This window comes from Molothrus aeneus, chromosome 6, assembly GCF_037042795.1.
Source record: "Molothrus aeneus isolate 106 chromosome 6, BPBGC_Maene_1.0, whole genome shotgun sequence".
In the NCBI taxonomy this organism is placed as follows: Eukaryota; Metazoa; Chordata; class Aves; order Passeriformes; family Icteridae; genus Molothrus; species Molothrus aeneus.
Genome location: NC_089651.1, coordinates 59337455 through 59480770, shown reverse-complemented (window position 1 = coordinate 59480770; position 143316 = coordinate 59337455). Strand labels below are relative to the sequence as shown.

The window sequence follows — 143316 nt, the reverse complement described above, 5'->3', positions numbered from 1 at the left end:
CCCTCAGGTCTGCTCTGTGCCTGGAACACCCAGCACAGGCACAGCGTGGGAGCCACGGCCATTTTCACCCCAAATTTGTAAGGCAGAAAGAGCTGCTGTGATCCAAAATACAAAATAATCTGTCTCTAGTAGATTTACTGGAGATTCTACTCTTCAAGACATGGCTCTTGATTCCCAGTACTAGGAAAGAGCAATCCACATTATTTTCTTCCAAAATTATTTTGAGGTTTCATGGAAAGACTTATGTAAGAGCTAAACAGCATTTTTATTTTTCATGCATGAACCACTTTGACATTTTTTGACTTTTAAACTAGAAAAGTTTTTTTAAAAAAATATTATTATTTTCCAGGAAACCATTTGGTTAAATTATGTTTTAATAGTGTTTCAACAGACTCTAGTACAGGAAATAAAGTAATCACAAGTTATGCACCAAAGCACTGATTTGCATTATATTTCCCCACTAAAAAAAAAATTATATATTTGTTGTTGCTATGAAACCAGAAGTTTTGCTTAGATCAGATAATTTTTTTCTCATGTCATGGATAGAGGGGCTGAATGAACAATGTACTGCTAATGGTGTTCATGTTAAATCTCCTTAAAGGAACCTTTCAACTCCCACACCTCCCGAACAAATAAAGTCTTTAAAAAATGGTTTTGGGTAAGTTCAGTGCTCCTGAAAGTTCCTCCTGGGAGAGGCCGTGAGAGGAGTGCTGGGGCTGTGTGTTGGTGTGGAAATCTGAGTTTTGCAGTGATTTATGTCTGGGTTAAGTTGAGGTGTGGTTTTTGCTGATGCATCAGTTCCCTCCTTCAATAGAAGGGGTCCCTTGAGAATCCTCCTGCTCCTGTTGGGAGCCCAGAGTAGCACCAGGATGTTGATGGTGAAATAATGGTAATGAGAATATAATTTTTGATTAAACAGCTTTTTCCAATTGCCTTTTGGAAGAAAACTGTGGTTAGAAAAGATTCACTTGATTCCTGGAGTTGGGTCTTTAAGGGAAGAAAACAAAAGGTGAAATTCTGGGATAAAACTTCATTTGGGTGATGATGTTCCAGGCCTTGGGCAAGGCAAGCAGGTTCTCTGCTTCTTTTGGCTGCTTGTGTGTATGTACAATGTGCAAGTATCTATATAATTTATACATCAATATCTATATCTAAAAAAAAAAGATTTATGCATGCTATATGTGTAAATGTATACGAATAGTGTATGGCTTAAATTTAAAAAAAATTCTTGAATGTATGAATATATATGTGTGCATATATATATATGTGTGCCTGTGTCTATATATATATATAATAGCACATAAACCCATATATATTTATGTATACATATAATAGCATACATATTTATATATGCTTATAATAGCATACATATTTATATATACATATAACACATACACAGAGACATATATAGATTTAAAAATATATACCTTATATAAATATTATATATATATGTATATGTATATATATATGTATATATATATATATGTATATATATGTATGTATATATGTATGTATGTATATATATATAGTTCTGAAAAAGACATCAAAACCAGAAACTTTTTCTTGCCCCTGCCCCTATTTTATTCCTAATTGTGGATGATGGATTGCATTTATATGGCTCTCCCTAATCTCTTTTCTTAAATACAAATATATCTCTGTAAGAATTCCTTGGGAAGAGCTGTGGGCAGAAAGCTAATTCAGCCTCCGTGCTGATTCATATTCCGTGCTTGCCTCAGACATAACAGTGCTGGGCTTGTGGAAGTTGGTGCTTGCAGAAAACCCCCACCTGTTGGAGGGAGCAGCTCTGGGGTGTCTCATTCCTCCCCCATTATCAGCCCTGGGTGGCTGCAAGAATAGAGCCAGTGTAACAGCCTGGGGATGGGAAACGAGGCACAGCAGCCAAAATGGGAATGAAAGTCTCTTTTTAGCTGCTGAACAGAAGATAGGAGTTAAAATATGCAAGTCCATGACGGAGCAGGGAAAATGTGTGCTTTGTTAAAATTAACTGGTGAGGGCTGCTCCCCATCCTTCCTCCTCAGCCACTGTGGGAACACCATGGCTCTTCTCCAAACAGGGGCTCAGTTTTGGGTTTGCCTCGTGCCAGCTTCCACCCTTGGGTAGGAGGCACTGGAGGTGCTGTGAGCTGCAAAAATCTAAAAATTTCCTCAAATATCCATCCTGAATGTACACATTTATATGTGCGTGCATGCACATATATAAATATACACACACACACATGTAAAAATAAATGTATGTATATACATATTTTCAAGTCCTCAGCTGCTCTGTTTGCAACATAAACTTCCAGTCTAACTATAAAAAAAAGAAAAAAAAAAATTAGAGGAGGAAATTGACAGTTGGAGTTGCTTGGAGGGAAGTGATGCTGCCTGGAAAATCAGTTTGTTTTTAGGGCTGCCTTTGCTGGTGTATAAGTCATGTCAGGAGTTACCTCCAGCACCTGTGGCAAATTCTCTCTTGGCTCAGACTGAATTTGCAGGGAGCCAGAGGGAACAGCCCTGAATTTTAACCTGGTTCCTACCCCTGCTGCATTAAAGAGGAGAATTGTTAACTACAAGTGAGCTCATTAAAAGGGGGATGAAAGGAGAGGGCAGCTCGGAGGGAGGGGAATTAACTCAGAAGGGAGCAGGGGGTAGGGATGGAAAATCCAACATGTGGGACTCCAGGAGCTGACTGGGAGGGCACATTCACAGGGGGAGCCCTTAAAATTATTGGGAAAATGCTTTTTCTACTCTGGCTGCAGGATTTTCCATAGTGGAGGGATACCTGAGAGTAACTTGGGATGAGCTTCATGCCACAAAGCCACAAATCCAGATGGGTTTCTTTGAGGGTCTTCAGAAACTCTGGCATTAAGCTTCCAGCAGTTTTACTGGTTAAACTGGTGGTCTTGTACAGATGCAGAGCAGACAGCTAAGGATGAGGTGTTCCCTTTCCCTTTTGCATCCTTGAAGAAAACCCCCTGAAGAAAGTGTAAGAAATGTCCTCAGCTTTTGGGGCAGGAAAGGAGCAAGATCCTCATCCCTCACTGTGGGACCAGTGCTAATTCCTGGCTGCTTTGGATGGGAGCAGGAAAGGGATTAGGGGATGCATGAAGTGTGATTTTGCGATCAAAGTGAACTTTTGGGGTTTTTGCACTGGGCTGTGACACTCAGGGTGGCTGTTTGTACCTCCACTAGGTTAAATCAGCATTGTTATCCCTTTAGGAATGAGTAGATATTACCACATTGCCTCTAAAAAAAAGCAATTGCTGCATCCATTGGGCAGTATATTAATTGACACCATTTAATTACAGCCTGATTTATCTCTGAACAAAATAAATTTAAAATTTCCAGTGTATTATTCCATTCAATTACTGCAAATCTCTGTCCATTTGCAGCCACAGGGCTGGCAAAGCTGGGCACACACACCAGCAAACACTCAGCTTTGCCCTCATTCCTGGGGAATCAGCTCCAAACTTGGCTCCAGCAGCCTGATTTCTGCCTCTGGTGGCTTTTCCAAGCTTTAGTGGAGGTGGGATGTTTTCCAGGCATTCCCAGAGCCAGGGAGGTCAGGGCTGGAGCCAAATGAAGCTGATACAGATTTTGGGAAGGGTCTGAAACACCTTTATGGGATGTGGGATGATGTCCCAGCCTTACTGAGGTCAGAGAGGGGTTGGTGACCATGGCCCTGGGGTTGGGGTTTCTCCTGGAGCCTGGGGTGAGGTCTCCAAAATAAACCTGGAGTGAAGCCAAGCTGAAACCCAACAATGCCCATCCTTTTAGTCCTGCCAGCAGAGTTGCATCACCTAATCCCAGACCCAGAAGGTACCAAAATTTACTAAAATTTAGATGGCTAAATTTTATCAGACTCTGGCAGCAGGAGAAATTGGACCATGATTTTCTGAGCAGGTCATTTATAAGGTATTTCAAGGACCCCAAAATCCCAATCAAAGCAGAACCTGAGGTACCTGTAAGGGTACCTTACAGACCCTCTTGTTCCTGCCATGGACAGGGACACCTTCCACAAGCCCAGGTGGATCCAAGCCCCATCCAACGTGGCTTTGTCCCAGAAGCCTACATTTCACAAAATTCCTTGTGTTTTCAGCCACAGAAGCTCAACAAATGAAATAATCACGGGCAGATTTGCCAGTCTGCCATAAATTTGTGCAGAAAGAGCTTTCTAGCCAAGGACAGACAATTTGCTGTTCATGCTGCCAACCAGTCATAGGAAATGTGCCTGTTTGACAAGTCTGTGATTAGGGGACCACCAAAATAGGTCCCCAATTTAAAATAAATTGGGGATCTATTTAAAATTAATTTAAAATAAATGAAATAATAAATCCATTTAAAATAAATGAATAAATATTCGTTTAAAATAAATGAAATAATAAATAAATTTAAACAAATTGAAAAATATAATAAATGAATAAAGGAATTAATAAATGAAAAAACGAATAAATAAATAAGAATATTTCATATAATTATAATTATATAAACTGTATTTTATATACTTATATATAATATATATATTCTATATTAGATATAGTAATATATTTAAATGATATTATATCTATACTATAATAAATAATATTTATAAATAGATAAATAATCAAACAAATAAATAAATGGATGAAATAAATGCACCTCTGGCCATATGCTCTAAAAGCCCATCCCATTCCAGCCCCCTGCCATGGCAGGGACACCTTCCACTATCCCAGGTCGCTCCAAGCCCCATCCAGCCTGGCCTGGAACACTTCCAGGGATGGGGCAGCCACAGCTTCTCAGGTTTGTGGCACATCCTGGGCTGCCCACTGAAAGACTTTTAAATACATATGATGGCTATTAAACACATAGTCACAGTATTGCAAAGTGCAGCAGGAGAGGGAGGTTTTATTTTATTATTATAATTATTTTCTGTTATATTGGCATTTTCTGAGCAGCCTGAAATTGGGCAGGAAGCTCAGGGGAATATGGGAAACGACATGGGCAAAATTCCTGCTGCTTTTGCCCTTAGCTACAAATCTCTCTGTGTTAAACATGTTTTCTTTAAACACAGATTCCCTCACTGCTTCATCCTGGGGCTGTGAAATACTCAGGCATTGTGAAGAGAAGGAAGACAAGCCCTTTTCCAGGGACTCTCCAGCTCTGTGGCAGTGCCAGCTCTGGCTCTAGAGTGTGGATTGGAGCAGTGATTTCAGCTTTACTAAACACGTTTTCCTTAAATATATGTTTAAGGTTAGGCATTTACTAACCTGGGACCTAAAAGATAATTTTGTCCCAACCTCTTTCCATGACCAAGGACACTTCCCACTGTCCCAGGCTGCTCCAAGCCCTGTCCAACCTGGCCTTGGACACTTCCAGAGATCCAGGGGCAGCCAGAGCTCCTCTGGGCACCCTGTGCCAGGGCCTGCCCACCCTCACAGCCAAGAATTCCTTCCCAATTTTTAATATCTTTGAATTGCTCACCAAATGGGCTTCCTTGCAAAGAAAAATGATTTTTCATTCCAGGTTAAGTAACACCGTTCCTTTTTTTCTCCAGCCCTGCAGTTTCTTTTTCATTATGTCTGGGAGAAGGGAACACAAATAGAGACACAGGAGAAACCTGACAGAATTCAGCCTAATAGGGAATATGGGACAGCATTTTTGCTTTTAGATCTGTACTGAGCCTCTCATCTTTATTAGAGGAGTTGACATCTGAGCTTATTTCTCTGTGTGATAAATCCACTGTAGTAAAAGGCTGTTTCCAGATGGCAATAGCTGGCACATAGGAGTAAGATATAAGCAGAACATCAGATACACAGATATAAGCAAAAACATCAGATACTCCCAACCAAAACTGTTGGCTGGTCAGAAATTCTTCAGTTTTAATGGTGAGCGAAACGCCACGTGAAACACATTCCCTCAATAAAAATCGTGGGGGATGTTATTTTCAAATGAGCTCTTTAATTAAGAATTTTTTCTTCAGCCTCAAAGTTTTCACTCGGTCCTGGATCAGCAGAAAAAAGCCAACACGGCTGATCTTATCAAACTGACACGGGAGGATTGGAAAGCTGGGGGTGGGTGGTGACAGGGATAATTTAGGTTGTAAAGTGCTAATGACCTCCTGGGATCATCAGAGCGTTTGTTTGGGTTCCTTTGGCCACAAATGCCTTTGCCATGAAGGCACAGAGCTGCTTTCAGGCCGGGGAAAGGCAGGCTGGATGCAGAGGCTGTGCCTCTGGAGGAGGTCTGGTGGCAGCCATGGACAGGGAGCTTTCACAGCTGGAACAAGTTTTTCAAAGCAAGTTAAATCTCCTGCTCTTCATTCCTGTATCACCCACAGCTCGTTTGTTCCACGCTGGGATGGTGTCCCTCACTCTCCCAGCCTGGATGGGAGGTGGGCAGGTTTGGGAATTTGAGCTGTGTCCTCCCCTTCTTCCCTCTTGCCAGGATTTTCTCCCGCTTCTGGCTGCAAGTCTAATAAAACAAAACCCCTGTGCATTATGCAAAGCCTTTAATTTAAAATGCTCTCCATAAATCTGGTCAGTTTTATTTTACCACGGATGGGGTTTTAGCTACATTTGCTGGTTTGCCTTTTTTTTTTTTCCCCCTAGGATTTCTGCTCTGAATCCTTTTAGAGCTGTGGTTGGGGTTTGCTCTAGGGAATGTCTGCCCTCACCCTCCAGCCTTCAAACTCCTTCCCTGTGTAAACCCTTGCACACAGCCACAGAAATAATGTGTTATATATTATGTGCTATATATTTTGTGCTATATATTTGGTTTGTGCTATATATTGGTTTTGTGCTCTATTTTGCCTCTGTATTATGTATGCCCTGTCTGCTGTACATGGCCTGTGTGCTGTGTAGCCATATATTAACATTCCAAATTCATTTGCATTCCATAATTGTTATAGAGACTCCTACAACGCTTTGGGTTGGAAGGGAATTTAAAAGCCCATCTCTTTCCAACACCCTTGCCATGGGCAGGGACACTTCCCACCAGACCAGGCTGCTCCAAAACTCATCCCAGCTGGCTTGAACACTCCCAGGGATGACGATTTTTGCTCAGAACCCCCAGGTTTGGTTTATTTTACAGAGGCAGCCCCCAGGCCTGTCCTCAGGCACGCCCCAGCCTCCTGCCTGCCGCAGGCCGGGCGGTTTTTCGGAGGAAAACTCTCCAAAATGAGCTCTGGCTCCTGCTCAGAGAGTATTAGTGTGTGGATTACATGTAATGCAACCCATTATGCAAGGCAGCCGGGATGGCAGCCGGGATTACAGCCCGAAAACCCCATGGAAATGCGGGTTTAGCAGCCCTGGGTGAGCGCTGGGCCCAGAGCACTGAGAGGAGGGAGCTGAGCCTCCAGCATTCCCTCCCTGGGGATACCCCTCAGTGCATTTCATGGAATCACAGAATATCCTGAGCTGGAAGGGACCCACAAGGATCAGGGTGCAACTCCTGGCCCTGCACAGACACCCCAAAAATCCCACACATTCATTTCTGAGCGCGTTTTCTCAGCTCCGGCAGCCTCGGGGCTGTGACCGTTCCCTGGTGTGAAAAATGCGTATTTTATCATTGGCTTTTCACAAATATTCAAATGAATATTGTATGTGTTGTGTTAGAAAGTGATGCTGTATTAATTCTCTTAAGTAGTGTGTTAAATATAGTTTTAGGTTATAAGAAAATGTTAAAATAGACACTATGCTATGTAGGATACTTTATTTTCTAAAGAAAGGACTTGCAGTGAGATAGCAGCCACAGGACACCTGAATCTTTCAGAGAAAGAGAATTTATTGCTCCATTATCAGGAGAAATGAACTTCTTCCTGCCTTGCTCAGGAAGGATAATGCTGTCAGGATTATGAGAAAGAAGTTGATACTGCCCAGACAGAATCCTGTGTTTGAATGGAATTTATGCATCATGGATGATGTGTATGAATATGCAACAGGCTGTTGTTTTTAAGGGTTAATCCTCTGTTAACGTGTGTCCTTTTTCAGGTTTATGCTGCCCAGAAAAGGTACCCGGACTGTCCATAACTCTTTGTTTCTATTGTCTCATATTGTCCTAATCCAAATTGTCCAAATTATTATTACTCTAATTATATTGCTATTTTTATAACCATTTTATTACTATTAAACTTTAAAAATTTTAAAAACAAGTGATTGGCGTTTTTCACACTGAGGAGCCTTTTCAGAGCCCCACCACCCTCTGGATGAAGAATATTTTCCTAACATCCAACTTAAACCTCCCCTGACGCAGCTCCAGTGAAGAGTTGGTGCTGCCCCTCTATAGGAATGTGCCCCTTGTTGACGGAGTAACAAAACTATCCTTTGTCCTCTTAACAAGGAAATAAACCCAGAAGTTTCTCTCCTCAATGAGGTGAAAAGACCTCATAGGACCTGGGGGACTTCACCTCAAACTTAAGGATAGCTAATTGGACAGAAGCCAAAAAGTCCCACCTCAGCAATTTACTAGAAAAGAAGAGAACAATAAACCTAATCGCTTTTGTGAGGTGTTTTACCAGGGGCAAGAGGACTTCTTGCACCTGGCTCGGTTTTTCTCTGTAAAGAGTTTTGTTATTTTGCCTTTTAGTAAAACCTTTTTGTTTCCAACACTACCACAGAAGCCATCCTGCTGATTTTATGCCTTCTGAGGTAGCTGAGCTGTCTTGGGCGTGAAATAGATCTCCAAGAGCTTGTGAGACCTGGCTCGAGGAGACCCATCTTTCACCCCTCTGCTTCCCCTTGTGAGGATTTTGGAGGCTGCAGTGAAGTCTCCCCTCAGTTGGAGTTTCAGCTCCTGGTGCACATCCCAGCAGGAATGATGGGGGATACATCCCTGCCATGGGGTGCAAAGTCCTTTTACAGCATCCTCAGCTCCTTGGATCCTCTCTCTGCTCAGTCCAGAATGACACAGCTGGGACAAGGTCTGCTGTAAGGTTATGATGTTTGTGGGACTTTTTTTTCTCCTTTTTTCTCCCTCCAGTCCAAATCCACTAACTATTTTTATCCCTGAGCTATCATAGCTTTGTCCTTTGCCTTTTTGGAGTATCGTGCTAATTGGGTTGGAACAGAGGCTTTCATTACCAAAAGCAATAGCTCACAAACAGAGTGGCACCAATTATTTTCCAACCAACTGCAGGATTATTTTATCCAAGGCTGGATTTTGAAGTCAGTGGCATAGAGGGATGGGGATGTCCCACTGTCCTGGCTGTGCATTCACAAAGATGGTGATAATTATCTGAGAGAGGGACATAGGCAGGGCATTGAATGCTTTTCAGGTAGGATTTTGGGGGCTGAGGAAATGTCAGAGTTGATGAAAGGTGACTTGCTGCAGAATCCAGCCAGTGTCAGGATTTCCTGAGGCTGAGGTATGATCTGTTCAGACCTGTGTGAGTCTGTCATGGAAAATGACAGAACCTGGAACTGCAGTGGTTATAGGTAATGGAAAAGCTGATGAGGATGTTAACATCCCTTCTTTCATAGAATCATAGAACCATGGAATGGCTAAGGAAGAACTTAAAGCTCATCCAGTTCCACCCCTCTGCCATGGCAGGGACACCTTCCACTGTCCCAGGCTGCTCCAAGCCCTGTCCAGCCTGGCCTTGGGCACTGCCAGGGATCCAGGGGCAGCCACAGCTGCTCTGGGCACCCTGTGCCAGGGCCTCAAGCCCCTCACAATCAGTAATTCCTTCCCAATATCCCATCCATCCCTGCTGTCTGAAAGCCATTCCCTGTGTCCTGTCCCTCCATCCCTTGTCCCCAGTCCCTCTCCAGCTCTCCTGGAGCCCCTTCAGGCCCTGCCAGGGGCTCTGAGCTCTCCCTGGAGCCTTCTCCTCTCCAGGTGAGCACCCCCAGCTCTCCCAGCCTGGCTCCAGCCTCTGGAGCTTTTCCGTGGCCTCCTCTGGACTCACTCCAGCACATCCACGTCCCTCTTGTATTTGAGGCCATGGAATTAAGTGTAAGGTTAAGCTTAATTACATCTCTCTATTAGATGTGAGGATGAAACCTCTCAGGAGGGCTGGAGCACCTGAGGGTTGCTGCTTTCCAGCCCCAAAAGCAATGGGGATTTTTTCCAGCCTGCCCAGCCAGCCCAGCAGCACTCGGCCCCTCTGTGTCCCCTCCCAAACTGGGATCACTGGGTGCAAATGGTAAAGTCACTAATGCATAGAGGACAACCAAAATGTCCTACAGAGGAAGGATTTGGTTGGCCAGCACCTCTCCAGGTGGGCACAGAGGAGTGGAAGCTGTGGAGCAGAGGATGTAAAATCTCCTTGATCCAGGGGAAACGCTGCTCTGAGCTGCTTTAGGGCATTAGGAGAGTGCAGAGCTGGGCTGTGGAGTAGGGACAGAGCCCCCTGGGCTGCCTGGTGCCTGCAGAGCCAGCCCTTTGCTAATCCCTGACCCCGTGCAGCTCCTGGGGGAATCCAGGGGGTGAGCACAGATGCTCTGCTCCGCAGGAACACCTGGCAGGTCGGGTTCTGTCCTCTGGAGAGCTGCTCCTGGAGGTGGGGAGAGAGGGAAAGCAGCGAGGACTCATGTGTGACTAATGAAATCAGGGTGCACACATCCACAGGGATCAGATCAGCCCTAGTGGGGATGCTCAGCCCCACCAGGCAGGATTAATCCCCTGCCTGTCTCCTCCAGCACCTTGCACTGATACTGGCCACAGCCAGATGCTTCTGGGGAAGGTGTAAGAAGTCTGGGAGCAGGCAGACACCCCCTACACCCAGTGTTTTCCCTCCTCTGCCCTATTTCTCTGCCATGCAAAGGGGACTGTGATGGGTGCTGTGCTCTGGGATGCAGGGTGAGCTCTCTGTGTGCTGGAGGCTTTCAATATTTCGTTTTGGTTCTGAGTTGCAGCCACCAGAAGATGCTGCACCTGGGGCTGCTGGCTGAGGTTGCAACGTGACCCATGGCACTGGGGACATGGTGGGGACATGGTGGGGACATGGTGGGGACAGTGGGCCCTGAGACCTTGGCTGTGCTGCTCCCTCCTGGGGACACCACACTGGCCCAACCTCTTGTCCAGGAGCATGGATATAAACTTACAAGCCCAGCCAGCTCAAGGAGGGGATCAAGGCAGGGAATGGAATAGAAACACTTTTCTGCATTTCTTTGGTATTTGAAATTCTCTCTGGCAGCTCACACTTGGCAGGTTAAATCCCTTTCCCTCTTTCTCTTGGCACTAAGCCCGCTGGAGGCCGAGCTGCAGCCCCAGCTCTGTCCCCAGCCATGGTCTCAGAGGACATGGACATGGATTTTTCCGAGTCCTTCCCTCCAGCAAAGGCAAATGATGGGTGAAGCTCAGGCTGGGGACAGGCACAGGGTCTGCACTGTGTGCTCCTGCCTCCAGGGATAACCTGAACACCTTCCCAGCCCCAGGGCAGGATTGAGGCTCCATCTGCCCCTGCTCCCACCTTATTGCCCTCCTTGGCTCCTGGCTCCTGCCACTCTCTGCAGGGCAAAGGGCTGCTGCCCATCACACTGCTGCTGCTGCTGCTGCTGCTGCTGCTGCTGCTCTGGAGCCTCCTTGGCTGCAGCTTTGCTGTAGAAATGCTGGATTTTTTTTTTTCCCTAGAAAAAAAGATTCATATTTTCTTAGATCTGCAAGGCTAATTGAGCAGAGGAATTGATTACCATGGCCATGAGAAATGTCTTATCTCTTTAAGTCTATAAAGGAGTCACGCTGATGTAGTTATTAAATACCTGTGAAGTCCCTGAGGTGTGTTCTGCCAGAGACCAGAGCTGCTGGTGGGGTCCCTTCCCTGAGAAACACAAAACCCAGGGAGCTCTGCCCATTGCCTGCTGCCTCTGCAGCAGGGAGCTGTGATTTCTGTCTCAAGTGGCTCCATGTTGCTCCAATCAGCAGGACTTGTCCTTGTCCATAGTGGTGGAGAACACAGGGGCAGCTTTGAAATTGCTGGGACGATGCTGGTGTGTCTCAGCTCAGCAGTGCTGGTTATCCTTGCTTCACCTCCACCCCTTGGCCTGAAAATGTGGGATTTGCCAATCCTAAACGTGCTGGAAGCACTGAGATACTGAGACAGCGATTCACAGAATCCCAGAATGGTTTGGGGTGGAAGGGATCTCTTAAAGCCCATCCAGTCCCACCCCTGCCATGGCAGGGACACCTTCCACTGTCCCAGGCTGCTCCAAGCCCTGTCCAACCTGGCCTTGGGCACTTCCAGGGATCCAGGGGCAGCCACAGCTGCTCTGGGCACCTGTGCCAGTGCCTGCCCACCCTCAGAATGAAGATTTTTTTCCCTGATATCCCACTTGGACCTGCCCTCCTTGAGCTTAAAGCCACTCCCCATCGTCCTGTCCCTCCATCCCTTGTCCCCAGTCCCTCTCCAGCTCTCTTGGAGCCCCTTTAGGCACTGGAAGGGGCTCTGAAGCCACTCTGGAACCTTCTCCAGGCTGAACAGCCCCAGCTCTCCCAGTCCTGTGATCACCCTCATGGGCTCCTCGTGGTTTCTGAGCTCCAGCAGGAAATTCAGTGGGAGGCACCGTGCCCTGGTGTATTCAGGCAGCTCTGATGTTTTAACTCTGCCTTCTGCTTGGAAACTCAGCATCCCTTTCTGACACACACACGTGGAGAATTACAGTATTACAAAGCCAGACTTTGGGATATTCTGTGTGTTCAGGATGAATCCTGGGCCATTAGAAATATCTCCTAGTTCCTCTCCTTTTTTTTTTTTCTTTTTTTTTTTTTTCCCACCAGGATAATATCAGCAAGCTAAGTGGATGCTTTCTATTTAGTTTTTTTTTTGTTTTGTTTTGGTTTGGTTTTTTTTGTTGGTTTTTTTTTTGGTTTTTTTTTTGTTTTTGTTTTTGTTTTTGGTTTTTTTGGGGGTTTTTTTGGGTTTTTTTGTTTTTTTTTGTTTTTTTTGTTTGGTTGGTTGTTTTTGGGGGGGTTTTTGTTGTTGTTGGGTTTTTTTTTTTGTGTATTCTTTGTGGTAAGAACCACGTAGTGAGCACTCTGTGTGCTCCAAACATGATAATGATAATGCAGAGATAGAGCAGACCCCCTGCTTGGCTGGAGATTGCTGGATAATATATGGCATTCTGGTGAGATAATAACCCCAAATGGAGTGAGGTTTTCTCCCTGCAGCATTTACATCAAATACTTAGGGTAGCCTTTTGTGGACAGAGGAGTCAGAGGTGGTATCATCTGACTGGAGAACAGAAAAGACTTGAAATAGGGGGATAAAAAGAGCTAGTCATTGAGATGATTTCATTTTCTTGAGCTTGCAAGGCCTGGGAGGCCGTGGGATGAAAGGGGATGGAGGGAATAATTGGAGTTATGAAGTGTGGGCAGCGAGCTTGCTGCTGGGGAAGTTAATGAGCTCTATGGAAATTAAATCCCCAGCATGAGGACTCACTATGAGGATGCTCCCCCTTGGTGGTTTTTTTTTCCCCTGCTGGCTGCCAGCAGGTACTAGAAAATGGGATTTTGCCATAGATGATGCCAGCAGCCAACCTGCTGTCACCAGATTTCCTTCTTGGAAAGGGAGCAGAGTTTCTAGGCAAGGCAAATGCAGAGTCTGGAGTCTGCCTGCCTTCCCTAAAGCACTGCCCTGTGCTGGCAGGAGGGTGCAGAGTCTGAGGGTCAGTGCTGCTGTTGAAGCCTGGCTGTGAAAGCAAGGGGGTGGGTTAGGGCTGCTGTGAAACAGGGCAAATGCCATATTGCAGAGGGTGAGCTCCAGAATCTGGGAGGTGAAGCAGATTTTCTGCTAAACTGAGGGCTGGTGAGTGGAAATTAAAAGGAGAACAAAGACCTTGGTGCATTCCCTATGTGCCATTGATATGGGATGCTGCTGGGAAAAAAGGAAATAAAGCAAAATAAAGATGAGGAAATATTTAAGGACTCTGCTAAATGCTGGGGAATCCTCTTTGGGAATGTTCCACAGAGTTCTGGTGGTTACCCCCAAAAAGGGTGAGTTGAAATCACAACAGGTGCAGCACAGGGGCGTTGGGGAGGGCAGGGGAAAAGGGCCTATTTTAGGCAAGGAGCTGAAAAATATCATCTGTGTTTGTCCAAAGATGCTGGGAGAGGACACCATGGCTGTCTATAAATACAGAGGGAATGTAAACACCAGGGAGGGAAGCAAACTGATTTAACTGGAAGGGCTGTGTCAGCAGAAAACCAAATGGCTCTGAAGCAGGCAGGGATAAATCTGAGAGGGGATCAGCACATGGCTCTGGGATCCTGGGGTGGCTGGGGCTGATAGGATTGCTGAGGGTGAAAGACCTCAAAACTAATTTTGAGGCAGAGCTTGTTAAACTGGTGAAAGATCTGACAGGGCTGTTCTCTGCTGGCAGCAGAGTGGGGGCTGAGCTGGGAAATCCCTTTGGGGGTGAATTACTGTGAGCTCCCTGACTTGCATCCACAGCATCCCAGTGAGCCCATGGTAATAGGAGTAGGGACTATTCATAGCACTACAGGGTTCTTTAGTTGTATTTTCCATGCCTTTCCCATGCTATTTGCAAGGAAAAAAACCACCCCAGGAATATCTGAAATCAATGCAGGAATATCTGAAAATGCCTCCCAGCCCCAGGCTGGATGGATGTCAGGATTAGCACAGGGGCTTCCAGCAAGGTCCCTGCTGTTGGTACAAAGGAGCTTGTGAGGGTCCTGTGCTGATGAGCAGAAGATGCTGGTGCTGGGGGATGCTCAGCCCTGCCTGAGACAAGGATGTGTGGGCACAAACCCACTCTGAGCTGCTGCATCTTGCTCCTCTCATGGGAACCACAATATTGCATTAGCACCTTATGGCGGCAGACCAGAAGTGGGCAAAAATTTACCTTTTTCTCAGTTAATCTAAACATTTCCTGCAACCTGAGAGCCTCCAGTCAGATGGATCATAAAGCTCTTGGTGCTTTTTGGGATAGGCCCTCACAGGGAGGTTTGTGGGCTGCCAGCCACGCTTGAGATTTTGGAAAGGGTGGTGTGAGGGAGGTGGGAGAGGCTCCCCTGGGGCAGGAGGGTGTTTGTTCTGCAGCAGCAACAGACCCAGGAATGATTTCCCTATTTTTTTGCCCTAGGCATTTCAGTTTTGTTAATCAGAGGAACTGTTAATTCGTTGGGCTGGAATTAACCTCGTGAGGAGGGTGTTTGGATAAAGCCTTTGGGAGGCTGTGCTGTTTGGGCACAAAAGGGGTTTGCTGAGGCTTATGTGGGGTCACAGTGGCCTAATTAGGATTTAGGGGAAATGGTGCTTTTTTTGTAAATGGGTTTTTAGGTAAAGGAAGGAGGTGGCTGGAATGTGCTGTTAGATGTGGAGTGTAGCATTAAATGAGCATGTAAATGAGATGACTCTCATTAGAAAAGGGCAAGTTTGATGAACAGTTCCTGAGAGCTTTCCCTGGAATGATGCCTTTGACTTCTGCCTCCTGCCTTATTATGGCAGGATAAGGAGGCTGGGAGGGTAGGAGGGATAATGAACTGCTGGGAACACTGGGAGAGCACAGCTTTGATGCTGGTAATAAGGAGCAGTCATTTCACCTCTGAGCCCAGCACTGGCAAATCTGAGCCCCATCCCAAAATTAATCTGCTTGGTAACGTGGCAAAAGCACCATCAGGCCCAGGGGGCTGAGGTTTGGCTGAAAGTTATGGCCAGTTTTGGTTTTTGGTAGGGCCCTGCTGGGGCTGGCATGGGCTGCTGAGTCCCTTCCCAGTGTGCTTATGCTCAAGCCCAGGGTTGCATGGAAAGTTCTGCCCAGCATCTCCCAAAATTCCCCCCAGGAGCATCTCAGCACCCAGGCCTGCCCCAAGCCATGGATGGGGGAGAGCAAGGCCAGAGTTACCTCCTGCGCTTGGGATGAAGCAGTGCTGGTTTTTCCCTGCCTTAAATAATCTTGACTATTAAGCCTCAAGCCCTGGACCTTCTCAGCCTGACAAGAGCACTTCAAGATGATTCCCCTTGAGCTCTCTCCTTGTGTGTGCTGGCTGTGTGCTCCAGCCCAGCTGAGTGCAAAGGCTCCAGGGATGAAAGCAAAATCCCATTTGTCTTTCCTGACTGCAAGCAGTTGGAGGATCAGAGATCTCCATCCCATTTAGAAGCAGGCCGGGGCAATTTTTGGGTGCAGGGGATGTATTTTGCTGAATAAGGTGGTTTTTTGTTACCTCTCCTTCAGCTGAAGATGAAAATCTTGCTTCTCATCAGCTGCCTTTCTGAATTTGGTGATCACCTCCTTTGGTTTATTGGAAATAAACAATATTAATTATTAATTAACTAAATATATAAGTAAAAGGCTGACAGACATGGGAAGAGCCTCAGGGATTTATGGAGTGGAGCTGTCCTTATGGAATCTCTGCTGCGTCCCCCAAGTGAGGCTGAAAAGGGTTTTCTGAGCTCCTCAGCACTCCTGGAGGAGGTTTTTAGCTCTGACACACATGTCCAGTCAGATATCCCCAGGTGATGTAGATGTTCATGGTTCTCCTGGATAACTTTCCTTTGAGACAAGGAGATTGATGCCCCAAACATCTGTGAGACCATCAGATTGCAAAGCATTTCCCTTCTGGGCCTGTATTTTTCTGGGTTAGAATGAAAGCTGTCTCATTCTCCCTCCAGGCTGCTTTTCCTTATCCCTCCTGCCTCTTTACCCTCTAACTGAGGGTTTGTCAGGGCCAGGATTAACCCCACAGTCAGTGCAGATTTAGGCAATGAGGTCCTGGTGTTGGTTACACCCCTCAGCAGGAACTGACATTCCCCAGTGCTGGAAACTACAGGAACCAACCCTCAAATTGCAGCAGCTCCCACGCTGCTCCCCTGACTCCAACTGCAGCCATTGGCAGCCCTGTAATTGTCACTGTAATTGCAGGGGACTTGGAAACCCTGAGCCCTGCCAGAACCATAACTTAATCTTTCCTGAGCTGCTGCTTTTGAGGGCTGAGCGTGGGGATTTGCTCTTCTCGTGGTGCCAGGGGATCAGTCCTGATCCCAGGGCTGGCAGGGAGGGTCTGGGTGCTGCTGCTCCCTCCCAGGGCATGACAGGGAGCCCAGGTAAGCTCGTTACAGGGGCTTATTCAGCAGATGGATGAGCTGTTGCCAGGTAGATCTCATTGCTCATTAATATGCCATTGGCCTCATTTGTGTGCCCTGCTCACCCCTGGCTGTGTCCTTGTGTGGTGCAGGGATTGTGTTTCCAGCCCAGCCTGTCCCTGGCATCCTGTGCCCATTGTTCCTCACCTTCCCAGATGGCAATAGCTGGTGAGGGACCTGGATATGGCCATACCCAATCCTGGGGCTTGAAAAATGTCCCCAGTGTGGCACTGGGTCACAGTCCCAAGGCTATGGAGGAATGATGTCCCACCCCTGGATGAGGGATGGAGTGACAGGATGATGAGGAGTGGCTTTAAGCTCAAGGAGGGCAGGTCTAGGTGGGATATTAGGAAAAAATTCTTCCTGTGAGGGTGGGCAGGCCCTGGCACAGGATGGTGCCCACAGGAGCTGTGGCTGCCCCTGGATTGTCCAAGACCAGGCTGGAGAGGGCTTGGAGCAGCCTGGGATAGTAGAAAGTGTCCCTGCCATGGCAGGGGGTTGGAATGAGATAGGATTTAAGGTCCCTTCCAACCCAAACCATTCCATGAACCTATGATTGACTGCAAGAGATACCAAAGGCTTCTGTATCTTCTCCAGCTGTGTCTCCCAGTGTTACAGAAACCCCTGGGGAGGGTGTTTGTGAGCGTGTTGACATGGGGACAGGTGGGTGACACAAAACACCTCGGCCTGCAGCACAGCAGGGAGCAGTTTGGGGCTGCTGCATTCACCTGTAGCATCTATCAAAACTCCCCCAAAAAACCAAAGCCTGGCAAAATCCCTCCTCCTGTGCCATTCTTTCTTAAATGTTTGCCATCAGTACATTTGGTTCTGCATTTTCCCTGCTACTGAAGTGAGAGATTTCATAATGATTCACACTGTGTTCTGCTGAGCAGCTTCAAGCAGCAACTGGGGAGTCTGTTAAACATGCATCCAGCCCAGAATATTTTGTACACTATCTAAATGCAGAGCTGTAATTAAAAGACATGCTTGAAATAAATGACAGAGAGCTTGGGGTTTGTGGGTTTTTTTCCTTCCTTTTTTTTTTCCCTTCCCCAAGGGAGATAGGAAGGCGGGTGGAAGTTGCACTGAAGTACCAAAAGGCACAACAAGCACAATTGAACAAATAATATCCAACAACACAGGTCGACAGAATTGCTTTCAAATGCTGCATGTTCAGTTATCACCCAGGGAACTTTCTGTCTGATTAAAAATAATTATTGCTGGCATTAAATCTGTTCAGAATTACTCAGCGCAATTCGTCTCCTGCCGCACGCCGCTACCATATGCCTGGTCTGTTGAGTGAAAAATGTCTCTTTTATTCAGAGAAATAATGCTTTGTAAATATTTAGAGATGAATGTTCTGGATCAGTGAGCGGCTATTTTTTTTTTCCTGATGACAAATATGTGCAAATGAGCTTGTTTCTGGCGGCGGCTCCATTTGAGGCAGGCGCTGGATGGGGCCACATTAATCCCTCAGTGAACTGCAGGGGATGTGCCAGGATGATTTACCATGGGGACAGCAGAAGGGTCACAGAGTCATGGAAGAGTTTGGGTTAAAGGCCATCTCCTTCCAAAATTACTGCAATCAGCAGAGACTACAATCATCCTTCCCCTAGCCCAGGCTGCTCCAAGCCCTGTCCAACCTGGCCTTGGACACTTCCAGGGATCCAGGGGCAGCCACAGCTGCTCTGAGCACCCTGTGCCAGGGCCTGCCCACCATCACAGCCAGCAATTCCTTCCCAATCTCCCACCCATCCCTGCCCTCTGGCACTGGGAGCCATTCCCTGGCTCCTGTCCCTCCATCCCTTGTCCCCAGTCCCTCTCCAGCTCTCCTGGAGCCCCTTCAGGCTCTGCCAGGGGCTCTGAGCTCTCCCTGGAGCCTTCTCCTGTCCAGGTGACCCCCAGCTCTCCCAGCCTGGCTCCAGAGCAGAGGGGCTCCAGCCCTTGGAGCAGCTCCATGGCCTCCTCTAGACTGGCTCTAGCAGGTCCATGTCCTTCTGCTGGATTCAGCACTGCAGGTGGGGTCTCATAAGAATGAAACAGAGGGGAAGGATTCCCTCCCTCACCTGCTGCCTGAGCTGCTTTGGATGCAGCCCAGGATATGTTTTGCTTTCTGGGCTGCCAGTGCACATTGCCAGGTGATGTCCAGCCTTTCATCCACCAGCACCCCAAATCTTTGCCAGATGATGTCCAGCCTTTCATCCACCAGCACCCCAAATCTTTCTTGGCATAGCTGCTTTCAAGCCCTTCAACCTCCAGCTTGTAACACCAAGGGCTGCCCCAATCCCTGTGCAGAACCTTGTGCTTGGTCACTTCTGCTGCTGAGCAAGTGGGGAGAAAACTTTGAAAGGTTTTGAAATCTATTTAGATACCTGCAATGCCTTCCAGCCAACCATAGTTGCAGGTACCTGGATGTTGGGCAAATGCCTTGGATTTCCCTCATTCCTGCTGCTGAAGTCCCAGGAGGATCCATGGGACATGGGCAAAGCTACAAGAGCTGGATCCCACACTGTGTCTGGATCTGAACCCTGCTCCCCAATATGCCTGGAAGGTGGGTTTGTTTAAGAAATGGGACACATGAACTTCTTGGCATGCCCACACTCCTGCCTGATGCTGACAGAGGCTGGTGGGACTGGACGGGATCGTGGGTTAAATCTCCTGGAGCCGTGTGATGGCAGTGGAGCCAACGCTTTACATCTTTCCCCTTTTACACTTCAAAAGTGCTACAGGGAAAACGCTCATCTCAGTGCCAAAAAATGTATTTGCTGAGCACATATAACCTCCAGGACAGCTGCTCTGGCTGGGTCCTGGTGATTCATGGAAAGGGAACAGGGCTGCTGGAGGGTGCATGGAATATTTAAGCAATGCAGTTTTCATGTTTTGTCCAGAGGCGTTAATTGAGATGAGATCTCTCCCACAGGTGAGATAACGGGCTCTGCAAGGAGTGAGAGTTAGCCAGACACATCCCTCCACTCCCAAAATGCCTCCCAAGGAGTGGAGGTGTTGGAGGGCACATCCAAAAGCTGAATTTCTTTCCCTCAGGATAAGCACAGGAAGAGGGATGCAAATCCCAGGCCTCCAGGTCTGCCACCTCTTCACCTCCGTCACCTCTTTCTCCCAGGCAAATTCCAAGTGTCTGGAGATCCTGGCTGGTGCTGCTGGCCTCAGTGAACACCCTCTGGATGTATTTGCTCTGTATTCCATTAAAACATGGAGGCAAACAAGGGGCATTAATGAATTCCTTCGTTTATGATGACAATACGTTTTCGAGTCCTTCTATTGATTTGCCGAGCAAGCTGATAAAAAGAGCAAACCTTGCAGTATTTACCGCCCCGAGCCTAAGTGTGATGTCTGAATCAACAGAGCCTGTTTGCTTTTCAAAATTCAAATGAGGACAAAAATAATCTCCTTTTCAGGAGGCCAGCAGGCCCCTGCAGGAGGGGTTTTTTGCCAAACTCACTCAAAGAGGTGTCACAGCCTGGTTGGTGTGGCTGGGATTTCCCCGAGCTTTGGGGTTTGTGCTGATGCACACAGGGGCAGACGCTGGGTCAGGCTGTGAAAACTGGAAACCAGAGCAAAAAAGCTTTTGACAGTCAGCTGAGTCATCAGCTCCACGTGGTTAATTAGGCATAGTTCCTAATGAAAGTCATTATTTACCTTGGAAAGCAGGAGACTGGGCTGCTCCAGCCTTCGCTGAGCGCAGGGCTAGGCTTTGATGTGTTTTCTAGGGAGGACAGTGGGAAACAGAGGCACATGGCTCCTTTGTGCATGGAGACAGGAAAAAACCCATGAAGTGAAGGAATTGGAGTGACTGGGAGGGTCAGGGTTGCCTCTGGTGCTCTGGGTTTCCTCCACACTGTCCCATGTTCAGTGGGAGCTGCAGGATGGAGAGGGATGAGCAGTGTGAGCCCAGCTGGCCATAGGCTGGTTTAAAACCACCCTGCTCAGATTAGCTACCAAAGAAAAACAAACCAAAAATCCAAACAGGATTAAAGAATTTCCTGTCTCTCTTGGAATATTGGAGACCACAGGCCATGCTTCTGCCTCTGTGCTCACTCTGAGAGCAGATGGAGCAAACCCATCCTCTGCTTTGCACTCCAAAATGCAGCAGCATGCTCAAGCCTTGACCAAAGAGGCCATTACAAAGGCAAGTCAAAGCCTTGATTTAAACCAGCTTGTTCAAATATTTTCATGCTCCTTGTGGTTGGATTCCAGACTTTTACTCTCTGATTACTTTAGCTTGGAAAAAAAAAGGGAGAAAAGAAAGGCCCAATTCAGTGATGAGGGGATGGCACTGCTGAGCACAGGGTGCTACAGTTTCCCCAGGAATTCTTCTGGGTCTCAGAATACCCTGCAGTAAATAAAAACAACCAAAGATTGCTAAAGATTGAGGGAGATAGTTTTGCCCATCTTAACAAGTTATAGGATGCCTTCTGGGAGAGTGAAGTTTGGGAGATGCTCCATGGACACTATTAACAGTTGTGGTTATTAATGAATATCCTGGGCTTTTGGCACCATCAAATTATTTTTGTTCAGGATCCTGAAGGGATTTGGGTTTCCTGACACCCCCATGGAGAGTGGGGCTGCGAGGACTCTTCCATGTTTTTTGTTCCTCTGAAGTGGCAGCTGTGGGAGGGCAGGGGAGGCTCTGGGGCTGGGCTGGCTCCATCACTGACTCCAGCTTCACTCACAAATTATTTATGGTCATCACTGGCTTCTCATTCTTGGTGTCATGGAGATTCTCCACAAGCAAAAACCTTCCAGTGATCTCCTCTTAATGTCCAGATTCATATATTTATTTCTTTTTCCTGCAGCCAGGAACGTGCTTGCAGGATCCCCTTCAGAAGCCACGAGCTTTGGCATCCAGGGGGGACACTGGAAGGTCTCTCCCACACCCCACACATGACAGGCACTTGTGTCCTTGTTCCCTTTGTTGGAGAGTTTAGGCCTGGAAATCCCCTCATGTCCACAATCATCTCTCCAAGGCCACAGATCAGGCACGGGATCACTGGGTTTTTTCTTTTTTGCAGAAGATGATTTTTAGGAGGAAGGAAGCAGCTGATGGTGGTGTGTGCTCCTCCCAAACAAAGATAAAGAAGGGTGCTCCAAATAACTCTGTTCTTGCTGGGAAAGGGTATTTTTAACCAGCAACATGACACAAAAATAACACAGACGGCTGGAAAGAAAAAAGGAACGGCTGCTTTGCTGGGAGAGGAGTTTGCTCTGTTTCATGGGGAAGGCAAGAAATATTTATTGTGCAGCCCTCTCCCAGCTCCCCATCAGCCATGCCATTCCCAGGAGGTGTTACCCATGGTTGTTTGCATGGACACGGGGGTGATTTTAAAGGGCTGCTATAAAGTAATAAAGGTTGAAAGGTCAGGCTTGGGTACAAACAGCCCCCAGGAGTCTGTTTTTACACCCTGGCCATGCCCTGAACCAAAGAAAGAACTGGTGGACTTTATGGGCTCCTTTCTCCAGAGACACTTGGGACATCTGAGTGTTCTGGTTAACGCTGTCAAAAGGCAGAAAATACAGCTCTGACTCAGTGCCAAAGCAAGAAATGACCTTTTTCCACCCCTCCTGCCTGCAGCCTTCCTTCCCCACTGCTGGACTGTGCTGGGAGCAGGGCTGAGCCTGGCCCTGGCAGGGAGGGAGCTCTGGCACAGCCTTTAGGGTGTCTGGGCTTTTCTAGCCCTGATCAGAGCCTCCATGGCTCTGGGGCAATTTCTGTACAGGCTTGACAGCTGTTTCTTTCCCTAAAGTAAAGAGCAGGAAATGAGCTGGGGTAAGGATGGGATGTGCAGCGTGTGGGGGAAGTTTTGGAAAGAGGCTCAGACCCCAGGGCTACACGAGGCATGTGGAGACTGTCAACATGCCTGTTGATATTCAGGTGGAAAAGTGGGAATATCCCCTTGCAGGTACATGCCTGTGGAGTTTTTGTAGGTTTTTTGTTTGGGTTTTTTGTTTGTTAGGGTTGGGATTAAATGTGTGAGACAGTATTTTTTCTTTATGTGACTTATATGTTTTGTTATATGACATAGATGTTTATTAGTTTTTATCTATATTATATGACTTAGATGTTTATTAGTTTTTATCTATATTATAGTTCCAAAAATTGTGAGTTCTATGGTACTTCATTTTAAAAAATTAAAAGTGGAGCTGTATTTTTTTCTCTATTATGTTTTTTTAAGGATAAACTGTCTAATTAAGAAATTATTCTTACATTATTTTTATTTTTAACTTAATAACTAACTGCTTGTGGTCTGTAATGTGGACTTTTAAATTTAATTACACAATATTACTTCAACTCATGAAGAAGGTGAGGAAGGACTAGTCTCTGCTCTAAAACTTTAATCTTGTTTTATATATATTTCTACATTCGAAAATATTAAACTTTTAGTTTTTTACTGTGTTATAATATACACTTCTATTTAAACTACATACTCATAATTTTAATTCTATCATTCACTTTTGGAAGCCTTCTTTATGGCCTCAGGTTAAATGCAGTGTTTTCTTGAGGGTTAGTGTCTGTCAGCACAGAAAGTTTAAAATTCCCAGTAACCAGGGCTCTAACACACACCCACACACGTAGAAGGGAAATGAAGGTTCTCTGGTGCTTGTCAGAGCATCCTTTGGGGAGAGCAGTCAGGAAAAGGAGCGGCTGTGGAGGAAAATCCCTGTCTGTGCTCATGGAGCAGCCCCAAGGCTCGGTGCCTCCAGCCCCTCCCTCGGTGGTGCCGTGATGTGAGTCAGGTCCTTCCCTCTGCCTTCCCCTCCGGGATGAGTAATGGAGCTGGGATAACCTCTAACGTGTCCTGGGAACTCTCCCAGCTCCTTCTTTTAAGTGTTTTATTAGCAGGGATCAGGATAGAGTTGAAGTGCAGGGGTGTGAAATGTGGAGGTTCCAAGGGGATCCCCCAAGAAACGCACCCAGTTCCTACAGCAGCATCCGCATCCCGTGGGGAGGGAGCCCCATAACTCAGCTTTCCTCAAACTGCAGCACCCCCCAGTAAATCTTGTTTGTGTTTAGAGGTTTAAAAGCTCCAGCAGCTCTGCAGTGTTGCAGCACCTGGAGGTGCTGATCTGCCCAGCTGATCCTTGTGGTGCCGGGGCTGTGCCTGGAGCGGGGTGGCTGCCTGCAGCCTGGCCCTGGAGTGACCCAAAGGCAGCAGGAATTCAGTCAGAATGAGGACTAAAAGGCACCTTTCTGGCTCAAAACTGGCCCCCTGCTTTTCTCAGTGCTTCACAGGATAGGTTGATGGCATAGAACCACAGAATCATTTAGGTTGGAAATGATCCTTAAGGTCATCCAGCCAATCGTTCACCCAGCACTGCCAACCCCACCACTCAGCCATGACCCCAAGTGCCACGTTTCTGGCTCCATTTATTTGTACAATGGCTTGAAGAGGTGAGTCCTGGCCTTCTGGGGTGCAAATAATGAGGCATAATGGGATGAGTCTGGTGGGTGCTGAAACTTCCATAAATAAGTCCTTTACTGTGGGAGAGGCACTCAGACCAAGCCCTCTCCCTTTCAGGATTACAAATAAATTGCATGGTGTGATTTTTAGGGTTGTCCTGTGCCAGGAGCTGGACTTGATGATCCTTGTGGGTCCCTTACAACTGAGGATATTCTGGGATTCTGTGATAAAGAATCTCCTCCCCATAACCAGAGTGCCAGAATTGCACTCGGGTCGGTGAATCAGAGGCAAGCAATTTATGTCAAGATTTCCCTTCTCTTGCAAATTATAATGTACTCTATTATCATTATAGGATTATGATTATGTCTAATAAGCAGGAATTTTGGGTGCTGGCAGCTCTTTAAACTCCCCTGTAGGGATTTCTTTGCCTGACCCGAGGCAAAGGCAGGCGGCAAAGTCACGCGGACGGAGAGGGCTCTGTGGTGGCCCAAAATAAGGTGGAATTTGGAGGTCAGGATGAAAGGGACCATTGTGGGGGCTTGTCTGCTGCTTAACACATGAAGGGCATGGTGTTCAGCAGGGCTCATCATGTGTCAGCTCTGAGCACAGTTGCTGACCTTTGATTTTGGGGCCAAGGGGTTTGTTTGATCCCAGGGGTGATGCTCAGCCCATCAAACAGCCCAGGGAGGCTTCAGGGTTTGAAACTGTGGGGTTTGGCAGAAGTTTGTGATCATTCAAGGCAGCACGAGGCCTGGGTCAGGGGAGGGTTTAGGTTGGAAATTAGGAAAAGATTCTTCATCCAGAGCGTGGTTGAGAACTGGAACAGGCTCCCCAGGGCAGAGGTTGTGGCATGAAGCCTGGAAGTGTTCAGCCAGTTCTCTCAGACACATGGGGTGACTTTTGGGGTTATCCTGTGCAGGGCTAGGAGTTGGACTTCGTGATCCTTCTAGGTCCTTTCCAAGTCAGGAAATTCCCCATGATTCTATGATTCTGTGTGTTAGAGAAGCCTTTTGGGTTAATTCAATTCCTCCACTACGTGCAAAATAGTCCTGCATGGGGTATTTAATTGTATCATTAATTTCTCATAGGTACTGAGCAGTTTCAAAAGATGAAATCTCAAAACACCAATGTCAAATAAAAAAAAAAACAAAACAAAAACCAAAGGTGAATGCTTTCTGTGATTTGCTAATCTTTCCAGTGTCAGTCTTTAAGATTTTGGGGGCCTTGGTGTAGACTTTAATAATTGCAGTTGGTAAGACTGGATTTAAAGGGCTATTATTGGTATATTAAATGTCTGGCATTTAGTTATGTGTCATTTGTATGAAAATTGAAGCCACCTTCTCCCTCAGATCTCCTGCTAATAGTGTTGTTTTAATTTAGGCTTGTTAATGGGCCACGTAATTTCAGGACAAACCCCTGTGTTTGAAGCATTCCCAATCACTTCAAGTCCCTCATCAGCACTCAGGACTTCTCTACCTTTGCAGAAGGAGGCAGATGGGAAACACAGGGGTCTCCAGAGGCAAACTGCAAGTGGATTTCTCCACTCCAAGAAAGGGTAATGTACATGTACATGTGAGTGTCCAGGATATCAGGGATCTGTTCTTGCCTCATCCCTGGAGTGTCCAAGGCCAGGTTGGACAGGGCTTGGAGCAGCCTGGGATAGTGGATGGTGTCCCTGCCCATGGCAGGGGGTTGGAATGAGATGAGCTTTAAATTCCCTTCCAAACTAAACCATTCTGTGATTCTGTCAAGGCATGGAATGTCTTTGGGAAGTTTTGTCGCCTTGTTGGAACAGCCCCCAAGCCCCTCAGTTCTGGGATAAATTGCTGGGACAGGGCATCCAGGTAGTCATGCCCTGCTCAGCAGCTGATGCTCCAGCTAGGAATTCTTCTCCAAGATTTCATCCCCTGGGCTTTTCCTTCCACTGCCTCCCTGGTGTTCTGCTGGGCTCCTTCAGCACCAGGAGGAGGTGGAGATGGAGGAAGGCTGTCACACAGCACTTGCTCTTCTGAGGATTTTACAGCACCCATACCTGCTCCTGAGCTTCTCACCACATCCTTCTCCCCTGCAGAAGGGTCTCATGTTCTGTGCTGCTGCCTGGCCCCATTTCCCCACCACAGCTCCCACCTCACTCCTGGAAGGGAGGCTCTGCTTCTCCCGTGGCTTTAATTCATCCACCTCTCACCATGTGAGACACCAGAGCGCCATTAAGCACATGAACACATCTCTGATAATTTATGGTCCAGCTTGGGAACTCCGTGGCTTCTGGATGCTGCTAAGTGGTTCTGCAAGTGAAATAAATATCATCCCTTCAGGATTCCAGCTGATAGCTTTATTTTAGGTGTTTTTCCCAAGGGGAAAACGTAGAATCTACCCTTTAATTCTTCCCTGGTACCTGCTCCTCCTGAAAAATGTTGCTGAACTGAGTCAGGAGGAGAAGGAATGCATCTAGGTGCAGAGTCAGTTGCCAGCACCTGGGATTTATGCCATGGAAAACACCATTCCATCAGGGCATAGCTGCCCTGGGCACCTCATCGGCATGATGGGAAGTTGCATTTTTCCTGTTGTGTGGATGCAGGATGGGCACCTCCACGATAAATCCAGTGCCAGTGCCTCACTGGAGGATGTCGTGCCTGTGGTGGTGGGAGGAATCTCATTAACACAAACTTCAGAGGGATCCAGCCCTGCCAGCCACAAGACAAATGCAGCAGCACTATCATCATCTATCAAATGGAAAATGACCTTTGCTATCCATTAGGATGAAATGAAAAGCTTTGGGCTTTAACTTGGTTAAAATGCACATGGCTGTCTTTTTAGATCCTGGAGCTGGGCACATTGCTGAGATTAATCAAATTGTGCATTTTGCAAGTGCTTAAGCAGTATTGTTATGTAACTCCATCTCTGCGTGGCTTCAAGACAGAAAGCAGAATAATTACACTGAGCCTGCCAGTGGAATCATCCTGCTGTGGTCAACAGCTGAGGAGGCAGGAGGGGTTTGGAGCCAAGTGCCAACCCCATGTTCTTAAACCTTGAATTCAGCTTTCTTCTGGTCAGAATTAAATATGTGGGTCTCTCAAGCTGTGTGTGTCCAGCAGGGCTCAGCTGAAGGACATGGGTGCATCTCACTGTGGTCTGTCCTAAATCTCCCCACAGAAAGGAGCGTAGGAGTGGGTTTTTCCGGTATTTCACTTTGAAAAATGCTGATGTGGCAAAGAAATGTAGCCATGCTGAAAAGAAGGAGAGGAGAGCATTGCTGTGCTGGCATTGGCCATCAGAGAGGGGGCCCACAGAGGGAAGCAGGGCGGGGTGGGGGTCTGGGGAATGGGCTGGATGCCAGTGAAGAACATGCCTGGAAGACCCTCTTTGCACCAGCTATGTAAGCAAGAGAGCTCTGACCATGGGTCCCTCCTCTTTGATCACACCTTGTCTCTGAGACGAGCACAAATTCAGCCTTTCCCTAAGAAGGAATTACCCAGTTCATCATATCCAAATGGTTGTAGTCAGTGCCTCAGTGTCCCAAAGGGGATAATCCAGTGCTGTCCCTCAAGGGATGGTGTTGGGACTGGTTGGAGCTGGATGATCTTCAAAGGTCCCTCCCAGCCCTCTCCATGGTTGTAAATCCTCACAATCCTCCTCAGCTGCTTGGCCTCCATTGTGTGTATCCTGCACCCAACAGCTCCTTGTGTGTGTCTTCCCCTCCCTTTCTCCTCTCAAGCTCTTCCCTGATTTTCTCCTGGTCACAATGGAGCCCACCTCCATGCTGGTGCTTTGTGGGCTGATAATTTGGGACCATCTGTGGCATGGGCAACTCTTGGTTCTCCCACACCAAAGATGAATCTATTTTTTCTGCATAACCTCTCCAGTATTTCTATTTTCTTGGCAATTCTTGGCATAAATGCAGACAATTCTGCCAAGCCAGGCAAGGCAGCCAGATGGTGCCTGATGCCTTCTTGTCTTCACCTGAGAGTTGCACCCAACCCTGCATCCCTGGATTTTCAACCATTGCTGCTCCATGGGAAGTTGGATCCTGCTGTACAGCCAAGTCCCATTCCCAGCTGACTTGAGCAAAAGCAGGAAACACTTGGAGCAAACAAAACAAACCCCAAAAGTCCGTGCAGCTGTGTGAATTAGGTTGGATGGAATCAGTCTGAGGTCTCACCTTACAGTCCCTGGTTAGAAAAACTGCTGTGTTTATAGGTTGTAACCCCACCTGCATTTATTTCAGTGTCAGTCTAAGCAGATGCTTTACTTAAGCCTATAAATATCTTTTTTTCCCCTCCTGCTTAAAGTATCTGCTTATTTACAAACAGAAATTAAATCCAGTTTAGAAGATATGATGTAACAGGGTCTTATACTGAAATAACGACAAGCTTTGGGTTCCAGCTGGTGTAGCTCAGCTGGCAGATAAGACCATAATACTACTGCACATAGACAAGCCTAGAAGCAAGCATATATTCTTGTGACTTCAGTGCAAAAGGCAAGAAAAAGTGATGATGAGGAGAGCTGGAGCCTTGTAAATCAACAGAGCACCATTGGCTGATCTGACAGGAGTTGAACAAACAGGAGCTGATGCCTCAGTGGGAATCAATCCCTTAATGGACAGTTCCCCTTGTCAGTTCCTGGAGTTGATGCAAGTCTCTGGGAGGATCTGAAATGATTAGCTGGAAACACATCCTTGTTTGAGCAGGGTAGTGCCTCTTCAGCTCAAGTTGTGTGAACTTGCAGCCTGATGGTGATATCAGATAAATCACCTTAAAGTGGGCGCAATCCTGGATTTCTGTTATACCAAATCTGGAGGAATTTCAGCTTGTTGAGCATTGGAATGGAATGCCTGGGGAAGTGGTGGAGTCCCCATCCCTGGAGATGCCCACGGAACGAGTGGATGTGGCATTCAGTGCTCTGGTCCGGGTGGCAGTCACAGGTTGGACTCGATGACTTCAGAGGTCTTTTCCAACCTAAATGATTCTGTGATATAGGATGTGCTATTTATGTCTGAGTGCTGGTAATAAACAAGTTTGCATCACTCAGTGATGAATCCATATGTAAAATCCATTTCCAGTGTGGTCCTGGAGGAGCTGCATGGCACCGGATCCACGTCCTGCTCGGACCCTGCTCGCCCCTGGGAATGCCTCTGCCCTGAGAGGCTGAGCTGGGAGCCTTGAATGGGAACCAGTGACTAAATATTAACTCAGAAAAAAAACAAAGACCCTATTTAGATGTAAATGGAATTGAGGGGGGAGAGGGGGAAGTGGGGGGAGAAGAAGGAAGGAAACAGAAAGACATAAAATAGGAGACTACAAGCAGAATTATTTCTTTGCAGATTCCGTTTTCCAGACTTCCCTCAGTGAGTTATCAGCAGCACTCCACATATTTGTGCAGCCTGATAGCTGCAAGGCACAAGTACATTCTCCAGGAATGGGGGGTGCAACTGGATGATCTTTAAGGTCCTTTCCAACCCAAACCATTCCATAATCCTGTGATTGCAGATCTGAGCATGGACATCAGCACTGGGCTGCTCCTGAGTTAGAGAGATGCCTTGTGAAGGCTGACCTAGAACAGAGGCTAGATAGAGCTAAAGAATAAAGGAGGGATTTATTAAAAGGCCTCAAAGACAAGACCTTGGGCAGCACAAGAGCCCAGCCAGGGCTACACCCAAAATGGTCACAAAATGCATGACTGGTCATGGGGTCTCTCACTTTTATAAGTTCTGCTCCATTTGCATATTGGAGTTAATTGTCTAATTACAGATTTACCCCATGCAGTCCCATCCTTCTTGTTTTTCTCTCTTCAGTCCATCATTGTTTATGCTCTTGAGCCCTGAGGTTTGGATCATTTGTCCTTGGTGCCCAGCTGGAGCAGGAATTGTTTTGTCTCCCTGCTCTGTGCACAGAGCTCAGCATCCCATAATATGAAGCCCAGACCCACACACTGAAGCAGCACAGAATGTGAAAAACATAAAAGCTAAAAGCTGAGGCATCAAGAGCAACAGGAAGGTGCAGCAGGAAAACCCTGCAAACCTAACAGAGTAGTTTCCTCTTTGCCAGTAACACAAGATGCACCTCGCTGGGAAGTGTCAACACTTCAGCATTTGCAGAGCAGGGTCTGTCAGACCTCTCTGCAAGAATGCTAATTGCTTTTAGTGGTGAGGCTGCTCAGCTCAATGGACAGACCCAGGTGCCTCTGGACCTGTCTCAGCTCCTCTGTGATCAGCCTGTCTTTGAAAAGCAGGTTGTCCATGGGTGCCACCCATCTGCCCTCCTTTGGGTGGGGAGCTGTCACCCCTGGGCCTGAGAGTTTGCAGCTCCAGGAAAGGCTGCAGCAAGCTGGAGATCAGATCTGAAAAGGCAGAGCTCATTTGTCTCCCTGACCAGCAGAATGAGTGCTCGGGATGTGCAAAATGAGGTGTGCAAAATGATGTGTTAAAACAATGTAATATATATTGTTCCAGCTTTTTCCCCCTCTTCCCTTGGTGTCACTGGCAGAAACTGACCAAGACAGAGAGGAGATCTGGGAGAGAAGGAAAACTCTGTGCTCAAGGTCAGTGTCTTTTCTAAGCTTCAGTGGGAAAATAAAAAGCAAAAAGTCAAACCTCTGCCCCAAAACCCCGAGGCCATGTGGCAAATTAACACCTCTAAAAGGGGTTTCTCCACTGCTGCTCACATCAGTCCAAGTGTTGGCATCACACCTGTGCTTGCCCAGCTGACTTGGCTGCAGGTGTGAGGAGTTACCTGTGTCCTACCCTTGACAAGCAGAAACACCCTCTTTTTCTCTCTTTTTATTTTCCCCTTGCTGGGAAAATGGGGGCAAATCCAAGAGTCTGTCATCCAGGTGCATGGGATTCAGCAGCTGCTCCACACTGGGGGCACCAACACAAGCAGAACGTGCTCAAGAGCTCTGCCAAGGGACCCTGCTCTGTCAGGGCTCCCAGCAAACCTTGTTTATTTCCACCTTGAATTTTTCCTATGGATGAAGAGCATGTTATCCTTGGAGACACAACCCAGAGCTGTGCTTGCAAATTGAAATCCTGGGCCCTGCATGCTTCCTGGGAAGCATCAGATCAGTGGTGAACACTCACAGCACGCTGTCCTTCACAGGGGCACGTCTGCAGGGGCTTTGCTACTTGCAAGGGTCTCCTGCTCTACAGCAGGGGAAAACGTGGTTTTACTCTGATGGTTTGTTGTTTTTTTGTTTTTTTTTTTTTTTTTGTGAAAGGCTTTACAGGCTGGGATTTGGAAGCATTCCCAGTTCTTGTAAATAAAACTGTGAGTCTGTCTGAGAGTGTTGGAAGAGGAATCTCAGGAACGTGGGAGCGTTCTCCCTGGAGCCGCTCTTGAGTTTCTCCTCTTGTTGCTTCAAAATATTCCTAAGGCGATGGTTGTTCTGCACATCTCCAGGTGCTGCAAACAAAGGAGACATGAGGCCTTCCAGCAAGTTTGTTTGGCAAAAAAATACAGGCCAAAATTAAAAGCAGGATTTGCCCCTGCAGTTACAGAACCGAAAGAAGGAAATATCAAACTCTGATTCTGCAAGATGAGTGAGGACAATGATGGAACAAATTCCCCTGAGAAATCATGAATGCTCTAACCCTGGAAGTGTTCCAGGCCAGGTTGGATGGGGCTTGGAGCAACCTGGGGTAGTGGAAGGTGTCCCTGCCCATGGCATGGGGTGGAATGAGTTGATCTTTAATGTCTTTTCCAGCCCAAACCATTCTGTGACTCTGTGACAGAATATGAGCAGTGGTCCCTGTGTTGGTGACTGCAGTTTGTGAAAGACCTTCAGCACATCATTTTGCCCCACTTTTCATGTCCCCACACAATGTCAGGACAGCTGAACAGCTTCCAGACTGGGATGGGACTTGGGGAAGCCAGGAGACATCCAAGGAGCTGAGATAAAAGGCTGCAGTTTTCTCCCAGGCTGTCTGCATTAAAATGAGAGACGTTCCTTGCTTGTTGTTCCCCATCCATGTGAAAGATAAAATTTTATGGAACAAAAGCTCACAGGCATTTTATTTGCTTCTTTGTGACTTAGGAGTCACAGACAGTTCAGGAATGTGATGAACCCTGAGAAGAAGTTTTATCTTCTCAACTAAGGACTGGAGCCGTGCAGTACCACCAGCAGGATAATCTATTTCCTCCAGGCTGCTGCCTTAAAAATGTCAAAAAGTTGAAGGGATTTGAGTAAAAATAGAAAACGACATCCTGGATGATGGGGGGAGGCTTTGTGTCCGGTGGGAAGCCAGGGAAGGCAGGAAGTCACCAGGCAAAGCCCAGCACTATCAAGGAACCCAGCTTGCATGGGGACCTGCGGGCTGGGATGGGAAGAGGGAGAACAAACCTTGTGGAATGTCAAAAATCCCACCTGGACATTATTCTGGGGGGGAATTGGGGTGATTTCTGCTTGTTCTTGCTACTCTGCCATGTGCATGGGGCCAAAATGAGATGGGTGCCAGGGCTGGGTTGGCTCTTGTGGGGACAAAACACCTTCTGCTTCCCATGGCAGCATTGGCATGAGCAGAAACCCCTGGGATTTACTGCTCTAAGGCCATCCCAGCAAGCAGGAGCTCTTGGAATTTCCATTAGAGCAGCAGTGGATGGGCAATGCCAGTGATCCTCGGATGCAGATGTGGAGCCATGGAGAGCTGAGGGGTGGCCTGTTTCCAGGGCTTGGTGCTGAAATGTTGCCTTGGTGTAATTGAGTGAAGAAGACTCAGCCTGTCCTCTAACAGCAAATTAAACACAACTTTGTGGGTTTGGTGGTTTGCTGCCAAGTGCCAATACAGCTCCGTATTAATGGCTTATGACGGGATTATTCTCCCTGTTTTTGGCAGGAAGCGGCTCTTTGGCCTTAATCCTGCTTGTGGCTGAGGGAAGAAACCCAGCACATCCCATGTATTTACCAATGGTAGAACACCCAAATACTGCTTAAATCCCAAATTTTCAGAGAGAAGCAGAGCAAAATGACCCTGCATCAATCCAAAAATGCTGCCAGGAGGCAGAGAGAGGTGAGGACCCTTCATGCACATCCCAGGGTGAAGCTCAGTCTTCCCCAAGAACAGGAATTACCCTGTGTAACTGTGGGCATCCATCCTCTCAGTATAATATATAAACATCACCATAAATATATTAAAAAATTATTTTATTTAGTTACAAAAATATGATACATAAAAATATATGTGTGAGGTTGTTAAATCAACAACTTCTAAAAAATTTTTAATACCAGTAGAGAGCTCAATATTTAAATGCCTAAAAGGGGTAAATCCCCCAAACAATGGGGTTGGAAATGGGAAAGCAAAAGGGATTTGCAGTGGTAGGTTTAGGAGAACAAAGTACTCAGCACACAACCAGGTCAAAACCTCTTTGGGGGGCATCTGGATGAAGGCTGCCACAGCATTAATCCTTTTTAAAATTCACAGACTCCAGCCAGGGACCTCAGTGGTCACAGAGAATCAATTTTAGTGAAAATCTCCAAATTACACACCCAGCATCCCACCCTTCCCTGAGCTTGCAGTGATGAGAGACCGGCCAGAGAGGCTTCAAGGGCTCGATTTTGGGAAAAGCTGAGCTGTCAGCACTGGCAGCAGAGCTTCACTGAACTGAACTGGCAGCATCACTGGAAATAAAAGCAGGGTTGTTTTTTTTTTTGTTTTTTTTCAAAATTTCTCCCTGATTGTCGAAGTTTTGGCTGGGTCTGTGAGGATTTGCCGGTGTGGGCAGCAGGGCTGGGCTGCACTGGAGGCTGTGGGGCTGGTCAGTGCTGGGGGTGGGGGGAGGACAAAGATACGTGTGTGCAAACCACCAAAAACCTCCAGGAAAAACGAGGACAGGCTTGAATTTTTATAAGGAGGTCAGCACAGCCGTGGCTTTGTGCTTCCCACGACCTGCGGACAATGTCCCTTCTCACTGTTACGCATTTGCGAAGAGGAGGAGGGGAGAGAATAAAAGTCAAACTTTGTCTCCTTCGCCTTGCCCGTGCCAGCCGTGCCCTGTGGGCACGGAGGAGGTGACAGGGTGGCAGGGGTGGAGGTGACACCCTGCAGCACCAAGCTGCCATCGCTGCATCCATCGGCAAGGCACAGAGACGATGGGAATTTTGAGAGGTAGAAATGTTTATCTTGACTTCACGGAGTAACCAGGAGTCAAAGCATGAATAGCTAACTACAGGGAGAGAAGAAAAGAAAAAAAAAATAAAAAAGAACCCCAAAGCCCTCAGGACGCTTCAGTCTGCTTTAAAGTTCTCATGTGGCACGAAACAGAGACGTCTGCACTTTTTCTGTGTTTCCTTATCTTCCCAAAAACAGAGAAGCAATTGCCCACATGAACACATCATTTGTGAGAGGATCCAGGCACAGACACGCTGAAATATTTAAATGTAGCACCATGCTCAGTCAATGACCTTTGCATAATTAGCAGCTCTTTCTCTTTCTGATCATGGAAATGGCCTGTGGCTTCTGCCTTTGTGCTGCCTGCTATGGTCTCCATATGCTCCATTTGCATCCTGGAATTATCGATTGCCCTGTGTCTCAAATGTAAAGATTTATAAGCAGCCGTGGCAGGGTTGGGGATGCCAGGTGGGGGGGTTGAGGTCACCGAGGCTTTGGCTGCTGCAGATGGGACGAGCAGAGGGTTTGGCTGTGTAGGGCCTCACTAATGAGTTGCAGGTTGGGTCAGTTCTTGGATGAGGAGGCTTCCTAGGGCTCTGTTCCCATCCCTTCCCCAAAATCAGGTGAACAAAACACGAAATAAATAAGATAATACATAAAATGAATCTTGTGAAATGAGATCTTTTGGGGCAAGGCCAGGTTGGATGGGGCTTGGAGCAACCTGGTCTGTTGTTCCTGCCCATGGCAGAGGGTTGGAACAAGATGGGCTTTAAGGTCCCTTCCAACTCAAGCCATACCACAACCCTGGGATTTTGCCACCACCAGACTGGGATTTATAAGGTTGCTTTTGCTTTCTCCAGGTTGGAAGGGGCTTGGAGCAACCTGGTGTAGTTGAAGGTGTCCCTGCCCAGGGCAGAGGGTTGGAACAAGATGGGCTCTAATGTCTCTTCCAACTCAAGCCATTCCACAATGTCATTTCCCACAATGTGATTTTCCACCACCAGATTAGGATTTATAAGGTTACTTTTGCTTTCCTGGATGCTTGGATTTGACTAAAACATCTGACCCAAGGACTCCTTCTCTCCAGAAGGCAGATAGTGATTTTTTATTAGCAAGTGGTTTCCTGTTCTTTTGATTCCTTCAATAATGTATTTTCTGTTGCTGGGGTTGGATGTACTCTCTGTATATGATTGCTAACCCTTAGCAATGAATTCATGTTGATTTTCTTTCAGCTCAAAGGCTTTCCTCATTCATCTTCTCTCTCTTAATGGCAACAGCAGGTATGTCTGTGCTCTTTTTGTACCAAAAAAATGTATCACACATTTTTCACAGATTCTTCTGGTGTTTCCATACAAAATCTTCCCCTCTTTAACAGAGCTGGTAAATCTCAGCCACCGAGTGCCTTTTCCCTGCCCAAAAGGCAGGAGCTCTCAGCCTCTTCCATGATAACTCGGCTCCTTTGTTAAGGGGAGGCATTATCTGATGAGGTACAAGGCATCTCCATCTCCCAACGATTCCAGGAGCAATCAGAGGCTCACCAGGATCGCGTTTCTCAGCCATTACCTGATTGCTGTGAAGCACCGTTCCAGCCCGTCCATCTCCTAAAGAGCCCATCATAGAGACAACTCGACCGGAATCCCGGCCGCTGCCGACAATAGCGAGCCTTTCAGCTTGGAAAGATAATGACTTACTAATTACCCAGACGGAGGAGAAGTGACCATCGATAACCACCCCTGCGAGCTCCCACAGCCGGCAGGAAGGCAGCGCTCCGCATTTTGGGAGCTGCCGCTGCACGTTGATGTTACAGGATGCTGCAGGATGTCGCTCCTTCTGCCACATCCTCCCGACATCTGCGCGCCGATGGTGGTCGCTGCTTTTTGGTGGTGTGTTTGTTGTGGTTTTTTTTTCTTCCGATTTTTTCCCCCTCTTGCTCAGATTTCAAGGGTTTTGGGGGCTGTAGCAGCCTTTTTTTTTTTTTTTTCTTTTTTCCCTGAGTTTATGCACTGGCTGGCTGAAGGCAGCCTGGAATCCTGCCAGGGGCACCTGGCAATGCACTCAGTAAATTACAGCAGTGAAAAGAATGTCAGATGCTGGGAGGGAGTTATAAGGCTTTACTGGTGTATACATTTTGGAGGCCAAACGCTGCTTTTATTACATATTCAGGTATGACCTGGCATCTCTTTACCCTAACAAGTTGTAGAGGAGGAAATGATGAATTGCCAGGTCCTGCTGCCCGCGAAGACAGAACTCCCAAGGTGTTGTTAATCACAGAATGGACTCACAGAGTAGTTTGGGCTGGGAGGGACCCTTTAAGGTCATCTTGTCACCTTCAACTGGAGCAGGTTGCTCAGAGCCCTGTCCAGCCTCTGCCTCGAATGTTTTCAGTGCTGGTCACCCACCACCTTTTTGGTCAACTTGTTCAGTGTTCCACCACCCTCACCATAAAACTTCCTCAAAGAACACAAGGTCCCACCAAGATCCCACAAGCCCTTTCTGTCCCACCAAGTCCCAGAGTGTTTTCCAAAATCAGTGCTGCAAAGATTGCCAAAGGCAGCAATGAGGAATTTGGGGAGACAAGGGGATGGGCTCCCATGGGCTCAGCGCTTTTGGCTGTGGAGCTGAACCCTGCTGGGGGACAGCCCGGGCTGGATCTCACCGGGGATGTGGAGGAGGTTTCTGTAACCTGCTGATTATCTGCTGGCTGAATGGGAGCTGGGGGAATGTCTCTAGTTTCTAATATGCAATAATTTCTAAAATGCATTTCATTCTCTGTAGCAGAAATACGTGGAAGTGATGTTTGATTCTAAACTGTCTTTGTGGGTGTTCATGCTTTGCTGGTGGGTGAAATATTTTGGCATCTGCAGACTGGGGAAGTTTTGGGTCTGAGATTCATAGTGCTGGTAGTGATGGCTCCCATCATCCTGAAACTCCTTGAGCATCCCCTGAAAAGGGGATTTCTTGGCTGATAAAAATTGGTTGGGTGATACCAACAGCTAGAGAGGGTTTTCAGGGATAAGTGCAATTGGATAACAAGCCCTCACCAAGGGAGCCTTTCACTCCAGAGCCAGGCTGAGACCACAGATCTGTGCTGTGCCAGAGCTCCAGTGCTTGGGAGGCAGAACTCCTCTCCTACCCCATATCCTGCAATGATTTGGGTGTTCTCATTATGTCTGACTGGGGGAAGTCTGGTTGATTTATGGGATGGCTGAATTTCTCTTTGTGCATGGGGACCCAGCCATCTGCTCTGGAAGCTGCTCCCCTGGGGGATGGGGACCATCACTGCCAGGGATGGCTCCTGCAGGAGGATGATGTGGTCCAAGCCCAGGGATCCGTATTCACCAGCTTTGTCTGCTGGGATAAAGGTCAGAGTAGTAGAATTTCCCCTAAATTAGGTACAAGTAAATTATAGGGAAACTGTGTCCATCTTTTGCATCCCACCATTGTATTTGTGTTACCTTTGCAATGGAGGCAAAATTAATAAAGAAAAGGGGCTGAAGTCTTTAATTCCAAAACCAGCAGTTGGGTAGGATAGAGGGATGTGGTGATTTGAGAGGGGACTTGGCTCTGGGCTGCAAGGTCCTCAGCAGGAGCTGGAGCTGTGGCTGGACCTGAATCCTCCTGGGAAAAGTGCAATAAAGGCAACACCGAGATTTGGGATGCCAGTGTTCTGATTTTGGCAGGCACACACAAAAGGTGTTTATTTTCATTGCCCCTTAGCTAACACAAGTCCTGCAGGAACTGAGCTGCACAGTGCTGGTGTTCCAGGAAAGGGGGACGCTGTGGGGCACTGGAAAAGGGACTCAGAACACCCCTTTGGAATAACCCAGGTTGCTGTAGAAGACCTACAGAACCATCTGGGCACGTTTTGTGTTTTAGACCTAGATAATTTTCTTTCAAGAGAAGGACCTGTAGTGCCTGTCACACCTGGGGATGCCTTTCTGGAATGACAATGACTCAATTAGAGCCAGCCATTAGACAGATATGGCTAAGGTCAACTTCTGTCTTCCTGGACATTTTCTTGCTGGGTCCTTCTAGAACTCCTTGCAGTCAGCTTAAAATTTTTTTGGCTTGTCAGCAAACTTCCCCATTAGGAGTCAGGAGTCTCCTCAGAAAAGGAGGAAGCTGAGGGGCACAGGAAAAGTGACTCAGAACACCCCTTTGGAATAACCCAGGTTGCTGTAGAAGACCTACAGAACCATCTGGGCACATTTTGTGTTTTAGACTTAGATCATTTTCTTTCAAGAGAAGGACCTGTAGTCCTGGGGATGCCTTTCTGGAATGACAATAGCTCAATTACAGCCAGCCATTAGAAGATGACCTTAGCCATATCTGTCTATCTACTTTACTTGGACATTTTTTTGCTGGGTCTTTCTAGAACTCCTTGCAGTCAGCTTAAATTTTTTTTGGCTTGTCAGCAAACTTTCCCATTAGAAGTCAGCAGCCTGGCCAGGGCCTCACAATTCCACAAAATCCCAGCAATAACCTCTCCCCACTGTGAAAATGAAAACTGATTTCCAGCCTTTGGTTTCTCTTGTCTCAACTGCTAATCCATGCAGCCCATTCTTTATCTCATGCAACTTTTATCTCTTTGACAGCTCTTGTGGTGCCAAAGCTTTGCTGAACCCCAGGTATGTGATACACATGCAATCACCTCCTCCAACATATTCATTGACTGCTTTAAGGGGTGTGAATGCCTTATAAACTTTGACTTCTTTCTGCAAAAACTTCATATTGCCCTTTCCCTGGTGTATCAGATCTTCCCAGTGCATCCCAGGTATCCACATTTACCTGAACTCCACTGGATTTTCATTTGTGTAGTGCAGGTCAGAATTTGACTCCTAAAGTTTAATTTTTTAAACTTGCTTCTTCAGTAGCAAGTTTGTTATTTCTCATCCTGCAGACAAGTGCAACCCTTCACAGAATTGTACAAATGCAAATATATGCAATAATATATTTATACAATGTTTTATGGAATATAATTATACAATTATTCATATCCTTGTATTTTAATCTCTTTCAAAGTCTTGGGCCAGTGATATCTCACTCTGGAAATTTGCTCCTCTGCCAATTTACCTTTTTAATTCAAAATTTTCTTGGTGAAACTTATATTTAAGAAGCTCATCAAAGCCACTGCAGAAGAGGAGGGTTTTTCTGTGGGAGTCTCAAGCCCAGACACATGGGGAGCTCATTTACTCAGCCCACCAGTGTTTTATTTCACCCCAAACTTCTCACTTTCACTGCTTGCTGGTCCCAGTGAGTCCCTGGTTGAATTTCTGCCTCTGCTTTTTTTATGAGCATTTTTATGCCTCTGGTGAACTGCTTTGAAATATCTTCTGCACTTGCCTTGCTGTGGTTTTATATTTGCCAGTGTTTGTGCTATATTTCATTTCCCTCATTTTTGACAGCTATCTTTCTTGTTCCTAATAGCCTTCCCCACTCTGCTACTTAACTTCTTTGCTTTTAAAAATTCCTTTAGGGTCTTTATTAAGGAGTGTTACATATTAAGCTGGAGCCTTTACCATATCTTTAAGCTGCTGCCAGGGTATTTGAAAGCATTTTATCCTTTTAGCTTTTCCACTTATTTTTTAATGCAATTCTCCTCTGTAAATTTTAGGTGGTACTGTGAGTCGAGACCATTACATGCCATGGTGGAAAATGAAGACAATAGAAGAGATTTTCAAATGGAGTAAGGAAAAGAAAATCTGTTTTAGCCTGACCTAAGTGGGGCACTGAACCCCTGAGACATGGACTGAGAGGCTCCCCCAAACATGCTAATCTCGGTGTTGCATCAATGTGAGCAATCACATCTTATTTTTCCTGTAATTTATTTATCAAATCTACTTTTAAAACACCTGCTGCTCTTTCTTCTGCTATTTGTACTTGGTGGCTGCTTGAGAGCCTCACTCACCTGCCAGCTGGAGCCTTTCCAGCCTGAAAGGTGTCACCCACCAGGTGATACCTGCTTGATCCCAACCTTAGGGCTGAGAGAGTTTTTCTCCTTCCCTGGGGTTTATTCCCCTCTCTGGAGCACCAAATCCAGGCTTTTGCCATCCCAGAGTTTCATTTTCCCAGCGCCAACCATCCCCACTGATGGCTGAACCTGATCCCAGGCCTGGAAATCTCTCTCTGAAGCAGGAGTGCAAACCTTTATCCCTGTTTATGCTCTGATCACATGTGCCATGAGTTCCACATGCAGTGTGAGCTGCAGGTGTGATGCAGGGGCGGTTTAGAGGATCTCAGGATGGTTTGGGTGGGAAGGGACCTTAAATCCCATCCCATCCCATCCCACCCCTGCCATGGGCAGGGACACCTTCCCAGGGTGCTCCAGCCTGGCCTTGGACACTTCCAGGGATCCAGGGGCAGCCACAGCTGCTCTGGGCAACCTGTGCCAGGGCCTGCCCACCCTCACAGCCAAGAATTTCATCCCAATATCCCATCTAAATCTCCCCTCTTTCACTTTAAAAACCTCTTTCAGTACTTTTGAAGCCCATTCCCTAAGCCCTGATTCATAAAAGCACTGAAGTACACTCAGAGTCCAGCACATCTGGAAGTACTTTGCTAAATTAGAGACTTATTAATCTTCTGCATTTAAAATAACTTTTTATTACATTTTAAAAATAAATGGGCATGTACTATTTCTTCATGTTTGGGATTTTTTTTTTTCTCCAAACATTGATTTTTAATGCTTGCCTGGCTTGGCTGGATATTCCTCCACCCAGCCAAGCAGCTGCTCGTGCTAAACCTGGGAGCAAAATCCCTCTTTCAGTGTTGATGCAGCCTAGAAGGAGCTCCAAGTTATCTGTGACTCCCACTTTCAGTTTTTTTTTTGGTTGGAAAACAACCCAACCTCCCTTCACTGCCCTGAAAAACCACCCTGAGACACCCCAAATCCAAAAAGAAAGGATGTTTTGAGCTGAAAAGTAGCAGAGTGCAGCTGTGGGTTTATTTCCCAATTATTTCAATGGGTTTGGGGGAAAATGCCAGCCAAGTGTTTCTTGTATCAGTTGCAAAAGGAATTTTTTGGAGCTGGTGGAAATAGAGGGGCTGGGATTTGGGGTTGGGATCTGTGTGGCACAGGGAGCTGTGTAATGTGTGGCAGAGCTGCTGCCTCCTCCTGGCCCTGCTTCATTAGCCAAAATGTAGGAATTTTAAATATTAAACAATTCTAAACAGGTTCCCAGTGCTGGCAGCTATTGGTCTTTGGGAATTGAAATGAGAAAACCTAAAATTTGGCAAGAAAAGACTCAACAGCCCTCAGAACACCTTGTGGGGCTGGGGCTGAATCTTCCCTCAGCCTACAACACCCCGTGGGCAGAATGAAGAGATTGGACATGGACTAATGAAGCACATTTCCAAGGAAAAAAATAATGGATCAGCCCAAGCTCAGGGTTTATGTCACAGTGTCTCACCACAGGTGCATGGCAGGTGAGTGCCCCTCACCCAGCACAGCTCATCCACCACAGATGTAAATATTCCTCTGTGAATCCCACTGGGATCTTTTTTTCTTTCCCCTGCACATTCATTTTTCAGCAATACCAAGAAGAGCATTTTCTGTATTTAATAATTTCCTCAGCAGTGCAAACCAGTGCATTTTCTGTAGTCATGGAGTGGGAGTCACTTCTGTGTTTAATGACAGCAAATGCACTGGTTTGTGTGCTGGGAAAAAAACCTGCAGGTTTGGGAAAAAGGTGCAGAGCTGCCCAACTTGCCCCCTGTTTCCCAAAAAGAGCAGTGTTAGAAAATGTGGAAGTGGAAAAGAAGGACAAATTCAGACCTCCAAGGTCCTTCCTCATCCCTCCAAGGTCCTTCCGCATCCCTCCATCCCCAGGTGGGAGCAGTAAAAGATGCTCCAAGTCCAGACCCATCACTGACTTGTGGAAGCCCATCTGAGCTGAGCTGCTTGGGAGCATTGTTTTGAAGATTATTGGAGTTTGTTAATGTCATGTGAAAGCCAGGCTGCTGGGGAGGTCTTGCTTTCAGGGGAGAAATGCAGAAATTGAAGAGGATGCAGCCAGGAGTTTGTTTTCCACGCTGTTTTGGGGAATTTATTTGTTTCCTTTGACAGTGACTTACGGCCTGGCTTTCTTTTCTATTTTGTTAGAGCAATAAAGAAGATAAATCTATAATAATTCAGCTCCCTGTCTTCAATAAAATCTTGTCTTCTTCACACAGCCCCTGGGAAGATCTCCATTTTGCAGCCCTTCGAGATTGGTTGTGTTTTTCTATTTCACCTCTTCACTGGAATGACAGAAAAATAATATTACCAGTAAAATTAATAGCTAAATACAATTTCTGGCAGAGGGAAAGCTTTCAGCAGGAGCAGATGGGACTGTGCTGGCCCCAAGGATGCTCTTCAGCAAAGGTGGATGCTCCCATTGCTTTTGTCTTTGATAATGGGTTGGAAACCTCAAATATCAGCTAATGAGAGTTTCAATCCTCAGCACGGATTAACATCAGGACAATCTTTGCTGGTTTTGGGCTTTAGTCAGGTGCAGAGGACAAAGGAGGAGAGAAGGGGATGGTGGGGCAGACACTGAGGCGGAAAAATATCCTTGGAAGTCATGGAATGGGTTGGGTTGGGAAGGACCTGAAAGACAAGTAAAGAACAAAGGGTTTGAGGGCATTTCCGTCCCCTCAGACAGAAATTTCTGCCCCCTCAGAAGGAGGCAGAAGAGGCTGGAATTGGGCTCCAGGGATGAGTGACAAGAGATGGGACAGGGGATCACGGCAAGGGCAGGGTCTGACGGTGGGAGCCCAGGGAAGGGGCAGGGGCTGGGCAATGGCGGCGGCGCCGCTCCCTCAGGGGCAGGAGCAGCCCCGGGAGCTCTCGGGGCGCTCCCTCAGAACCCCAAGCCCAGACAGGAGGCGACGCGGCCCCGCAGTGACCCGAACCTGCGGTCTAGAGACACGCCGTGCATCCCGGGGGTAGGAGGGGATCCAGAGCCCCACAGGTGCTGTGGAACCCGGGCTGAGGTGACCCAGAGCCCCCGCTCGGGACCCCTCGGTGACCCCGAGCCGCGGCCGCCGGTGCGCGGCCCCTTTAAGAGCGGCCGGGTCCCCTTTACTCTATGTTTACATAACACGGCCGGGCCGTACCACTGCTGCCTGTGCTGGGGGGGGGTCGCGGCGCGCGGAGGGGGCGGTGCGCACCCGCGCCCAGCCCCGCCCCATTGGCCGGCCGTTAATGGGCGCGGGGAGGGCGGGGCCACTCGCAGCCTCGCGGGGGGGGGGGACGGCGCCGGTTCGCTCCTCCCGCCCCCCCGCGGCGGAGGGTTGGTCCGTCCCCCCGGTGGCCCCGCCCCCCGCGCCCCCCGCGGTGTAGTGGCCGTTGCCGCTGGCCGGCGGCGCAGAGCGGAGCAGAGCCCGCTCGGGACGCGCTCCCGCACCGGCCGCCGGGACGGGGCGGCCCGGTGCACCCACAGCGGCGGCCCCATGTTTTCCTCCAGCCAGGAGGAGCTGTGCGCGCTGAACAAGGAGCCCGTCAAGTATGGGGAGCTGGTGGTGCTGGGGTGAGTGCTGGGCAGGGGCTCCGGGGAGCGGCGGGGGGAGAAGCGCGGCGGTCCCGGGGCGGCGGGAGCTGCCCCCTGCCAGCCTCCGGCTCAGCGCCGGCCCCGTCTCCGCGCTGCGAGGGAGCGCTCGGAGCTGGAGGGGGGCGCGAGGGGGCGCGTGGCGCTTCCCGCCTTCTCCCCGGCCGAGTGCGCGGCGCGGCCGCTGGAAGCGGGGGGGGTGATCCCGGTGCCCGAGGGGAGCAGGGGAGGATGGATTGGGGGGGAAGGTCCCGTTGCCTGAGCGGAGTAGGGAGGGATGGATGGATGGGGGGGGGCGTCGCCGTGCCTGAGAGGAGCGGCGAGGGACGGGGGAGTGAAGGGGGGGGAGGTCCCGGTGCGTGACGGGGCGCGCGGTGCGGCCGTTGCGGGCTGCCGGTGCCGGGAGGGTTGGAACGGGGACGGGGACCCGATGCCGGAGGGGAGCGGGGAGGCTTGGAGCGGGGACCCACTGCTGGAATGGAACGGGGAGGATTGGAGCGGGGACCCGGTGCCGGAGAGGAACGGGGAGGGAGGGATGGATGGGGGTGGTCCCGGTGCCGGAGGGGCCCGCGCGTCGCGGCCCTTGCGGGGTCCCGGTGCTGGAGGAACGGGCGGAGCGGGGTCCGGCCGCTCTCGGGCATCGAGGTCGCGGCGGGGCTTGGGGAAGAAACTTCTTGCGGGGCCTGGGGGTACGGGGTTATGACACACAAACCCCCCCGCTCCCCGCTGCGGGCCCCGTGCCTCGGCCGGTGCCGCCGTCCCTCGGCCGCTGGCTGCGGGAGAACGGCGTCCTCCGTGCAGATGGCAGGGAGATGACTTTGGAGCGAGGAGGGTGAAGCGCTTATATTCGGATTCGTCGTGGAAATGTTTATTTCCTCGGCTTGATATGGATCTTAAAGTAATCCGCTTGGCATTACGCTGTTGCCCTGCTGTTAAAGCTCGCAGCCGCTCTGCTGAGCGCCGCGGCGGCAGATGAGGGAGAAGCGTCTAAGCCGCGCTTGCTGAGAGCCCTCGCCAACCTCAGGAGAGACGCTTAATTTTGGGAGTTCAATACGTGGTAACGTGTGGGTAATGGAGTGATTTTTCAGCGCTAAACACGACGGAAAGGTTTGGAGCCAGCCGCCAAGCAGCACGGTCACAGCCTCGCTGCGTTGCTCAGCCTCCCCCAGAACCTGGTCCGTATTTGCTGCAAGGTCGTAGAAAACCCTGTTTCTTGGGGATTTTTGTTCTGTTTCGGTGCTTTCCTAAAGAGCCGTGTTCACCTTTGCAGAAGAAGTGTTTGGAAAAAGAGCAGTCCAGGCTGGGTACTCCATCCAGTAGTGCACCTTTTTTCCTTAAGGGATGCTGAATGTTTCCTGTCACGAGACTGGGTCAAGATGCAGTTACCGTGGAATAAAACACAGCTGCTATCGTGAACGTGGCGTAGCTGGCGCTTGAAATCCTTGAATTTAAGTCCCTAGATTCGTGAGGAATACCCATATCACACTGAATTCAATAAAGAGACGTTCTTACTGTTTCATTTGCGGCAATGGAGGGTGAGCTCAGCTGTGCAACACTGTCTCTGACAATAAAGTCATAGTATAATGCAGAATCTTTAATTAAATTAGAGTGCGTAAATTGATGTTGTGCTGCAGAGGCTCTTTGTGCACAGCTGGAAGCATTTTCCTTTCTGTTGCTTTACTATTTTTAGCAGCAGTTGAAAGTGCAAAAGTATGAAATGTTTTGGCTCTGATCTTAACCTGGCAAAGTCTGGTGAGGTTTGCCTTTAATATGGGGACTCATTGATCTCGGCTTATCGGTTCTGCTGGGCTCTTGATCTTCACTGTGTGCGTTGAAACACGCCAGTAAAATCGAAATAAAATGTATGTGGCTGAGTTTGGGTCCTGTTTGAGTTTCAGCCATTCTCTGAAACTACTGAGGCTGCATCTTGTCGGTGTAAGATGTACTGAAAGTGCAAACAGATGCTGTTGTCCTTGCAGTGCAGCCAGGGACAAGAAGTCTGTGCAAGGGAGCTGAGTGTCCCCGTGGCTGCACTCAAACAATGGGGCATTGGCTGTCACTGCTCACACAATGTAGGGCTAGGTGGACGTGATGGAAGCAATCCAGGAAATCTCGTGACTTCAGTAACTGTATTTTTAATTTTTAGACGGAAGATTGTTGTTTTAAGAGCCCTTTGCCACTACAGGAGTTCATTACTGCGTGTCCTATCAGAGGTGTCTTAAATGTTTGTAGTGCCATAAATAATGCAAACATCCCTCTCTTTGGTGACTCAACATTTGTGACTAGGAACTCTTGGAACAGCTTAAGCTGTTCAGTATTCTAAAAAAACCACTTAATACCTGTTTTGTATTAAAATCTTGTAATCTGGAGTTTCATTTAAATAAGACAGTGTAAATCTGCTCTCCTCCCTGCAGCGAAACTGAGACCTGGGGACCAGCAGAAGCGTTCTGTTGCAGCTCCTGTTACAACTGCCTGATTAAAATTGATAGAACAGCCTCGCAGCTAGGTTAAAAAAAAAAAAAAAAGAAAAAGCTGTTTTGAGACACTGTGTGGGTTTTTTTTTTTTTAAAAAAAAAGCCTTGATTGTGATGTTGATGAATAACTTGTGTCGTGAACTGTGAGACTTTTAAATTAGGTGGTGAAAAGGATGATGAACAAAGGAATTGGCATACCTGGCAAACTGCTGAGCTCCTGTTTTTAAGATGACAAAACTTTCCCTTTATCTTTTGCTCTCGCTCTGCCTTAGCAGTATTACAGTGGGGTTGCTGTACCTTGACCTTTAAATGGAGGGAAATGTGTTTTTTTGGCAGGAGGTGGCTCTCCCAGCAGGGCACGTTCTTATTGTCTCAATAGTTGGGATTGCTCAGTCTGCACCTCAGCGTGAGCCCCAGCAGAGCCCGAGGCGTTTGGTGTGTGCAGCAAACACATTGCTGATAACCTTCTCCCAGCTCTGTGCTACGTCTGTGCTGGCAGTGATGTGGCAGCGTGTGTTTGGTGAAGGTTTTGCCGAGGTTTATATAATCAATGTTGTAGTGAATAGAAACAGTTTATGTAAATCGAGCCAGACAGGTCAAGATGGCTGGTAAAGAAGAGATCATCTGCTTTATTGTGAATCTGCTTGTGTACATCTGCTCGTAGCATCATCTGCTCACAAAAGGCTCTGGATTTCTTGGTGAAGCAGAAACATTCATATTCTAATTCTTTTTGAAGAAAAAAAAAGAAAGCAGCTTTGTTTGAAGTCCTGTCAAAGTAATGGCTCATTATATATTTCTTGGAACGTGGGGCTGGAGGGAGTTAAGGAGATGCTGAATGCAGTTCCAAGCACCTGAATAGTGTCAGGGTGTTTGTTTCTGCCTTTGTCAGTAGCTTTTGTTTGACTTCTCTGGTGCTTTCATGTTTTGAGGTGCGTGTCCTGGCCCCTTGCTCCTGGTGCCCCTTTGTCCCCTAACTTTGAATTGTGCCCTGAAGCCTTTATTCCAGCAGTGTCGCTTCTGCTAAGCGTGTGAGGAGCCTGTCCCTGCCTGCGGGGGGTGGCTGTCACTGAAGGCAGGTGTCAGTGGCCTGGTGCCCTTAAATCCTTTGGGACTGCACAGTGGGGATGGGCAGCTGTGACCTCTCAGGAAAGTCACTCGATTAAAATGATGTAAATTGGAGGAGGAACAGCAAACAGACGTGAGCTGTAGTCAGTGCCTGAGTTGTGTAGCAGTGAAAGATTTGTACCTGACATTGAATGCTTTTTGGGATGGGGTTTCTGGTAGCTGTGTGCATATAGATGGAATATTTCTTATTAACCAAGGACTTTCTTGATTTTGCTACTCCTTAGCAAGGAGGTGCATCCTCAGCTGAGGAAGACTTTGTTGTACAGACTTACTGGATTTTGCAATATCTAATCAATTTTTTAAATTTAACCAGACAAAACTCTTAAGGGCTGTCCCTCAGTGTTACAGTAGTCATTTTGAAATTGCTGCCAACATTTTGCATGTAAATTTTTCCATTGACTACCATTAAAATAAATGAATTGGTTAATTTGGAGGCTTCAGTGCCGAAATAAGCCACTGAGAGTTACGTGAGCATTGTTTAATGTGGATTCTTGGACATCCTTGAATAAACAGGCTGTAGTTCTGCTTAAATTTAACCTTTTAAGAAAATAGAATAGGTCTTGGAGCAGCCTGGTCTGGTGGAAGATGTCCTGACCCAGAGCAGGGGGTTGGAACTGAATGGTCTTTAAGGTCTCTTCCAGCACAACCATTCTGGGATTCTACAAAAATTATCATTTGTGTTTACAGTCATACATTTTGTGGTAATTTTTGGGAAGCTCTTCTCATTGATGGACCACTTTATGTTGAAGCAACTTTAGATCTGAAACAGTCTTTTTGTGTTAATCTGAAGGGACATGCATTTTTAAATTCCTATTTTTCATACTGTCTTTTTCTGACTGATCAGAGTTCTCACTACCACTACCTTCTTGCAGGGTAGATAAAGTTTCTGAAGTGTCTTCTGCTTATAAACACATTTCTGTTTTTTTTAACTTGCCTGTCTGGATTTTCGCATCACTCGTGTTCATCTCTTGCTGTGCAGTTCAGGAAGAAGCCAGGGCAGGTTTCCAGTGGCGTTGACAAATGCAGAAGCAGAGTGGGATCTCTGCTTGCCCTTGAGTGCTGTTTGCTGCTGTGCATGGACTGAAGCAGGAGGGAGAGTCATCCTGGCTGTGGAATTAAACTGGGGCTTAGTTTGCACATAGATGGATTTGCTGCTACCAGACTGAGGCTTGGTTTAATGCCTTGGTGATTTCCTGCACTATCTGCTATAGATATATTGGTGAGACTGCTTAGGTGACTTGAGTTCTGCTTTTAAGCCTTATTTGAAAATGTACTTTAGGTTTCATTTAAAGGAATGGCTGTAGCCCATAATGAGAACTACCAGTTAAATGTGTTCAAGGTCATGATTCTCTGAGAATCATTGGCTCCAGCAGTCGTAGCTGGAAGGCTGCTGTTCTGGAGAAATAGATTTTGGTTTTTTTGTTTTTTTTTCTTTGATATTGACAGTGGCTTCTTGGTGACCTTTATGTCTTGTGCTGGGTTTATGGTGGATTTTATATGTGCATATTGCAAATGTGTGATCAGGGTCAGTTCAGAACTTGCAAGGAGATTAATCAAACACCAGAAGAATTGTGTCTGAATAGAACATTAACTGCAGTGTAGGAAAACAGTGGAAAGGATTATATCTGAGGAAAGTCTGTGGATTTTTTTTGAAAGCTTGTGTATGTCTGGATAGAGCAAACGTTTTGCTTCATTTAAGCTAAGAAAGAAAACATAGTTGAGTTGGTTTTTTACAGCTATCCTATTCCTTGGAGTACTTTTGACTTTCTCAGAGTGCAGATTTGTATCCAGCTGTAGGCTTTATTCACAACATCTCAGTACCCATGTAAAATCAGAGAGCACAAATGTCAGTCTCTAAAATCTATGTTTATTGAAGCAAATCACAGCATCAAACGTCTGCATGTTTAATGTTTGTCATAAAAAGGAAACTGAGTGCATTCTGGAAGTTAAACTAATCCCCTTGGTGTGTACAGGCAGGAGGTCACGCATGTGGAAGTGAAAGACTCAGTGTTTTTTCCTTAAAATATGGAAAACAGTTTACTCTGAATAAACAAGTCTGGGAAATGTAGAACTTTGCCTTTGATGCACTTCTTGTGTGGAACCAAGTAAGCTGTTCCTCTTCAGCCCTGGCAGAATTGGGGATGAATAGTTTTCCATTTTCAGCTGAGATTTGTAAATGGATAAATACTGTAACAGTCCACTTGGTTGCTTTAAAATATGCATATAAACCAAGAAATTACTTTCTAGGCTGTTATGGTTTGCTTTTTGTTGCTGAAAGCAGTATCTTAAGCTATTTCATGTTCCTTCTTAACAGCAGGCTGTTCTTTGACTGTGATTACAAGGTTGCTTGAGAACAGATTTTTCCTAAGAAGTCAGGAACTTATCCAGTTCAAACAGAAATTATGGCTGGTTTATACTTTGAGAACTCATGCTGCTCTCTAACTTGCTCAGTAGTGATAGAAGGTATAAACTTGATACTTTAAGATGACAAACTCTTTCTGTACCCTAATGAGAAGGTGTGTGTGTACCGAGCCTGTGCCTTGCTCTGGGTGGGGTTTGTTAGTTCAGGGTGCCAGCAGAGATGTTTTACAACTCTTTGCAAAGTCCTACAGAAGTGTTGTGTTTCCTGTTGGTATTGTCTGCACGTTCCCAGTTTGTCCTGAGCACATGTGGCTGTGAAACCTTCCAAAGATCACTCTGGTGTGTTAGCTGCAGTCTTGTTCAGTGCTTCTTGTGGTGTCATCTCAGTCTGGTTATTCTGCACTGTCATACTCGTGGTTTATTTGTGCTGTGGTCAGCAAGGCAAGTGAAGTAGAGGAGGATTTGGTCTAAGCTCCCAGCTTGAAGCAGGATCTCGAGCTGGTTTCCAGTGTACTTTGTGCTGTTAAATCCTTTTTTGCTTCTGCTGTTTGATACCCTAAATCTCATTTGTGTTGGGGATGCCTTTTCTTTTATCAACAGAAATCCTTATGTTTATTCTTGCTCCGTCCCAAGGTCACCACTGGAAGCTTGCATGTGACTTGTCACGAGTTTAAACCTTGAGGGACAGCAATGAGGATGCTGGCATAGGGACTGTGCCTGCTTCCAGACAATTCTGAAGCAAAGCTGCTCATTCTGTTTGTTTTATAAAGACATCACTGAATTGTGCCCTTGCATTTTTCACTTCACCTGCATAGACCAATATGTTGAGGGGCTCCTGCCTTCCCTTCAGAGGGCTTGTTTCCCTCTTGATAAGGTGCAGTTCAGAATTTTATGCCTCCCTTATTTTTGCATCATATTTGTTTTTAGGCATCTCCTGGTGTAGCTTTATACAGGTTAGTCTTGAGTTCACAGTGACATCCCCATACTTTGGGGGACCAGTTCGTGCCTTGTCTGACAAACTGTAAGTAACATCTGGGATTAGACTGCTTTAATCCTATTACTTGCTAGCCTGGAATAGTCTTGGTGCTCATGTTAAGCAGAGAGTACAGTTGAGAGCAGTGGGGATTCCAAAGCATAGATTAGTGAGCTCTGAGGGCTGAGCAGGAGCAGTGCTGTCCCACCAGCTGTGCCCCTCTGTGCTGACTCCTCTGTTTGACCTTGTAATGTCACCTCCTGTGCAAGTACTCTCCCTGGGTCTCCTCAGTGTGCATGGCTGAATAATGATTTAAAACCAAACAAAGAGCAGGGGGGTACAGTGGGCAGCAAACTGTTTGTAGGGTTTTCTTAAAGTCTGAGTAGGCATCGTGGTGCTGGGAGTTGAGCACTAAGAGTAACCTGTCTTTGGGTTTGCCTAGGAATAAACATCTCTCCTGGCCTTCCCACAAACAGCACTTGTTGGCTCGAGTTAAAAGATCTTAGGATTCAGGAAGACAGTCCTTGTAGGAAATCTCTGTATGGTGAAACTTCAGCAGTTTTAAATATTTGGTATTTGAAGACTGTCACTGAGGGGCTGTGTGGTGAGAGGATGCAGCATTTTAGTGTGATGGGGTTATGAGTGATGTGTGAACAAGGTGACACTGGACTTGCATTGTCTTCATCTAGACAATGCTTCTACAATTACTCCTTCTGATTAGTGTAACCTCTGTTCCTAAAAATAGCAACTATCAGCTATTTTGCAGTGAAATTTCACTCAGTCCTTCATATTCCAGCCTTGGAAGTCCTCGTGTGAGGTCACTGGGAAGCACGCCCACAGCTGGGTAGTACAGCAGCTATTGGCTCATGGAGAAGAGAGAGTAATTCAGCTAAAAGCTTTCCTCTGTTTCACAACAGAAATGTCATCTGGACGGAGCACATTATAAACAGCAGTTGTAAAAATGATACAGACAACGTCTGCAAAGCTGGAGAGTTTGTTGTGTTAAAAGCAAAGTGGTTTGGAGATGAGCTCTGTTTGATGAGGAATGATGTGAAGGTGCTGATAGCTGAAGGACCTGTTTAGGCATCCTGCTTTCAACAGCAGCTTGTTTATGCTGGAGAGAGGGAAAGCAAGCAGGTTCTGTTGTGTTTCTGGAAGTGATTTACTTCAGGTCATTTAACAGTATAATTTTCAATATTTCATGCTGACCTCACTGTAGATACAACTCGTGTTTCAAGGAGGATGGAGTAAATGTGGGCTGCACCTAATCTGGGCAACACAAGGCTTCCTGTTCTAGGGAATTGGTACAAAGGCCACACGTGCCCTCACTGAGTGTATGTCAATAAAGACCTGGTGTTCTTCTGTCATATTTATTGCTTGTATTAACTATGATACAGCTACATTGCTGTGTAGCAACTGATTGTGTTTATCAGAGGTGCCAGCAGGCTGCTGTGCAGCGAGTCAAATACTGTGTAAAATGTCTGTTGTGCTGCCTCCCCAAAGGAGTGGGGACAGGCAAGAAAAGTTAGGAGACAGCTGGCACATGGTAGGTTAAAAGGAGAAGGCCAAGAAGCATTGTGGTCTTCTTGAGTACTGTAATGTGAACTGAGCCCCGTTGTTGCAAAAATTTTTTTCTCTTTACATTCAAGGAATTGAGGACAAAAAATTCTCAGTGTTTCTTTCTGAGGAACACTTTTTAACTTTTTCAAGCACTTACTGAACTGTAAGGATGTGTTTAGTGGGCTTTCAAATTACTCTTCACCCAGAAATGTGTGTGCTGTCTTTAATTTAGAATCCAGTTCATCAGCTGTCATGAAAGAATTTTATTCTTCAAACTGGCTGGCTTTAGCAATACCTCAACAAACAGGTAGGCTTCAAACTTCTGAGGTGTATCCTCTTAAGGCATGGAAATGTCATGGGTGAGGACAGAGTGGGACTGTCTGTGAAGACAATTAGTCACTGTATGAAAGTAAACAAATTGAAGTGAATAAAAGCTGAAATCTCTGCTTGCCTGTTACAAATAAACTGGAGCCCAAACGTGCAAACGCTGGAGCACGTGCCCCTAGGAAGAGTGAAAGAACTGTTTAGTCTGGACACAGAAGTTAATGGGCTGAAACTTTGATATAAGCACAGCTGTATTTCTTCATGTGCAACAGCATGAATTCATTTTGATTGTTGGTGTCTGATTTAGTGCTGTTGGAGGCACAGCCTTTGAAACTGGAGTAGAGTTTGTGTGTGTCCTTTCACAGGGGACACTGTGCTGGTGAAAGATAGCGAGGGCTGCGAGGTTCCTGCTTCCCAGCACATCCTGTGCCAGGGTTCAGCACCTCTCAGACTGACTGTGTTTTTTATGGAATATTGACTACTAAACCAAAACGTTGCTCTACTTTGAAGTTGCCTTCCTCCTAGTGCATGTTTGACCTCTGAGAGCAAATAGCTGTGCAGCTCAATGCTTGGATTCAGAATCATTTTGGTGTTGAAGACGAATCTTTCAGACTTGATAGGATTCATTACCTTGTGCTTGCCCTAACCTTCCTGCTAACATACATGCAGTACTTACTTTGAATTACATTCTGAATCTTAAAATTTGCTGGAGTAGTTTTCAGTGCATTCAGTTTTGATTCATGAGTTTGGTGTGTGGCTTTCTGTGCTGGGCAGTGGGCAGAAGTCCCATTCCAGAGCCGCATGTGTGATGGGAGAGGTGGCAGTGCCCCGCTGTGGGTCTGAAGAATTCAGAGGAATTCTTCCCAAGTGTTCCCTCATCTCACTCTGCCAGAAGATTTAATTAAATGGGCTGTCAGTACCTTGGTGGCTTTTGCCAAAAAACTACTGGCAAATTAAGCAAATGGAACGATTTGGTGTTGGGGCAGATCTGTGAGGAGGCAGGTGTTGGTTCATGTGAGCAGCTGAATAACTTCTTCCATCAGAGCAAAACTGGAGAAGGAAGTTGGGCAACAGCCAAATGGACAAGCCTTGCATGGTTTTTTTACTCCACTTTTGTTTTAGGCTGGGCTTCACTGGAGGAATGAAAATGAAAGATGAGAGATGCCTCAGAACAGCACTGGTGGTGCAGCTGCCCTTGGGTGCTGCTGGCCTTTGGGAGGTTGCAGGCTCTGCCTCCATGGGCAGTGGCCATGGGAGCTGCAGTGCTTTGGTCTCACTGACTGTGCTGGGATTTGTTCCTTAGGTGAGATGCCTTGCTCAAGGTGCCAGAGTCTGCAAGCTGCTTGTTTGCTTTTAGGGATGTGCACTGCGAATTTTTCCTGTAATTTCCATAAATATTTTCTTAATACCCAAATGTTTTTTTCTACCCTTTTTGGTAATGAGTCCCTGTGCCCAAAATCTCTGGATATGTTCTTTCTTTTGACTATGAAAGATAACTAAGCTGGGTTTTTTCCAGTATTTTCAGTCTGCTTGCTGTCAGAGCAAAAGAGCTTTAACTTTTGACTTGGGTTTGGTGCCTTTTTCCATGTTTGAGCACAAAATGCTGGAGTTCCATTGCTCACTTAGCTGTGCCTTATCTCTGGTTGTGCAATTCCACTTCCAGCTGCAGAACTGAGCGCCATATATCCAGCTTTATTGCAAGTTCAGAGTTTCCAGCATGCAGAGACTGGTGTTATCCAGCAAATAGCTCTCCATGTAAGGATGCAGGGAGACTACAGAAAGCACAGTTCCCTCTGTAAGCAAAGCCAGGGTTTAAGTGTGATTAACCGGGTCTAAGTCAAGCTCCATGTACCCTCCTAGTTTATTATGTGCAATGTGACTTCAAATTCAACTCAGGAATTGGCTTCTGATCACGTATTGCTGGTTTGCACCTTCAGCTCTTTGGAGGACACTGGTTTATGTTATGGATTTACCTACTGGCAATCTCTTGGTGTAGAGACAACAATGGTAAAATGATGCTTTGTGAAAGGGCAAGCAGATAGAGGAAAAAGTGATTTGCTCTTTCACCTCTGGGCATTCTGTGGCCATTGTAGGCAGGAAGGAAGGAACTGGATTTGGGGTTGGCTGGGGTCCAGTTGCAGACTCTATTCAGACCCAAGCCAGAAGGAATATGAGCTTATTTGTAAGTTTTGGGCAGAGATGACAGTTGAGAAAAACCAGCTGTCTCACTTTTGTGGGCTGAGGAAATTAGTTATGAATATGTCAGGTGGTAAAAGTGGGATGCTTTGTGCTGTGCAGAGACTGAGAAATGCATTAAAGATCAGTTTGTCATGCCTAAGTCAAGAGACCAAAACATTTAGCTGAGTTAAACTAAGATAAGAATGTATGATGCTCTTTAATATCCAGAAAATAAGTGTATTCATTTGTAAAAACAACTCATTTATTGTAACCATGTGTCCAAAGGAATGTTCTCCCACCTCCTGCACCATTCTTACTTGTGCCTGACCTAAGTGAAGCTTGTGTGAGTGATTGTGAGCAGCCTTTGTTTACTTAGTCATTATTAAATCTAAAGGCTGGTCTGGTTAGGGATAACACACATTTCATTTCTTCCTGCTTTTCTTCCTAGACTTTACTCTGTATTTGGAGAAATATTGAGTTTATTTGATGTACAGAGCAATGCAGTTTGACAGCTATTGTCAAAATTTAAAAAATTTGGTATAGCAAGCAGAATTTGATAGGACTTTTTAGTTTCCTGTTATGTTGTTTATTTTGGAAGAACAAAAGTCCAAATAATGACTGTTCAGATGGGCAGTTTGTCTTGGCATAAATGAATCCTGGTTAAAATCTGGAGAAGTTCTGAACCAGGTATTTGTTTCACTGATGGTCATAACTGCTTGTAGTGATGCCTCAGGTTTTAGCTTTTGTATTTTTCAGGTTCTGTGCTGCTTTAGTGTGTGGGTCTGGGCTTCTTGTTTGGGGATGGTGAGCTCTGTGCACAGAGCAGGGAGACAAAACAATTCCTGCTCCAGCTGGGCACCAAGGACAAATGATCCAAATCTCAGGGCTCAAGAGCATAAACAATGATGGACTGAAGAGAGAAAAACAAGGAGGATGGGACTTCATGGGGTAAAGCTGGAATTAGACAATTAGCTCTAATATGCAAATGGAGCAGAATTTATAAAAGTGAGACCCCGTGACCAGTGACATTTTGCGACCGTTTTGCGTCCATCTTGAGAATAACCCTGGCTGGGCTCTTGTGCTGCCCAAGGTGGATCCATTGAGCCCTCCTGGTAAATCCCTCCTTTGTTCTTTAGCTCTGTCCAGCCTCTGTTCTAGCTCAGCCTTCACAAGGCATCAGTAGCCTCTGGAACTGCTGCTGTTTGTGCCGTGGGATGAGCTGTGGAGGATCTGCTGTTGGCACAGAACAAGGGGTCACTTTTGGGCTGGTGATGCCACAGCTGGAGAGAAGCAGTCGCTGCTCCTGGCTGCCCAGGCAGTTTTCTTGCAGGAGGACACTGAGGCCTCAGCTCTGCTGGCACCATGGGCTCCCTCTCCCAGTCATTTTCCATCTGCCTCTGGTGAATATGCTGTGATTTACTGAGAGATGTAGTGACAGGTGAGGTTGTAGTCTGTAACTGGAAATGAAGGATGTCACTGAACTCATTTTATTCCACAGCCTCCCGATGCTATTTGAGCTCTGGTGAGGAGAGGCTGTAAAGATGAATGAGCTTCCTACCCCCCTCCTTGTTAGACATCAGGGAATCCATGTGACTGATTCTCACCTCTGAGAAAAAGCTTCAATTGGAGCTGTCACCTCAGTAGACAAAGAAGGAATCCAACTGCAAGACATGTGCCCAGAGGAAATCATGCTTTGCTGGTTCCCTGGCTTATGAAACTCCTTGTTTTTTCATTGTTCTCCTTGTCACTACCAGTGCTTCACCTCTGCTGCCTGCAGTAGTAATAACAGTGTTGGCATGTCGAGTTTGAGTGAGTGGGAATGGACACAAATGTTCTGCTACCCCAGGTGACTGAGGGATGGATCTAGGAGAGGTTTGGGTGTAGAAGTGAATAACTCTGAGTGTTGCCTTTTCTTGGAAAACCAGCTTTTTGGAGTTATTTTGAACACAACCTGAAACTGCTTTGAGAATCGTCAGCAATGTCTCATGTAGTTTAGCAGCCTCATATTTTGCCTCATGGATGAGCTCAGTTCAGAGCTAAGAATAGTCTTCTGTGTTACTCAAACATTTAAATTTTCTGGATGTGGAAAGTCTTCTTTTCCTAGTGGTTGTAAAATAGCCTCGTGGAGGATTTTTGTCCTTGGCTGGAACTCTAAAAGGAAAAATTTGGGATTTGTCCAGACATGAATGCCTCTCCAGTAGATTTCAGGCTTGTTCCTTTCTAATAGGCAGTTCCAAGAGAATTGCTTCTGAATTCTACAAAGATACTGAAACAAACTGATGGGGTGTGAGTATTTCTGGATGTCATTCTTATCTCCTGCTCCCCCTCAAGGTGGTGCAGCCTGAGAGATTTCTACAAATGCTTATTTTTGATAGGGCTGTAGGAGCAAAGGAAAACAGTTGTGAGACACCCTTAGAGATATTCCTATGGGTATAATGCCAAAGAATTGCCAGAGTAGGAAAGGTTTATGTTCTGAAATGCACATGCAGCACCTTTAGCTGGGCAAGGGAGGAGAGGAAAGAATTTGGTATCTTGCAAAACCTACATAAAAACGAGATAGTACAGACATAATCTGAGTCTTGCACATCCTCATGCACTGCAGCAGCTGCAGAGCTCTTAAGCATTGTACCACTCCCCTCTTCAGCTGGAAACAGTGCAGCATGGCCAAGGTGCCCTTATGGAGAGTGATGTCAGGTATAAAAACTTGAGGGCAACAGGGAATCTCTGGAGCCAGGCAGCTGTAATCAATTACTTGATTTCTGTGTCTCTGAACTAGCTCCTGCAGTCATGCTTTGCTGGGCAATGCACTTCCAATTTCAGTCTTGGGCTCATGAGCTTTATTTCCACAGCTGAATTTCCATTTGGCTTGCAAAAGCTACTTCTGAGTCCTGTAATGCTGTTTGATATTATGGCCTGTACTTGGGGAAAGTTTGCTTTAAGCAGATCCTCTGTTTTCTTGGTCTGGTTTGCCCCATAGGGCGTCCTTGCCTTTAAAATCAAAGGAGTCTAAAGAAATAGAGAGAAACATATGGGGTGGCTTGTTTTCTTGAAAGTTGGTGAACAAAAATAGTAATAGTATGCTGTCTGTCTTTGTGGGTGTTGGCAGAGAAAAAGAGCTAGATTTCCAAAGGAAATAATTTGAGGGAGAGCTATCTGTGGTTTTAAACTTATTTTCTTTTCTACAAGCCATTGTGCCACTTGTGCACATTACTTAATATCTGTTGGAATGAAACTTCAGCTTGCAGAGCTTAACCAGAAGTAGGCAGGTTGGAATAGCCCTGCAGAGGAGCTGAGTGAGAGTTTTGCTCTAGGGAACTTGTCTGCTTTAGAGCCTTCAGTGTGGCTGCAAGGTTTCAGAGCTTGCATCTGTGTGTGAGCACAGTCTTGTGTGGTTGTTTTGCACAAAAGTCTCTTGCTGCTTCAGTGAGGAGGAGATGCCCTCCCATCTGCAGAGATCTCCCGTGCAGGCCCTGCCTCACCAAGCTCTGTAGTGAGATTCTTCAGAGATCAGAATCTCTGAGCATTTGGACCTGGAAAAACATTAGGAATTCATCACTTGTGTTGCTTTGATTCATTCTTAGTAAGTGGTGTTTTCTGAGGCCTGTGAAAGGTCAATGTTTATTTTATGTAGCATTTTGGGAAACCCTCTTAAGGGAAGCAAATCTCAAAATTCTATCAGTGAAAGTGTGAAACTGAAAGGCTTTGCTGTCATGAAGGTACATAGATCAGAATTCATTCTGCTGATCAGCAGTAAACACCTAATGGCTTTGCAGAAATCTTTTCCTGGCTAGAGATGTCTGATTAACTTTGTTATAGATGATGATAAAAGCAAACACCCAAGGTTGCTCTGAATTAGTAAGCTGTCAGTGTGTTTTAAGTCTGAAGAAGATATATTGAAGTCTAGCTCTCTGCACTGCTGCACTGTTAATTTCTGGTTTATTAAGACTTTTTTTAAAAAAGCCCCCACAGTTACAGCAGTGCTGTGATGCCTCTGTACCAGTAGGTTTCAGGTAATTCTTTCAGACAGGGTATGAAGAGTAATTTATTCTGTGCCCTGGATTTTAGGGCACATAACACATTTGCTAACCAAGAACAGGCAGAAATGTAATTCTTTGCTTTTTCTCTTTACTTACCCACTCTAAACATGCTAGGAGCAGGCAGAGCAGTAGATTATCTTCCCTTTGACAGCTTGTGCCACGGAGCAGTTGATATAGTGCAGAATCAGTGATATTAAGGAAGCTGCTGTGTTCAGAGGCAGCAGTGCTTGCAAGTGCTACAAAGAAGGAAAACCCAGTTCTTTATTTTCTGTTTCTGAGGCAAATATTTGGGATTCTATTCAGCAGTTGGGGTTGAACTGGGAGCTGTGCATTTGTAAGGGTGTCTTTTTCCCTGGGAAACTAAAAGGAATGTTCAAATTGATGGAATTAGACTCAGATGTTGCAGCTCAGGATGCAGTAGTTGAGCACCTCACTTTCTATTCAGTGCACTGCTGGTGAGATCACCTATATTCACAAAATGGATGCAAATTTTCTCTCTTCCTCTGTGCTAAATGGTACTGAAACCAACCTAAGACTATTCTTGTTATGCTTGAGTGTTTGAAAAAGCTGTAACAGACATCCTGGAACTTGTTCCACTGTCTGTGAAATCACAAAAATGACATTGCCATTTGGAGGTGAACTGAAGTTATGAGAAAGCTATCACCTTTTCTTATGAAAATGTGAACTATCAAATAGTCCTTGACAGGGTTTTAGGGAAAGCACTTGATTTCTTAGGAATTGACTGTTGGGACTGTGCTTTTATTTTCAAAAGGCTCAAATGTTCCTTTGAGTGAAATGTAGTTTCCTCCATAATGTTTAATGTAGTGCAGTTTCAGCTGCACTACAGTAATGTGGTGTTATTCAGTAATGTGGTGTTATTACTGTTCATTCCTCAGGCTAAAATTTGAGCAGCTTGGTTTTGCACCTTGGAGCATGTGGGAAGTACAGATAGGAGAATGTTCAGAATGTCAGGGCAGGTGGGTTTTGAGGTCTCTCATCCCCTTGCATGCTGTGAAGTCTAATTTGTCTCAGTTTGGAAACTTGCAGCCTTTTCTTGATGTGATGTTTAGGAGCAGACTGTAAATAGTCTCCAAACAAAGCTGTGTGGTTCCTAAGCCTCTGGTGGTGTGGATCAACAGGATTCCTCCTTCCCTTCTTTCCTCCTGTGCACTGAAACCCAGCTGGGTGTAGTACTTTGCTTGCAAAGTGATTTTATGTTTTTCTGACTTGTTTTGAGTGCAGTGAAAGTCAGGTCTCACTTTCTGCTGTATCTGTGTGTATTTAACCAAAGACCAAATCCAACAATTCCAGTGGCATTTGGTGGATTATGGATCCTTGTCAGATGAGCAGCATTTCCTCTGTGCTATGAGAGGTTTAGGGTTGGAAAGAGGGTTCTCTAAACATGGTGCTTGGCCCACCTCTTGTGCTCATGTAGCTGGAATAAAAAGCATGCTTTGAAATGAACCTGATTAGTTTATACCCTGTATTTTGCTGTGCACTAGCATTGCTGGTTTTCTGCAGTGGGGAATGGTTTTAGCTGGCAGCTTTGGAGATGGGCTTAGAGCACTCAATAAAATTGCCTCCTTGTTAAGTGAGTGCTGGGGGGAGCAGTAAAATGTTGGAAATAAGGATTGGTAAGGAAATCATTGTGTGAAAAAAGAGGTTTCCTTACCCTTTACCCTTTGCTTTCTGAAAGGGAAACCTCTTGCATTCTAATGCTCTTCTGGCATATTACTTCTGTTGGAATTGTATAATAATATCTTAAATGGAGTTTTTTCTCTGTTAAAGTTGCTCCCTTTCTTTTTCCCTGGTCATATCATGGTTATCTGTGTTTTATGTTGTGAGACTCACGTCATCCCTGCCTAGAGAGTTTTTAGCTATTAAGTTGTTTGGAACTTGAGGTTATTTGACTGCATTAATTGAAGCTTATCCTGATGCTCTAGCAGGCTGCATCAGCCTGTTCCTTGGATTCCTCCAGAGTGTCAGCTTTAATCAAGCTCTTGTGCCACCTGCACAGCTGTCTTTGATTTCACAAAAACAAAAGTAACAAATTATTTTCCAGAAAAATAATCTGGGACAAGTAACAAGCTACTTGTTAAGAAAAATCAAGGAGTGTAGGAAGAAGTTTCTGCAGAAAGTTTCTCCTAGCCCAGGAGAAACACCAGCTCTTCTGTATTCCTGACTGCGTCTCCCTGGTCTTCTGTGCCAATAGCTGCAGTAATAAAGCCCTGGCTCCTGTGCCCCTCACTTGGGGATGGTTACTTCTGCATTATTTTACTCCAGAATTTCTCTCTCTGCCCCTCAGTGAGGAGAAGAGTATCAAAATAGCCAAGAGTTTTGGGAATCTTGGAGGAAGCTGGATGTGTGGTGTAAATAAAGCTGTTTCAAAGCAGTTCTTACACAATCCTTTTGGTAATTGCAAGCCAAGAGCATCCTTTAATTTTCTGTATAGAGTGAAATTAACACAGATCAGGTGGGTTTTTCTTCAAGTGCCTCTATTACGTAAGCTAAACATGCATGGGGATTAGTCAGCTGTATTTTCTATAAATATTCTCCTGAACCAAACTTGATTTTCTATTGCTCTTATGTTACAGCTGTTCTAATAGCAGGGTAGCCCTGCTGGTGCTGGAGGGGGATGTGTGGAGTGGAATAATTGCAAATATGAGTTAACCTGATCTGTAGGGTTAACCAGATCCTTTCATCTCTGGGTGGCTGGAGGTGGGGGGAACAGGAGGAGGCCACAGCAGCCAGGAATAGCCTTTCCTTCCCAAACCAGAAGAGTGACCAGTTCTGCTCCAGAACACCAGGGAATAATTAAGGTCACCCTGGAGAACCTCAGCTACTGCACATGTGACTTCTTGTGGTGTTTCCAGCAGATAAGGTTCTACTTAATTTGTATACCCTGGGAAGGAGAAAAGTAGGTTCTGGCTTATCTGATCTGCAGTAGGTACCTCTGAAAGCTTTTTTTTTTGTTGTTTTTTTTTTGTGGTGTACATAACCTTTTACTGTGTGCTCAGCTAATCCATGGGGCTGGCTGGGTGGATGTGAACATAAAAGTTTTGTGAGTGTAACATGAGGCTTTGGGGTGGCTCACTGCTGGGTTCCTGATGGTAGGAGCAACTTTTGAAAGGGAGCTAAAAAAAAAAAAAAGTAATTAAAATTGGCTCCTAATCATGAGCCAGTGATGCAAATCAGCCTTTTCTCTGAAGAAATCTGGGGTCATGGCACAGATCAGGCCAGGCTGCATTTCACTGAATCACTGCAGCAAGGAGTACTAAAATTTGGTGCTGGAGAGGAGAATGCTTGTGGTGAACACACAGGGCTGATCACTGTGCCAAGGAGCGTTCCAAAAGTGCTGGAGAAGGGAATGCTTCCTGAAGTGTTTTATGAGAGTAAAATGACCTCACAAATGCAAGATGTAAGAACAAACACTTGTCTCAGAAGCAAAGAAAAAAACAGCCCCAAACTGATTATAGCCACAATTAATAACTCCAACATACCTTTCTTATGGATAATCAAATTCACAGATGCAAAAACATTGCTTTTAATTGGGTGAAGAGATGAGATTCTTTGAGACTTTGGAACTTGCTGGTTTGGATTTTCTTGCTCTGCAGGAAGACTGGCTTTGTTAAGCTGTACAACTGGTAGTGATTAGGAAGCATTTATGCCTATGGAGATGTCTTAGCCAGCAGAGTCTGAGGTGGGACTGTGTCTTTCCCTCAGAGCTTCCTCCCAGGTTGCATAAACCAAAGGTCTTGGATCAGTGGTTTTTGTTAATCAAAGGATGGAATCCCTTTGGTTATCCATGAGTTGCTTATTGCTGTAGCCTTTCTACTCAATACTACTTTAGTTTTGTGTTTGTAACTACTTAGAACATTTTCCTTCAGAAAGAAAGCAAAATCTGGTGAGAATTAATCTTCTAGCACGTGAGCCTGCTGTGAGAAGGAAGAGAGAACAGGTTGTTTAAGCTCTTTGGTGGATTTGGCAGGAAGTGCAGGAGACTTGCTTGACCTGGATCTCCCTTGCTTGACCTGGATGTCCCTTGCTGTGTGCATGGGGAAAGTTTTCACTCTAAAAATGTTGAAACACAGTGGGGAGGCCTGGATTTTCCAGACTAACTCAAGCAGAGGTATCATGGATTGACTGGATCAAGCCTTTGGGTTGGGGATGGAGCAGGTGACTGCCAGCTCTGTGTTCTGTCCCTCAGAAAGCAGCTGTGCACTTTTCCAAAGGTGCAGTGGGGAAAGGAAACCTTCTGGTCATTCAGGGCTTGTTGAGCTCCTGGGAATGAAGGCAACAAGGATAAAACAGTATAAATAAAACAGTATCCTCCTTCCAGCCTCCAAGAAACCTCAGCATTAAAGGTGTTCCTTGCAATCTGCTGTAGAGATCTGTGAAGCTGTTGAAGGAGCAGCTGTGTGTTGACTGCCAGAACTCCCCAACAGGAGCAGGATTAGCAAAGCTCTGGTGGTGGAGCTGCTTCTGGGACACACATCAGTGCATGCAATCAGCTGGGGACAAGCTGAGACCTAAATTCATATTGAGTTAATATCTGTGACACTGATAGAACACCAGAGCACTCAGTTCAAAGGAGGAAATGAACCAGGAGTATCCTGTTGGTACAGAAGTACTCCTTAGCTTTACTTTTCTATTTGGCAGCTCTTCCCCATGAGATTGAGTTTGAGAATAACTTCACTGTTCTGTTTCACTGAAATTCTCAGATAAATTGCCAGTTGCAGACAGCAACTGCTTGTTTTCTGAAGCTCTGATGCAGAAAAATGTGTTTGAAATAATTCTTGCCTTTTTATTTAAAAAAAGGAAATCCTTAGCCATTCTTTTGCTGAAATATTACTAGACACAAAATGAATTGTTGAGGTTGATACAAGGGAAGAGCGTGTAAAGACTATGAAGTACTCTGGCAGTGATATTATATAAAGGGAAACACAAATACACTTATTTTGTTGTCACCTTTGTGGATGTTGAAGCTTTCTGTTTGCGTTTTGCTATAAACATGTGACTCTTTCCTTTTCTACGTGTGTTCAAGGGAGGGAGTGCTGGATGCTTCAGCAGCAGAGGGTTTTCCAGTTAGTCAGGACTGGATTGTGGAGCTGTGAAAAGCTCTGGGGCTGGGTGTTATAAAGGTGAATAATGTATCTTTAGCCTTCATATGTGGTGGATGTCATGAAAGCTGTAGACTTGTAGCACTTGCAAGGGAATCCCTCCTGCTCCCTGCTGGTTTCCATGTTGCTGATACAAGTGCTTCTGTGGCTTTGCAGTGGGCTGGAGAGTGAGGAATGTGGTTTTAAAACTGAACTTATAACATAAATCTAGTTTTGTTTCCCCTTCATGTGAACCAAGGAGAGAAGTAGTGGGAACAAATTAAAAAATGAAAGGTGAGACTGCTGCTTTTGGCAGCAGTGTGGGACCACACTGGCTCAGGGAAGGTGAAAATACAGTGTAAGCACAAACTGAAGTTTGCTATGTGTGGAGTAGGTTGCACAGGATTCTACCAAATATGGGATCAGAATGTACTTACAAGGGAGGATTTACTCAAGCCTGATTTTGCTTCTGCAGCTTTATTGTTTAGTGAGCAGAGATGTGCTGTTTGACTTACTAAAACTATGGAGACAACTGAACTGCAGCATCTCATCTGTTTATAGCCAAGTCTGTCATTTGGGATGGTTTTCATCCAAAAATGACGAGGTGTGCTGTGGATCTGTTATTAATAGACAAGGAAAGCAAAGTAAAAGTATTCTTTTTTTGTCTGGGGCAAATATTACCGGTGAAAATCAGGAGTTGTTCAGTTTTAGTCTTTTGGGAGGTAGTTTGCATAGGTATGCAGAAGTATTTAACTTTATGATGGCTTGTATTTTGATAGCATTGCAAAAAAAATCAGCTACATGCAGCACCTTCAATGTCAGCTAATAGATACCTTAATTCTAAGGAGGACTTCCTTGAGTTGAAGTCAAACTTTCCAAGGTGCAGGTCATGATTTGGAGCTGTTGTACCAAGGAACAGAACTGTCATTTACTCTTTACCACTGTCTAGGCTGGATTTTTTATTTTTATTTTTTTAAACAAAGCCAAAATAAACATAAACCAAAAAAGCTTGTGTAACAAGCCTTCTGACAAATAGTTCAAAGCTTGCTGCTAATGTCTGAAGTAGACAAGTCCTTGTAGTAGTACAAGTAGTACAAGACTTGTAGAAAGTAGGAGCTTGCCACAGTGGACTGTGGGAGAGAGCAAGTGTGGTCTTGCTCTCCAGACAGCCCTGAATCCAGGAGGAGGAGAGGCTTTCATTACACATCCCAGCCATGGGAAAAGCTTAATTGGAATTTGCAGCTCATTGTATACCAAACTCGTCAAGTGTTTGATGTAAATCTGTAGGAAACTGGCTTTGGTAATTATGGTGCCCATAGCCCATGCCAGCACCACTCCCTTATTTGCAAGGAACAGTGCTATCAACTGAGATAATTATCCCAGGAGGTTTCATGAGGCAGCTTGTCCCAGTGCTGCTGTCACTGAGAAGCATTTGGAAAAGTACAGGACTGCTCCTTCCACCTGTGCTGGTCTGATGAACATCTGGAGAACTTCCAAAGTGCCCCACACATCTGTGTGTGAGCAGAGTGCTCCCAGAAATGATTGTTCTGTTGCTGTGGAATTGATTTTTTCCTCTTTTGTTTATTAGTTGGAAACAACATTTGTTCCAGGGTTTTTGATGGCCTAAGGGGAGTTCCAGCTGCTGTTCTTTTGGTAGCACTGGTCTTCTTGTGAAGCACAAAGTTGGGTGCTCATGTGCTGCTCCCTAAGCTGATCCTGGAGCTGTTGGAAGAGTGCAAAGGAGATGGGAAATGGCTCCTGCTTGTGGGGTGGTGTTGTGAGAGGAAGTGTTTGGTGATGGGGAATTTGTGTTCTCAATCCATGTATCTTCTCCATAGGTGAAATTGATTTTTTCCTAGTTTGTTTATTAGTTGGAAACAACATTTGTTCCAGGGTTTTTGGTGGCCGAATGAGAGTTCCAGCTGCTGTTCTTTTGGTAGCACTGGTCTTCTTGTGAAACACAAAGTTGGGTGCTCATGTGCTGCTCCCTGAGCTGATCCTGGAGCTGTTGGAAGAGTGCAGAGGAGATGGGAAATGGCTCCTGCTTGTGGGGTGGCGTTGTGATGAGACAGAGTAAAAATTTTTTCCGAGTAGAAATCCCTTTTGATTTAGGTGAAATGTACATCTTTGAGTTAAGTCTGTGGTTTGAAAGCATAGCTGTTTAGTCACCAAACACTTGAGAGGAAGTGTTTGCTGATGGGGAATTTGTGTCCTCAATCCCAGTCCCTTCTCCATAGGTGATTCCATCCTGTTGCTGCGCAGGGGGAGGCGCTTGGTGCTTGCCCAGGCTCTGCTCAGTGGAAGCAAGAGCAGAAAGTGATGGAGAGGAGAGGGCAGGGCAGGTTTTGTTGTAGTTCTTCATGGCTGTGTTTAGAAAATCTGACTCAGCAAGGTGTGGGCAGCCATTCCTCCTCCAGGGTGCTGAATCCAGCTGTGTCCTGTGGGGCAGCTCCTGTTGGGAGGGAGGCAGGGACAGGCTGTGCATGGAGCTGCTCAGGAGCAGGGCATGGAAGGTGGGAGGGAGCTGCCATGGCTGGCAGGATCCCAGGGCACCACTGCCAGGTCACTGGGCATGGATGGAGCTCATTCAGGGCTGGGAAGCAAAAGTGTGGCTGCAGTGCCATGGGAAGGGTTAATTTGTGGGGAACAACTTGAGAGGCCTGGCCTAGGAAAAATGAAGGTGTCTGCTGGTTGTGGAAAGAGGCAACTTCTCACACCCTCCTTTTTTCCCCCCCTTTTAAAGCATGTGTGTGTCCCTGGGAATTGTCCCAGCTCTTTCTACCACTGTTGGATCAAAATCAAACTTGAAGGTCTATAATTGAAGCATAACAAATCATAAAACTACCACTCAATTCCTCCTGCCCTTTGTGGAAAGGAAATGTAGAAATGGGCATAAGGAAAACCTCCCTGAGAATTTATCGGTGCTAATCAGGATGACTGAGTCCATCATTCCTTTGCTTGCATTTCCTTCCTATTTGAAGACTCCAAGAGGTCTTTTAACCTTGAGCTTCTTTATTTATGTATTTTAAAAGTAATTAAACCCCACAGAGACCTGAATTGAAATAGAGTGGACTTCTCCAGTTAAAATTGTGTTCTGAAAATGAGGGAAACCCCCCCCCAAACAATAAAACCCCACTTGCCTGGTTTTAACTTCCAGTGGAACTGCTTTAACTGTTAGCAGTTATACAAGAAAAATCAATAATTACAGGATATAAAGCTAGCAATGGTGATCTATAGTAGTTATATATTATTTCTGAGGGAATTGTTACTTTTTTAGGTTTCCAGATAAAAATACTGGTAGAAAGAATATTGTCCTCAACAAGTTAAAACTTGCTGGCATATTCCTGATAGCAGTGACTTTGAAAGAAAGCATGTGCACATACCCAGGGATATTCAAGTGCAGAATCAAATAATTCCTATTTGAAGTGCTGGTATTTAAGCTGCCTGTGGAGCATTTTGATGTATCTTTCTAGAGATTGGTCTCTTGTGATGAGCATCCACAGGCTGCACTTCTCTGGAGTAGAGTTAATAACAAATTTCCAAATTTGCAAGTAGGCCTGGCATGAAATAGTAGTGATTTACTCTTGTTGGTTTTGTGCTGTGTTAGGGAATCTCCTTTAATATTCCAGAAAGACCCAGTGGTGTTCCCTATGAAAATGGGAGTGAGAGGACAAGTTCAGCTGGAAGTCTCTCAACTCTCTCTGTGGCTTTAGCATCATGTATTAAATGTGCATTTTTTAAATGGCTGGGTTTTAAGTTCTAGAGCAGTGAGATTTGAGATAAAAATTATCTTAAATCTGTTCTTGCTCGTGCTCAGTCATTCAGCAGTCCTGTCCTTGGGATTCCTAGAAGGGTGGGAGGCTCTCCAAGTGCATTCTCCTGTTACACAAATATACAGGATGTAATATTTGTATCATTACCATTATGTATACAGGATGTAATGATAAAAAAATCTGGGTTATTGCATTGCTGCCTCTTTCCTTTTCATATTCTTTTTCTGCCTGCAGTGTTAACCTGTAATCACAAAGACTGCAGGAGAGGGATATATGAAATCATTGTAGAATAGACCTCACCAGTAAGACAGAAGAGATTTATCAGTGGAATAACATCTGTAGTTTCTTGGGCAAAAGTCTGAAATCTCTGAGGATCAGGCATGGAAGATTCAGTCAAGCCCTTAAAGCTCTTCCAGCTTAGAGCTGGCAGGAATGGTGGTGAAAAACCTCTACCTGACCTAAATCTTGGTGAGGTGATGGTGAATTCCATGCTTGTGCATTGCAAAGAAATTTCCCTTCCCTGGGGAAGGAGCTCTGTCCCCTGGAGGCTTCAGACTTCTCTGAATAATTAATCCACTGGGTCTGTGTCCTCAGGGAGAGATGAAAGAACTGTCAAGGGCTCCTGTGTTACACCTGATAAGGAAAGTCATTAGTGAGGCTTCAGATAGTCACATAAATTAAAAACACTTGCATCCTCTTTCCTTAATCCTAAAGGCTTCATCTATTAATTATTAAAGTTTTGTAAAAAATGGAGGAGACTCAACTAGAAGAGCATTCTTTGTGAGTAAAATTCCTTTCTCATAGTTTGACTTGCCCATAAATTACTTTGGTTTTCCATGTTGCCCCTGTTCTTCTTCCAGTCCTGCATGAGATGTGGGCAGATGGGTGGTAGGGTAAAAACATTTTAGAACTTCTTACATTCTGAAATTCAAGTGAAGATGTAGAGTTTGTTCTTCTACATTCCTTTGCATTATAGAGGTGAAGAAATTCTCTGTGGCTGAAAAACGGAGTATTTAATTTGTAGTTAATTACATTTCAAATGAGAATAAGATTTCAACCATTGGTAGGTAAAGAATGTTTGAATGCTCAATTCAGGAAGCAAAACTTAGCCATTGTTACTTTTTTTTTTTGTTTTGTCCCATGCGTTTGATGATACCAAAATATTGTGGCCAAAATTACCTCTCTCTCCTTTGCTGCTTTCCAGACTGGTGGTGTTTTATGCTAAACTTTTTTCCTTTCTTTCCAGGTACAATGGATCCCTCCCTAATGGTGACAGGGGGCGCAGGAAAAGCAGATTTGCCCTTTATAAACGATCTAGAGCAAGTGGAGTTAAACCCAGCTCTGTCCATGTCATCTCTACCCCCTCTCAAACTTCAAAGGTACGTGACACTGGCACATCCTGGGTTTTGATGATCCTGGGTGGAGAGCAGCTCAGCTATTGCTGCTGATTTACCTTGCTGCCTGTTTATTCTGTGCTTGTAGGATACTTCTGTTTAATGAAGAGGCTGCAGTGGATTTGCTTTCTGGGGTATATAGCTTTAATCCAGTTACCTGTTTAAAATAGTCTGTGAGCTCAGGTGTGAAATAATCTGACCTTCCTGCCCCTATTCAGAAAGCTCCTGTCAGTGCTGGCTGCTTTATCTGAGCCATAGAGTACCTGGGATAAAAACACAACAAGTATTTTAGTTTCTTTCTCACTGGAGTGACACTTCTTTCCTCTTCAGGGAGATAACTGACATGCTATGAAAAATGTTCTGATCCCTTTGGGCCTTTAATTTTTCTTGCTAATAATGATACTGTACAAATTTTTACCTGGAGTTGAGTGTGGGTGAAGGAGGAAAAGCAGCAAAGTTAATATATTAACATAGTAACATATTAATGTATAGAACTGTCCAGGTCAGAATTCTGGTGGTGGAATGTATTTCAGGCTGCTAAAACTCTTCCTATCTCTCTTCTCAAAGCCTTTTTCTTAAAGTAAGAAGTGAGTAGAGTTCATGCTAAACTGGAGGAGGAGTTCTGTGGTGGGACTCACACAAGAGGATGGTTTGTGTGAAATTAACCTCACTGAAATATCTCTTGGGACAGAGAGAGAGAACCTACACTGTGCTCAGAAATGTACCAAGAGAAGAATGTTGTTTAATATATAGTATGGGATTGTTTTATTTTCTAATACACAGTATATGCCTAAACTTACCAAAATACACGATATCAGAGCTTGTTCTCTTGGAGTACAGTATAGGGCTTGCCTGCTGCAGATAAATGTGGAGTCTTTTGGATTAAAAGTCACAGGAAATATTTTACAGTGTTTTTGTTATCTAAATGAAAGCTTTTGTGAGTTAAATCTTCCTGATGAAATCAACCTTCAGAATAGAGCTGTAGTATATGTTGGTAATTCTGGTTTGTTGCTTAAAATGTAACAAATGGGGGAAAAATGTGTTTTACATAGTGGATGAAAAATATACACATGTTCTCACTGGATGATCTTAAGCATTTGGACTGCAGATAGTATTTCAGCATTTGAGTTGCAAAATATTTAAACACCTGGCAGACACCACAAGGAATCTGGTTAATGTTCATCTGTGGTGTTATTGTAGTGCAGATAAAATATGTGTGCTGTACAAATTAGTGCCCTTATAAAGATAGTAGAGGATCTGGGACATTAAAGCCTTTCCTCTGAGCATTTGGATTCGGGTAGATGTGTCAAGTTGAATGGATTTTGCACTTTCTCTGAACCCTTAGAAAGAGCTTTTGTGTATTTGTGCTGCTGTCTGGGGCAGGGCTGGTGGATGTGTGCCAGAACAGTGGTGCAGTGGCTCTCAGTGAGTGCTCTTCCCATGCACAGAAAGGACACTTAGATTTTAAAGATGCTGTCATCAGCTTTTCTCACATCTTAGGCACCAGAGCCTGAATTGTTTTACTGAGAATTGTTTCTGCGTGTAACTTGTGTAAATGCCTGAAGAAACATGGGCTAATAAAGAGTGAACTGCTTAGTTCTTAGAAAATAATGGGCAACTTGACCTCAAAAGTTTAGTTGAGCTCTCAGTCTTTCAGTCTTGTATTTAAGAAAGATGAACCAGAAAAAACTTTTGCTGCATAGGATGTTAACAAGTTTCCTCTCTTTACATCATTGATTTTAACTTAATTAACCAATTTTCTGTTTTGTTCTGCTTGTCTGTCACTGTAACTGAACCTATGAGTAAAAACACAAGTGTAGGGCAGTGATGGTTTTTGGGGGGTGGATTTAGCAGAGGAGGGAGAAGCCCTGACTGCCTCCATTGGTGTTGTCTCTGACAAACAGAGGCTTGAATGAGGTGCATGGCTGGTTTTGTGCTGATTGCATTAATGCAGCAGCTCAAGAACTGTGGCTGTCACCAATTTTGTGTGTCAGCCTGAACACTGCAGTAGATGGAAAGAGGATGCTTGTCATGTTCCATTGTCCCTGCTGTGCAGGTGTCAAGGACAGCTGGAGTAGCAATGGCTTCAGTAGTAAATTTAGCTGAGCTAATTGCATATGAATCACTGCCTTTTGTTTTTTTTCCACTGAGCGCTTGTTTTTTGCCACTCTGCCACTCTGAGGTGCTGAAGAAAATTCAGAAATATTTGGCCTTTTGAGGGTATCTGGATATATTTAGGGGAAAAGCAGTGCACAGGGTATTAAGTCTCAAGTTTTTGCAGAGTTGTTGTCATTGTTAAAATACAGACTGATCTCTTCAACATTATGCACTGGACTTCAAAACCTATTTTATTAACTCTTTGCTTTGGCACCATTCAGTAAATTTTGTGTTTTCCCCTATTTGGTTTTTGCCAGCATTGTCAAAATTAGTTTTACTGTAAGAAAGAGCTTAAAACTTTTCTGCTGTTCTAAGCTTGTCTGTGTGGACATGTCTGGGGTAGGGATTTGGGGAATGGGGGACTGTGAGTCTTCATTATCTTGAGAAAGATCCATACTCAGTTTTTAATAATCTCCTTTGCTGAATTAGAGAGTTTCTTTCAAAATCATCACATCACAGGAGAGGCCATTCCTTGCCTCTTGATCTGGGTCTGATGAAGAAGAGGAAGGTTTATCAGTCACAGTAACAGAATTTGTGAAAACCTTCCTCTGGCTACCAAACTCATAGGTGTAAGTTTGCTCTTGGCTCATCATAACAACATTTTTATGGTTAGGGTTGGTGATTTTTATTTTCAAGCTGCTGGAGCTGTTTAACAAAGTCAAAAGTCAGTTGTAATGTTTATTTCATTTAGTTGAGTTGTGTTCACTGTTGTTTTCATGCACAATATTTAATGCTGTGAAACTCCAGTCACTGTCTGCTGGTGACTGACATGATTTCAGGATTTACTTGGGCAGAAATTTTCCAGTAAGTGCTGAACTTCAGGTGAGAGTGGGATAAAAGGTTGTCTTTAGAACAATCACCTGGGAATGATGAGTTGCTGCACTGGACTTCAGTGGGTTTTGGGAGGAATAAGGGAGACTTTCATAAGGGTTTTTTGTGTTTTGGGGATTTGTGCCTTTTTTTTGGTTGGAGATATTTGAGTCTAACAGGGAAAGAGGTGTCTGACTGAAAATGAAACTGGCTTAATACCACTGTGGAGTAATCTTTGAGGACACTGTTTTTCTTGCAGATCTTAAGCAGGTCAGTAATATGATGTGGAAATAAAACTGTATGATCCCAATTCCTGCAAATTGTGGATGTTCCTGTTCTAGTCCACATTCACTCTCTTGATTCAGTGCATCACTAGCTTAACACTTTGCCCTGTCCAAGCACAAGTGAATCTTCACTCCTCATTACTCCTCATTGCTCCTCTTCATGACCATCCCTGGCTTCTTGCTGGATATTTTTAGTTGGGATTCTTTTTGGGGAACAGTGGGAGAGACCTGCCCCAGTCCCATATGAGAGGGGTGCTGGCAGCTGGTGTGAAGACTGAGCTCACTGGTGTTACTGGGAACTCTGATCTTGGAATCCCCCATGACTTTGGCTCTGAGAGCATTTGGATTTCTCTGTTGGCTTCTGATGCTTCAGAATTATTTCCACGGGCCTGAAGTTTAGAGAAATGAAGAAGGGGCTTCACATACATTTGAATTACCTGAAGTATGGCATTAGGAAGCAGGGATTGTTGACAGTAGCTCTTCAGGATTACTCTGGAAATGTGGCTGAATTTCCTTGTTACAGCATGGATGGTAATTGAGACTTTCCAAAGTATTGAGCCAGTGGGCAGAAGAATATAACTGCTGAGAATTGGAAGTATTCCTTTTTAACAAGGGACTGTTGAGCTTTCCTAAGCGATTTCATGTGTAATAGTGACTGCAGAAAAGATTCCAAATACCTTTTGAATTGCTGAAGACTTGAAAAACCCCACCTTTAATATCTTTTTATGGCGGTGTGTCTTGGTATTTATTATGTCTGTCTTTCTCAGGATCAAAGTTTCCTTTGGTAACCTGTGGTAGATAAAGGTAACCTATTTTCTCCCCAATGAAATTACTATTTCAAGCTGACTGAGGAAGATCTCTCTTGACTTCCAAGTCCAATTACCTGCCGAGTTGGTTTCTGCTTTGTGCTATCACAACAGCAGCTTGGATAGTCACTGGCTGGGTTCCTGCAGCTCTAATCAAGTTTCCTGCTGCTGCTGGAGAAGAACAAAACACAGCCATACGAATAATTATTAGGTCGGGGAGAGAGCTGCAATTTGTGCTTTGAGTGACGAGAGAAAATGAAAGTATAGGATTCTTGTGATTAGTGATCTACTGCAGATATTGCATCTGCTTTGACGTCCTTTGAATTGGGAGTAAAAAGGCCACCAATCCTCTTGGCACTGACAGCTTTTTGGTGTTCATGCTGAATGAGAGCTGTAGAGCTCAGCTGCTGTCAGGAGGATGCTGTGTCTGTCAGTGGCTTCTCCCTTTCCTGTTGGGCTTATTTATGGTCTAATCAGTTCATGGAGCACTAATTTGTTCTGAAGTAACTTAATCGCATAGGTGTCTCAAGAGCCCTGGCTTGTGCAGAATCAGCTTTTTCTTGGCTCATCAAACTGAGTCTGCTTGAATAATAGTTTCCTTGGTGTAATGTCCTTTTCTTCTATGAAATGAGCATCATCTTAACATGCTAACTCCCTATCCCTGTGCCCTTGCAAATAGCAGGGAATGGTTAGGCAGGAAAAGATGGTTACACCAATTTCACTGGTAGGGCTGAATAAATAACAACTCTTACTTGGTTTGAAACCCTCCCTCCTGAGCTTTTGGGTCTGTGTCAAAGGTTTTGGAAAATCATTTTATAGTGTTTTCTAACAAAACCCAGATGTTTAGTGAAGGAAGGGGAATTAAAAATTGCTGAGGTCTACAGCAATTATTTTTTTATGACTTAACGTTGCTTTTTGTTTTCATGCTCTCCCTTCAGAGGATAAAAAAAAGATCAAAAAAATGCTTTCCTTGTAAACTCTCTTTAAACTACATCTGCTCTAAATCAATATTTTAGAGCAGATTCTACTTGAATGTGGTGCCCTTTGAAAGCAGAGGAGGATGCAGTGATCACCAGGCTGGTGTCAAGGAACTGGGGAACATTTCATTTCCCCATACGCTTCCCTTGGCTTCCTGCAGGGAGCCAGGCTGTGGGAGCACTGCGGTGCAGGACCTGTCACTTTGCAGCTTCCTTGACCATGTCAGAAATAACCTGGGGGATTTGGGCTTGTGAGAATGCAGAACCAGGGAAAGGAGAGGCTGCATCTCAGCTGAGGTTTAAATGCTGTAGTGTAAGGTCAGACACTGCAAATCCTGCTGCCCATCATGGAATGTCCTGGATTTCTTTGTGCCACGGGAAAAGTGACGAGTAGGATTTGTACCACAGTTGGTAGAGCCACTTGTTTCACTGGAAGATGAAAATTTCACAGCTTGAGCTTAATGTAGCGTGACTTGTTTAAAACTGTCTTGTTCCAGTTTGACTGGTTCCTGCATGCTTCCCCTCCATTCCCCAGAATTTAGAGTGGAAATTTTGGACCACCTGCTGTACTGGTGAAGCTCTGTCCTGTTTCATATTTATTCTGTTTGGACTCTCAATTGGCTGGAATGGATCTGGTTTTAAAATTGCATGTCTCCTGAGAGCTGGGCTGCTCTGAGCTTCCTAAAGGTCAGGAAAACTCCCCAATCTGGTGTGGCTCAAATGAAGCTGGATGGCCTGAGCACAGTATTTCTGCCTGTGTGCTGCTACTGCCTTTGGAACTTGTTGGGGATAACTCACCCTGCAAGCTGGCAGTACTGAGGGAGATCCTCTTTGGAGTATTCAAGTGGTGGGGATCTGCTGGGGTGTTCAGGGGTTGGGTGGGCTGTGCTGGAGCCCAGCTGGGAGCAGCCTGATGACTGCAGGGCCTTCTGTAGAACTGTGAGAGCCTGGGACTGTCAGCAGGTCTAATGCAGGAATCCCTCTTCTCTGTAAAGGTTGTTTCATGCTCAAAAGAAAGTGCCATGGCAAGGGGAATGTGGCAGCTGATAATGGATACGCTTTTCCTGTTATCTCAAGCAAAATTGTCTTAAATGGGTGGAACATTGTGTTTGTAAAAGTCAGCTAGTGTGTGTCAGAGTATGGAATTGCTCTCCTGGAACAGGGGAGTTGGAACTGCATCAAAGAGGAGATGAGACTTCTCTGCTCCAAGGCTTTGTTGAGAGGGGCAATTATTTTGAAAACACAGAAAGCAATTGAAGCATCATGGGCCAACAGTAACTTTCCAAAGAAACAAACAGCTGCTACTCCTGTTTTACAAATTAGAAAATACTTGTTTTCCAGCGTGCTTAGAGATTTTGTTGAAGGAAAGAACAAAATCTAAATATTTCTCTTTTTGGGAGTCTCTTATGACTCCATCTGTAAAATGAGTAATGTTATCTGTTTGCCAAGAGAAGAACTAAGAGGGGTGACTCTCTTGTGACATTCAAAGATTCCTCTTTCTACTCTGTAGGTCTCTTGTCTGAGACATGTTTATGCTTTTTTTTGGGTGTAGATTTACTTTGTTTTGAGATCCTGCTGGTTTGTTCTCATTCAACACCAAAGACCTCACAAATACTTTAGGAGAAAGCAGGGAGTACTTTATCCTGATAATCTCTTTAGAAGGGATGTATCCCCAGCAAAGTGCTTATTGGCTGCATGCTCTAAGCCCTTCAGCTCTGCTTGCAGAAATTCTCTGGCAGTTGTAAAGCAATCCAGAATTCTTCAGCAATGTGGCTTTGCTTCTACAGGATCATTATCTTTTTTTTTTGATCATCCCTGAGGTGTCCTTCCATGAAAACAAACGAGTCCAGCCACTGGACCTACATCAGAGCTTGTACTTAGGTGACCTCTGTGTCAGACCCAGTGTGTTCTGTACAGACTTGCCTTGAAATTCTGCATGTCTCTTGTCCACAGTGATTCTGCCAGTTCTTCAAGAAGTTCTGGACTCTGCAGATGCCTGCTGTGAGATAATGCTTGTGGTAATCTATACTTCGGGCTTCTAATTTCAGTAGCAGCAGATCCCTATCACTTTGACTTGAGGAAGCTCATTAAAGGCCCAGCACTCTCAGCTTGCTCTGTTCAGTCTTCCCCCAGCTCTGAGGGATCTCCCTTCCCCTGAGTTCACCATAGCCAGGGAATGGTGGATGCTTTCTTCTCTGCTTTTTGGTACCAGGGAGGGGTATCCCTCCCTGGCCACCTGAAAACCTCTGGACTCTGAGGATTGCACATTTCCTGGGAACTGTGGCCTGAGGACAAGGCCAGTGTCTGAGCAGGGATCTGTCTCAAGCTGGGGTCATCCTGAATTGTTGCACTTTCAGCCTTGGATGTTGACAACAACAGAGATTTTCCTGGGAACCTCTCCTTGTAAATTTAAGATACCGAGAGACATGTTCCTTTCTCTTTTGCCCTAACCCCAGGATAAGAAAAGGGGAAGCAAGTACAAGGTTGGTTTCTATGTATTTAGTTTTCTTTCATGAAACTCATGTGGCCAAAGAAGCTCTGTTTCCAGGGCCTGTAGCTGCACAAATCTGTTTCTCCTCCCAGACTTCACAACTGATTGAAGGCTTAGATGACATAGCACTCCCAGGTTGCAGCTTGGAAAACTTTTCTGTCTAAAGCAATTCTGTTCAGCATTGGTCAGGGGTGTTCTTGAGCAGGGGAATCTGAAAAGAAAATGGAACTTCCCTGGTGAGATAAACCACATTTTATACTTTCACTACAGCAGTGCAAATTTCTGGGGTTTATTGCTAACCTCAAATCCTAGAGAAGTTTAACAGAGAAGATGCTTTCTTTTGATGTATCAGATGGCCTCTGAAAATCAGGGCTTGGTGGGACCAGAGCATGCACATTTACACCCTGGTGACCAGGGAATTTCTGAACCTGTAGCAGCTTGCTTGTTCTCCTGTTCTTTGGGTGGTGAGTTAGAGCCTCAGAGGCTCAGAGCTTCTGTTCCCTTCCACAGACAGTGCTCTTCCTGACAGTGCTGCTGCTGTTTCTTCCAGCTTTATTTCAGCTGCATGAGCCCAGAATTCCAGAAGAGGCAATTAAAGAAATCAGATTTAGAGAAGGTGAGGGAGAGGTGCTTTTTTGTGCTTGAGGTTTTTAGAGTTTGTATTACTAAAGCGGAATTTCTGGACTTCATAAATGCAAATAAAATTGTGTGAATGATCAAGAAACCCTGCAGGGGTTATGGGCTGATTCCTGTAATTTGTAACTTTGAGGCAATGGACTTTAAATATACAGGCCTAACTAGTTTTGAATTTCCTACAAAGGTTTGCAAGGAATGTTGAATAGGACAGCGAGAGCAAATGCACAAAAGCTGGAAGGGGGCCCGAAAGAAATTTTGGGGAGGTTTTGTGGATTACTTTTGACTTGTAGCCTTCCTATAATGGGCATTTACCATTATAAACTTTGGACAAGAGGCTAGAGTGTAAAACATGCAGAAGTTTTTCATCTTTCCTGTTATCTCTACATTAGCATTTGCTTTTCCACATCTCTGTCTCTTCTTCAGCCCACCAAAGAATCTTCAGTGCTGAAGGTCAGGAATGAGGCAGTGCCTTGGGTGGTCCAGGTGGGAGGCAGGGAGGACAAAGCTGACCTTGCTTCAGCTGCTCCCAGATTGTTCCCAAGGAAAAGCTGGCCTTGGAAAGCTGGATTGTGGAACTTGCAATAAAGCACATAGAGTGTTCTCCCTAACTCATCCCTCCTCCTCCTCCTCCAAGCTTTCTCAAATCTTTGTTTGGTGTTTTGTCACAAAAATTGACTCTGTTGCTACTTGAGTATAATAAATAAACTGCAGAAGTCAAAACAAAATGTTTGCAATTTTGTTCAAGAGACAGCCCGTGCTGAATGTCTTAAAATATCCTTGTGTTATGATCTTGCCTGTTACTGGAAACACTCTCTCTAACTCCCCTTTTCTTTGGTTAAAAATACCTTGGTTATTTAATGTTGTCTCTTGGTATCTTGCACTGTAGTAGCAAATACTGCTGGGGTTGAAAGTATCACTGTGCCATTATGTGATGCATATAAAAACAAGGCTCTTTCTGAGGAACTTTTTTTTCATCTCCAGATGAAGATGCACTTGCTAAATTTAGAGGTAGGGCTCTGATTTTTCTCTGACTGCTGAGAAATTCTGTGTAGGAATCCTCTGATTAAAATTGAGCCATAATGCTAAATAAAAATCTATCTGTGCATTCCAAACACAGCATGACAAGGGAGAGCACCATCACACAGTGTGGCTCTCTGAATGCACTGAGGTTTTTCCAGGCTGAAATAGAATTGGTTTTTAGTTGGTGGCAGTGAGTTACCTCATTTAGCCTTAAAAACACTAAACCACTTTGAAACAGGAGTGTGGAGGCACCTTCCTCAGTCAAAGGCTTTGATGGCTTCAAACACATCTGGGAAAAGGAGATTTTGAAATGTAACAACTGATGTTTCTGCTTCAGGTTGGATTTGGGCTCTGCAAAGGCTGAGAGGTGATAGTTGCCTCCACAAGTGGATGTTGGAATTTCCATGGAGCTGTAATCCATTCTGTTCGGTGTTTACCAGGCAATGTTTGGCTGCAGCCCTGGTGGCGGAGCAATAATGTGAATTGGATGATTTCTGATACCCAAAGAGTCTTGCTCAAGGGTAACAGTCCTGCCTAGATTGATTCTGAGTAAGGCATTTTGCATTAGGTAAAAGCCCACAACAATGCTCAAGGTCCACAAGTGGAGACCATCCTTCCCAGTGGAGAAAGCAGTGTCAGGGTCACGGAGGCTGAGGCTGGAGCCTGTGTTGGAACATTTGGAAGATGCTGAAGGTTTGGCTGTGCAGGTTTGGGCTCTGCAGGCTCAGGGGGGCTCAGCTGAGCAGCATGTGCTGCTTTAGAGCACATGAGTTTGGTCAAGGCTGCCCTGACTCAGCTGTGTCCAGAAGGCCATAGCAATTTTGGTATCTTAGTTGCTGATACAAGCCTGGCTGAAGGTCGCTCCAGAGGGAACTGTAGCCAGTTTGTGTACATGGGATGTTTGACAGCTTGTAATCCTTTGTCCTTCAGTCATTTTTCTGCCAAAACCTTGAGTGTCTGCAGAGTCATTTTCTGAACTCCTGCCAGGATTCTGGTACTCTTTGTTTTGAAGTCAAGGAAGTTGTCTTCAAGGAAATGTCATATCCAGAATCATTTGTTAATTGTGCATAAATGGTGCATAGGCTGTCTTTCAGCAGTACTTTCCCAGCTTTCACTTGCCAATTTGTGAAATGTCTTGCTAGCACCAGTAGAAGTTCATAAATCACAGATAGAATCTGTGTACCTCATCAGCCTGTCCAGTGTCCCAGGATTATCTCAGCCTTGTGTTTCTCAGGCTTGATGAACAGGAAGGAGGGAGCACTTAGGACACTTGTTACAGGTACATGATGTCTCTTCTTTATCACTTATATAACTCTTCTCCCTGTTGTGTATCAATGTGTATTTAAAGAACAGTGAAGATAAAAAGTAGATTTTCTTTGAAACAGAAATCCTCCTCATTCAAATATTATGTACTCACTGTCTCTAGACAAAAGCTTGCACATTTATTTGCCATGATTTTTCTGTTTATATGCTTGCTTTATTTTGTTTTTCTTTTTTTTGTTTATGCTTGGATCTAGATACAGTGTTCCTCTTATTACTGAAATAGATGAGCAGTGTTAAAGAAGAGATACAAACTGTTGGGAGGGAGAATGTAATTTACAATTATAATTCTTTCTCATGAAGCATTCACTACTTTAAAATCTATTTATTTAGTGCCTGCTAACTATAGGCAGTATGATGATGATTGAATGCTTTTTCACGCAGGCTCATGGAGACTTGAAGTGGAATAAGATTCACCTTTGGAATTCACTGAGATAACTTTGACAACAGCAAGAAATTGCATGCAAAGTGGAAAGGCCAAGAATGTGCTGAATGTTTTGGCATCATCAGTACTGTATTAATCTAATTTCTGATTGTGCCTTGCTGTACTAGTTCTCTATTAATAGTTTCATATACCAAAAGCTTGTTTTGCTCTACACTGGGGGAAAACACCTTGCCTTGAAAATAGGGGTTGTGGTTCTATTCAAGTGCTTTTGGCAGAAACTGAGATTATACCTGTCTGAGGCAGGTTGTGTCTCCTTGTCAAGTGGCACATGGGTTGGTTGTCTGTGTAAACAGTGAGACTTGCTCTCTGATGTGGTGTTCTTGCTGCAAAATTGTTGGGCTGGGACTTAATTCCAACTTTACCAGGATTTTAAAGCATCAATAACTGGGGCTGAAGGGGTTGAATTGAACTCTTTGGTAATTGATAGAATCTGGCTGTGATAGAGCTGTGGAAGGATGTATAGTATGAACTGTTTATGAGAAAATGACATTTAATGTGGAAATAAACTGATGCAGCATCTTGAGCTTTGTCTTCTTCCCCTTATACATCACCTCCTGTGCATCTTAGAAATGCAGACATAATACAGAGTGTAAAGAAGAAATAGATTCCATTAATTGGTTTGTAAGCCTGAGTTAAAGTCCTGCAGTTATTTTCCTTGCCATCAAACCTCCCCTCTCCTGTCTCCTGCCACTGCCCTGCCCTGTGCTGCTCCTCTGCTCCTTTGTCCCTGGGAAGTGAGGGACACCAGGAGTCCAGACATTGGTTTTTGCTTTTTCTGGTTGGCCTATCAGTGAGATGCCTTTGAGCTTTTTAGGAAAACATTGCTGAACATTTTCTTTTTGGAAAGAAAAATGTTAAAACTGTACTCCTGGGGCTTTAAAAGAGAATTTTCCTTCTCATTTTGCATTTCATATATAAAACATGTATACACTGTGCTTAGCACTCACTACTGGTTTAGAGAGAGCCTTGCTCCTACTGGAATACACATCAAGTAAAAATAGGCTGGTGTACTCAGGAATTGTGAGATTTGATGTGTCCCAGTTTTCATTTGTTACAGCACTTTCACTGTGTTGGTCTGTCACTCCATGTTGGTAATATTTTGATTTTTATTTCTTTTCTCTTGAGCTGGTAAAAGGAGACCCTTGTTTTTGCCATAGTGAGTTTGTGCTGGTCTCTGAACACAAATTGCAGCAGTGCACCAACAGAATGGTGAGGATGTATTGACAGGATATTCCATATAATATTATGATAAATTCCATATAATATTAGATCCAGAAGGGATTTTTAATAATCTAAAAGTGTAGAACTACAAATTCATCTCTTCATTATTTGTTTTGAATACCTGTGTTCATGAAAGTAGTTCAGAGCCCTTATGGTTCTGGCTTAAATCCTAAAATCTTCACTGAGTCCTAGGATTGAATTTTCATGAATAAACAAGATCCTAACTTTGGAAAGCAGGAAATGATAGGATTTGGTTGCATTGCTGTTTGTTCACATTTCTGTGAAGGGGAATCCTGGCCTGAGAGACATGATTCTGTAATTAGAATATTAGTTACACTAGATCACCTCTTTCACTTTACTGAAAATCAGTGCTTTTCACGCTTTGCTGAGTGAGATGCACAGAGACAAGCACTAAAAATTACATGTTACACTTCAAACTCTTCCTCTGTCTTGATATTTTCCTTGGTACTGAGGCCTTTTGCTGCTGAAGGGAAAAATGTAGGATGCATGCTGTTCTTTCATAGCTCTCATTTCCTCAAAACTATTATTATTTTCCTTGGAAGCCTGTCTGAGTAGAAAGTGTCAGTCATGATTCTGTGTGTCTGGTGGCACGACACTGATGTGTCATCTCCTGGTGTCACAAATAAAATCTGAATCTTCCCAGGTCAGGACAGAATTTCAGCTCATTCCTCCCAGAGTGTTTGCACTGGAGAAGCCTCATAGTAACAACTCAGCTTTTTTTTTTCCTCCAGGAGGAATGTCTGCCTTTTGTTCTTACAACTCATTGTTCTTTTCTGAATGCCTTCCCCATAAGTGCCGTGTGGGTTTTTTTGTTTGTTTTTCTCTAAAACTGAGAATCTTGAATTAATTTGTGAAATGGTGTTTGAACTTCCTAACAGAAGTTAGTCAGGTTGATGTGCAGTGAGACAAAGCTGCAATTATCTCTATTTTTGTACTCCCAAGGGGCTTCATTACAGCAGCTCTTCTCTCCCTGCTGCCGTGTCCTGGCAAGGTGAGGTTCAGGATTCAACAGACACAACAAATTATTATTTTCTGTGTGTGTGTAGTGTTTCATCCCTGCTGATGGAACATTTAACTGGGGCTTTGTTTTTTGGTTTTTTTTCTTGCTGTTGTTGTAGTAATAGGAGAATCTGTGTGAGTTCAGACAGACTTTGTATTATTGAATACTTGTTTGGTAGTTGTCTTGGTTTGAAAAGCCAGGTGTGTGCTGAGGAAGGCAGGAGCCTCCCCTGAAATGGAAAATGCAAACCCCCTCTGAATTGTTATAATTTTGAAATTAAGGGGCTCTCAGGCAAAGATACGGGAGTAGGAATAACAGTTCTTTATTAGGGAAGAAAATAAAAAAATAAATAAAATAAACAATGCAGTGATACAAAACAGCACTGCCAGAGTCAGACCATGCCCTGTCCCCTGTGTGTCAGGGGGTGGCACAGCCCCATCCCATGGGGGCTCAGCCCTCCTGCAGTGCCAGCTGTGGCTCTGCTGGAGCAGGGATCCTGCACAAGGGGGGAGTTTTCCTCTGCAGCTCCAGGGCTGCTGGAGATGGGCCTGGGCTCCCTCTGGCCATGCAGGGCAGCAGAAGCTGCTCCTCTGGGAATGCACTGGGCAAAGGCTGCTGTGCTGTCCCAAAGCTCAGATTGGATCCAGGTAGGAATGCTCGGCTCCTCCCCTGGGCGCAGCATCTCCCCATGGGATGATGGGATTGGGTCAGCCCTGCAGGGACACTCAGTGGCCATGGACAGCAGAGATCTCCTGCAGGGAGGATTGGCTGTGGGAGAGAGAAAGAAAACTGCCCAATTAGCAGAGGATAATTGCTCACAGATAGGAATAGAATACACACCCCCATTCCAGCCCAAGACTCTCTCCCCCAAGCTGTGATATGGCAAAAGTATCGAGGGTTCTGCTGCATCAGCTCCTCCACTGCTGTCAGCCAAAGACAGGGACACTTCAGCCCCAAAATGGCTTTAAACTGCTCTATTTCTAATATTGCTTAATGCAATTTGACAGGCACATAATGCTCTAACTCTTAAAGCCTCTAACAACAATTTCATGATGGACTAGTGTGGGTTTAAGCAGGCTTTCCTGAAGTTTTAGATTTGCTGATCCAACCCTGAGGGCAAGTACTTAATACTTGAGACCCTCCAGACTGTTAGTTACACTTCATAGTAACATTTCCTTCTTCAGGTAGTGCTTTGTCTTTTCATAACACTTAAACCTCCTTTAATTTGACTATTTTAGCTATCAAGGCTGAGGCTTGAGTGGCAGCACAAAACTGTAATAAGGATATATTTGGTTACGGACACAAAAACTGTCTTACATTTATACTTTGCACTGCAGAAAATTGTCTCTGTTGTTCATTTGTTGTTTCAAGACCCTTTAAATATTTTTTTAACAAATAAATGCTGTTTTGGCTCATATATTTTAGTAGGACATGTTCTTTTTTCATAGTGATATCTTTACCAGCATTTAAGTATTGAGTGCAAGTCAGGGGAACAGAATAGTTTAGTCATGCATTTATAATTCCTTGTTAAGGGAATGTCTATAATATTTTGAAAAGAATGTACTTAAGTAGCTACCTGCAATTCAGAGCTCTCTGCCTGGAAAGTGAGCTTTAGCTATTGTTCAATATTTATTTTTAGAAATTGTGGTAATGTGGGGAGATCTATTCAAAATATTTTACTTAATAGAGAGTATGTCAATATATAGATTTGGCAAGATGCAAATCCTGAATTTCTCAGATGCTCTCAGCAAGGGGAGGGGGGAGAAAATGTACCAAAACCAGTGAGAATTAAATGCTCTGGTGTTGTGCATTATTTTGTTGCATTTCAATGGCAGGTGAATTATGAGAGGCATGACTCCAACCCTCTGCAGGTGGAATTTTTGGCTGCATTTGAAGACAAGGAAAAGTACCGAGGTGAACAGCCTGGGGTAAGCAGTAAATGGGAGAAACTCATTTAGCAGGCTCTAGTCCCAAAAATTCCTTGCTTGCCTACATAATAATGTGAGGAATCTGACATCTCTGTGACTTGCTGAGTGTAAATGAGATGTTGGTATAATAAAGGACACTTTGAGAAAGTGTATGAGGATGCAGTAAAGAGGAAATGAGGAATTCTAAACTATTTATCCTCGTGTTCATGAGGGAGGGATCAGTTCCTCATCCATTTGGGTTAGATTGGATCCCTTTTCTGTAAGGAGGCATTCTCTGAGTTTGCTGGGAGCGGGAGAGAGCCTGGCTGTGCCTTTCCCAAAGCTTGCACAGCACCTCCCTGCTGCCTTTTCCTCCCTCTGCACACATTTTCTCCCTGTATTTGGGGAAAACAGCAGAACAGCAGGTGCCTGTTCACTGCAGGGTTATAAGGTGACTCCTGGTTTATTGAGGGCTTCCTAGAAATACCATTTTCTAAATGAGTGTGTTCCCAAGGATCCTAAGTGGCTAAAGAGAGAGGGAGAGAGCACCTGCTGGCTTGGTAATTGATTGCTGGAGTGAGAGCAGTGGGGAATTCCTGAAGAGCTTTAATGGTCCTCTGAGAGCTGGAAAGGGAACATGAGAGACCAGGTAGGTCCCTGTGCAGGATGGGAATGTGGCACCACTGAACACTGGGATGAAAAGTCAGAAAGAGAGAAATGGAAAAGAGCTTTAGGTGATATTATCTTCACTGTTATCAGCTGGGTATTAATTAATTTAAATCCTGGTAAATTATTTGTGAAATTGCAATTCCTGAGCTGGTTACTAATGGGATTCCATAGTAGTAAGCAATTTTCTAGCATTGAATGCATCACATGAAAGAAAACCTTTGAAAAACAACAAAGAAAACACCAAATAACAAACCCCATAAATTTCATTTGATAAAACTGGTAGCAGTTAAAGTGTTAGAAGGGTAAGTAAAATGAAACAGCTGCATTGAGTGGTTTGCACATTTAAAAATCGGCTTTCTAAAAAGCCACATTAGTTAGAATTAACTATAACCAAAATACTAGCAAAGTGAAATATATGGAGGATTTCAGTATGGCCTGTTGGTATTGCAACAGGGACTGTGCCTTGGAAAGGAGAGTTGTCTCCAGTTGGTAAAAATGGAATTCTGTAAAAATGGATTTCTGGACTGGGATGAGCAGGGAATTGTGGAATTGAAGAGTCTGTGTTATCCAGTACAGATCTGCTGTCAAGTGTTCAGAAGGATTCTGAAATGCTGGAGAGGATTCAAACAGGAGTAGCAAAACTGATTTGAAGGAGGGAATGGGGAGACTGTGCCTGGAATAGCAGCAAATGAAAACTGGCAGCTGAAATGAGCTGTTGCACGAGTTACTCACCACAACTGCCCAAGAAACCTGGCACAAAGTGCCTCAGTTTGATTCCGAACTCCAGCAGCTGCCTAGGAATTTCCACATGCTGCTCTATGAAAACTGATTTCTTTGAAGAAATCTGGTTTCCTTTTAATTTAGTGTATTTTACACTTCATTGATGAAATCAAATTAGCATGAAGCAGATTGATATGTTTTAGCCAAATGTGATGCATTTAAACCAATGTGGGGGACAACAGGATGACTTTGAAAAATAGCTGGTATAGGGAAAATTTAACCTGATTAGGTAATTCTGTTTAAAAATATAAATTATATTTTCTTTGTGGTCTTTTGGAGAAAATATTAAGTGTGCCAAAGTATTTGGTTATTCTGAAGCAGGTGTTCACTGTTGTCTTTAGGGTCTGGGTGGATGGTGGAGTGAGTTGTATCCCAGTAACTTCAGGGTTTTGAAAATGATGGGAAATGTTCCTGTGTGTTGTAGTAGGCACTGTGTGCAGTGTGTGGAATGGGAGGGTAATGGCTGTTGTAAAAATAAATTAGGGCTGTTTGTGAGTAAGTGCTAAAATGGAACCTTTTTTTTTTAGGTGTAGAAAATGATGATGCTCGTAGTGAGAGGAAAGTCTCTGTGTACATAATGTGGGGAAAAAAACCAAACCTGGGAAACATTAGTGTGGGAAGATTAAAGGCAGATCCCATCTTTAGAGCCCATATGTGATTTGTAGCTCCAGCTCTGTCTGCAGAGACATCAGGGAAGGGGGTGAGAGCCCTGAGCCTTGATGGATGCAGGGAAACCCTCACAGCTCTTGGGGCCTTTTGTTCCTGGTGCTTCATTAGGCAAAGCAGATGTGAGATTTAAGGGATTATTTGCTACTCCTACAGAGGCTCAGTAACAAAATCCAATACCAAAAGACCTCAAACTCGAGTTTGTTTCATCTGGGGAATTGTAAATTTGGAATGATGCTGTATAAAGTGTAAAATGTAGTTTATAATCAACCACAAATTTTGGTTTATGGCTTCTGTGCCATCATTTAAAATCCCTGTTATCCACACTCCCTGACCTGACTTAACAATCAGAGGGCAAATCTCCTGAGTGGAAATAATTTTATATCAGTTGCCACATACAGAAATGAAAAGGTCAAAATGAGATACTGTAATAAAAGGTGTTCTGAATTACCTATTACTTGTAATAGCTCTATTAATAATAATAGTAGAGGTTGAGAGAGCAGGATGGGTTAATGTAGCTGAATAAAACACCTTTTAGGTGTGAAATATTTTCTACACATTACCTTGCTTGTTAAAGAATACATGCCATTATCCCAGAGATTTAATAAAACATTGGAAGGTCAATGCAAAAATGAATGTTTTGATAGGACAAGATAACTGGGACAGAGGTAGTTGGAAGTCAGGCTGCAGGAAGTGGGGAGTGCATTCAGTTACTGAGACACTCCAACCTTTCCTTCAATGTTTGTGGAAGCCAAGAGAGGCTCTGCTGCAGTTTTCTGAAAGGAATTCTTTAAGTTAAGCCAACTATTGGTGTACTATTTGTAGGTTAAAAGAATTTTTGTGTTGGCACTGCGCTCTGTGGTCTGCATTTCTGCAGCATTGCTGTGCTATTAAGTTCTTGTTTTTAAGGATCAGTGAATCTGTACCAGCTTGCTGGGTGGTTGTTAGAAAAATGGATAAATTCTTTTCAGTTATAATTATATTAAATGTGAATTTAAATATACTCTTCATTTATATTGACTTTGAAGAGATTATCTTTTTGGATTTCCATTTATAATATTTGCTCAAAAAATATGTAAGCTCTTAATTATTTTTTTTTAATCTGGCATTTGATCTGGATTGCCATTTTCATCTGTTGTCTTTAATTAGGCTTCCTGCTGAGTTTTGTAGCTTTACAGTTCATACCTTGTGAAAGAATCAATTGATTTCAGTGCAGATTCCCACGGTTACTATTCTTAAATTGCTTTCTTAGCTCAGCAGAGTGGTGGCAGAGTTCTTGCAATTTGATCTTCACAACCACTGCTGTTTATTAAAAAAAAAAAAAAAAAAAACAACAACAAAAAACAGATTACTCATGATTTTTCTACAGCCTGCATGAGATGATTTGATAATTTATTTGTAGGCAGTGTTTGCTCCAAGGAGTCACCAGAGCTGCTTCTTAATTCACTCATCCACAGTGTCTTGGGGCTTCCTCTGGATATCATCCAAGTATTCCAGAAGTGCACAGGAATGTGACTAAAATTGCACCCAAAGCATGTGATTTCAGTGTTTTTAATTTTATATATATATGAATATAATACATGTTTTGCCAATCATGTAACAGCTGTCAGTAGGTGTTTAGTGAAGAGACTGTAAAGGGCAGGTAGGTCTGGAGATGGAGGTTGGTGCAGAGGAAGGGGACAGGGGAAATGATTTAAATGATTCTGGGATTTATGGGGCAGCTCTCTGGAAAGTCAAAATGGGGGTTTTGCCAGAGGGTTGCAAAAGGGAAATTTTTTTTCTTCTTATCTCCAGCATAAAAATGATGGGTGGGTAAGCAGTGATCTCTTGAGCTGTGTGTGAAATGTGTAGTGGCTGTTCCAAGTCCTGCTCTCAGTAAAGCTATAAAATTGTGGATAGTGAAGTGCTTTGAAACATATCAAATACTGCTCAGGATCATGTGTGTAAATTCATGATTTTTTCTTAAATTAAGCAATAATATTGAATACATATATCATCTTTATTATGGGCAGCCTGATAGTGCTGGGTGCTAAATACCCTTCCCTGGCATGGGACTGGGATTCAGAGCTCTGCCAGGAGAATCAACACAGCAAAGATTTTCCTTCCTCCTTGCTAAAACCTAGCTTAAACAACTGATTTAAGAAATCAAGTAATTTAAGACACCAAATTAAAACCATACTTTAAATCAGTTAATATTGGAAAACACAATTAATTTTTATGTCAAGAACTTCTACCCAGGCATGCTGAGGGATGAAAAAAAGGTCCTTGAAGTGCTTTTTGTTGTATGTAATTTCATAAACCTGTTCTCCACATAAATGTGGGCTGCTTTATCCTAGAAAGCACTGAATATTCTGTAAACCTAATTAAAACTGTGCCTTATTAACACTGTGGGCCTGCTAAGTGCATTGTGTGCATTGTGTCATTATTTAAGACTGTTACTCAGTGTTTGTTTCATTCAGTATAAAGCCCCAAATCCCACCTGCCACTGGGAAAATTGTATTTTTCATAGAAATAGTGACATATCCCATAATTTTGCTCCTGCAACATTAGATTTGTGCTCTACCTCTTTATTTATAAAATAAAAAGAAATTAAAAGTATATTTTTAAATATTATAATCTTTGTCTGTGTGTGTTCAGATAATTTGGGTCTGGGAAAAAAGTGTTAATATGGGATGGAGTTGTGCTTCACTTCTGCCTGAGCCAGCCTGTTTTGGAGAGGGGCAAAGCAGGTCATATCAGTGGTGAAATCATGTTGTGTGAAGTGCAGAGCTTCTGATGAGCTGTTCTCTTATCTGACATTACATATGAATAGAAAGCAAGTTGCCTGTAAAGCTTGCTTTAAATTTTAATAAACTGTAGAAAAGATAAGTGGTAATTTCCTGATGTGGATGCATCTAGTAGAGCCTGCTAAACCCAAATTCCAGGATCATAAATTTTAAAATGAATCTTTGTGGCTTGAATTTTTAAGCTGGCATGATAGATTTAAATTTTAGGGAAATAAATTTCCCTTCCTCTCCTCTGTCTGTATCAATCTTACTGAAAAACGACAGAAGATTCAAATTTGAGAACACAATGAAAATAACAGGAAGGGAGAGCAATAGAGGCCACTAATCCTCTAATTACTTTCTCTGAACACTGGGAATTGGGCTGCAGAATATCCTTCAGTACAATCTAGAGTAAGCTAAATTTATTCCATTCCAAAGCTGTAAAGGGAAGGGTTTTGCTACCAACTCAGAATAGTAATGGGCTGTGGTGGTCTTTATCTGATGGGAGAGAAGCAGATGTGGCTGCTCTGTGAAGGCCCGTCTGCAGATTGGAATTTTCCTGCCTCTTAATTGCCCTGTGCTCGCCCTTTCACACCCTGGGGTTTGAAATGGAGCTAAACAATCCCATGATTTTATAAACCATGGGGCAGAGCCCTCTGCTCTGGGCATGGGGGCTGAGGATGTGGCACATGTACAGCAGAATTCACAGAATGACCAGGTAGGAAGTGACCTTAAAGATCATGGACCCTGGCCCCCAGTGCCACATCCAGTCTGTTTTAAACACACCCAGGGATGGTGACTCCACCACCTCCCTGGGCAGAGCATTCCAGAACTTTATCACTCTTTCTGTAAAAAACTTCTTAATATCCAACCTGTACTGGGAAGTGACTGTGGTGGATTCTCCTATAAATTCCTTTTGGCTGCACACTGCTATCAAAGCTGTTTAGTGGCAGACATGACCTGTATTTTGGCTCAAGTGCTGTCAGCCAGTTCTTTTGTGCTTGCTTTGCTCAATAGTGTGCTGTTGGTATTGATATTTTCCCCAATCCCTCATTCCACACTGAAGTTCAGTAAACACACAAAGATGCTGAGGTTAAATGTGTGGCTTTCAGCTGAACCTCCCTCTGCTGCTGTTGCTTGTGTTTTGTGAACCTGGCTGGTATCTTGGATAAATTCTGGAGTAACACTCAGGGACAAAACATTCTGGGATAAATGAATCCTAAATTTGGTTGTAAGCACTTTGTTGTAGCTCTGGTGAGTGACTGAGAATGGGGTTTGCTTTCTCACAGTGTTTCTCAGTTTGCAGAGTGGGGAGGCAGTGCTCGTCCCACATCCCCCAGAGCCCTGACACCTCCTGGCTGCAGAGATGGTCTTTTTTTTTAATCCCTTGTATAATTTAGAAAGGTTTGGGAATCAGGACCAGCCTTTTTTTTGCACAGATTCAGAGACAGCACCAGAGGGGTTTACAGTCACTTATGTTTTGGAATGAGCCTGGCAGCTGCACATGTGGAGAGGAAAGCTCCTTGCTTCCCACTTGTTAGCAACTTGATTTTTCAACTCCCATGCAGCACATAAATCAGGATTTAATTCTGACTGCTGTTTTATGTATTATCTTGTTGACTTAAATCACTTAAATAGCTCAGTTAAACACAGTTCAGAGTGTGTGTGTTTTTAAATACACTAAGTTGTGTGTAAGGAATGTGAGTAAGCTCTGAACTTTGCCCAGGAAGATGGTTGGTAATGTGTATAAATGAGAACTGGAAAGGTTACAAATACTGTGTTTGCTGTGCACTTGTAGGGCTAAAGAAGCCCAAAATAATTTTTTTTTTCCCCCCATGCAAGATGTGGGCTGTTAACTTGTTAGTGAGCTGAGAGGTCAGATCATCCCTTTTATCCCTGTAGGAGCCAGATCCTACAGATTTACCTGTTTTGTGCCTTCTGCCCCCCAGAAATCCCTTGCAGTAAGGAAGCTCTGGTTGAAAAGTGGGCTTAACATACTTCTGCCCAGAGCTACTGTCAAGTTTGCCTAACTTGGTTCAAGCACCAGTTGAACTATTTTACAGGATATTTTTTTATTATTGAAAGTCTCCATGGAGGAAATTGCCACAAAGTCCAATTTGCAATGACTTGTTGCAGTTCCTGCAGCAATCCCAGACCAGTAAAAAATAATCTGATTGCTTTTGGGTTTGTTCTGTCTTGCCAATATTCCATAGTGTGATTTCTAGAAAGCAGCTTCTGTCCCTGATAGGCTCTATAAAATCTTAACTGCTTTCTAGAAGCACTGAATGGCTTTTTGGCAAGAAGAATTTGCCTTTTTTCATCCCCCATCCTCTTGAGAGAGTTTTGTGCAGCTGCCTAACAGGTCTGTTAAGGTAACTGTCTGGAGAGTCTTTGGCTGTCTTAATGTAGAACTGAGTCATGTCAGATGCAGTTTATGGATTCTGGGAGCTGTGGGATGATCTGCAGCTTCTCCTGGTGTTATTGTGTGCTCTGCTTGGCAGGCAGGCACAGCTTGGTGCTCAGGGGTGCTTTGATTCACAGAAGCATTCACTGCTGATGAGCTGAGTGTACAAATCTTTCAGGCTGTGGATTGATAGAAGCCCTTGAGGGGACTTTAGCACTATATTTTTTCTTTTTTTTTTTTTTTTTTTTTTTTGTCTGGCTTTTAGTTAAGGATTCTAATTTGTGGCTATTTTGTGTGCTTGGCATACCCAAATACATGAGTGTAGCCAGGCATCTGCTGCTTTTGTTCGGATGTGTATAAATGAATTGTAGACTGTTGGCACCAGAATGTTCAGTTACAAACACTGTTGCATCCTTCTCTAATTACTGATATTTTTGTGGGTGTGTCAAGAGATTTGGGGATGTGATCCAGCTGCAGTGACAAAATCATGTTTATGCCTTCATGTTTAAATCTGTAGTCTTCCTGGAGAAATCCTACTCTTAGGAAATTAATGCCAGGAGTTTTGGGGTCAGAAGTTTTGCTTTACAAAAAGTCACACATGAGGGAAAGTCTCACTGGTGTCCAAAAATTATTAAATAATTTGAGTGTAATCTGTACTGAGAAGAATATGGAAGTCTAATCTGTGATACAGTGAAGGATCCCCATATAGTCTGTAGTGATTAGTTAAGACAATGAAAAGAGAATCCCTGCTGGAATAAATAAGAATTAGTGTGACTTCTTTTTTTTTAAGTATGGAAAAGTTATTGTTGACTGGAAAGATAAAAAAAAAGGCAAAACTGCCAAAAATCTGCATGTGACAGTCTGATACAACACCACTGAAGGTCTCCTATGAAACAGATGAAACTCTGCATAGCACAGTGATAAACAGAAATGTCTCCTGAGGCTCCAAAGCAGCTGGAATTGCCCTCAACACAGGGTTCCCAGCAGGCAGCTCTAGAGCAGCTGTGCTAGAAAGTGTCACAGCAATGTGCAGGCATGAATGTGTCCAGAGGAGCATTCTGGATTTTGGGAAGGATGATTTATGCTTTGGGTAGTTGATGTATCTGACGCTGCTGCAGTTTTGTGTGATGCCTCTGAGCTGTCTCTGGCTCTGGTCTGTTTGGGGGAGAAATTCAGCAAACTGACTAAAGGAGGAAAACCACAGATAATTCCAAAGATGGATGAAAGATCACTTGTAATGTATTGTTACTGAACATGGCAGAAGAAAATGGAAGGAGAGAAGAAAGATCTTAAGGGCTGCAAAAGTGAAAAAGTGAGATTAGGCAGAAGAAAATGATTCATAGGTTGGTTCTGTAAAGTGTTGGTTCACAACCACCAAAAGCTGGTGATTTACAAAGCAACTCCTGAGCTACTGTGTCATGAAGTTGATGTGTGTTGGTATAAACTGGTGTCTACTTTGAGCTGCTTTTACTGATTTGGGGGAACAACTGAGCTGTAGAGCTGGTCAGGAGTCCTAGGAATGAGGAGGGACTTTGGTCTGGTCAGTGGCTGCAAAAATGATGGTTTGGACCCCTAATTTCAATCTGTGCATTTTGAAGATGTTTTGAATACTCCTTTTTGTTTGAGGAGTACCCTACTCTACATTCTTCTGAAAAGCAGAGTTTAGCCAAGTGTCTTATCAGCCCTGAGTTAGCTTTGCAGTAGCTTATCTAGGAAAAACTAGAAAGTTTCCTATCTAGGAAACTTTTCCCTTTCTGCCTCCTTCCTTGCAGCAGGACCCAACCAGAGAATTAGGGAATGGCATGTTTTGATGCTGCCTCTCTAGAGAGGGTGCTGTGTGTGGTATTGGCTGCTCCTCTAAAACAACACAGATTCAGCAAATGGACAAAAGGGTTTAACATCTGCCTGTTGAGTTGATAAATGGTGAAGTGCTCCAGTGGCAACACACAACCCCACATGTGCACTTGGAGCAGATGGCTTTGATGTGTGCTCCAGACAAATGTGCTGTCCCTTCTGTCCCCTCCAGCCTCAGCAGGAAAGGGTGCACAGAACAAACTTGGGAGTGCTTCAGAAGCCATAAAAATGTGAAGTGTAAATAAAACCACACTGTGCTGACTTTGTTTCTGTGTAGTCACTGAGCTTTGAGTTTTGGGAGGTGATCTGCATTCAGGAAAGTGAAGTGGGGTAGGTGACCTGCTATTTTCATGCTTCAACTTGTTCATTTTGACAGGGATTGCAGACAGTGCCACACATAGGTTGTTTCAAAGTGACAAAAATTAATTTCTTTGGGGTGGCACATTTCCTTCCTTACATGCAGTTACTGGCTCTTGGTCGTTTTTTTGGCCATTTCCTAATACTCATTTAGTTGTCAAGAGAATATTGACAGCTGAAGTATTAGAGACAGACAAGGTGTTAACATTGATATTTCAAAAATGACTGCATAGATGTTGTTGCAGTTGCAGTGTTTATAAAGAAAGGGAAAATCCTGGAAGAATGGGCTTGTATGGAGCTGTGCAGGAAGCAGATGCAGAGTTAAAAGAGCTGGGCCAGTGGTTCTGGTTGATTCAGATATTTCAGTCTCTCCTACAGGCACATTAAACCCTTAAGTTTTCCATAATAATGTGTCCTTTGCAGAAGGCTGTAGGAAAATTACAGTATATATATAATGGCTGTAGCAGTAGGCAGAGGTCAGTGTAAGTTTATTGAAATGCTGTCTTAGAGAAGCAGCAATTCTGGGCAATTACTGTTAGGTTTGAGACAGAGTAAAATTGCAAACAGTCTTTAGCTCATGATCCATGAATTGGCATTTGTCTTAATTTGCTGGGAAACTTCCCAAGTGGTGGACATGCTTTTCTGATGTGGGTAAGATATCAGTGGCTCATGCTCATGAGCTTTTGTTGGGTTATCTTATGATAACTCAGAGTCTGCTGGCTCTGGCAGCCAGTCTGTCCAAAAATCCAGTGGAAATGGGATGTGTTCTTCACTTTTGAAGGCTTCCTTCCTTGCTGGCTAAAGCTTCCTTTAAGTTGCAAGATCTTTTGTCTGACATCCCTGAGTGTTTCTTGTGTTCTCTTTTTATAAAAGCAATGGAAGGCTGGCAGCCAAGTCTGAAAGCATTTAACTCATGAAGGCTCTGCTGTCATTAATTTTAAACACGTCACTGTGGTGTCGGTCAGCTCAGCTACCAACAAAGAAAACTAAAGTGTTCCCATAAATCATTTTATTGTCCTAATCCAACCTAATTAACTAAACTAAAAATCCTATTCTGATGAAGCAGCCCTTCCTGTGAGACATCTGCCTCTTTCTTAATGGATTTTAGCTTTTATTTCTGCTGTAGTGCACAAGAGTTGGTGACTGTAATAATGTTAAGTCCCTCTTGCCCTCTTTGGGGAGCTCACCTGCCACAAGGGAATTCATTTCAAATTTCCAAATGCAGAGGATTTTTTATTTTTTTTTCATTCCTTGGGAGCATGGTGTGCAAGCCAGGAGGAAGCAATAAAATCTCTATTTCTAGAAGTGGATTAGACTTGTTCCCTGCAAGCTTTGCAAGTAAAGGCTCTGAGAATTTTGGGATCTGCTTCTCTAGTTCATTGACAGGCTCCTGACACGGAAGGATTGACTTAACAGTGTTAAGTTGATGTAATCGTGCAGTGAGCTCCTGACCTGTTCTTGAACTCTAGGGCTGGAGGTGGCTCAGGGGAATGAGCAGCACTGTCACAAAGTGTGCAGGGCTTTGCTGTGGCACACCAGGACATGATCCCAGGCAGGGAACATCTGGCTGAGCACAGATAGAAATGCAGTGTAGGAGAAAAAGGTGGAAATTCTGACTAAAGAGCTATTTCTGCTCTTGGGGATAATCTGTTGAAGATTTGTTAAATTCTAGTTTTGTTCCCTCCTTTTTCTGTATCTTGGCTGAAAAAGCAGAGCACTAAGAAACACTGGTTTTAAATATAACCTTTATATATTCTTATTCCCTTTATCTGTGAGGTGCCTTTACATGGGGTGAGGCAATTTGATTTTCTCCCTTCTTGAAATGCTGATAAAACTGATAGCATCCCCTTTCCAGGGGGAGTGAGTGCAGAGCAAAGAATTCAGATGGACTGAGATATTCCGGGGGCTGCCAGAGTTGCAGTGTTGCTGCTGGGAAAGCAGACTCTGATCTCTATTTGATCTTGGCTCCTCTGAGACCTGACAGATTTGTAAGTCATAGCCTTTAGCTGCTGCTTTGATTGTGAGGGCAAAGTGCTGGAACGAGGTTTTGTTCTCAAAACGGAGAGAAAGGAGCAAGAATGAAAAAGTGTGTGTAAGGAGGCAGGGGAAAAACCAAGGCCAAGTGGAATTCCAGCCAGCAGGAAGGATATAACTGGAAACTTGAGCTACTAGCAAAGTTGAAAAATAAAAAAAAAGGAACATTTGCTTGGGCCATGTTGTTGTGAGGTCATGAGTCCTTTCGGTCTCTGTTAAAATTGGGCGGTTTTGGTCCAAAATCACCAGAACACAAATCATGAGGTAGTGGGGGGAGCTGTGGGGTTTGCCTGGAGCAATAGGGAGGAATCTTCCTGCTCACCACTGAGGCTTGGAGCCTCCATGTGGGAAGCCCCATGGAGTTGGATGGATTGCTGTGCAAACATGAGCCCTGTCTTGGAAAAGTGCTGGGCAAATCTGTCCCTTGATGCCACATAGAATGTGGCACTCAGGGTTCCCCTCCTGCTTTATTTGGCATTTGGACTTCCTAAAATCCCTCAGCCCCACTATGGACATAGTCACTAGCAGTGGAATCATTCTGGAAAAATCTCTTGCTGCTGTTTGTTCCCCCTGTTCCTCCACAGGGTTTTTGTCAGTTCACCTTCACTTTGCTCTCTGTTTTCTCCAAAGGGAGCTACTTGAACTCAGAACCTTGAGACAGTTAAATGTAGAAAACCAAATGTTGTATGGACAGCTGGATTCACCCAGCCTGTGTTTCCCCAGCATTCCTGCTGGACAAGGGCTGGAATTTTCTGTGTCCAGCCTGGATTGGCTTGGTAGGCTCAGGCTATGGATGTTAGTGAGGTTTTCCAGCATTTGTATCTGTTGGAAACTAATTCAGGGTGTTTTCTTTTTTGTTTTCCTGTTCAATTCATATTTTTCATTAAACTTTTAAGAACCTGAGAAATAGGAACAAACTGCTCAAGTAAAGGAGTCCAAAATGCTGGAAGTGCCTGAAGGAAGATTTCCCTTCCCTCACTACTCAGGTGAAACCACAATCCTGGGATTTATGGTTGGATTTGATGATCTTAAAGGTGTGTTAAAATTCAAATGATTCTACAATTCCACTCATTCAAAAGCTTAGTGGATTCTAAAAAAAAGCTTTGAAAATAGCCAGTGTTGCTCTGGTGGATCTTGGCAGCCTTGGAGTGGAGGTGAGGAGGCAGAGGTGTGGAGTTTAGTGCCAAGTTCTTGTTTTTCCTTATCCTGTTTCCTGCCTGGAAGGTGGACATGGTGTTGTCCAGCCTGAAACTCTGAATTTATCAGTTCAAACTTGTGAAGCTGCTGTAATTCTTGTAGGAGTCAGGGCTTTTCTCCCGCTGCAGTTGCTACACCAGGGCAATTATGTGACAGCATCGAGGGGGTTTGAGGAGGGAATCCTGCTGACAGGAAAATTCCAATGCTAAAAGCAGTAAAAAGGCAAACTCACTATTTTGGTTGCAAAAAACCCCCCAGATTTGTGCAATCAATCTCCAGACTCTTTTGGGACTTGTAGTAATGTGGTTCAATATTTCCTCAAGCAGTCAAAATCCTTCATGATTTTGCCTGTGTCTGCATTCCACTTGCAGTAGTGTTTTATTAGGAGTCTTAACTTCCACTGTTTTGTGTAGTTCCTAAAATACTGTTACTTGTCTCTTTTTTAAATTTTAGTTTTTGACTTGGAAGTGGCCAATTGCTTTGAGACCAGCACTTAAAATATCTGTAAAGTGTCTGAATTGGAGAGTAACTGTTGGTGCTGAGCAAGCTGTGAAAGCACACAAGTTGAAACATTTCTCATAACGTTCTTGCCTTTTTCCAAAAATGATTACACAATTCCAGGAAATTAAATGTAGCATTTCTTCACTGAAAATAACTGGGTATAAATAATGGAAAACAAAGAGGAGGGGGAGTAGATGGGAAAGAAAAGTTGGGAGGGGAAAGGAGCATGCAGAGAAAAGAAGATTATGTCCTAGCCTGGAATTTCAGAGGACACACTGACCCTGGTCAGTATTATTAATATATCTGAGCCTTGAGCTCTGGAGGCGTAGGCCACGACCTGACTCAGTAATTCAGGAAGTCCTTTTTGTGTGTTTCCCTCTGTGTTTTTTCCATCAGACCTTAAAACTTTCAGCTTGGGTTCTCAGCAAAGCTTCCAAGTGATGCAGGAGCTTGTCTGGCACAGGATGAGCTTGGGCCACACATCCCTGCCTGGGTGCTGGTGGGCACTGCTGCAGTCAGGACTGTCACATTTACACCCTGTCCTCTGCTGGATTCCAGCTGCAGCAGAGATTTGTGGAAATGAGTGAAATCTTGTGTAGGAAAGCTGTTGCTTTCTGATCTTTGAAATGGTGATAGCTGGTAATATGAGTATGAACTGATTATTGATATATTAAGCTTAAAACTTAAGGTGTAATGGTCTCCTGTTGATTTCTTTATTTAATTTCATTCTTTTTTTCTTTATTTCTTTATATCCTGAGAACACCTTTATTTCTTTTATGTCCTAGGAACACCTGAGACCTGCCCAGGGTTTGAGATCCCTTTCTTAGTTGTCACACAGGCACAGAGGAGAAACTTTAGAGAGCAGAGCTCAGTGTCCTGGCAGGTCACAGAGTGTAGTGACTTAATCCAAACTGCATTTTGGTGCCATTTGTTCTTGCCACTGTAGTGGTTTTCACAAAACACTATAAATGATCTGGGAAATTCAGAATGTGGCTATTACTGATTACCAAGTGTGTTTACATCACTTTTCAGCTGTTACAATGCCTAGACTTTGTCTTCAAATTTTGTTAAAAGCTTTATTGCAAAAAAGAAGTTCTGGGAAAGGTTGTCTTACCTAATCCTAGAATGGTTTGGTGGGAAGGGACCTTAAAGATGACCCAGTTCCACCCCTCTGCCATTGGAAAGGGCATTTTCCACTAGAGCAGGTGCTAGAACTTCCAGCAAGGGGCACATTGTAAAAACACTGTATGGTTGTAAATGCATGAGGTTTGCAAGAAACAATTCTTCCATTACGTATTTTCAATAATTCTGTGTCAAATACTCTTGCTAACCCTTAGTAGGCTTTTAGTATGCACATAGATGTTTTTAATACCTCCAGCATTCAGAAGGATTTTTAATGATTTGTTCAATAATTGATGGAGCTTTGGCATAATTTAGGCTTTTGTGAGGGATGGCAGGCAGATGAGTAGAATATATTTAGTTGTTTAGTTTAACCATCCCTGTCTGTGAATTCTTAAGGTGAAAAGCAGAACAAAGGAAAGCAGCAAGTGGGAGAACTTCTTGGAGGAAATTATCCCCTTAACTGAAAACTGGAGAAAGCCTTAATTAACTTATTAATTCATTGCTTAAGTGTCTGCAAAGTGTTTTCTGAGCAGTAACAGTCATTACCTTCCAGAATTGTGTGTGGTTATATGGACCTTTATATTTACATCTATTGCTCTGTTAGCCAGGAGATTCAGTTTCTCAGCTCGTTTCCCTCAGTCTGGGTGAGATAAAGCAGAAAACAGGAGCTGTCCTCTTCTTGTCTTTTAAATACTGAAATCCTTTTTAATCTTTGATGCTAAATCCCATATCTGTAGACATCAGTCTACTTTGACAGGTAGTAAGAAGTACCCTTTAATGAGGAAAACCACACTGAAAGTCTGGATTTTGTCACCTGTTATATAAAATTGCTGGGCTCTTCCTGATATAACCAGAAATTTACTTCACCTGAAGTCCTGGCTTTTAACTGGAAATCAGTTCTATTGTTCACTTACTTCAAAAATAAACAAGCCAAAGCTCCCTCAGCTCCAAGTCTTTGCTAGGGTACAAGTTGCTGCAAGGGTTAGGAATTAAATATAATTTCAGAGTAAAAAAGGTGTTTGAAAAAAATACAATATTTTTTACACACAGAATACCATATAAAAATGATATTCTGTATGTAAAAATATATATAAAAATGTAAAAAAAGCATTGGGTGCTTCTGAACTAGAAACAAACGAGTGCAGTTTGGGGTTTTCCATTAAAAACAAACAAAAGAAATCCTATTGTATGTGCTTAGCCAACCTTGTAATAACATGTTACCCTACACTGCTTTTCCTGATCACAGCAAAGGTGTTTATGTAGAAAAATGATTTGAGTACAGTATTTTTGTGTGTAATAGACTTTTTTTTTTATCCACAGGCAATCAGCTCAAAAGGCCACCACAGCATCTCTTACACGTTATCCAGAACCCAGACAGTTATAGTGGAATATATTCATGACAGAGATACTGACATGTTTCAGGTAAGGCTCTAAAATACTTGGATTGTTCTTTACAAGCAACATAAGAAACCCCAGTTCTGCCTTATCCTCTGGGTATTCTCTGAGACCTGGGGGATTTCCACAGTCTGACCCAGCTGCATTTATATATATGGGAGCACTTGGAAATTTTGCATTATTGTGCTCTTTGAAAACCCACAGCAGCATCTCTTAATATTCTTACTGAGTTACTCCTTTAATTGTGCTCTGCCTTTTCTCCAAAGACAAACAGTACTGGAGAGAAAAGTGTGCTCTGTTTGGGTTCATGAGTGAGCACAGAATTACACCCACCCCCTCCAGATAATCATGTAGCTGGAGTAAAAAGGAAGTGGAAGGAGTAGGACATGGGATGGGGAAGGAGGGAGGCAAAAGGAGCTGGGCAGTAGGGGAGACAAAGCAGTGATAAATTATATTTATCATTTCACTCATTATGCTGAGTTCTGAGGGGTGTGCAGATCCCTCAGGTGGTGTGGGCTGAGTTTCTCTAAGCTCCCATCCATTGTCCAGCACGTGCTCAGTGTCCCCTGCCTGCATTTGTGTTTGCCTGCATCATTTACCAATCCAGTAACCTAAGTGCTATTCTTGTGCCATGGTTATGTTTATGTATTAAAAGAGAGCAGAAATCCTGTGTGTACTTAGACTTCAAATTTGGAGAACCCAAACATGCCAAACAACCCTTTTTATTCTGGACTGTCAGGTCTGTGTTACCTAGAGCATGTCACCAGGAATTGTTATCCCTCCTCATTCAGCCTTTCATATTTAAAAGGGTCAGCAGCTGAGTGCTGTTGACAGAGAGGAAATAACTCTTTGGAGGTGTTGTTGCTTCTCTTGACTTCTGTGTTTTGCTCTATATTAAATTTTCCAGTGTGTCTGAAACTATTAGGTCCAAATAGGAATTGATTAAAACCCAGTCTTATTCATTTGCTGCAGAATGAAGGATTGAACAGCCAGGATGAACTGAAATAGGTTTTTCTGTGTTGACTAGTGAAAGAAAAATGTAACCCATCCATTGGGGTTACTGTGTGATGCTTGTTTAGCTCTTGAGTAGCTACAGCACAATTTTTTCCTGTATATAAATTTTGAAAAGCCATTTTTGAAAGCTGGAATTTTCCTCTTCTTGAGTACAGTAAAAATGAATAAAGAGTTGCAGAAGAGCTGCTTTTTCTGGGCATACTCTATAGACATCTATTGCACAGTGTCCTAGTGGTGGGTACAGCTTTTTTGGGGAATAAGACACCATTTCAGTCTTGGGGTGTGGGGAGGGTCCTGCTGTGACTTGATCTCAGTGTGACCTCGAGTGCTGTGTCCTGGTTCAGGTTTCTGCTCTCTGGCTCTTTCCTGAGGATTGCATTCCCTGCATTGGCCTGCAGGAGTGGTCTGCTGGACTGTGGCAATAATTCCCCCCTGAAGCAGGACCACAGCAGCTGAAGAGGTTTCCATTATTTGTATGAGCCATTAGATTGTAACTGTTCTCATGAATCTGTTGGAGAAAAGTTCCTTGAGGATGTTTAGTGGAACCCTGTGGTACCTGATGACAAAATTCATGTCTGTTGATCCACAGAGCAGAGTTTCATGGTTGGTCAGGCATCACTTGGACAGACAATGCTTGGAGTTTGATGTTTTCTTTTTAAATGTGTGTTCTTGGCTTGTGTAGGATGTGCAAGTTGAAAAGGGAAGGATAATTCCTGGACCACAGGATTATCCTGAGCCTTAGGACCCCACTTTGACTGCAGTTAACATGTATTATCCTGGGCAAATCACTTCGCTTTTTGTTCTTTATTCCCACTGTGCTTCTTGAGCTGTTGCTCTGCTGTGTTGTTCGTAGTTTTGTTTTTTGGGTTTTTCAAATGTAACTATGTTATGAAATCTGTGTGCAAATGCTGCTGTGCACCTTTGTCTGAGTGGCATCCAGGTCAGATTTCTTCATTTAATTACAAAAAAGAATGCACAAATCTGTTCTTCTAGCATTCCCCAGGCTCTATATGATCCAGCATCCATGTGCTGCTATAAATGAAGATTTTCCTCAGAGTTTAACCATTCTGTTGATATGCATTAGGTGAAGTTAAACCTGTTCCTTTATGGTTTGATGGGGTGAAAATGGGTTGATTATATCTTCTCATGCCACTACAAAACCCAAAATGTGCAGCTCCTACCCTAAATAACCACAAGTTTATACAAGAAGCAGGTACATTCAATACAAAGCATTGATTTTTTTTCTGAAAAATGACCCTTCAGAAGACACAGACTCCAATTCTCACTCTCACCAGAGTGAAATTCTGTTGAAGCCCAAGAACCTGCAGCTGTTCAATTCTGTGCTGGCAGAGTTTGCCTTGTCAGGAGCAGTGTTTTACTGACAGCAGCAAAGCCTGCCTCTCATACAGTTTAACAATCACCTGCAGAGGACACAACCCTGCTGCCTCTGCAGCACCTGGCACATTTATGGGTTCTTGTTGGAAGTAACTTGGGCCAATCAGATGACACAGTTTTAACAAGAAGGGTCCCAAAGTACAGCCTGAAGTTGCTAAAAGAAGAAAGTCTTCTGTGCTGTGGTGGAAAATGGGAGAAAAATGAGTAATGAAGTGTGTAAAGAGCAGCTCTGAATAATGGACTGGGTCTGTAGTGACTGTGGTCTGCCTGCAGCTGCAGATGAGGTGAAAGTTCTGCAGGGTGGATGTTGATAGCATCAAGTTTTGCATTTATTCCTTAGGTACTTGCTTTTCAGGTGATCTCAAACCCAAATTCATGCTTTAATACAGAGCTTGAGAAAATGGCCAGATTTTGAAGGCCACTTTTTCAAATAAATTCAAATGCTGAAAAGTAGCACAATACGTGAGACTGATCCTCTAGAAGGCTTTCTCAGCTGGAAAAGGGAAGAAAACCAAATATTGAAAAGATTTGATTTTGGATATACATATTTGTGACACAAATGTGAAGTGTTTATATAAAATACTACATATCATTCTAGAGATGTAAAAAAGCACATAGATGCACTGTTTATAGATCTTAATGCTCCTATCTAAAGAAATTGGAATTTTGTGGTGAATGATTAGTGTGATGCAAGGCTGGGAGCACACACTTGTGTGCTTTGTCATCCTTTAAGGAAAAATGAGGCAGATTTTTCTCTAATTGCATCTAAAAGCTTTGAGAGAATGATCTATTTCAGAGACTGCAAGAAGCAGAAACTTGTTATGAACAAATTAATTTCATATTTGTTATTGATTATCCTTTAAGAGACTCCATGTACAGATGGAGAACAGTCAAAAGTTATTCATGAGGTTCCTGCTGCTGCTCAGTGCTGACTCTTAGCAGGAATTGCTTTGGATGGGAAATAGAAGCCTGGTAGAAATAATACTGCAAAAAGAAGAAGAATATTGCTTTGTAAGATTTAGCTTCAAGTTGTCAAGTTCTATAAATCAGGAATATCCCATATTAAATAGTTTCTAAACTCTCTCTCCTGGGTACTCTAGTAGACACTTTCTGTGAGAAATTGAAATGTAGACTTTTGATTAGGCCTTGTTGAGTATTTCCTGTGCCGGGAGCTGATCCCATTTTCTGCCTGTGCTGAGCCCTGGGATGTGGAGCCAGTAACTGGATGTGTCACTGGAGACAGGAATTCTGCCATGTGTTAGACTGCAGCCTGCAAACAGAGCTTGAAGGAGAAGCACAGCAGAGATCCCTGCACTATTCCTATCAATCCAGTTGTGACAAGGCTTAGGTGTGGATAATACTCATTTCCTTGACTCTTGAACAATGTTTCTTTAAAGCAGGTTTAGTTTGCAGAGATGTTTGTTAATGATAGAACCATACATGGCTCCCCATCAAGATCTGAGCAGAATGGAGCTTTTGGAGAGACAATGAGATCATGTTTAGTGAGGAGGTTATTTAATATCAGTATAGATACCTGAAAACTGAAGGTAATTTCAGTGAAGAGTATTCCTAATTCTGTTTGATCACAAGGTGTCTGTAAAATTAATATTGTGTTCCACTTCTTGTTCCTCAGCTCCACTCTCCCAGTTAAGCTCAAAGTTGGTGTAACACTAATTTGCCTGTGGAAATATTGATAAAGCCTCACTGTCTGTCTGGCAGTCAGATCCTTCCATCCATGTAGTCAGGAAGTTTTCTGTCCCAGATGTTTCCAGATTTGGAATTAAAATTTTTAGCTGACAAGACAGAAAAATCTTTTTGTCTACTACTGAGTCTACTCAGTCTTCCTTCCTACACACTATTGGGTGTATTTCATTTCTGCTCAACTCAAGAAAGTTTTAAAATTCTGTTAGTCGTGCATGTGCATGATTAGGAACCAATTTCAACATAGGGTGGGTTTTGCCTGACAACACTTCTTTCTGGGACTATAAATCCTGAAAACATGAAGGTGGGTAACTCTTTGTTATGACATATCTAAATAACCAAGTTCTGGGTCTAAAAAAAGTCCTTTATTTTCATGGCAAATGTATTTGGAACTGGAAAATGTGAATAAAAGTTGTCAATCTAAGCTAGTGCTTTCTCAACTGACAGAATGTAGAGGTAAGTAATTTGCAGTGGTTGGATGAGGAAATAGCAAGGTGATAATACATTTTTTTGGTGACAATACTATTATCAAACAGATCAGCTGTGTTGATCTGTTTCAAGCAAGCATGAACATCACTTGTGGTAAGTGAAAATTTGTCATTCCACGTCTGGGTTGTATTTCTGCCTGGGACAAATGTGGAAATACAGGTTAGACTCTGGTTGGATATTAACATCCAAAAATTCAGTAGACAGAAGTTTGCTGATGTCATCAGTAAAGTATTAACCTGGCAAAACTATGTCCTCAATGCTTCATATTTCTGTGGGTATTTCTATTTATACCATTATCTTAATTGTTTTTTGCAGGTTGGGAGGTCTACAGAAAGCCCCATAGACTTTGTAGTAACAGACACTATTTCAGGAAATCAAAATAGTGATGAAACCCAGATTACCCAGAGCACCATCTCCCGATTTGCCTGCAGGATTGTTTGTGACAGGAACCCACCCTACACAGCAAGGATCTTTGCAGCTGGCTTTGACTCATCTAAAAATATATTTCTTGGTGTAAGTACTGCTAATAATGATGTTACAAGCAAGCTCTGGTTTATATTCTGTTACTTTCAAGCCCCCAAATCTCCTTGTACTTGTTGATAACTTGTACTGTCATTAGACTTTTATTACTCCAATGCACCAGCTGCAGTGTTAAATAGAAACTGCATTTTTATGTGCCTGAGTTATCACCAGCAGAGACTCGTGGTCACAATTGTCTTTAACAATGAGGCTGCACTTTAGGAGCTGTTAGAGGATTTTCTTAGGTTGCTTTGATGCATTTCTGATAGTCACTGTCACACACAGGAGAAAGCAGCCAAGTGGAAGAACCCTGATGGCCACATGGACGGACTGACAACCAACGGGGTGCTGGTGATGCACCCCAAGGGAGGCTTCACGGAGGAGTCCAAGCCCGGGGTGTGGAGGGAGATCTCTGTCTGTGGGGACGTCTACACGCTCCGGGAGACCAGGTCTGCTCAGCACAGGGGCAAACTGGTGAGTGGGAAATTGTTGGTTCTGGTTTTTTTATTTTTAATTTTTGTTGAGGTTGGGATTGAAGGTACTTGAGATGATAGTTTGCGTTCGGACTCAGGTGTTTATTATTTTTTATCAGTGTCACAGTCTTACAGCAGTGAGTTCTGTAGTTTTTCATTAACAAGGCACAAAAATGGTTAACTATCTCTTGTTACAAGGTCTTTTAAGGCTAAACTATCTAATTAAGAAATGACACCTAAATTATTTTCACTTTTAACTCAATAACTAATCTCTCAAAGTCCCCACTGTGGACTTTCCTCTTCAACTATAAAATACCACCCAAACCCATGGAGAAGAAAGAAGGTAAAGAAGAACAACCTGCTTCTACAACCTGCCCTAATACTTCTATCTTTCTTCCTATTTATTAGTATATTCTAAAATCCCAAACTCTTAAATTTTCCTCCCAGTGATATTACACACTTCTAACCAACTACACACCCATAATCTCAGTGCTATCAGTCAATTTTGGAAGCCTGTTCCATGAATTCAGGTCAAATGAAGTGTTCTCCAGGAAGTCAGAGTCTGTTTGTACAGAAAGTCTAAAATTTTCAACATCCAGAACTCCAACAGGAAGTGACTGAAATTAATGAAGGGGTCCTGTGGATGTGACAGTCTTGTCAGAGAGACAGAAAGCTAGATCAGCTTTCCCATGAAACAGTCTGGGAAGTTTCAGGGAGCTGGAGAGAAAGAATGATAATCAAATGGAAACAATCCACAGGTGGTGTTTTGTAACAAGCTGTTTTCCCATTGGGTTGTTTACAAATGGATGTCTTCATAATTAGCCAATGGTGATGGTGTTTTAATTAAAGGACCAATCAGGTCCACCTGTAGAGACCTAGAGTATAAAAAGGAATGAGTTCCTAATAAAATTGTTATTGGCCTTCTGAAAATGCATGGAATGTGTCACTCTTTATCAGTGTCACTTCTGACTCAACAGTGACACAGGGTATTTGTTTTCCTGGCTTTGAATGGAGGCAGGTACAGGGTGGCTGGCCCTGAGCAGTGGCACTGTGAGTGTGTAAATCTGTGTTACAGCAGATTTTGCACTGCTGTTCTGTTCCTGAGTGTGTGGGAGAACACTCAGAGCTTTCTGCTAATGCCACTTTTCCAACTGAAATAGCACAGTGTTAAAGCAAAATAAACTCTGCTCTGGAATCTCCATCTCTGGAATGTTCTCCAGGGACATGGGGATGTCTGAAGTTGCTGCATGGGGAGCTGTCTTTTGCAGTACTACCAGAAGAGTCCACTTTTGTGCAAAGGCAGTTTGGGTAAGGCAGCTTCTGTTAGATTTACCTGCCACTGGGAAGATAAGAGGAGCCCTGGAAGTATATTCCTGTTTTCTCCTGTGAGGCAGGATGAGCTTTGCCTTTGCCAGAAGTGAGAGATTTCAGCTGCCAGGGACTTGTGACACATAAAACCAGGAGAGAAGTTCAATTAACTGACTTTGCAACTCTGCCATTGGCTTTGCAGAAAACTACCTGCAGAAGGAGTTAGGGGAATGGAGTTGGGCTGCTCTGCTTCCAGCAGACACCCTTCAGGACATAAATTGCTCTGTCACACTGATGGTGGCAGGCAGATGTTGCCTGGGGACCTGGACAGATGATGTGGCAATTGCAGCCTTTGTGGTTAGCAAAACACCTTTTTATTGCTGCTAAAGAGAGGCACAGCAAAACAAATGAATCCCCCTCCCTGCATCCAAAACGAGTTGAATGCTCATTTAAATAAAATTGCATGGCACACTGGTATTGATGTGATCAGTATTCCTTGATTGGGTTCATAAAACCAAATGCAGGCTGTATAATGAATTGAACACGTTGCATATGAGGGGAGCTTTTTGTTTTGCTGTATGTGAAGGAATTATCTGAAAAGAGCAATAGAACAAGGCTTCTCTCATCTCTACTTGAACCACTACATTTTTCTGCTGGAATTACTTGGCAGTGGTGACCTCTTATCTGTAGTCTGTATTGTACCACTGAGGTGTTTTGTGCAAGGATGATCCACAGTTAATCTGTGAATTTAAACTGGATTAAAATGTAAATGCTACACTGGTTGTCATTCATAGTATTCTTAGGCAGATGTGATGATTTCATGTGACCTACTTAATGTATTTGTTTGTATTTGGCTGTTTGTTCTGCATTAGTGGTATTTTCTGCATACTTTCTGTGCATAAAGCCAGGCAGTAGGTGTGTTTTTCTCTTTAATTTTATAAAGAGCCTTTTTAATATATATTCATCACTAATGAACTGATAGCAAAGGCATGGATTGCTTATATGTTTGTGACATTAAGATAAAGAATATTTCAGTCAAGTACAATGTGTGTTTATAATAATCCCCTGAAAATGTTGTAAGTACCTGCTTTTAATGAGAGAGAAGCCTTTAGGCAGTGCACGATGGGGCTGTGTTTGCTTGGAATACCTCATTAAATAAGAGGGCTAATGAGTGGGGTGGTTAATTGTTCATAAGCTGAGCCTGTGTGACTTCCAATTTGTCACCTGAGAAATTCAGCTGCTGATTCTGTCTGCTGCAGTGCTAAGCCATGCAGGTACCTGTGCTGCTGCTGAGGCACACTCTGGGAGCTCATGCTTCTGCAAAGTGCTTGACCCTTGCCACTACCCCTGAAAAAATGGTTTCTGAGAGGCAGGACAGCTGGCCTGTCCTGGATAGCAGTTTTTACTCCAAAAAGGACTTTTTTATTTTACTGTGTGAACAGCTTCTGTCAGTGTAATGTGGGCAAAGAATTCCAGGAGAGAATCTGCTAATGCAGCCCTCAGGGAATGGCATGTCTTTTCTTCAGTCTATCAGGACTTACTGAAATATGACAAAGGAACAGAGAATCAATATTGGAGGAAAAAAATGTGTGCTCAGGGGCCCAAAGACTGTATAATAATTTATATTGCAGCTGCAAATGCAAATCCCCTGTACAAGCACAGAATAAGAGAGCAGTGCTCATTATAATCCTAGATATAGGTTAGGAGGTGAGGTGGATTCAGGACAACAATAAGACAAAATTAAGCAGGTTAAATACTGAGAAAGGTGATGTGGTGTCTGTGTGGTGTTTGTGAGGCCCCCAGGAGGAGGGAAGAGATGGGAATCTGACTGCATGTTCTCAGAAGGCTGATTTATTATTTGATGATATATTTGTATTATATTAAAAGAATGCCATACTAAAACTATACTAAAAAATAGAGAAAGGATACAACAGAAGGCTGATTGATTATTTGATGATATTATATTAAAAGAATGCTATACTAAACTATATGAAAGAAGTAGAGAAAAGATACATTAGAAGGCTCATTTATTATTTGATGATATTGTATTGTATTAAAAGAATGCTATACTAAAACTATATGAAAGAAGTAGAGAAAAGATACATTAGAAGGCTCATTTATTATTTGATGATATTGTATTGTATTAAAAGAATGCTATACCAAAACTATACAGAAAGGATACATCAGAAGGCTGATTGATTATTATATTATATTATATTATAGGAATGCTATACTAAAACTATACTAAACTATAGAGAAAGGATACATCAGAAGGCTGATTGATTATTATATTATATTATAGGAATGCTATACTAAAACTATACTAAACTATAGAGAAAGGATACAGACAGAAGGCTTAACAAGAATGAATAATAAAAACCTGTGACTCCTCAGAGCCTTGACACAGCTGGACTGTGATTGGTCAATAAATTTAAACAATTCACAATCAAACAATCACCTAGCACATTCCAAAGCAGCAAAACACAAGGAGAAACAGTCAGATCATTGTTTACATTTCTTTTGGAGGCTTCTCAGCTTTCCAGGAGAAGAAATCCCAGCGGCGAAGGGATTTTTTTTCAAGAAATATCATGGTGACGAAGGGATTTTTTCAAAAAACATCACGGTGCCAGTGTGTGTAAAAGCTCTTTGTGTCCTGCCACCAGGTAGAAAACGAGACCAACGTGCTGCAGGACGGCTCCCTGATCGACCTGTGCGGGGCCACGCTGCTGTGGCGGACGGCGGACGGGCTCCTGCACTCGCCGACGCAGAAACACATCGAGGCTCTGCGGCAGGAGATCAACGCCGCCCGGCCCCAGTGCCCCGTGGGCTTCAACACCTTGGCCTTCCCCAGCATGACCCGCAAGGACGTGGTGAAGAAGAAGGACGTGGAGGAGAAGCAGCCTTGGGCCTACCTCAGCTGCGGCCACGTGCACGGCTACCACAACTGGGGCCACCGCAGCGACGCGGAGGTGAACGAGCGCGAGTGCCCCATGTGCAGAACCGTGGGCCGCTACGTGCCCCTGTGGCTGGGCTGCGAGGCCGGCTTCTACGTGGACGCCGGGCCCCCCACGCACGCCTTCACCCCCTGCGGACACGTGTGCTCCGAGAAAACTGCCAAATACTGGGCCCAGATCCCGCTGCCTCACGGCACTCACGCCTTCCACGCCGCCTGCCCCTTCTGCGCCACGCAGCTCACCGGAGACAACTGCGTCAAGCTCATCTTTCAGGGCCCCATCGACTGAGGAACCGCACGGAAATGACCACAATAAAAAGTGTTTTTGAACGGTTTACTGTGAAGATTTTTTTGCCACTAATTCTAGATTTTACCTTTTTTTATAATGTTGTTAATATAGGGGGCGGTGGGGCGGGGATGGAGGGACCGTGGTGGGGTTGGGATACATTGATACCTGGAACTCGACAGATATCAGTGGTGTTGCATGCTCGAAAGCAGCATATTCATGGAGTCTTCTTGGTCAAATTGTAGTATATTTGTAATCTTTTTATTAGTACCCTGGATCAGAAAAAGGTGTCTTAAATGATTTTTTTAAGCTAAGATTTTTTAATGGAAAGGTTTTTTCTTCTAAACTTTGACAAGCCTTTAAAACCTATTTTTCAAATCTAGAAGGAACATACAGAATGTAACTGTCTTTAATTTGCAATATAATTTAACTTGAATAGTTTCTCAAGGAGCAAATACAGAATGTGTGGACAACCATAGGTGAATGTTCACTAGAGATAATTGGATATGTAAGAGAAAAATTAGCTGCCTAAAGTGTAGAGGATAAAAGCTATTAAAATATCTATTATGATATAACACAGCTGGCCAAAAGGGCATCAAAGATTACTTGAAACTGAGGAAATCATGTTTGCATTGATTTCCTTTCAGTGTAGTAGATATCCACTGGCTATTAGGTATGGGAGATGGCTGATTATTTTCTGGTTTTGTTGTTTGTTTTTTTTTTTTTTTTTCCATTTAACCTGCATCTGGTGAAACCACTTTGCTCTTTTCCATACTCAGCTCTGGGGTTTAAGCTGATGTTCTGTCTATGTGTGGTCTGGCCTTTTTGTTTCTGCTTTGCTTGCCCTCAGTGCTCCTTGCCCAGGACCTTTGGGTGAGTGGAGGCCACAGATTCCCAAAATGGTTTGGGTTGGAAGGGACCTTAAAGCCCATCCTGTTCCACCCCCTGCCATGGGCAGGGAAACCTTCCACTGCCCCAGGGTGCTCCAAGCCCTGTCCAGCCTGGCCTTGGGCACTGCCAGGGATCCAGGGGCAGCCCCAGCTGCTCTGGGCACCCTGATGAAGCCAGAGCTGTGTCCAGGCATTGCTGCAGTGATGAAGGGTGGTGCCACAGCAGGAGGTTTAGGTGCAGCTGGGACAGAATTTATTTCCAAAAACCTGAATTCAGGAGAGCACTTAGTCTTGTCTTTAAATCTGAGCCCATGGCTGGGACTGTTTAGATTCTCAAGAGCTTCAGTGCGTTGTGGTTATTTGCTGTTATGTTTTCAAATTTAAAAAAAAAAAGCAATTTAAAATAAGTTATTTTTTTAAGCTCACTTTAAAGCATTTTCACTAGAAGGGAGAGCATCATTTCCAGTTCAGCTGAGCATTTTTGTTCACTTTTCAACTTGCTGCCATCTGTCACCTTTTCTTTTGCAGATTGAGTTGTGTTTGTATCTCTTTTTTTTCCCCCAAATGTTTGCAAATCAAACAACATTCAAATGTAATCAAATATATGCACTGGGGTGGTACATCTGAAGTGGATCACTTGAAATTCGTGACTTTTTAAGAGAGCTGATAAATGTTTACTATGGAAATAATTAAATCAGAATTTCATATGAGGTGTTCCCTGCCCACTGTTAGGCTCATTTCATGCAGAATGGTAACTCTTTGATTTGTGGTTGGTTTTTCTTTTTCCCTTTATGCTTTCTGTACTCTTGGTATCTGAGGTATCAATCTATCCAGGTTTTAACAAAAAAATGGGGAGAAATCTATAACATCTCTAGTGAAATTGATCATTCAAGCTCAGTTCTGTTTAATCAACTATAGCTTTTTGCTATATTTGTGCCCTTTGTATAAATATATAATTTATATGATTTTAATATATTCTGTATATATATATACTTGAATTGGCCTGTTCATATTTTGGTTGTAAAATTGTTTTATAGTTAACCTTATAAACATTTTACATGTCCCTTGCCAATGGTGATGGGATGGATTTTGTCTGCTGCTGTTTTTAGTATAATTTTGCTGTATACATGTTCAGCATTTTAATAATTTGAAAATAGCTTTACTTTTCTTTTCATGCTTTTGCTGTTAAAAAAAAAAAAACAAAACTCTGCAGCATTTTTTTTTCCCTACAAGCCCCAAACTGTACAGTTTTTGTCCCACTCAGTGATTGGAAACAGGATAAACCTTGTTAACCTACAACTATATGCTTCTTCCTAGTGCCTTTTCAAAGAGATCCTCTTGTGATTCCATATTCCAAGTCCTTTCTCCCAGCCTCGTGGCTCATCTCCACGGAGAGCAGCAGCCCAGCCAGGTGGGGGAGAAACCCAGACACAGAGGTGCCTCTTCCTCACCCCTGAGCCCCCCTGCAGGTTCCTCAGGTGCCACAGTCATTCCTGGTTAGCAGATACCTCATCTGGGAGAGGCAGCCTCACTCCTCCCTGCTGGACTCACACGCAGGAGATGCTCCTGGTGAGATGCTCCTGGCTGGGTTCAGGCCCTGCAGCTCCCTGCATGTGCAGCATTCGCTGGGGCTGAGCTCAGCAGGGTCTGCGCGTCTCCTCTGAGCCCCCACAGCCTGGGCACAGCCAGGCACCACCTCCCTCCCCCAGCTGCTTCACTGCTTCCCTTCACTGTGCAGTTCAATTGCTGCTTCAGGGCTTCATCTCCCTTCTGCTCCCTGTGGAAGGTGAATGGAAGGTGTTGGAAGAATCCTCACTGGAAATAGAGCACACCATCAGGCTTGCTGTGTTTGGCTGGATGATGGTTTGTATCCAAGGAAAGTGGCTGTTGGAAACGGTGTAAACAAGATTTATTTTTCCTTTTGCTGTTGGCAGTTCTGTATAACACGAGGAAGACTCTGAGAATCCCAGAACAGGCAAGGCTGGAAGGGACCACAGGGGCTCATCTGGTCCCACCTCCCTGCTCAAGAGGGGCCCTCCTGGAGCACAGGGCATGGAATTGTGTCCAGATGGCTCTGGAATATCTCCAGTGAGGGAGACTCCACACCTTCTCTTGTCTCTGTTCAGGGAACTTCTTCCTCACGTTCAGGTGGACCTTGTGGGCATCAGTTCCTGCTCAATCCTCTTGTCCACAGAGCAGTGCCTGCTCCATCCTCTTGGCACCCCTTTGGATATTTATACACATTGATGAGGTCTCCCCTGTTGTCTCTTCTTGGGGCTGAACATTCCCAGCTCCTTCAGCCTTTCCTCCTGCGAGAGGCTCCACTCCCTTCATCCTCATGGGAGGATTTGCCTCTGCTGTTCCTGCTCCAGCATCTCCGTGTCCCTGAGGAGCCCAGGGCTGGGCACAGCACTCTGGCTGAGCAGAGGGGCAGGATTCTTTTCCTGGAAGCAATTTCCCAGGGTTTGTGTAGAATTCAGGGACTTTGCTGTTCAAATCCAGGGTCAGTCCCCTCTGCTGGGGAGGCAGAAGGGTTTGTAACATGATTTTCCTCAAACCCTGCTCTGGTGAAATGATGGAGCATTCAGCTCTTAGCCCTCACCTTACCCCAGCTTCATAAACACCTCCTCTGCTCTGGTACCTCTATAGTAAAAGGAGTTTGTGGATAAATCAAATTAGAGTCAGTATACTTGAGAAGCACCCTCAGGTTTATTCAGTATTTCAGTGTTCTGATGTTCCCTGCATCCCATTTCCAATGCTGGCAGTGTATTCCATAAGGATTTTTTTATCACCTGTTACTGTTGATTCTATCTGAATGCCTCAAAAGCAGCTTTGACTGCATAACTTAGAACTAAAAGTATTTTTCTAGTCTGATTTTTTTTTTAAAAAGATGATATCTGTCAAATCCATGCACACTGGAGCTGGAACCCTTCCCTTTTTCCTGGCAGCTTTCTGTGTGAGTGCTGAAGTCTAAATAAAAGGAGTGCTGAATGCTGTTCTTACTGGGAATTGTTGTCTATTGTACAGGACAGTTCACATGAAACTGTTTTACTCATTAATTTTTTTCAAATTTGGTCATTTTGTGCATCAAGCTACAGTTAGAGTACTGTACAGGTTGAGTAATTAAAGAGGAATCTTTTTTTTTTTTTTCCATTGTGAGGGTGGGAATGGGGATCAGAAGGGAAGAAAGCCATGGCTGAGCTGGTTCCAGTAGGAACAGAAGCAAAGGAACTGCTTGGAACTGTGACTGGAGCTGTTCCTGCTTTCAGACCTCATCCATGCTCTGAAAAGGGTTCTCCTGAGTTTGTGAGGAAGTTCTGGGGTGCTCTGGGTGCCCTTCCAGTGAGACATTCCTTGGTGTTTTAGTGGCAATTCCTGGAATTTGGGGCTTTGGCTTCAGAGCCTGAGTGAGGAGCCAGAGATGCTGAGTGTGTCATAGTGAGAAACTGCAGTGGAACTGTGAACAGAACTTAATTATGTTTTAGTGCTTAATTATGTTTTAGGGCTGTGGTCATTCTCTGTTTGGTGCTCTTGCAGTAGCTGGTGGGTTCCTCACCATTTTTTCATTCTTCTGGAAGTGGAAGGAAGTTCCTCCAAGGCCGTCATGTTTCTGTTCCTCCATCCCACAGTCTTGATGCTTTCCTGTGCTTGGAGAACCATTGGTAGGGATGTGGCTGTGGTGAGGACTGACAGGCATTTAAATCCATTTTTAGCCTGCTAGGAAAGCTGACCTTGACTCTTCCTCCTCATTTCCTCAGTTTTTCACCCTCCTGTGAGTCCTTGGCTCCTCATTTTTGATTTATCCACACAGTTGCAGGTACACAAATAAATACAGCTTGGAAGGAAAACACAACCCAGGTGTTTTTGCAGTGTCTTTTGACAGATTTTTCTCATTATTCTGGGTTTTCCAAGCACTGGTCACAAGTCTGCAGACTCAGTGTAGTGAGGTGAAAGGACAAATGTGGAAGGTAAGGCTGGTTTTGGGGGTGGAGAGGGGGGAGTGTCTGGGATGGAGTCACAGTGGCTCTGCAATCTGTGTCCCACTGGGTGATCTTGGGAGAGCAGTGGAGTCACCCTGGACTGGCAGTGAAGACAGAACTTTCCTGTCTGTGCTGCTCAGTGTTCATTTATTGGCAGCAGAACAAAAACTGGAGCTGCTTGGGACACCCAACCACCAGAAGAAAACCCCAGTATCTGTCCAGATTCCCTCACTGGGGGCATATTTATGTTCTCCTGGTGGGCAAGCCAGTCCCCAAGTCACCTGGAGTCCCTCCTGCTGCTGTCCTGGGCATTAGGGATGGGAATGGCTCTTGGATCCACCATGGAGAGCCCTTGGAAGGCAGCACAGCTGTAGGAAAAGCCTCTCCCACAGCAAGCCCTGTGTGATGGAGGGTGATGTTTACCTTCAAAACAGTGTGAGAAGCTGTTCAACTTCTGGGTATATTTGTAAAATTGGTCTTTTTATACACCGTGTGAAATGGACTGGAATAATTTCTTTTGCTGTTGTACCTGTGGAAGTACAAGCCATTTTACAGGAAAAAAGAATTATAAAACAAATTAAAATATTATCTCAGTATTGTCACTGACTCCTTCAGTTTATTTTCCCTGCTGGTTGGTTCTCAGAGCTTGACTTTGATTTGCAAAAAAACATATAAACAACTTCAAAAATAAATGGTTTCTTTTACTCTTTTATCCCCTTTCTACTCAGCAAACAAAACCTGAAGCCTTTGATTGAGGATTTTTAAATATTGGAGGTAGTGGAGCGTATTCAGGTGTGAGTGTCCTGGAATTTCAGTTAATTCCCTTCCCTGATTTTTAAATTGAACTGTTTGTTTTCAGTGCCAGCTGCCTCCTTGCAGTGTTAACATAATTGCTAAATAAAAGCAATTTCCAGGAATAATATGCTTTGTGACTCTTAAAATTAATTTCCATAATGGGAATTCAGTGGTTTGTTTTCCATCTGTGTATTCTGTATCCCTTTTTTTGCAGGTGGTCCCTGTGAGTACAGGAGCTTCATTTTTTTAAAGGAGCTAAAATGAATTGTCATTTTTTTTTTTTGGAACTTGGAAAAATAAGTGTTGGTGTGAGCACAGGGAAGGGAAATAAGGATATCTGCAGTATTTTCTAGATCACCTGCTGGTCACCTGCCAGCTGGCTCTTGTGCTTCCAGGGAAGTCAAGAGTGCTGAATCCTTTCCAGGGAAGTGCTCCTGGGTGAGTTTGGGATGTTTGGGTGTAACTGTGCTCCCCTCCCAGCAGAGCAGTGAACCCTGAGGTTCTGAACTCCTGAGGGCAGGGCTGTGTGTGCTCCTGGTGGGCTCCTGGGCAGGAATTCTGTGCTGGGAGGGAGGCAGTGCCCAGGGGAGCAGAGACAGGCAGGGCCCTGCAGGTTTAAAGCAGCTGTGGGTTGGGGGCTGGGGTGAGATGATCCTTGAGGTCCTTTCCAACCCAAACCATGCCAGGGTTCCAGGGCAGCCCTGGGCCAGTTCTGCTGGGAGTCCTGGGTGAGGGGGAAGTTTGTGCTGCTCCTCAGGGGAGGGGAAGAGCCTCAAGGCAGGAGCAAAGGCTGAGAGGGAGGAACAGGGAGAGTTCAGAGCTGGGCTGAGCTGCTGCCCCAGCCTGGGGAGGGGGCTGAGGGAATCACTGATCCCATCCCTGCCATGGCAGGGACACCTTCCACCATCCCAGGGTGATCCAAACCCCATCCAGCCTGGCCTTGGGCACTGCCAGGGGCAGCCACAGCTGCTCTGGGCACCCTGTGCCGGGGCCTGCCCACCCTCCCAGCCAGCAATTCCCGGTTCCCAATCTCCCACCCATCCCTGCCCTCTGGCAGTGGGAGCCATTCCCTGGCTCCTGTCCCTCCATCCCTTGTCCCCAGTCCCTCTCCAGCTCTCCTGGAGCCCCTTCAGGCCCTGCCAGGGGCTCTGAGCTCTCCCTGGAGCCTTCTCCTCTCCAGGTGAGCACCCCCAGCTCTCCCAGCCTGGCTCAGAGCAGCAGAATTGTCCCAGCTCATCCTAAAGCAATCCTCAGTATCCCTCAGGACTGACCCTGTGTGAGCTTGTTTTATGCAGATTGTGTGGATTTTGTATCCTTTCTGTCACAGGTTTGTTTTTTAATTGAAACCTTCAGTTTTCAGCCCATTCTCCATTCAATTTATGCAAGACAACAGGACCACACATCATCCTAATGATCCCATTCCCTTGCTGCTTTTCCCTCCTCATCCCTCCAGCTCCCTGATTAAAGATGTTGTGGTCTCTTTTTTCACTCCCCTCTGAAGGGAGCATCGATTCCTATCTGTGTTACCTGGCTATAAAATTTCACTACTCACTCACTGCAGCTTTGCTGCTGGGAAATCATCTTTGTGAGAGCTTTCCAGGGCATCTCTGGCTCCTGCTTTTCTTTGCCTTTCAAGGCATGGCTGTATGGATGCATATTTTTAGGAGGAACTTAAGAAATCTCTTTCATGTAAAACTAAGGCAGACAGAAGTTTGACAGAGGAGTCTGAGCCTGATAGTTCCTTTCTTTTCCACTCACTGAAAACTCCTGTCTGAAGACAGGAGATGAGAAAAGACTTCACAGCGAAAGGAATTCAGTAGAACCCCAGTTACATCAAGGCTTAAAATCCTAGATGTGCCTGTAAATAATTAAATTTATATATAATATAATATAATATACTATACTATAATATAATATAATATAATATAATATAATATAATATAATATAATATAATATAATATAATATAATATAATATAATATAATATAATATTATAATAATTATTATAATATAAATTATATAATATATATAGTATTTATATATATATTTATATATTCATATGCATTTCTTTATATATGCAAATAAATACTCTTGAGGGAGTATTGCCCTTAAATGCTGTATTTTTAAAGGACTTGACCTTTGGACTCAGCCCAAATCTGCTGATTCTGGTAGGAATTTTCCTCAGCAAGGACAGAAGGGGAACAGAAAGGGAGCCAGGGAGCAGGAATGGGATGTGCTGTGGGGGTCTCTGGGTTTCCCCAGGGACAGTGTCTGTGTCCCTGCCAGGCTGCTGGGACCCAGCTGTGGCTCTGCAGTGCCAGCTGTGTGAGCAGGGACAGGGGGCACGGCCTCAGCCCCAAGGGGGACAGGATTTGGGCTGAGGTGCCCGGGACAAATCCAGCTCAGCTGGGCAGGGAGAGCAGGGAGCAACATCTGGCACATCTGTGGAGCATCCCCTCCCCTCCCCTCTTTATTTCTCCCTGATTAAATGGAGTGAGGAGCCAGGGAAGGGCTGGAGGAAGGGAGAGCAGGCCAGAGTAATTCCCCTGATGAGAGAGGGTCCAGAGGAGGATTAAGCTGAGCTTTGTCCAAGCTGTGTCTGTACACAGGGAGTGGTTTGGCTTTAGCTGTGCTTCAGCAAACCTTACCCATGAGTGGGCCTGGAGGAATCATGGAATGGTTTGGGTTGGAAGGGACCCCGAGGATCATCTCATCCCACCCCTGCCATGGCAGGGACACCTTCCACTGTCCCAGGCTGCTCCAAGCCCTGTCCAGCCTGGCCTTGGGCACTGCCAGGGATCCAGGGGCAGCCACAGCTTCTCTGTGCCAGGGCCTGCCCACCCTCACAGCCAGGAATTCCTTCCCAGTCTCCCATCTATCCCTGCCCTCTGTCTGTTTGCATCCATTCCCCCTTCTCCTGTCCCTCCAGCCTCATCCAAAGTCCTTTTCCAGCTCCCAGTGGCAGAAAGGCACCAGGAGGTGCTGCCACAGCCATCCCATGTCAGGGGAGCTGCATGGGCACCTAAAGCCAAAACAATTCCCCTTTCCCAGGGGAAGGCATGAGCTAACAGGAGGGCAGGTTTGACTTCTGGCTTTTCCCTGCTCAGCCCTTGGGTTGGTTTTCATTTCCCTTTCCTATCCAGAGAACAGGAACTACAGAGCTACCTGGCACTGCCTGAGACGATTTGAAATTTTTCTTTTAAAAATCTGGCTTTTCACTCAGTGGTTTTATCCCCTCCCTGCAAGCAGATCATAAACATGTCCTTTTTTTTTCAGTGGGAATGTTCTCTGCAGAATCCAGTGGCTTCCTTCAGGTGTTTGCTCTTCCTTCACCCTCTGGCTGCTCCCAGGAGTGTTGTCCCTTTGGCAGGATCTGTTTCCTCCCTTCACCCTGTTGGATTAGGCCCTTTTCTCACCCAGAGATGGGGCAACTCTGCCCTTAAGACCATTTCTGTGCTTTTTCTGTGCCTTTTCAGGTTTCCTTGCTGGATCTGGGCACGTGGCTCTGCTGCTGAGCTGCTCAGTGGGACACTGGGGTGTGGGGTCACATCCCAGCCTTGCAATCCCCCTGCTCCCACCCACGAGGCACCTGGGAACTCTTGGGAGTTGCTGCTTTTGCTGAGCTGAGCTGAACCTGGTGGGATTGAGGCTCCCCTGGCTGCAGATCCCCACCCCATGGGGCTGGAATCCTTCCCCACCTGCCGAATTCCTCCTCCTGGGAATTTGGGGCTGATGGCCCCATTCCCTTATGGAATCACTAAGGTTGGGAAACACCTTTGGGATCATGGAGTGTAAGGATTTTGCAGCTCTGCTTTCCAATGTCAGGGCTTTTCTATCCAAAATCCTCCTGGAATTCTTCTCTGGAATTCCCTGCTGTTGGTAGAGCTCATGAGGAAGGAGAACACTCGTGTTTGGTGCTTATTCCTGCACATCCTCCTAGTGGAGCCACTTGGTTTTTACATTTCTTTATCCTTACAGATGAGTCCTGCAACAATACCTGTGCTTTTCCACCTGGGAAAAAAACCTGGCTGATTCCTTTTGCTTTATTCAATCCTGGATCCACACTAAACCACCTTTCTACTTTTCCAGAACTTGCCTGCTATCCACAATTAATTAATTAATTAGATGTCATTAACAGCACTGTGATGGCTCTGGGAGGTTTCTCACTCTGCACCTAACATTTTGCTTTTCACTTTTCTCTCTTTTCTTTTCTTTTCTTTTCTTTTCTTTTCTTTTCTTTTCTTTTCTTTTCTTTTCTTTTCTTTTCTTTTCTTTTCTTTTCTTTTCTTTTCTTTTCTTTTCTTTTCTTTTCTTTTCTTTTCTTTTCTTTTCTTTTCTTTTCTTTTCTTTTCTTTTTTCTTTCCCCCCAGTGATAACGCCAAACTCAATTCCAGGATTTACAAGGTAAAGCCTCTCCATGGAGAATCCACCAGCACCCATCAAAGTCCCAGAGGTTTTTATTCCCTGGTGATTAGCTGGGTGCTCCCCTGCCAGTGCCAGGCAGCTCACCCATCCTATTTAATCAGATTATGCAAAGTGTTTTGCAGGGAGGATGAGGCAGACACCTGGGATGAGCTCAGATTTGGGGATGGAGATGAGGATGTGGCAGGAGGGGGGCACTGCTGTGTTCCCTGGGATGCCTGGGGATTTCCTTTAATTCCCTCAGCAAAGGGAGAAGGAATCAGAGCAGGAACCAGAGCAGGAATCAGAGCAGTTTTTATTTTCTCATCCTGGCTGGAGGATGCTGCTGGGGAAAATGGGGTGTCTTGGTTTGAAAAGCCAGGTGTGTGCTGAGGAAGGCAGGAGCCTCCCCTGAGATGGAAAATGTAAACCCCCTCCCTCTGAATTGTTGTAATTTTGAAATTAAGGGGCTCTCAGGCAAAGATATGGGAGCAGGAATAACAGTTCTTTATTAGGAAGAAAATTAAAATAAAATAAAAATGCAGTGATAGAAAACAGCACTGCCAGAGTCAGACCACGCCCTGTCCCCTGTGTGTCAGGGGGTGGCACAGCCCCATCCCATGGGGGCTCAGCCCTCCTGCAGTGCCAGCTGTGGCTCTGCTGGAGCAGGGATCCTGCACAAGGGGGGAGTTTTCCTCTGCAGCTCCAGGGCTGCTGGAGATGGGCCTGGGCTCCCTCTGGCAATGCAGGGCAGCAGAAGCTGCTCCTCTGGCAATGCACTGGGCAAAGGCTGCTGTGCTGTCCCAAAGCTCAGATTGGATCCAGGTAGGAATGCTTGGCTCCTCCCCTGGGCGGAGCATCTCCCCATGGGATGATGGGATTGGATCAGCCCTGCAGGGACACTCAGTGGCCATGGACAGCAGAGATCTCCTGCAGGGAGGATTGGCTGTGGGAGGGATAAAGAAAAAACTGCCCCATGAACAGCAGAGAACTGCCCCAGCTCTGAGAGATGGGAATTGAACTCACATTGCTTTGCCATCCAGGACAGAGAGGTTCTCCCTATCCCTGTTTTCCACTTCCTGGGATGCTCCTTCATTCCTGGCTCATTCCACACACATCCCTGTCAACCCAAGGAATTTTTTCCTAGGATTTTACCTGCAGGTTTGTGGCCAGCTCCTGATTTTCTAGCAAATCCAAATCTGTCAGAACAAAAAGGACCTGGCAGAGGCCCCACCTTGGTCCCTGTCCCTGCCCTTAGCACAGGACATGGACCCCAAAGCACCCTGGGTTCCAGGCAGGATGTTGGATGTGGGGCTGATTCCTGGAGCTGCCCCCCAGTTATTATGGCATCATCCTGATTTTTTCCCCCCTTCTCCTGCCTGCTTTGTTTTAAGGATTAACATCTAGAGCTGTGTGGATGTATCAGAATTGCAGCTATCTTTTATTTTCCATTTTTTAAAGCCCACTTGGTTGCAGGGGGAAACACAACCCCAAAGAGAACACACATCAAAAGAAAGCCAAATATAGAACATTAAAAAAAAATTAAGACAATTTTAAATAATAGCAATGTATGAGTGAGATTTTGTAAAAAATCTGCTGACTTTGAAGGCAGTCTCATGACTTATGAATATTTAGAGCTGACAGTCCTGGATAGAGGCTTTTCCTTGAGCTTATTTGGGAAAGTGGTGCTAAACTCCAGTGAGTGATGGGCTCAGAGCAACTCAGGCTGTCAGAGTTGTGTGAACTCAGCTCCTTTGGCTTGGGGGCTTACAGGGAGGGTGGTGTTTGGAATTCCATGGAATCATGGAATGCTTCGGGTTGGAAGGGACCTTAAAGATCATCCAGTTCCACTATCCCAGGTTGCTCCAAGCCCCATCCAACCTGGCCTTGGGACCTCCAAGGAGGAGACATCCACAACCTCTCTGGGCATCCTGTGCCTCCCCACCCAGAGGCACTGGGGTTTTGGGAAGCAGCCCACCCTAGGAAATCTGCTCCTCTGAGCATTTTGGGTTATGGTCCTGAGCTTGGGAAGGGGACTGGGAGCTGGTTTAGCCTCCTGCATCCTTAGCAGACCCCCCTGGTCTTCCTAAAATGCTGTGAGAAGTGAGGAGAGGGCAATTTGGGGTTCATTTCCCCTTCAGAGCATGGGGGAACCGGAATCCCAGAATGGTTTGGGTTGGAAGGGACCTTAAATCTCATTCCAAACCCTCTGCCATGGGCAGGGACACCTCCCACTGTCCCAGGCTGCTCAAACCCCCTCCCAAAAATAATCTGGAGGGTTTTTCCTGGTGACTTTGGCAGAAGGAAAAGTGGAGCTGAGCAAATAATGAGCCAAAGGTGCAGCTCGAGGCCTTGCTGTTGGTTTTGTGATAAAGGTCCTGGGGTGCTCAATTCCCAAGGAAATACTGCTGCAATAAAGTGATTATAGGTTTTTCCAGATGTATTTAGGGTTAGGAGGCTAAGAGGAAATTCCTAGCTGAATTCCTGTCTGTGGGATAATGCTCTTTCCATGATCCTCCCTGCCAAGAATCACTTAATTATGAGTAATTAAAAAAAAATAACCCAACCTATAGCAGGGCTTTGGCTTGGCTCAAAACTGCTGAGGGATTTGGGGACAGGAAAATGGAATAAAGGGAATAAACAACAAAAAAAATATGAACTGAGTGACCTTCTGTGCAGATGGGACTTGGCAAAGAGGGGAGTGCTGGGGGGAAAAGGGATGTGGGAGAGAGAGGGGATCTCCTTATCAGGGCAGGGATTTTGTCCCATGCCCATGCTGGAGCCAGGGATGCTGTTGGGTTCCCAAAAAAAAAACCACAGCTCCTTCTCACCAAAAGAGTCGCTAATTCTGTCATTTCCCTCTTTATCCTCCCTGCCAGACACAAAAAAAAAAAAATAAAAAAAAAAAAATCTGTGTTTTCTGCAGGGATTTGGGATTACTGTGATGATGATGATGGACCCAGGCTGTTGGCTCAGTGGTGGGTGTAAAAATGCAGCTTTCCCAGGAAAACCTGATGTGTTTGGGCAGGGGCTGGCTCTCAGATGAGGTGAAAAATCTGAGCCCTGGAGCAAAATCTGAGGGGATTCATTTAATTTTCCCCATTCCCTGCCAGGGATTTGATTGTGGACCCTCCAAAATGCAACACTTAAAGAAGCAAAATGATTCCAACATGAAATTTTATCCCTGAGAAATCAAAAGTTTTGCTCAAGCCTCATCTTATGGAAAACAACAGAAGGAAGTTCTGAGATTTTTCTTTTGAGATTTACACCCCTCAGCTGTGCCCCACCAAGGAAATCTTGAGTAGTTTGAAAAGTGGGGTTGAAAATGCTCTTTGTTAATTGTTTGCCCTGGAGATGAGCATCAAATGTTTTGGGTTTTTGGTTTTTTTTTTGGGGGGGGGGTTCTGTGGGTTTTTTTGGGGGGGCTTTTTTTGGTTTTTTTTTGAAAGTGCTTCAAACCCACACAAAGACCTGGAGCTGTTGCACACCTGTGCTGGGTTTTGGGGATGGATTCCCTCATCCATAAGTGAAGCATAAACCAAAGTGGGATCTTCCTGTGCTCCATCCGTGTTATCCTGTGACTCTGAGCAGCAAGGGGACAGGGAGGGTTGGCACAGGGACATTTAACCCTGCCAGGGCTGTGGGTGAAGCTCCTGGCAAGAATTTCTCCTGTTTTCTGTTGGGGTGGGTGCCCAGAGCCCTGGGATTTGTACCTGGAGGGGTTGGATGTGGTTCAGTGAGACACACGTGGGTGTTGTGCTCATCAGACCCATTGAGGGCAAACTCCTGGGCTGAGGGATTTGGAAACATTCCTGGCTTTGTGGAAGAAGGGGAGGGAGCTGGAAGTGATGGAGGGAAAATATGATGTTGAGGGAAAAGGGTGGGGGAGGATGGAAAAGGAGAGATGTTGAGGTTATGATAACCACGGGGGCAGTAGAACAAGTGTGAGGCTGGGAGGGAGCCTGGGGCTGTGATCTCCTTCCCCAGGTGCTGCTGCCTCCATCTGGCTCTGTGGCCTGGATTCTGCCCAGGGGACAGAAGGGGAAAGGTGGGGAGGGGGCAATGAAAAAATGCTGGTACCAATTGCATCTCTCCAAACTCACAGCTGGGTTGGGGTTGGAAGGGACCTTGAAGTTCATCAAATTCCATCCCCAGCCATGGCAGGGACATCTTCCACTACCTCAGAGTGCTCCAAGCCCTGTCCAATCTGCCCTTGGGCACATCCAGGGATCCAGGGGCAGCCACAGCTGCTCTGGGCACCTGTGCCAGGGCCTCAGCACTGTCACAGGGAGGAATTTCTGTGGTCCATGCAAGATTCTTCCTCTTCCCATTCACCTTAGGTCTGGGCAGAGCTGGAATTGCAGCAGCCAGGCTGGGATGGACTGGGATTCCTGGGTTGGGCAGATGTGCCCTGGTGCCCTTGGGCACTGAGGGGACAGGACCCCCCTGCACCCCCAAATGTGTTTGGTCAAAGGTTGAGCTTTGATCTTGGAGGTCTTTTCCAAGCTTGGTGAGCCTGGGATTCTGTGAAATGTGGGTGGGAGCAGGAGGTCATTGTTCCCCTGGACTCAGCCCTGCTGAGGCTGCACTGTGGGATTCACATTCTCTGAACCTGAGAGAAGCAGTGAGAGGAGCCAAGAAAAGAATGATCAAAACAATTCTTACCTCATTTGCTGCTCCTGTGTTGTGCCAAAGCAGGATGCAATGTGGAGATTGTTTACCCAAAGTGGTGTTTTGTTTACCCACAGTGATGGTGTTTTGTTTCCTTGGCCTGTCAGGGCCGAGTGTGTGTCCAGACTGTTGGTCAGCAGACAGTCACAGGATTTTGTTGAGTACTTCTGCAATTTCAGTTTAGATGTAAGTGTAATATAGTCTAGAATAATACAGTATAATAATATAGTATAACAAAGTAGTTAATTGGCCTTCTGATATCATGGAGTCCTCCTCATCATTTCTCCCTGCCACAGGGGTCACCTTGAATCCAATCCTGCACCTGGAGTGCTGTGCCCAGCTCTGGGCCCTCAGCTTGGGAAGGACCTGGGGACAATGGAACATGTCCAGAGGAGGCAGCAAGGCTGGAGAGGGGCTGGGAACACAAACCCTGTGAGGAAGCCCTGAGGGAGCTGGGGGTGCTCAGCCTGGAGAAAAGGAGACTCAGGGCTGCCCCCATCACTCTCACAGCTCCTGAAAGGTACCTGTGCTCAGCTGGGGCTGGGCTCTTTCTCCAGCAGCACTGACACAACCAGAGCACACAGCCTCAAGCTGCACCAAGGAAAATACAGGTTGGATAGCAGGGAAAAGGTTTTACAGAAAGGGTGAGAAAGTTCTGGAATGGCTGCCCGGGGAGGTGGTGGAGTCCCCATCCCTGGGTGTGTTTAACAAAGCCTGGATGTGGCACTGGGTGCCAGGGTTCAGTTGAGCTGTTGGGGCTGGGTTGGACTGGATGATCTTGAAGGTCTCTTCCAACCCAGTGATTCTGTGGGTGCCCAGATCAAGGATTAGGACACAGCCAAATGCCTCCTCTTTGATCAAACCAGGTGCCAAGGCTGAGGAATTTGGGCAAAGTCAAGTGTTTGGTGGCCTGAAGGGACCCACTGGTTGCAGTTTGTCCCAACAGCCAGGAGCATCCTCCTGGAGGATTCATCCATCCTGACCATTGTATTTGCGGGGTTCCCAGATGAAGGAAGGAGTGATGAATCTGACTCCATGTTCTCAGAAGGCTCATTTATTATTTTAAAATTATTATATTATATTATATTATATTATATTATATTATATTATATTATATTATATTATATTATATTATATTATATTATATTATATTATATTATATTATATTATATTATATTATATTATATTATATTATATTATACAGAAGGGATACAGACAGAATGCTAAAAAGCTAATAATGAAAACTCGTGACTCTTTCCAGAGCCCCAACACAGCTTGGCCCTGATTGGCCATTGAGTCAAAACAACTCACAGCAGAACCCAATGAAAAAATCACCTGTGGGTAAACAATCTCCAAACACATTCCACATGTGAGCACAACACAGGAGAAGCAAATGAGATAAGAATTGTTTTCCTTTTTCTCTGAGGCTTCTCAGCTTCCCAGGAGAAAACTCCTGGGTGAAGGGGTTTTTCCAGGGAATGTGAATGTGACACCTCACTCACTGCCCACCCATCATCTCTCTGGGACAACTGGGAACATCAAATTGTATCCTCACTCCCTTTAAAAACCCTTTTAAACCTTTCTGCAAAAGGCCTGTAGGTTTTGACAAGGTTCTCCTGGTGCAAAAAGCCACAGGAACTTTGTGGAGCAGCCCTGGCTGTGATCCTGAGCTGCCTGGGAGAGCCAGGGGCTCACGGATGTGGATGGAATAATAAGGATGCTGAGGGCAGGAAAATTTATTTTTGCAGGGCAGTAAAACCTGCTCAGTTCCAGGCTCTGGCAGGAGCTGAGGCTCTGATTTTCTCCTTCCTCACCTCCAGGTACAGTTTTCCATGGATTCAGCCCTGCACATTCCTGCCATCCCCTCCTCGAGGCGGTGCTGGGCAGGTTTTGGGGAGCTCTGGGAAGAGGATCCCCCACAGGGAGCTCAATTTGTGTTTAACCCCTTAATCTGTGTTCAATTTAAATTTGTTTAACCTCCTTAAATTTGTGTTTAACCTCCACCTAAATCATGGAGGAAGGGTTTATGTGTGGCTGTTGCAGAGAGGCATAAGGGAATTTATTGTGCTCTGGCTGCTGCCAGTGAATATTGAGGCAGGTGAAGGATTCCTGGATTTATGGGAGAGGGAGTGCAAAAGCAAGGGGATATTCCTGGATCAAGCAGTTTAACCTGCAGAATTGAAGGTTTTTAGGGATGGATCAGGGGCGCAGGGAGGGCACATCCTCACAGGGAAAAAGCAAAATTTTCTGATGCCAGGTAGCTGCACTGGGGAGGAGGGGAGGCATGATCAGGGGTTTTGGGGTGGGATTTGATGCTCAGCACCCTAATCCTGAGCAAGGCTGGCTGGAGGTGCAGGGCAGGAGCAGAGGGTGCCTGCATTTCCCTCTGGCCATCCCAGGCTGTGTCCCAGCTCTGGTGCTGTGCTCCATCCCCTCAAGCCACAGTTGCAGCCCATTTCTGAGCCCAGCTGGGTTTTTGCAGGTGGAAGAGGTTGAGCTTGCCTTGAGCTCAATAAAAGCTGTTCTCTCCCAGGCTTTGCCTTTTCCCTGAGCACACTGAAATCCTGGTGAGCTGCCCTGCAGCAACCCCAGCTCTGCACCTTGTCCCCAACTCTTGCAAGCAGGTCCTGCCATCCTGGTTGATTTTCCATTTTAATCTCCTGTACTCTCACTATCTTTGAGTCTTCACTGGCTTGGAAATGTCTTTTTTTTTTTTTTTTTATATTCTCTCTCTCCCTCACCCTTCAAGCTACCATCAGCTTTCTGACACAAGGGTTTTATTGGAATAAAAGCAGATTTTTATCTCCCAAGCCTGTTTATTAAACTCTCTCCCCTCTTCCACAGTGAGCTGCCACCCACCCTCCCGGATGTTTGTCGATTCAAATCAGGTTTAATCAACTCACAATATTGGACACAGTAAAATTGGATTTTTGAAAGCCCAATAAAGTTGTGCCACTGCTCTGGAGGAGCTCAGATTTCATCACATCGTGTCAGCAGCCACAAGGAACAGCCCATGAGGAGCTCATCTGCAGGGAGCAGCAAGCTGCTAAAAATGGATGGAGCCTCTCCTGAAGAAATATTGACTATTAGTATTCTTATTAACATTCTGCTGTCAGAAATGACCAGTGGTAATAAATACAGATGTAGCTTTTCCTCCCCCTGCCCATTCATCACTGTCTGCCTGAGCTTCCCTGGGTGCCCAACTGCTCCCCACTGTGCACAGGACCCCTCACTGGGCCCCATCTCTCTGCCCTAAAGGAGCTGTTTGCCCTCATGTCGTGTCCTTTATTGTTATTAATTTATATAATTATATTTAAAATAATTTATGAATTTATACATAATAGAAAATATTATTATCAATTATATTAATATTGATTAATATCAATCTAACCATAATCTATATTATAATAAATGATAAAATATAATTTCTATTATTATATATTAATACAATTTCTGTTAATATTTAATAATAATAATAATAATAATAATAATAATAATAATAATAATAATAATAATAATAATAATTATTATTATTATTATTATTATTATTATTATTATTATTATTATTATTATTATTATTATTATTATTATATTTTTGGGGTTGGAAGGGACCCTAAAGCCCATTCCATTCCACCCTCTGCCATGGCAGGGACACCTTCCACTATCCCAGGGTGCTCCAAAGCCTGTCCAGCCTGGCCTTGTGTGGTATTTTCAGGGTCCCCTGTCGTGGGGAGGAAAGATGAATCTGATTCCACATTCTTAGAAGGCTAATTTATTATTTTATGATCTATATTATATTAAAGAATGCTATATTAAACTATGCTAAAGAATACAGAAAGGATACAGGCAGAAGGCTCAAAGATAACAATGAATCTCGTGACTCTCTCCAGAGTCCAACACAGCTGACCCTGATTGGTCGTTAAGTTAAAACAATTCACATGAAACCAATCAAACATGCACCTGTTGGATAAACAATGTCCAGACCACATTCCAAAGCAGCAAAACACAGGAGAAGCAAATGAGGTAACATTGTTTTCATATTTCTCTGAGGCTTCTCAGCTTCCCAGGAGAAGCAATCCTGGTGAAGGGATTTTTCCAGAAAATATGACAGTGACAGCCTTGGACACTTCCAGGGGTCCAGGGGCAGCCACAGCTGCTCTGGGCATCCTGTGCCAGGGCTTCTCCACCCTCCCAGCCAGGAATTCCTTCCCAATCTCCCATCCAACCCTGCCCTCTGGCAGTGGAAGCCATTCCCTGTGTCCTGTCCCTCCATCCCTTGTCCAAAATCCCTCTCCTGCTCTCTGGAGCCCCTGGGAACTGAGGCTGCAGATCCTGATATTCACCTGTGGATCCCAAAATCTCCACAAGAGCTTTTGTGAGTCTGTGCTTTTGTGGAACCAAACCTTTGGGGGTTTTGGGCTGGGGATTCAGCATCACTTGTGCATTCAGCTGTGGGGTGATGGCATCTCTATCCCAACATCCCAATGTGGCCAACAGGGCCAGCTTGGAAGGGATTTTGCTGCTCTGAAGGAGTTAAATATTCACTGAACAGCAAGGGAGTGTCTCTGCTGCTGAAAAGCAGCATTTAAATGGCTGGGAACCACTGGTGCCTGCCCACTTTGGGGTAAAAAATGCCATAAAGGCAAACCAGGTTGTTTTGGTGGACCTTTTGGGATGGGATGGGCTTTGCTGGGCAGAGCACAGCAGCACTTGGCCCTCCTGTGGTCCCAACCCAGCGGGAACAATTTAGTTTTTAATTCTGAAGAAGCACTAAAGCCCATTTTTAAAATATGTTTTGAATGGCTGCATCATAAATTAAGGTCAAAATACAATTTCTAAATTCTCCAGCTATGATGCAGAATTCACTTCATTGATTTTCTGTGGGATTTGTAGGAGCTCCCATCATTGTTTTGACAGTTTTATCCTGGAGTAATAGACTTTCTTTTGGATAATTACAGTTTCTATATTAAATCTCAATCTTCTGTCGGACTCAGATAATCACACTTTGATTGTGTTCCTTTCTTTAGCTATACATACCAAGTAAACTTCATATTACAGCACTAATTGTTTTAACACTGGAATTTCAGGGCTTACAGAGGCAAGTTTAAGGGTTAATCATGCAAAAAAAACCCCTTTAATCTCCAAAATTGGTGGTGGCACTCATTTTTTAAGCAGTGAACACCTATTTTAGGGACAGAAACAGCCCAACAGGTGCTGTTGATCCATGACAGAAGATACTTAAAGCTGATTAATTGCACATGCCCACTTGGAGTGTGTCTCATCCTGGGTCACGGAGGGTCCCCAGGGGGTGACAGTGAAAGTGCCACCACTTCCCTCTCCCAGCCCAGCACCGTGGGTGTTTGAGACTGGTCCTTAGCCTTCACCAGAGTGAGAAAGCAGATCCTCCCTCCAGAGCAAGCCCAGGAAGGTGTTTCACAGCTGATGCTGCAGCCGCCCCCGTGCCAGGGCTATCTCTGCATCTCCAGCCTGCAGTGATCTCTTCCTCCGGTGCCCGGTCATTAAAAGGAAATTAATTTCAGCAGGCCCTGACGTAAGTAAACTCTCAGATTCCTGCTCTGTTATGACTGTTAACCAGCTAGATCTCTCTTTAATAGCTTATTTAAAGCACTGGGCTCCTGACAGGCCGGGTGATGGATGGAGCTGTCAGCCCCGCTCCGTTTGGAGAGGAGAGGAACATCTCTTCAACCACGAGCTCCATAAATCAAAAGGATGAAAAGCAGCCAGTGCATTTTCCTGGACAGGAGAGTCCTTCTCCCTGCAGAGTGCAACAGGCACGAAATTCAGGTTGGACTGATCAGTTCTGGAACCCCTTTGGACAGGTGCTGGAATGGGACGGAATGGGCACAGAGCAGCAAAGCCACACCTTGGGGACCCCGACACTCACCAGCAGCCCCTTCATGGCAATTCCAGTGTCACTGCTCATGGAAACAGGGAATTGATGCTCCTCCCTGTGCTCAGTGCCCCCAAAGCTCCCTGTGCTCTGGGGATGTGATCCCTGGAGGTTTGGCAGCACTGGAAGCACCACTCTTGTGCCAGCTGTGCCTGGGGGGGTGGTTCTGCCCCTCGTGCAGAAAATGAACTCTTGGGTTTTTCCTGCCACAAAACCACCATCATATGGCACCAGGCTGAGCAAAATTGAATCCCCATCCCCAGAGGGATTTAAAAGCCATGTGGATGTGGCACTTGGGGCCATGGGTTAGGGGTGGGCTTGGCAGTGCTGGGGGAATGGTTGGAGTCGATCTCAGAGGTATTTTCCCACCTTAATAAATCTAATACACCAAATATTCACAGGGCAGAGCTGTGGATTCTGCCAGGTGTGAGACCCTGCTGGCACTACAACCTTTTCTCCATATTTTTTCCAGGCTGCCTTTCCCAGAGAGCTGATGGATGGGAGCAGGAGCCACCCCCACCCCCCTGCAGATGAGTTACTCGCAGCGCCTGAGTTTTGTTTAATATTGAAAGATGTGCAAAGCGTGGCTCTGACCTAGATTGGAGCTCTTGGGGGGAAGGCTGGGGAGCAGCCAGAGGAGGCAGGGCCTGTGCCTTGCCATGGAATGCTGCTGCTGCTGCTGTGATAAAATAATCATTTAGGGATGGGAATTAACCCACTTAATCAGTGCTGCTCTGGGCTTGCTCCTCCTCGGTGAATGCTCAGAGGTGACTTGAGGTGCACAGACCCTGCTGGGCCCCAGTGGTCCCTGTGGCTGCTCCCAGCCTTGCCTTGCTTCCAGGATTGCAAAATGTTTGAGCCTTCCTTTTTTTCTCTTTTCTTTTTCTCCTTCCCATTCTTCTTTCCCTTCTCCTTCTCCTTCTCCTTTGCATCTTTTCTCCTTCTCCTTTCTCTTTCTCCTTCTCCTCCTCCCTCTCCTTACCTTTACCCTCCTCCTTCTTTTTTTCCCCTTTTCCGATTTTTCTTTCCCATTTTTCCCTTTCTGTTGCTTTTCTGGGGCTCCCTTCTAGCAGCCCCCAGCTCCTTTGGGATCACCTGTGCTGCCACGCCAGGAAAGCAGAGGGGTCCTTCAGATTCCAAGGATGGACATTTTTTAGAAAGCACACCCAAAGAGCTCTTTTTAGGTCAGAATATGCATTTTTAAACGCTTCCCATCACATCCCAGTCATCACAGAGAGGTTTGTGTTTGACATAGAAACCCTGGAAAGCTCCCACAACTCCTCCAGGCTCGTCCTAAATCCCTTGGTCTGTTTTTTTTTTTTTTGGGGAGGAGGAGGCATTTTGTGTCACAGCAGTGGCAGATTTTGGCTCCCTGTTTGTCAAGTCCAAGGGTTTCACAGTGGAGCTGTCGAAGGAGAAGGGAAAACTGGTGAACCACATAATTAGTTTTTGATTCAGTGATTAATATCACTTGCAAACAGGTAATCACAGCCTGAGCAGGCTCTTCCATGGTGTTCCTCCTAATGAACCAGTGTGCTTGGCTGGTGCTTTGCCTTTCAATGGGAACATAAATGTCACATTCACATTTTCTGAAAAATCCCTTTTCCCAGGATTTTCCTCCTGGGAAGCTGAGAAGCCTCGGAGAAAAAGGAAAACCATAATTATCTCATTTGTTTCTCCTGTGTTTTGCTCATGTGGAATGTGTTTGGAGATTGTTTACCCACAGGTGATTGTTTCATTGGGTTCTGCTGTGAGTTGTTTTCACTCAATGGCCAATCAGGGCCAAGCTGTGTCAGGGTTCTGGAGAGAGTCAGGAGTTTTCATTATTATCTTTTTAGCATTCTGTCTGTACTCTTTCTGTATTCTTTAGTATAATATAATATAATATAATATAATATAATATAATATAATATAATATAATATAATATAATATAATATAATATAATATAATATAATATAATATAATATAATATAATATAATATAATGTTAGCCTTCTGAGAACATGGAGTCAGATTCATCATTCCTTCCTTCATTGGGGCACCCAGTGAATACAATACACAAACACTGGGGATAAACAGAGGATGTAACAGGGAAAGCAAAGCTCTTCCTTCAGGATCAGACTCCTGATATCCCCCAGCAGCTCCTGGCCTCTGCCTCATCTGACACCATCCCCTCGTTGGTCCCCAGCCCAGCACCCTCCTGTCACCATCTGGCAGTGGCTGTGGCCCTGCCAGCCTTCCCTGCCCACGGAGAATTCCCAGTGCTTTTCCCTGGCAGCGACCAGCCCGTGCAATCTGGGACCAGGGCTGCAGCTCAGAGCCTTTGTTTTAAACCCCGGGCTGGTGGTGGGGTGTGGGATGGTGATGGCTCCATCATCTGGTCCTGCAGTAATCCCAGAGCTGCAGAGCCCCAAGCCCTCGTTTCAATGTGATTTAGCCAGGCTGGAGGAGCTCTGACTGCTCTGGGTTTTGCAGGCAGGCAGTATGGCCATAACAATAGTTTGGGGGGATGTTGTTTTGGGGCTGAGCAGAGGAGCTGAGTGTCAGGATGAGCCCGGGGTCAGCTCCAGAATGTTCCCAGCTGGGATGGATGCCTGAATCTCCATCCCAGCAGCCGGAGCTTCCATTTTTTTCCTTCCTCTCTTTTTCCTTCCAGGCGAGTTCTCCAGCGTCATGAAGAGCCCCTTCCCAGGGATATTTTGGGTGCTGGGTTCCCATGGGCAGGCTGTGCCTGTCCTTCCCTCCTAGCACAGCTCAGGGATGCGGGGATTGCAGATTGATCCCATTGCTGCGATATCCCGGCATTTCCCGGGCATTTAAAAATAGCAGCAGCAGATAACGATCCGTGTCTCCATCCAGCCCGGAGGGGAAGGAGCTGGATGAGCTCATGGATCTCCTCCTTTGCCCGGGAGTGACCAGGGAAGGGGCTGGAGGAGGTGGGGATGTGCAGGGGGAAACCGGGGAGCAGCAAGAGGGGAGACTCCCTGGGCACATGCATGGGATGTGGGGTGTCCGTGACCCCATGTTTTTGTCCCCAAAATCTCGGGATTTTGCTGGTGAGAGTGACCCTGAGATGTGTTAGAAAGTCTCTTTTTCCAACCTGGCAGTTGAAGAAGGAGTCAGAATTCTTCTATTCTTGCTCACAAGGTTGTTGATTGTTTCTAATCTATAAAATTCTTTCTCCAACCCACCACGGCCTGTCCAGCAGGTCGGGTAGAGGCACACTGCCCACCTTCAGAGACAGTGTTATCTTTTTATACTAAAAACCACATGTACATTATTTACCATAACTCCCCAACACCTATCACCTATGTTAGACAGTGAGCTTCTACTCTAAACCAATCTAAAAGTGCCAACATCACCCAGAAGATGGAGGCTAGGAAGAAGAAGGAAAAAAGACACGGCACGCCCAAATTCCTCCATCTTGGGACCCTGAGCCCCCATTCTAAAAACCTCAAAAATCTATTTTTCACCCTGTGGCAAACTATTATTCTACTTAAACTCTTTTGACTTGTAATTCTTCATATAAAGGTTGGTAATTGTTTTTTCCAAGGGCTAAATCAAAGGCACAGGGGCCTTGGGCTCTGTGCCAAGGTCTCTGAGCCCCCTGGGCAGGGGCTGGAGCCCTCCAGGGCAGCCAGAGGAATTTCCTGGGTTCTGACACCAAAAGGGAGGGTGGTTTTTGTGGGGTACCCGGTGACCCCGTGTTTTTGTACCCAAAATGCCCTGGGAGGGTGGCTTTTGGCTGGTTTTGGAGCTGATGGATGAGCGGGAGCTGCACTGGCTGCGTGCACACCGTGATGGGTGGCAGCGAGACACGGGGAGAAGGATGGGAAATGCAGGAATTTGGGAGCTGTGGCTGCTCAGTGCCAACCTGCCAGATGTGCTGAGTGCTGCGGATGCCCTGTGTGCCACCCCTGTGTCCCTGCTCCCAGCCCCAAGGTCCCCAGGGACACCCTGTGAGGTAAGGCTGGGGCTGCTCCCTTCCAGGAAAAGCTGCTTTGTCTTCCTCCCCAAAATCCACGGAGCATGTGGAATCTGAATATTTCCCCCTCAGGGAAATCCCCAGGGCATTGGAAAGACTTACCATAGAGTTTTCCCCACCTAGGCAGGCAGAAAGGACTTCCCATGGAGTCTTGCACAATTCCTTCCCCTGAATATCCCACATTCTACAGGAGCAGGTTATTTTGCTCTCTGGTCCAAATAAACCCCGCAAGGGATGTGTGAAAAATGTGTATTTTATGATTGGCTTTTCACAAATATTAAAATGAATATTATCTGTGTTATATTAGAAAGTGATGCTGTATTAATTCTCTTAAGTAGTGTGTTAAATATAGTTTTAGGTTATAACAAAATGTTAAAATAGAAACTATGCTATGTAAGATACTTTTTTTAAAGAGAGGACTCACACCAAGATAGCAGCCACAGGACACCTGAATCTTTCAGAGAAAGAGAATTTATTGCTCCTTTCAAGTTCTTCCCACCTTGCTCAGCCCTGAAGATGCTGTCAGAATTCAGAGGAAGAAGCTGACACTGCCCAGACAGAATCCTGTGTTTGAATGGAATTTATGCATCATGTATGAGGTGTATGAATATGCAACAGGTTATTGTTTTTAAGGGTTAATCCTCTGTTAATGTGGGTTCTTTTTTGGGCTTATTTTGCCCAGAAAAGGTACCCAGACTGTCCATAACGCTTTGTTTCTATTGTCTCATATTGTCCTAATCCAAATTGTCCAAATTATTATTACTCCAATTATATTGCTATTTTTATAACCATTTTATTACTATTAAACTTTTAAAATTCTAAAAACAAGTGATTGGCGTTTTTCACATGATGTGAGTGGGGAAGGAAGAAGGGATCCCACCCAGATGGTGAGGAGGGCTCAGGGATTCCCTGGCTGGGGATGGGATGGGATGGGATGGGATGGGATGGGGTGGGATGGATGGATGGATGGATGGATGGATGGATGGATGGATGGATGGATGGATGGATGGATGGATGGATGGATGGATGGAGGTGGGTGGAATGGATGGATGGATGAAGGTGGATGGGATGGATGGATGGATGGATGGATGGATGGATGGATGGATGGATGGATGGATGGATGAAGGCGGATGGGATGGATGGATGGATGGATGGATGGATGGATGGATGGATGGATGAAGGCGGATGGGAGGGATGGATGAAGGTGGATGGGATGGATGGATGGATGGATGGATGGATGGATGGATGGATGGATGGATGAAGGTAGATGGGATGGATGGATGGATGGATGGATGGATGGATGGATGGATGGATGGATGGATGAAGGTGGATGGGAGGGATGGATGGATGGATGGATGGATGGATGGATGGATGAAGGTGGATGGGAGGGATGGATGGATGGATGAAGGTGGATGGGTGGGTGGATGGATGGATGGATGGATGGATGGATGGATGGATAGAGGTGGGTGGAATGGATGGATGGAGGTGGATGGGATGGATGGATGGATGGATGGATGGATGGATGGATGGATGGATGGATGGATGGATGGATGGATGGATGGATGGATGGATGGATGGATGGAAGGAGGGATGGATGGATGGATGGATGGATGGATGGATGGATGGATGGATGGATGGATGGATGGATGGATGGATGGATGGATGGATGGATGGATGGATGGTTGAAGGTGGCTCTGTGCCCCTGGCAGGTTGGAACCAGCCCTGCCGGCACCAGGAGCGGCACTGCTGGGAAGCTCCTGGGATTCAGAGAATGTTGTCTCCCCATGGCCAGGGAGGGCCTGGCCATGCTTTTAAAAAAGTGATTTATGCTCTAATCGCTCTTGAAGGTTTATTATTCCCAGCATTAGCCTGTCTGAGCCACTGGCCTTGTTTGTAATGCACCGGGAGCGCGGCAGATGCGCCGGTTTGCATCTGTGACCCCATCAGCTCCCTGATTCATCCACTTCCATTTTCATTTCCCTGTCATTGATTTATTAATGATGTCTTACTTATCTGGGGCTCCTCTGGAGGGCTCCTACAGCCCAGGCCCCAGAGAGATGCTGGAGGAGCTCTCTCCCCCTGCCCAAATATCCCATTTTTCAAACCATTTTCACCATCACTGTTCCAGAGATCAGATGTTTTAATCATTTACTAACTGTGGCTTGTACAGTTTGTGGGTGATTTGCCTGCTGAGACAACAGCATCCCTTTTTTCCATGGCAGACAGGGTACCCCATCCTCCAGGGATGCATTTGGGAATGAGAATCCATCCTGGACTCCATCCAGGAGCTCCACAGGATGCACAGGGCAGATGTCCAGGCTGAGAAAATGAACTGGTTTTCTTGCTTTTCTCTGCTCTCTGGGCTGGTCCAGCCTGGAAAAATCCCAGGGGCAGATTTTGTGCAAGAAGCTCAATTCCCTCCTTACTCGGAAAATCTGGTGAGGAGCTGGATCAAACTGTGGTGAGATTCTATGGCTTTCCTTGGCAGACATGTCCTTTCTACACTGCCTATTTGACCTGGGCCACGATGAAAAATATTTATTTTCTGAATTAAATCAGAATTTTCTTAATTAATTTGAGAAATTATTTATTTTCTGCACCCTATTCTGACAAAATACCTTTATTCCCATACCTGTCTTAAGAGTGAGCCTTGAGCAGGTTATTGGTTTGCCTTTGCCTTGCAAGGGGATTTTCCTCCTCCTCTGATCCAGTGATGGAACTCCTGGATAAGCCACAAAGCAGAGGGAGCTGCAGCGACCTGGGATAAAGCTCTGGCAGGCTCTGCCCAGAGCAAATCCTGCTTCTCCTCACTGAAAAGCATCTTCTCACTGAGCAGCTCTGACCTCACACCCTCGGGGCTCTCCAGAAACCAAATTCTGCCACAAAACACACACACAAACCCTCTGGATCTAGGGAAGAGCATTCCAAGTTTATTCACAGACCCTCTGTGCTTTTCCTTTCCAGCCCTAAAGCATCACCCCCTGTCCCTACAATATTTGCTCCTTGCTCCCACCTTTCCTGCTGGGAAATTCTGCCTGTTTCCAGCTGCTCACCTGGATCCCTGGGGAAAATTTCTTTGCTTCTGGGGATGTTTGAGAGATTTATGGTGTTGGTGTTGATCCCTGAGCCTCAGATGTGCCCGAGACCTTGCTGCTCCCTCTGATCCCCACTCTGATTCCAGCCTGGCTCTCTCCTTGGCTCTTTGCAGGGTGGTTGGCTCATGACATCTCAGTTTTGCTGGAGGGTTTAACCTGCTTATTTTTTGCAGAAAAAATAAAGTTTTCTGGGTGTTTTTTCCCCTTTGTATCCTTCCCTCCTGATGAATTCAGGTGCTGATAAGGGACTTGCCAGCCTGGAGCCATCAGGAGTGTGTTAGATTATTGGCACTGCAGACAAGCCATTGCTGTTTTATAAATGTAAGTACCTCTCCTAATCAATAAATCAACATTCATGCTACTTTAAGCTGCCACAACGAGGAGAAGGAATTTTCTGATCATTTCCTTTTCTTTCTGGTTAATTTATTTGTCCGTGTAAAGTTCAGATTTGCTGGGGGACAGATCCTCAGCTCAGTGCCTTGGTTTTTCACCAGGGCCATTTCCAAACATTTGCTTGGATGCAGAGTCATAGAATCTTGGAGTGGTTTGGCTTGGAAGGGACCGAAAGGAAAATCCAGTTCCAACCCTCCTTCAATATCCTCTGTGTCCAGACTGGGTTGGGAAATGCAAGAAAGGAAAACAAATGAACTTGACAAGAAGGGAAACGGAATCTTGCAACCCCAGAAAGAAAGGCTTACAAACACTCTGGAAAGGAGATAGGAACAAATGAAATGCCATTGAAAAAAAAAAAACAAAAAACCCAGAAAATGGGGAGATTTAGTGTCTTCAAAAAATGGTCTGTGAGGAAATGAGTTGCAGTGCAAAGGACCAAAAGAGGCCAAAACTAAACTCACTGATGCTGCAAAAGCAGGGGAAAAAGTCAAGGAGGAAGAGAAAACTTGGAGGGGAAGATATGAGGGACATGGCATAGATACTTAAAAAAGAAGAAAAAAAAAAGAAAAAAATCTTCCCCAAAATCAAAGCCATCCAAAGGCATGGCATGCCATCAAGTGCAGGGACATGGAGCAAAGCTTGCAAAAATTGATCCCTGCTGAAGGCCAAAACAGAAAAGAAGGACTTACAAACACTCTGGAATGGAGATACCATCAAAGGAATTGCAATTGGTGGAGAAAAAATAAAAATTTGGGAAACTTAGTGACTACAAGAAAATGGACCGGGATTATATCCAGTGCATTGCAGAGGACCAAAAGAGGCCAAAACTAAGCTCACAGATGTTGCAAAAGCAGGAGGAAGACACAACTTGGAGGGGAAGATATGAGGGACATGGCATGGATATTTAAAAAAAAAGGAAAAAAAAAGAAAAATCTTTCCCAAAGTCAAGGCCATCCAAAGGCATGGCATGCCATCAAGTGCAGGGACATGCACCAAAGATTCCCCTATTGGTCCTCATTGAAATCGCAAGATTCTGTTTCCCTTCCCGAAAGGAAATTTCATTTTCCCTTTCAGAAAGGAAAATATCCATTGCCATGGTTATTAGGAATTCTGGAAATGTGCAAATCAGCCTCTTTCCACAAGGAAGGGACCTGAGGGAGACCAAAGCCCCAAAGGCCAGCATGGAAACCCCTGGGAGCCAAGACCTGTTCCTGTGAGCACAAAACCCACATTTATTTATGGCCTGGGTGGGAAACTTCCCCAGCTTCTGTTTTCCCTGTAACACCCTGAAAACAAAGCACTGAGCACCTGGGGCTCACCTTCCCTCCCAGATGCTGCATCCCAACTTCCCCTCATGGCTCCTTAGCACTGGGGTATGCATTAATTAACCTCACACCTTCTACAATTTTCTTGCCCAAAGGCAGTTTGCAATTTTACAGTGTCAGCCCCACCATCCCTCCAAAATTGGAGTCCCCTTTTGGTTTTCCCTCTGTATTTTTTCTCCCACTATTTTGACTGCCTTTTTTCCCCTCTTTTTTTCCCCACTCTTTCCCTGCCCCTTTTTTAAAATAATTTTTCATTTTTTAAATTTTTCTTTTTCTTTTTCTTTTTAATTATTTATTTTTTATAATAAATATAGCTATAAAGATATAAATATATAAAATATTTTTATTTTTATTTTCATTTTCATTTTCATTTTTATTATTTTTAAGTTTTTATTTTTATTTAATTATGATTTTAAATTTTATTTAATTATTTTTAATTTATTTTTATTTTATGTTTATTTTTATTTTTAATTCTTTATTTTTATTTTATTTTATTTTTTTTTTAATCTGCTTGCTCCCAGCATCCTAACCTCAGTGAACATCCTAGGAAAAAGCCAGACAGTGATGTGGTGGCTTGGGCTGCCCTCTCTTGGCACTGCTGAATGTTTCACAGAGCAAAATCCTCAGCTGGGGAAAAAAAAAAAAAAATCCACGTTTCTTGACAGCATCTTCCTCCCTGCAGCTCCCTCCCTGCTGGAGAAGGGCAGGTTGGAAGCTCTTCCACCCCCTCCATTCACTCCATGGTGCTGCTCAGGGTCCCTGTTTTAAGGTCAGGGACCATATTGTGGCTCTGTGATTCGGGCACATCTGTCTGCCAACTTCCTTAATGAACCTTTCCAACCTCGCTTTTGGCCCGGCAGCAGCTCTGAAACGGCCCTTGGGGGAGTAATTAAGGATTTTTTTTTTTTTTTTTTTTTCCCCGACGCATTTGTGGATGTGACCTCGTGCTCCCCCCGCTGCCGGTGGAAGGGGCTGCGGTGCCCTTGCGATAAATCCCGAAATTCCCCCCAGGGCTGGCTGGAGCCTGGCACATCCTGCAGCCTCCTTGCCAGGGTGGCTGCACAATCTCATCAGCCAGACGGAGAAAGGGCACGGCCCAAGGTTATAACCAAGCTCTTCTCTCTCTCTCTCTCTCTATTTACTTATTTATTTATTTAAATATAAATTTGGTTAGTGTTGATCTGGCTGACTTCTCTCAGCCTGGTGGCTTTTCCAAATCCTGCAGGGATGCCAGCCCCAGCCCTGGGACAGGGCTGCTTCCCAGCTCCTGAGGCTGGGTCAGCTCATCCATGGCTTTCTCTGCCACGTCTCCAGTTTTTTGTGTTTGTTTTTTTCTCCGTGAGGGGTTTGCATTTTCAGAGAAGAGGTTTGGAAAGTGTCTCTGCCCTTGGCAGGGGGGTTGGAACCAGATTTTGGTCCCAAACCCTTCTGGGATTCTCTGCTGCTAATACAGCAGACACTGAGGATCAGCATCTTTCCTTGGGCTCTCGGAGCAAAACCAGCTCAAAAAAAAAAAAAAAAAAAAAAAAAAAAAGAGAAAAAAAAAGAAAAAAAAGAGAAAAGTTATTTTTCTTTTGCTGAAGCAAAGACTTTCCAGATTCACTTCATGGCTTCACGGCCAAACACCCTGTGGGCTTGAACCTGCTGCTCCCTGCAGGAGCTTGGGTGAGGCTGGGTGTTGGCAGAGGTGGGACAAGGAAAAATAAAACTGAAAGTCACGTCATGTCTCTGACCTCCTTGGGAAAACAGCCTCGTGGTTTCCAGGCACCCCTATCACTGAGGGGCCAAAGGACACACTGCTCCCTGTCCCTGTGTTTGTCACACAGACCTGATAAAACAGCCTGTGATTGCTAATTTCTCTGCTGGCTTTTTCTCCGGGGCCCTTATCAGGATGGCAGATAAGATAATGTGAGGCTGAGAGAGTGGCTGTGTCAGATAAAAAATATAAATACTGTGCTCTGCAAGTCCCCTCCCACATCCATGAGTTTGCCGCAGCAACAGCCCTGACACCTTTTTCCAATTTATTTTACAAAGTAATGAGCTGTTCCTGATGGGCACAAACCCAGAGAGCTGGGGGTGAAAACATGGTTATTTGTGAAAATCCCCATCCAAGAGCTGCTCTCTGGCCCCTGCCACGAAGCAGAGGGAGCTGCAGGAACCTGGGATAAAGCTCTGGCAGGCTCTGTCCCATGGGATGTCTGTCCCAGGCTTTTGGCAGCTCCCAAACCTTTGACTCCTGACCCTTTTTATTTTTTTTTTCCCACTTGGCATCCCACTATGAGCTGACCAAAGCAAACTCTGCTTCTCCTCACTGAAAAGCATCTTCTCACTGGGCAGCTCTGACCTCACACCCTCAGGGCTCTCCAGAACCCGAACTCTGCCATGAAACCCACGCACAAACCCCTGGGATGGGTTTGAGGGCACTCCTGCCCTGCAGCTCCCAGCACTGGGATCACCCTCAGGGATCCTCGTGGAGCAGCGGCTGCACGTCCTGAGCTGGTGGACGTGTCACCTCTGCCCCACCTCTGCCACCCCTGGGCCTGGGGAAAGCTCCCCCAGCACCTCCTGAAGCTGAGGAGCTGAGGGGGTTCCTTGGCTCAGGCCTGAGACTTCTCAGCACTTTCTTTTCGGGGTGGTTGCTCGTGGGAATTACCTGTTTTACTCCACCATTGTCCTGGACACCCTGTGCCACCCAACTCTTGGCCTTTCAGTGAAGAAATTTTCTCTCATACCCAACCTAAACTTGTCCTGGTCCAGCTTGAGGCTTTTTCCTCTCATCCTGCCTCTGTTCCCTGGAGCAGAGCCTGACCCCCTGGCTGTCCCCTCCTGTCAGGAGTTGTGCAGAGCCACAGGGTCCCCCCTGAGCCTCCTTTTCTCCAGGCTGAGCTCCCTCAGCCTCTCCTGGTGCTCCAGCCCCTTCCCAAGCTCCATTCCCCTCTCTGGACATGCTCCAGCCCCTCAATGTCCTTCTGTGAGTGTCCCAAAACTGCCCCCAGGGCTGGAGGTGCCCCAGCCGTGCCAGCACGGGGGACAATCCCTGCCCTGCTCCCTCTGGCCACACTGTTCCTGACACCAGAGATTCTCTGGAGGCCATGGCCAGCAACACATCCACATCCAGGACAACTCTGCCGGCCCACAGCTCTTCCCAAAACACTTTCCTCTCCTTTCCCAAAGTGCTGCCTGTGCTGCAGGGCTGGAGTGAACCCCTCTGCTCGGCAGCCATGGCCCAAAGCCATTCCCAAGCCTTGGTGCTGTCCCAAAGCCATTCCCAGCTCTCAGGGCTGACCCAAAGCCATTATACCAGCTGCAGTGCAAAGGACCAAAAGAGGCCAAAACTAAGCTCACAGATGTTGCAAAAGCTGGGGAAAAAGTCAAGGAGGAAGACACAACTTGGAGGGGAAGATATGAGGGACATGGCATGGATGCTTAAAAAAGAAGAAAAAAAAAAGAAAAAAATCTTCCCCAAAATCAAAGCCATCCAAAGGCATGGCATGTCATCAAGTGCAGGGACATGGAGCAAAGCTTGCAAAAA

At 44.9% G+C, this 143316-nt stretch overlaps 1 protein-coding gene across 2 annotated transcripts; it reads left to right on the top strand.

Annotated features, from left to right (window-relative positions):
* The first annotated feature begins 43908 nt into the window (after positions 1 to 43908).
* On the top strand, positions 43909 to 110420 carry PELI2 (pellino E3 ubiquitin protein ligase family member 2). 2 transcript variants are annotated; one of them, XM_066552211.1, is made up of 7 exons: positions 43909 to 44045; positions 69214 to 69346; positions 84385 to 84477; positions 100126 to 100227; positions 105115 to 105312; positions 105604 to 105792; positions 109763 to 110420. In XM_066552211.1, exons 1-7 carry the CDS (start codon positions 43969 to 43971, stop codon positions 110339 to 110341), a joined length of 1371 nt encoding a protein of 456 aa, XP_066408308.1. In that variant the 5' UTR covers positions 43909 to 43968; the 3' UTR covers positions 110342 to 110420. The 2 variants fall into 2 exon arrangements, with proteins under 2 accessions (XP_066408308.1, XP_066408309.1); XM_066552212.1 differs by lacking the exon at positions 84385 to 84477.
* The last annotated feature ends 32896 nt before the right edge of the window (positions 110421 to 143316 follow it).

What these genes read in the sequence shown, in the direction of transcription:
- PELI2 (XM_066552211.1), top strand. Translation starts at nt 43,969, where the DNA reads ATGTTTTCCTCCAGCCAGGAGGAGCTGTGCGCGCTGAACAAGGAGCCC. An exon ending in GGGGAGCTGGTGGTGCTGGG is followed by an intron (nt 44,046 to 69,213) that starts GTGAGTGCTGGG and finishes CTTTCTTTCCAG; the next exon opens with GTACAATGGATCCCTCCCTA. An exon ending in CCCCCTCTCAAACTTCAAAG is followed by an intron (nt 69,347 to 84,384) that starts GTACGTGACACT and finishes TTTCAATGGCAG; the next exon opens with GTGAATTATGAGAGGCATGA.